The sequence below is a fragment of the Hirundo rustica genome, chromosome Z, assembly GCF_015227805.2.
Source record: "Hirundo rustica isolate bHirRus1 chromosome Z, bHirRus1.pri.v3, whole genome shotgun sequence".
Lineage (NCBI taxonomy): Eukaryota > Metazoa > Chordata > Aves > Passeriformes > Hirundinidae > Hirundo > Hirundo rustica.
In genome coordinates this window covers 21,345,799-21,477,669 of record NC_053488.1, presented here as the reverse complement: position 1 = coordinate 21,477,669, position 131,871 = coordinate 21,345,799, and the positions used below count along the sequence as shown (strand labels likewise).

The window sequence follows — 131,871 nt, the reverse complement described above, 5'->3', positions numbered from 1 at the left end:
CCCAGGCTGCCCTTTCCTCCCACTCACTCCTGCCTTCAGGATTTGGCCCCTCCAGCAGAGCATGAGCACAGATGGGGACAGCAAGGGACTGGAGAAGACCAAATCCTCCCACGCATTGCCACTCAGAGCCACTCGCATCTCAGCCACACACCTGAAGTGGGTGGCAGGAGAGCCCTGCTGTGCTCCTCCGAGGGGTTGGCAAAGGTCAGCCCGGGAGAAGGTCTCTAGCAAGGGCTGCCTGCCAACCACCGGCTGGGAACCACTCAAGAATAGCGGCAGGAAGGAAAAAAAGAAAAAAAAGAAAAAAAAAAAAAGATGAAAAAGAAAAAATAACCCAGCTGGCAGCACAGACGCTGCCGGGAGAGGAAGCGGCAGGTTGAGACAAGGACATGGCTCATTATGCCACCCCCGCAGGTGCGGAGTGCCGAGCGGAGCGGCCGGCTCGGCTGCCGTCGGCGGCACTGGCAGGGGGAGACAGCAGCCACCATCCTCATCCTCAGCCCCAGCAGGGGAGAAGGAACTGAACACCATCATTATGGCTGAGAGTGGCTTCCACCCCCTTCCTCCTCTGCAAGCCCTGGGAGACCAGTCAGGCTCTGACACACAGCAACACAAGGACAAGGAAGATGCTGCTGGAACAAGCTCTTCTAGTGGTGCAACGACTGTCCTTGGTGGTTTGCAATGTCAGCCTGGATAGAGCCCCAAGCAGCACATGCTGACCTTGTGGCTGATCCTGCTTGCAGCATGAGACTGCTGGGGACCATTGCCATCTGCTTTACCCCATGCTTAGAGCTGGGCCGACACAAGCCCTCAACATGCTGAGGCTACCAATACAGCCAGGGTGACTGGGAGCTGGTGAGAGCTGGTGGTTTCCTCAGAGAACATGCCAGGGGTTGGAAGAACCCCAAGGATGTTAGTTTCCAGGTCTCCTGGGCGGGGTTCCCCTGCACGGACAACGGCTTTTGTAAGACATAAAAGCCCAGCCTAGAAGGTGACCCACAAGCATCTCCTCAGAGATGCATCAAGCTCAGACCACAGCCAGGACAGCAGCAGGTAGGGAATGAAGCATTAATTTAAAAAAAAAAAAAAAAAAAAATAAACCACATGGATTTTTTCCTTGCAGCCTTTTTCCTCCTGCTGCAGCTCAGGGTGCTGGAAAAGGTGGGTGACATCTCTGAGGATGGGAACAGGCAAGAAGGAGAGACAGAACCAAATGTGTGGGTGCTGCTCTTGCCGGGGAGAACAGAGAGCAAACCCTGCTGCTGCCAAGCCCAATGTCCTCAGATGCATCTTGCCATCTCACCCAGCCACAGACATTGGAGACTTCCCTGTGCTGCACTGAGCAGGGGTGTCTGAGCAGGACAAGGGAGCAGTGCAGCAAGGAGTCAGTGCCTTGCTCCTGCCCCATGTGCTCAGCCATGGAGAGATCCAGATCTAGAAGGAGGTGGAAGCAAGCTAGGAAAGGTTTGTCTTGCAGCGGCCTGGCACTCAGGTAGATGGTTGCAGAGTTAAGTGGCCTTTTCTGTGCCAGTCTTCAGACACCAGGTTTTAACAGGAAAACAGCCCGGACTGTGGTTTCCCACCTCCCCATCACCTCTGGAGGTGAGGCACAAAGCACCAGGAAGAGCTAAAGCTCCAGGTGAACACAGCATGCTGCTCACTCCTGCAGTCTGGGGATTTCCTGCACCAGAACCAACATCAGTGGGCTCATCAGCCCGCGCAGATTTCTCTTTTCAGGAATTTGCTCAATTGCCTTTTCATCCCAGACTATTTTCTTACATCCTCCCTCCACCACTTCACCTAAGGCCACCATTTCCACAAATTAATCCCAAACTGCTTTGGGAAATGTGTTCATGTCCTGAATGGTCACTGCATCTTCTGACACAAGATGCCCAATTACAAGAACTCAAGCAACCCTTTCCTGTTCACCTTCCTTCCCCCCACCACACAGGATTTTATTATTCCCCATCATGCCTCCCTCAGTCATTTCTTCCCCCAGACGGAAGAGAGCCAGTTTATGTAATTGTTCCATCTATGGTAACGGCTTCGTACCTCTAATTATTTCTTCCACCCCTCCCTGCACTTTCCCGGCGTGCCTTTAAAAGGGTGCGGATGTGCTAGCAAGGGAGACGGACTGTGAAGGAGACGCGGTTTTGGTTAAAACATCCTCTGCCCCCAGGAGGGGAGGCTGTGGTCTGCCCTGACCCCGCTCCTGCCCGGCGGGTTCGCGGCCAGCCCCTGGCCCGGAGCCCTTGTTTGTCCCCGGGCAGGCTGCACACCAAGCACATCATTTGTTAGCACGGGGACGGACGGCACCAGCTCCCCCACCCCGGGGCCTCCAGTGCTCCCGGCGATGAAAAGCCGGAACAAAAAGCATTTGCAAGGCCAGGGCATGGGCACGGCGCGGGACACGCAGCACGGGCCCCCCCCGCCACGGGGACGGGGCCACCGAACAACGCACAGCAAAAGAGACGGGCAGCAGTAAGTGCTGGTTCACTACGGCGATGACTCAGCCGCTCCACGGGCACAGCGGAGACAGCTCCGACTCTCCCAGCTCAGAGGGGGTCCACGGAAATGCCACGGTGGGAAACGAGGAGCCCACACCCTGCCAGGGGACTCCGGAGAGTCAAAGACCCCGGTGCAGGCAGGACAGAGAGACCAATGCTGTGATCAAACCAAAAGGGCTGGAAGAGATGTGAACTGAAAGCGCCCTGCTCAAACACTCCATCGGTAAGGAGGCACACAGAGGTTACGAAAGGACAAACGTCTTAACAGCCTCAGCCGTTCACACCAGCGCTCAGCTTCACCCAATAACTGCAGCACCTGCAGGACCAGATGCTTCCCCCCTCAGTCTATGGACAGGTGTGCAAGCAGGATGCTGTCCCCATGTTCCACACTTGACAGCATCAACAGATGGGTTTTTCTTCTCAAGACAGGCAGATGTCCCAGGACAAAATCCAGGTCACTGGGTCCAGACAGCTCCTCCAACCAGGAGCCACCTCACTACTGGTCTAACCCAGACCGTGAGGCTGGAAAGATCACATAGCAAAAGCCCAAACACGCCCCCACCTTGGAAGGAGATGCATGACAGGGCTTTGCAGAGGGACGGTGCTGGCAGGGTTATGTGGCTCAGCTACCCAGTTTCCCTGCTAGCTGGCCACGGATGCTGTGGAGCTGGGATGCACCAATGTCAAAGCAGAAGCTGTTTTAAATACAGACACTGAGCCACCCGCTGTACCAGGGCTTTGGAGTCCAGTGGCTTTTCCACGACAAAAAAGTATGGCACAATGTCAGCCTTCACAGCTTCACATGTCTGAAGAGACTCAGCCACCCTCTGTTGCATAAGGACCCTGGCCCCATCACATAGGGTGCTCGATCTGGCTGTGGCGTTGTTCCTGGGGAGCGGATGCTCACCCATCACCCCGTCAGACACCTCAGAGCATCCCACACAATCACAGAACTAATTAAGCTGGGGAAGACCTTTGAGCTCATCTAGTCCAAGCTAGGACCAAATGCTACCCTGTAAAGCAGGTCATGGACCAACTGCCACATCCAGTCTCTCCTAAACCACCTCCAGGACAGTTGACTCCACCACCTACAGTCCATGAATGGGCAGTCCATTCCAATGTCTTATCACCTTTTCTGTGAAGAAATGCTTCCTAATGCCCATCCTAAACCTCCTCTGGCACAGCTTGAGGCTTTGTCCTCTTCTCCAGTCCCTGCTTGCCTGGGAGCAGAGATGAAGCCAGGTATACCCAGCTGTAACATTCTCTCTGGGAGTTGCAGAGAGCGATAAGGTGCCTCCTGAGCCTCCTTTTCTCCAAACACCCCCAGCTCCCTCAGCCAATTCTCGTAGGACTTGTGCTCCATACCCTTCAAGAGCTCCACTGCCCTTCTCTGGACTCACTCCAGCACCACAATGTCCTTTTTAAGCTCCCCAGAGACCTGCTATCCCTACTGCCCCCACCAGCCCCTTAGGCAGGCAGGGCTCTTGAGATGCCTGCGCTGCCCTGAATTCCCACAGCACGGTCCTGCTACTCCAGTACCTTCCAGACCCCTTCTCCTCATAATTCCCACCCTGGATCCAGCCCTCCCAGCCCTGCCGAGTGCTTCCAGGACTTTGCACGTCCTTCAGAAGAGGAGGGCAATGGAGCTGGGGAAGGGTCTGGGGCACGGGTCTGATGAGAAGCAGCTGAGGGAGCTCAGGGTGTTCAGCCAGGAGGAGGCTCCAAGGGGAGCCGTATCACTCTCTACAATGACCTGACAGGAGGGTGTGGCCAGGTGGGGATCAGTCTCTCCTCCCCGGAAACAAGGGACAGCACAAGAGAACAAAGCCTCCACCTGCGCCAGGAGAGGTTTACGTTGGACATTAGGATGAATTTTATTCCAGAAGGAGTGACTGGGCGTTGGAATGGGCTTCCCAGGGAGATGGTGGAGTGACCATCCCTGAAGGTGTTTCTAAAAAGACTGGACCTAGAACCTGGCACTCAGTGCCATGGTCTGGCTGAGAGAGTGGTGTCCGGTCATAGGTTGGACTTGAGCTCAGGTGTATTTTCCAACCTCATATTTCACTCAGGGATTCGACACCACCACAGCCCTGCCTGCACCGGGGTTCTGGGGGGCGGCCGCCAGGCCATGGAGAACGGAGCACGGCGTAGCTCCCAGCCTCCGACAGCGTGCTGGGTGCCCCCGGCGCCCTGAGAACCACCCACCGCCGCTGTGCCGCCCGGGAACGGGTCCAAACGCCCGCGCCCCCCGACCCGCGGGCGGCGGGGGAGGGGGCGCGCACAGGAACGGCTTGAGGCGCGGCTCCTCAGTGACGTCACACCTTTCCAGAAGATTCCCCCCGGGGATCCCGCCGCTGCGGGCGAGCGCCTGACCAATCAGAGAGCGCCGAAAGGGCGGTGCTGGCTTGAACTGGCCAATGGAAGGCGGCAGCTGGGAGGCGAGGGGAGAGGCGGGGAGAGGCGGGCAGGTGAGCGGCGGGCGCCCGCCTTCGCCCCGCCTCCCAGTTCAGGGACAGCCAATCGACTCGGCGCGGTGCGGCGATGGACAGCCCCCCAGGCCAACGGGGGCGTGGTGCTCGCGGGCGGGACGCCCTGACGTGGCGGCCGGGGGGCGGGGGCGGGGGCGGCCCAGCGAACCCGCGGCGCCCCGGGACAGCGGGAGCGGTGAGTGCCGGGGGGCCCGCCCGACCGCCCCCGCACCCCCACACCAACCCCCGCAGCCCCGCCCGGCTGTGCCCCCGCGGGGTGACGCCGCGGCGATGGGGGTCAGTCCCCCCGCCCTGTGGGGTGACAGGGTGGCACTGTGGGACTGCCGAGGGGCGACAAGTTGTTGCCGTGGGGCTGGGAGGAATTAGTCCCCATGCCCCATGGAGCGAAGCGGCTCGCTGTGGGGTTGGGGGGGGCCGTGTCACCCCGCCCTGGGGGGTTACGGGGTGTCTCTGTGGGGTGGGGCGTCACTCTGCGCCGTGGGGTGACGACGTGTCGCTGTGGGTCTGGGCGGGGGTCAGTCCCCCGCACCCGGGGGCTGACAGGTGCCCCTATGGGACCGGCGGGGGTCTTACCCCATGCTTCGAGGGGTGACAAAGTGTCACTGTGGGGCGGGGGGGCAGTGCCTCTGTCTCGGGGTTAACAAGGTGTCGCTGTGGGGTCAGCCCCCCTGCCCAGGCGTTGATAGGGTGTTGCTGTGGGACTGGGGTGTCAGTTCTCTGCACCGTGGGTTGACAAGTTGTTGCCACGAAGTTGAACGGGTCGTCAGTCCCCCTGCACTATGGGGTGGTAGAATATCACTACGGGGCTGGGTAGCGTCAGTCCCACTGCCCCGAGGGGTGACAGGGTGTCATTGTGGGGCTGAGGTGGACAGTCCTTCGGCCCGAAGGGGTGACAAGGTGTCACTGTGGGGCTGGAGGTGATTGGTCCCTCTGGCCATGGGGTGACAGATATCCCTACAGATCTGGGAAGGGGTGCTTGCCTCGCTCCACCCGTGGGGTGAGAGCCTGTCATGTAGTGGGGGTTTAAACCTCTGCTTCACGAAGTGGCAGGGTGTCCCAGGGGGCTGGCAGGATCGGCCTCTCTGCCCCAAGGGTGACAGGCTTTTGCTATGAGCTTAGCCCCTTCGCCCCTTCGTAGGTGGGGAAGAGTGGGTAGCCACCCTATCCTGTCAGCATGGGATGAAATGGAGTCTCTATGGGGCTGAAGGTGGGGGAGGAAGGAGTTGGCATCTCTGGCTCCTGTGGGGTGTCAGGGTTTCTTGGTGGAGCTGTGGGTCATAGTTAACTGGGCTGCCCTACCTGGTGACCACGTGTTCCTGTGGGTCTGAAGAGTATGCCAGGAAGGGGTTAATCCCCCCTGCCCCATAACAGAGATCGTGCATCCAAGTAGGGCAGGGGGAGAGAGGGTAACACCCACTGCCATGGTGCTGCAGTACACCCCTGGGGAGCTGGAGAGGGTGGTGAGGTTAGGGTTAGTCCCTTTCTCCCGTTTCAGTTTGGAGGGAAGAATGTGCTGTTTTAGCTATGTGGTGTCACCTGGAAGGGGTCAACACCCCTCCACCACCGCACTGGGGATACTGGGCCGAACTGGCTGGTGAGGAAGTTGGTAACCTCCCACCTGGCTGACAGTAACAGGTTTAGAGAGGCCAGCATGGAAGGGGTTAACCCGTGTCCCCAGTCGAGGTAACAGAGTCTCCTGTGAGAGGTGACCAGGAGGAAGGGGTTAAATCGCTTTCCTCTTGAGGCGAACAGTGGGTCCCAGTGGGACTTGATCATGGCAAGGGGTCACCCCTGGACCCCTGTGGGTCTGCACTGGGGCACAACGCCTGAGTGAACCCCCACGTGCGTGACAGCCCCTAAAAAGGATAATACCTCTGGGCTGGGCAGGATGCACGGGGTGGTGGTCCATGCAGTGAGGGGGTTTAACCCTGTTCCCTTGCCACCGTGAGCATCCTGGTGAGTCTGGAAACGGGGTACCCTCCCCGAGGAGGCAGCATGGGGGACTAGACCCTGTTGCCACACAACTGTGAGCAGCCGAGTGTGGCTGGAAGAGTCTACTTGGGGAGACTCTGTGAGTGGCTTGACCCCATCTCCACCCAAGAGCCAACACCAGATAGGTCTGGAAAATGGAGGACCCTGTCAGGGGTGATGGCAAGTGGTACTTGACACCATCCCCACGCAGGAGGCAGCACTTCGTGGCTGTGGAGATATGGGACCTTCTCCGAGGGAATTCTGAGCGGGGGTCCTGCTCCGTGCCCACGCAGGAGGCGGCCGCCGGCGGGGCTGGCAGCGGGGGCTGTGCTGGCAGAGGCAGCGAGGGGAGGGTTAACCCCGTCCCCACGCAGGTGCCGGCACCCCAGTGGGGCTGTCGGTGGGGAGGGGGAGGCGGGCGGTGCGTGTGGGGGCTCGGGGAGGGGATGATTCATTGCGGGTAGTCATGACATTGCTGCCTGGTTGCCTGCGGCTGCCATCCAGCACGGGCACGGGTGGCTCTGCCTGCCCCGGCGCGACAAGATCTCCGCCAGCTCCCTGACTGAACCCGGGATACGCTACCATGCCGGCCATCCTGCTCTTCTGGAGCCGCGCCGAGAGGTATGCGCTGCCTCGGCACCCGCGCCTCGCCGAACCCGCCCGTCTCGGAGCCTGCCGGGACTCCAGCCCCTGGGGACACAGTGGGATAGGGGCTGCCGCCCGCCCGGCTGTTTCGCTTATCGCGGGTGGGATGCAGGAGCTACCTGGTGCTACCCCCAGTACGGCTGCCTAGTTTCGGTGTAGAGCTTCTGGAGAGGATGCTCTCCGTGGCCTGCGAGTGACGGTGACAGATGAGGGGACGCGGTGGCATTAGCTTTCCTTGGCGTGCCTGAAGGTGACTTCTCAGAAGTAGGTTTTGCGCCGTGGGCTCGGGGGACGCGCCGTCCCCGTCCCGCTGCCCTGCCGCCACGGGGAGCCCCGGACGCCGGGCGGGAGTGCAGTGCTCAGATCACTTCTGCCGGGGGACTGGTGCCGGCGTCCGGTGAGGGGGGCACAGGGACCCCCATGCATCCGAACGGGAAAAGCTGGGGAGGTGCACATTGGTTAACGCCGCCCTACTTTTCTCCCTACCCGATTCGCCTGGCGGGTGCTCAGCCCCGGGCGTCAGCAGAGTCGTTTCTGGGGACACCGGGGGGGCTCCTGGCTGAGCTCCCTGCGCTCCTTGGAGGGGGCTGCGTGGGGGACGTGACGGTACCAGGCGGCTCGGTGCCTTGCGGCAGCGGAGAGGAGGGGTGCCGGAGCTGACGGATTAAGCAGAAGTGTCTTAATCTGTCGGTTTAACAAGAAAGCGTCAAGAAACCAATTAAAAGGAAAATTACGGCACGGCGAGTGACTCCATTGAAGGGTCTCTCCGTGCGCGGCCGGGAAGCACACAAAGGACGGCAGCTCCCCGGCGGCATCGCGTCGACCGGAGGAGCCCTTTCGGAGCCATTCTGGGAGTGAGGTCAGAGCCAACCACGGCTGCCGGGCGGGCGAAGAGCTGCCCTTTGGGTGTGCCGGAGGAGGTGGAGGGGGGGACTCGCCGGCAGAGCATCCCTTGGCGGCGGCGGCATCCCCGGCACGAGCCAGCGCCTTTCACCCCGCCGCCCTCCTCCCGCCCTCCAGTGCCTCCCGGCCGGGCACACACCACCTGCCGCCGCCTGCGGACAGCCGCGATGTTTAAAATAAAACTAGAGCCTTTAAAAATGACAGCTTGGACTATGAATGTGTTCGTAAAGTTTCGGTAAGTGGGTTTCCACCTCTCGACCTTGTGTCCTCGTTAAACCATCAGCGCCTGTCCCTGGCATCCCGCGGTGACCTTGCACCCCGAGATGGAACAAAAAAAGCCTTGTGCCGTTGCCAGGGTGGGTTTGTTCCCTTAGATGACTGCCGAGCGGAGGGATTATGTCAAACGATCGCTATTCAGCTGGTGCGCTCGCCCAGCGGTTGCTCGGGCTGATGTCATGTGCGGGGCTGGAACAAAGATTTATCCTTTATTTAATTTTTTTTTTCTTTTGGTGTGGTTGCAAGAGGAGGATGGAGGCTGGGCTTGCTCAGCAGGGCAGGGGAATGCCTGTGGTTTTCACCAAGGCAGGGTGGCCGTGGCTTATCTGGAGGCATCTGATTTGCAAGGGCGATGCAGGAATGCCTTTGCCTGCCTGAAACCCCCCTCCGCTCCCGAGGGGGTTAAATGGGAAGTCAGGAGAGGATGACTGAGCAGAAGGGGGAGAGGATCGGTGGCAAGGCGCAGCTGATCCCAGAGAGGTGGGAGGGAAGGAGGCTCTGCGGGGACAGAGTCGTGTTTTACCACCATTGTGCATGTGAGCTGAGCCTTGGAGCGTGCCTTAACCCACCGGGTCACCTGCCATCACCTGGTCCTCTCTGGCACGGTAAACTGCGGCACCGGGATGCATTTTGGTACAGAAATTCCCCTCCCCATGCCCAGCCAGACGAAGGGGTCCTTGGTCAGGTCAGAAATCCTCATCAGGCACCTCCACCCTGGCCAAAGACCTCTCAGGGGCAAGACCAGGGGTCTTGTGGGTGGTGACAGCTTTTCACCAGGAGGGATGTGTTTTCATGGGAAGTGCTGTGGGGTTTTGGCCAGGTGAAGGTGTCCCAGTGGTGCTGTCAGGTTCAGCTGCATGGGGTCAGAGCCAGGCACTGTGGTCCCTGGGCAGCGAAAGTTGAAGGTTTGCCAGCTCTGTGTTGTTGGAGCTAGGGTTTGATGGGGTTGTCTTTAATACTGCTTGGTTTGCTCTTGCTGTGGGAGGTTTGGCAACATCCAGCCAGGTCCAAATTGTTGTCCCAGTACTAGTCTCAGGGAGCCCCTGCCCTCCACTGGAGGCTGCTGTGGGGAAGTGGGGTGTTGGAGTGACCCTTGGTGGGGAGAATGGACAGGATAGCTCTTGGTTCTCCTGCCTGTTGCTCACCCCAGGGTCTCCTGCAGCCCCTCCGCCACTTAGGGAGGGTAAATGGGGAGATGTGGATGTGGGCTGGGAGCAGAGCATCCCCCAGCACCTGCGTGGGCTGGGTGCTGCTGGCATCTCTGCATGCAGGAGCTGGTATAGAAATGTGCTGGCATCTGGGAACTGCCACAGGAGATGCTGTCAGGTGCTCTTCATCCTCCCAGGGACCTCCTCCCACCTCTTTTGTGCCGCCTGAGCTGCTGTACAGTGTTTGCAGATGCCCCCATCTCCCCTCACTGTGTCCTTCAGGGGTGCTTGAGCCTCCCTTTCCATCCACAGCAAAGCTTCTCCTCCATGCCTGTAGCAAAAAAGAGCAGAAATCAGTGGTTTGTATGGAGGTGGTCAAATGTGGGACCAATTTCCAAGCTCCTATAGGTGATCCTTGCCTAAAGCATGGCCCAAGGCAAGGGCTGGACACTTGCTGTGGCTGCCAGATGCTTAGAGTAGCACCTAGGCATGGATTCTAGGGGGCCATAGCCACCCTTGATTGAGCTGTGTTGGTTGTGGGGGTCCCTTTGTAACCTCCAATGGGAGCTCATAGATAGAGTAAGGATGGGGAGAACATCTGGTAGCTTGTATGATGGGGTAGAAAAGGACCAAGGCTCACACCCCATCCCAAAATCCATCTGCTGGAGGGGTGCAGTGTGTTGAGGCAGCTCAGTTGTGTTTGGAGCAAGGACAGGGTGACACCTGGACTGTAGCAGGGAGCGGGATGTGAGCCGTGGGAGTGCAGGTCTTCTAGGGCAACACCTGGGAGAAGCAGGGGCAGCACTGAGTGTGAAAGGGGCCAGGCCAGACCCTTAGGTTCGGGGTGTCAAGTGTTTGCTGTCAGATAACCAAAAGTTGAGGAGCAGTGGGAAACATCTGTGGAGAGGCAAGGGACTTGTTAGCTTTTGCCTGGAGGAGTAGCCCTGCCATCTCCCCTGGCTGCTCCCTGGGTGGCTGTGACTCCAGTGGTGACTGGGGGATGAATTACGGCCACCAAGTTTTCCATGCCTTAGTATAGGCATGGGCACGGCCTCAGCCCCTGCGCGATGGAGCGAGTGAGCCCTGAGCTCCTGGCTTACTGCAAGATCCAGTTGGAGACTCTCAGGGAGTGCAAGTCAGGCTAGAAAGTGTTGGGTTTTTTTTAAAGCAGAAAAAGAAAAAAGCCCTCCCACCATCACAAGATGTTTCTGTCTAACGGCTCTGTTCTCTCTCCGCTAAATACAAATTATGGCTCTGACAGCCGGAGGCGCTTATCTCCAGCTGAATGCCAATTGCTTTCAGGAACAAAATGTTTGAAGTTCCTTTAAGGTGAAGGCACAGCATGGTCCCTGCCACTGCTTTCAGCTTCCAAAACCGGTCGTCATCACCCCAACTTGGGTCTCAGGTCCCCAGCTGGGAGAGAACCAGGCAAGGGGGTGGACATAGGCTGGCAGCTACATTTGGACATAGCTCAGCCCTCCTGACTCAGCCGAGGGGGACGGACAGACAGGGACGTGGTCCTGGCCTGACGTTAGCAGTGGCGTGACCCCTATAATAGCTCCGTGCCCTGACTTGAGCTCTCTCTCCCTGTCAGCCTCAGAGATGAGTCTGTCCATCCCAGCCGTGGGGCTCAGCGGGATAAAACCAGAGCTGGGATACATTCTGGCACCGGGGCTCTGACCTCTGTTGGGAAGCGTGGACTTGAGCCGGCTCTGGTGCTGCTGGCCCGTGGGACACAGGGAGCATCGGCTCCGTGATAAGTGTGTGCCAGTCCCGTCCCCGACTGCCTCTGTGTGATATTCACCTTACGAAGAGCTGTCTTTCTCCTTTCAGGAATAAGTACTCGGCTCCCGGCAGTGTTGCTGTCATGGGGAAGGACTATTACAAGATTTTGGGCATCCAGAGTGGCGCCAATGAAGATGAAATCAAGAAAGCCTATCGGAAAATGGCCCTGAAATATCACCCTGATAAGAATAAAGACCCCAATGCTGAGGAGAAGTTCAAGGAGATTGCAGAGGCTTATGACGTCCTGAGCGACCCCAAGAAACGAGCTGTGTATGACCAATATGGGGAGGAAGGTAAGGGGATAAGCACTGCCTGCTGGGAGGCAGGGGTGTGGAGTCCACATCAGTTTTAGAGGTGAGGGAGGGTTTTCACAGAGAGGTGTTTCAGTGTTTCATGCCTAGTCCTGAAATGGGACCTGTTGCTAAAGAATTGGAGAGAGCGAAGGCTCCACAGGTGACAGAAATCACCTCTCGTCTCGCTCCTCCCCAGACTGCTTCACTTTTCCAGCATTTTGTCACCTTGCTTCCTGGGGTGGCTGGGCTCCCCCTGCCTTCTGCCCCAAAACTGAGGGTGCCAGCTGAGAAACAGAAGGAGCTCACCTCCTGGGTCATATCTCGAGTAGCTCATTAGCAGCTCTTTAAATGACCTAAATAATGCAGCAGAGACGTACTGCTTCTGCCCACATTCCCTCTGCACTTGGGCACTGGTCCCACTGTCCTCCCTGGTACAGGCTGACCTACAGGATTCAAAGCTTTTCCCAATTTAAGTAATAGGCCCTTGTTTTGAAACCAAGCGGCTGCTGTTGTCTGGTGGTTGGCATGGAGGAGGAGGAGGAGGAGAGCCGCTCCGACACAGGCGGCCTTATTAGTCGATGATGGAAGAGTGCAACCCCATTCGAGGAGAGTGCCGAATAGCATCTGCATTAATCAGCCCAGGACTTGGGTGCTTAAAAGAGCAGGAGTTCTGGCAGGAGCAGACTGCTGGGGGGGAAGAGGCAGCTTCTCTCTCAGGCAGGTGCATCCCCTCAAAAGCCACCGGCAGGATTAAGCAGCAGTGGGTTAATTGTTGACCCGTTAGTTATGTCAGGGGTATGATGGATGCACTGGGCACAGTGATTTGCTGCCCTGTAAAATGAGAAGAGACTCTCTCAAGTGGGAAACCAGCTTTTCCCAGGAGGCCTCAATGAAATCGGACCCTGCTCAGGCTGGCGTCATGGGATTAAAGGTGAAACCTCCTGGCTGTACAGTCTGTTAGGAATAGGGCTCACTGGGGATTTGGCAAAATCGCCGTCTCCTGCAGGCATCTAAAATAAGAGCAAATTAAAGAAGAGGATAAGACCTCCCTCACTGCCCCATCAAGTAAAGACCATCTTCTTCCATGTCCCCTCAGTGTTGAACCTCTCATGTTCCATGACCTTCCCCACACCTTTTGTTTCCCTTTTTTTGGGGGGCAATGAAGATCTGCGTTTTGAGAAGCTTCAGGGTCCCACATCTTGTGTAGGCAAGGTGAAGTGGGAAAGCCCCTCCAGCCCACCCAGAATACTGACTTCAGCACTCAGAAGAGACCCCCAGGCTTGTCCTGCTATGGAAGGGGCATGGGGGGTTGGGACAAAGGACAGCCTGTCAGAAATAGTCCTTCACTGTCACTGGTGTGCCCTGAAAATAGTCTCTGAGCTAGGCTTGGCTTAACCCTTCCCAACCCTCCTGGACAAAAATAGACTTGCAGAGCATGTGTGACTTCTTTGAGGGGCACTTGTCATGTGCCTTGACTCCCTGGGACGAGTTGCAGCAACATCAGGCTCAGCCTGGGACCTGACAGGGTAGTTTCCCATGGGAAAGGTTGCCAAATGATCCAAACCAGGAGCTTACCTGGTGTTTTATACAGCCAGTGTGCAGGGAGCTGCATGCCGACCTGGAGATGTGCTGACCTCCACCTGCCCATGGAATCATTGAGGCTGGACAAGATCACTAAGATCATTTAATGAAGCACTGCCATGTTCACCACTAGCCCGTGTCCCTAACTGCCACATCTGTCAGGGGCTCCTTTTGCAGGAGTTTAAATTCCCCAGCATTCAGGTGGTTTTAGAGTCTTTTTTGCCCTCTGCAAAGCTCTGTGCCAAACCGAAGGAAGAGTCAGAGTCTTCAGGTTTAGATTTTTCAAGGTTGCATACTTCGTGTTTATTGTTTCTTATCTTACATTTTTCTCAGACCAACAAGATGTTTGCCGCGGCTTGGACTTCTCACGTCTCCCCCGAGCTGGGTTGTCCTTATCTTTTACGCTAATTGCTACGTATTCTTTATTTACTATTTATTACCAATGTCTATCACTATTACTAAAAAGGTCATCCCTACTCTGACCCAATCCTCACAAACTACTTTGTGCCAGCGTCACTGCAGAAATGGAGTGAGGGAACAAGAAGGATGAAGAAAGAGACAACGCCCTAAATTCTCCATCTTGCCCCATTCACTTCAATGCCAAGAATCCCAAACTCACTGTTTTTTCACCCTGTGATATACTAAACTACTATTTTTCACACTCTTGTGGCCTGCAATGCTTCCTGCAGTGCAAGAAGCCTCTCCCATGGACTGAAATCAAATCCAGTGTCTCTCTGAGCTCTGGGCTCTGGGCTGGGGTCCCAGACCCCCCTGCCCAGGTCCCTGACCCTCCAGGGCAACCAGAGGAATGCCCTGGATTCCAACACATCCACAAACCTTTTGGACACTTCCAAGAATGGTGACTCCATCACTTCCCTGGGCACTGTGTTCCAACGTCTGGCCAACTTGTCTGTGAAGAAATTTTTCGTAATATCCAGTCTCAGAGACAAGGCTATAGGGGCAGGAAGGAGCCTGCTCATGGGGTGAGATGGAGGTGGGCTGACCAGGGTATGTTTGAAATTAAAATTAGGTGAATTGGGTAGAGAGAATCAGAGGTCCTTCAGTAGGGATAGAGGGAGCCAAGCCTGAATGGATTCTGAGCTTGCAGGGTGAAGGGGTAGGACTGTGTGTCATGGGTGGAGATGGTGCCTTCACGGTGGTTGGGCTGGGGGGGCGTTGATCTACGCACTAGGGAGAGGGTGGAAGAACTGCCTGGAGTTGGCAGAGGCCTTTCTCCCACCTGGGCAGTGCAGGCTTACAGAGCATTCCCACGCAGGGAGCATTCATGCCTCCTCTTTCCCCCTTTCTTCTAGGTCTCAAAACTGGAGGTGGCTCTTCAGGTGGCTCAGGGAGCACCTTCCATTACACCTTCCACGGAGACCCCCACGCCACGTTTGCGTCCTTCTTCGGAGGCTCGAACCCTTTCGACATCTTCTTCGCCAGCAGCCGCTCCCGGATGTTCAATGGCTTTGACCAGGAAGACATGGATATGGATGATGACGACGACCCTTTCAGTGCCTTCGGCCGGTTTGGCTTCAATGGCATTAATGGGGTTCACCGGCGGCACCAGGAGTCCCTGCACACGCGGAGGAAGGTCCAAGACCCACCTGTCATCCACGAGCTCAAGGTGTCCCTGGAAGAGATCTACCATGGATCCACCAAGAGGATGAAGATCACTCGCAGAAGGCTCAACGCTGATGGCCGGACCATGCGGACTGAGGACAAGATCCTAAACATTGTCATCAAAAGGGGTTGGAAGGAGGGAACCAAAATCACATTCCCCAAAGAAGGGGATGCCACACCAGACAACATCCCTGCAGACATCGTCTTCATCCTCAAGGACAAGCCTCACTCACACTTCAAGAGGGACGGGACAAACGTGATCTACACGGCAAACATCAGTCTTAAAGAGGTGGGTACGGGTGGTAAATCCCACGGGATATCAACTGACACTGGTTCATGGCATTTGGGGCCTAGATGGGGATCAGTCCTTCTGCTCTGGATAGGAAAGACCAGGTAGGTCATAAGAAAGGAGCTGCAGATGCCAACTTGGTCTTGGCTTTGGAGGTGCTTTGACTTCCATGCCGGCTGTGGGACACCGATGCTGCAACCCCTGCTGACTACACCTCACTTCTTGAGCCAATTCAAGTGGTATTTATCCATTTTTTCCATTCCCTATATGTCTTGTTTTTCTATTTTAGCGTAGGGTATTCACCTGTGTAACTAAGGCTACATCCTCTATAGGAACAAGGGAAAACACTGGTTGGGTGGAATTAGTCTGATTCCTGCTTTTCTTGTAGCTGAGCCCACTGTGGCTTCCTTACTAACCTGGCTATGACACCAGGTGCCTCTTCCCATGGGTAGAGAGCAGGATCACATGGAGGAAAGTGATTTTTTTTTTTCCCTCCCTGAGCAGTGCTTTAGCTGTTTTCTTTGATTCTGGCTTTCCTAGATAAGCAACCAAACAAATTAAATACCCAGGCAATGAGTAAAACTCAACACTTCCAGGCTGCCAGTCCTGGAGGTCACGGCAGGGCTGGATGTATGCATCAGATCATCCAGGAATCTGCATGAAGGTGGGAGAGGAAATGGGAGATTACCTCAGTACAAGATGTGCTGTTCATCACTGCTGCTGTAAAACTACCTTTTAATAAATCTCCGCTGGCAGCTGCATTTAACGTTGACATTTTTGGCAGCTGCCATTTGCTGTTCCTTTTAGATGGTAGACGCTGTCTGTCTTCTTAATGAGCTGATTTTTTTTTTCCTTCCTGAAGGCAGATTTATGTTCTCAAATGCATTTAATAGAAATAAGCTCAATGGGCCAGACTTGATGTAGGAAAACATGATCTTGTGAAATGTGCCCGGAAGCTCTGTGATGGCTCTGCATCCCGGCTCAGGCTGTGACCGGGTGTACTGGGGGCAAAAAGCACACAGGCCAGGCAGAGCCGGGCACTCCTGAAGCAAACTCAGCTCCACTTAACTTGCAGACTCAGAAACAGAGTTTCCCTCACAGTACAAAGTACAGAGGTTTATTCCTGCAGTAGCTGGTTCTCCTGGCCGATCCAGAAATACTCAGGAGAGACTGCCTTATTTATGGAGCTGTGCATGCCATATCTCAGATATTTCCTTCTGTTCATTCCTCTTATAAAAGAGGAATGTTGTAACATTAACCCTGACCTGGCTGTGCTAATGCCCAGACCATTTAGCCCAAGTTCGTGTGCTGGTCCGGCTGGAGGGACTCTTGCCTTGAGTTGGCTTCTGAGCAGCAACTGGAGAAACAAGTTCCACCTCCACAAACTGTTGCACCAGAAGTGTTGGACACCCATGAGCTGGCAGTGGGTTTGCACAGTGCAGACATAAAGCAGAAAATTGATGGTCCAGGCAGATTCCTCATCTCTTTCTGATGGAATTTCTGGTCTCTGACCTCCCCCAGCACAAACCCAACATGCTGGGCATCCTCATGGAGCTGCTAGCCTGGCTGTCATCCTCAGCTTGCTGCTTGCCAGGGCAGTGTGATACTCTGCTGCGTTTGTCTTCCAGGAAAAGAAGTTCCTTAAGTGCTCTGGAGCACGAGCAGATGCTGGGAGCTCTCCAATTCTGTATGCTACCACCTCAGTATGTGACAGAGCACAACATTTCCATCTCCTCAGCATCTAGCTGTAGTCTTGGATTTCTCTTTGCACATTCTGCCTTGTGAGGCTGCCCTTTTCTAGCTTAAGTTTTATTCTCTGAGACTGGCATAAGAGAATGTAGTGCCATCAGGAAAGCTGGCAGGTGATGGGTGTTGGAGGACCCTCCCAACCCTCAAGTCCAGCCCTGCTGGGTGCCTGGTCAGGTCAGTGCAGGCTTTGTGCCACCTGTCTGCTGCGGAATCACAGATGTAGGAGTGCTTTTCCAGGGATTCATTGTCTTACTTCCTAAAATCAGAGGCACATGCCTCAGCAGGGAGCTGCGGGAGGGAGGAGACACACAGCTCCACCAGCAGCTGCCTCTGCTGGGAGGCAGCGCTGCCAGCAAGGCGTCGTGCCCTCCTGGCTGCTGCCTAATGCCTGCCCTCGGCACTATCCCGCTTTGCATCCTTTACCTGGCTTCAACTTCCTCGAAGTATCCGCACCTCGGCTTGTCCCGGCTGGGACGTGGCTGATGGCAACGCCCTCCCCAGTGGCTTCTTCTGCGAGCGGAGGAGGACCCAATGGTGACCTAGATAAAGTTCTGTTCACACAGCACAGCACTCAAACCCAGCGTGATTTCATCCCCAGGGATAAACCAAGCCTCTTTCTAGGATGCGGGGTAGCTCCCGCGGTTACTGGTGTTACTTCAGCAACCGTTTTCCCAAATGCCAGCGAAGTTGAGCAAGAAGAATGAAAAACAGGGACATACGGCGGAGGAGCGATCGCCTCGGATTCTTGCGTCTTGGCTCTGGGAAGGAAACATTAAGATCCTGTCTGCCTTCACTGTTACCGCCCGCTTCTGCTCACATCTCTGCCTGCTTTCCCTATCCACGTGTTCCCACAGGGAGTTCTTGTTCTCCTTTCTGCTTTTGTGGCTGGAGGTGTCCTTTCTTAGCATACGTGGGCACATGCAGCCACGGCACCCTGCACTAGGCACCAGTGAGCAGGAGGGCTTTGGCATCCTTGCCTGAGTGCACAGCACAAACTCCTTGATGTGGGGATACTGTCCTTTGTTTTCCCTCCAACCTGCTGGAGATCAGCCAAGCACCTGCTGCTCACACAGAGCTGGTGATGGCAATCCTCCTGTGAGCTGAAGACTTCATCCCTGCCGGACACCCTCTCCAGGAGGAGTCCTGTGCTGATGAGCTACGCAAAGGAGACGGGACCTTTTCCCCTGTTCTTTGCTCAACAAAGACCCCAAACCAGCTCTGACACAGCCCCCACTGCAAACCCTCTGGTCCAAAGCCTCGGTTCTGCGGCAGAAGCCCCATCCATCATCTCAGAGCCAGTGGCCAGCATGAGATGTTTCTCCTGGTGCCTGTTGCTGCTCTGCCTTTGGAGGCTCTTCCTGGGGAGGGGAATGCAGAACGTTCCCCCACTTAGGCCAGAAGAAGCAATTGCATCTTTCTCCGCTCCCTTTGCAGGGTGTTTTGGGAAGGCTGGGACCCTCAGGACCCAGTTCAGAGAGACAAACCTGTGCCAAGCCCCCAGATGGAAGCTCGAGGCTATAGCTCAGCAGCCCTCCAGCCCCCACCCCCTTCCAGAAGCATCCTTCCGCAGTCCTCTTGCTCAGCCCTTGCCGAAAGCCTGGAGACGATCCTGCCCACACGTACGACAGAGCTGTCTGAGTTATTTAAGGACACAAGGATTTTCTTGCTGCATTCCCGCATCACGTGGCTCGCCAATGCAGGCCGGTGTGCGGCTGCTGCCGGAGCTGGGGTACAGCTACACCGGCTCCTGGCTGTGCAATGGGGTCAGAGACAGGAACCAGCCCCTGCAGCCCCCCAGCTCCCAGGGAAGCTCGGTGCCACAGCCACGCCATTGTCACAAGCTGGCGTAGCCGTGCAGGGGCTGTCAGTGACGGGGATGGGACATGGGCTGTGCTATAGATAACCCCAGCACCGGGCAGAGCTGCCAAGCTCTGGAGGGTGACAGCTGATGGGCTGTGGCAGCATCCCATGATCTCAGCTGGATTTTCGGCTGCCCGAGGCTGGGCGACGCGGCTGGAAAGGGGCTAAATTTAGCCTGTGCTGTTGCTGTGGGTGGCTGGGTGCTTGCTGGTGGTGCTTTCTGGGCAGTCCAGGAGGTAGGGAGGGGAGTCCTTACCCCCGTGAGAGCTGGGGCACGTCTCTCCTGGGGCGCCTCTTCTGCACAGCTCCTGCTGCGCAGTTCATGGTGGTTGGACCAGGCTGGTGCCAGCAGAGAGCCGTGCTTGCACTAGTGAGCATCACCCAGTGCTCTTGGGCAGCATCCAAAGGGAGCTGGGCGGTTCAACCAGGGGAGCAGGCAGTGGGGGGACACGGGGGGGCTGTCGGGGTGCTTTGGGGCAACAACCCCATCTGATGGCCTGTTCCCTCTTCCTCCCTCAGGCCTTGTGCGGCTGCACCGTGAACATTCCCACCATCGACGGACGGGTGATCCCGCTGCCCTGCAACGACATCATCAAGCCAGGGACAGTGAAGAGACTGCGTGGGGAGGGGCTGCCCTTCCCCAAGGCCCCCAGCCAGCGAGGAGACTTGATCGTGGAGTTCAAAATCCGCTTCCCGGACAGAATAGCTCCCCAGACGAGACAGATCCTCAAGCAGCACCTCCCATGCTCCTAGAGCCCAGGGACTCTCCTCCAAAGCAGCAATACTTCAAACGCATGTGCCACAGCACCTGGCCTGCGCAGAGCCGAGGTGCCACAGCACTTTTAAATGCAAAAAAAAAAAACCAACAAAAAACAAACAACCCCTCACACTACTTTCCTCCCCCAAAAAACTCATCCGACCCACCCCCCATCCATCCTTTTTGGCCGGTTTTTTACTCCAGCAGTGGGGAGACTCCTGCCTGCCACAGCTCTCCCAGCTGCCAAACCTTTTCTTTCTCCCCAGAGGTCCATTTTTTTTGCCTTGCACGAGTGAGAGCCGTGGGCCCTTTGCCCAGGGAGGTGCGCTGTGTTGTAGGTTTTTTATGTCACCTGCTTTTCAGGCCACTCTTCCCACAAGAAGCTGAACTTGTCGGGGTCCGGCGCTGTGTAAATAGGACTCCGCAGGATCTGGCATCCCCGCTGCTGGTTTTTCTCTTCCCCTCTTTGATACTTGCTGCTGTTTGGGGTCCCGGCTGCACCGCGGTGCAGATCGCTCCTGCCTGCGGTGGCCCCCCCAGTAGCCGGACAATTTCTCACCTGGGGCCACGGTACCAAGTCCAGTCGTGGTCCGCTCTCCTGTGCCAAGCCTACACCGAGCCTCGGCTGTGCCGAACAACGGAGCACGTGGGGATGGTCCATCCAGCCTCCTGCCCCTGCCCAGGGATGTCCCCAGTGCCCGTGGGCAGCACTTGCCTGCACCTGCTGCCCACAGGGCCCCAGCCAGCAGGAGGAGGGGGGAAAGCCCAGGGTGGAGCTTTCTTTTTTCGGATGTGTTGAGTTTGCATTGCTGCTTTTATTTTTTAAATACATATATAGAGAGCTCATTAGATAAACTTTGTAAGGGTTTTTCTCTGCCTGTATTGGGGATACTGGCCTGATGCACCCAGGCTTTTTTTGAAAGGGGGATGATTCAGCCACACGAACAGCAAACCCCCGGAGTGGGGTTGTGTGTACGTGTAGCACTAATCTGGGTGCAAAAGCAGAGCCAAGCGTGAGCAGAGCTGTGGGTTTCACTAGTGTTTCAGGTCAAATTAGGGATTCTAAGAAGAGAGAGGCATGTGTATATATTTTTCTACAGGGACAATTCATTCAGGAGGTGTTTCTGGACATCAGGGTGGAGCTGGGAGGCGCATGAGGCAGTCTGTTTAGCGGCTCCATTTTCAAATACTGTATTTTTTTAAAATCTTTGGATTTCCATCAGGAGAATTTTTATATTTCTTACCTTTCTCAGCCCACTCTGCCTCATGCCGCTTTTTTTTTCCCAGGAGAGGGCTGCTGTGGAGTGGGAGGCACATTTGACCTGGCTTTGTACAGCTCCTCTTTCAGTGCAGCACTGCCAAGAAAACCCCTGCCAAAATATTTTCCCCCACTCTGGGAATCTTTTTTTTTTTAATTCCTTAAAAAAAAAAATTGCTGACTTGAAGCAGGGGGTCCCTTGGGGTGGGGGGCTGTGCGTGGGGTGTCCATGGGGCTGGGGGTACAGCTGTACAGTGTTACCCTGTGGGGCGAGGAGACCTGGGAGGTGCTGCTGAATCAATCACCTGCTTCGGCCAGCAAGGGGAGGCCACCAGTTCCCTCCACTGGTCCCTGTGGAGTTCAGCATGGAGAAATGCAGTGGATGCTGTGAGCGAGAAGACAGGCCAGCACGCAGATGCAAGCTGATTTGTTTTTCTCGGTTTCAACGAGACCTGAATGTTTTATAGTGGGGTTTTTTTATTTTTTTTTTTGATTTTTTTTTTTTTGTTTTTTTTTTTTCTTTTTTTTTTTTTTTTTTTTTGTAATGTCAGTATTGAGAGAAATAAAGAAGTATTTTGAAAAATACACTTTTTTGAGGTGTGTTGTGATGGGAGGTGCCAGGCTGGGCTCCAGCAGACAGCAGGGAGAGGGCTCTGTGCCAGGGTCATTTCCACCACCACCCTGGCCAGGTGTCCTTGAGGCTGAAGGAGGAGACGAAGCATGAAGGAAAAGAAATGTATTTGTTCTGGTTCTTGGTGCACAGGACCTTCAGGACCTAATAACAAGGGAAAGGGAATGAATAGATGACCTGGTTGGTCACAGTTGGCTGCTCCTCTCCTGTGTGGCCTCAGTAGTGCTGACCACATTGCTAAGGTGGTGGTGAGGGGCTCTGTCGCCTCAGGGCTCTAGGATATGGCTAACATGGGCAGTGGGATGGTCAGTGAAGGGCTGCAGGGGCGGGCTGGAGAGAGCAGTGCCCATCTCTTCTCAGAAGGGCCCTGGGGCAGGGTGAGAACCAGAGGCGTGACTGGCACCAGTGGAAAGTCTGCCAGGCAACATTTGCACAGTGCTGCTGTCTGGAGCAGTGCACAGGGACAGGAGATGAGAGCAACACCCACGGGCCTTTGTGCCCTCCTCTCAAGTCCAGCGTGTGGCTCAAGAGGGTTTAATTTTGGGTGAGAATAGTCAACAAATTAAACTGGATGGTGTTAATTGCTGCATAGCACTGCATATAGTCTCCATGGCCACTATATGCCTATCACCATCACTGGGCACCTTGCCTCTCTAAATTTGGGGGTCTGAACCCAACTCCCCTTTGATTGCCATGTTAATGAAGGACGAGCTTTGGTGAAACCAGCCAAGCCCAGCAGTGATGGCATCAGAACTGGTTTCTACATGAGACACCACCACACACCGTCTTTCCTGCCCTGAAAGACTCCTAGGACAGATGAAGCCCAAGGTCATGGACTAAACAACCTCAAGGGACTTTTATAGGGCTGGTCCGTAGACAGGGGGAATGATGTAATCACAGAATCAAAGAATGATCTGGGTTGGAAGAGACCTTAAAGCTCACCTCATTCCAACCCCCTGCTTTCCTGGCTGGGACACCTTCCGCTAGACTGCGTTGCTCAAACACCCATCCAACCTGGCCTTGAATACTTCCAGTGACTGGGCATCCACAGATTTTCTGGGTAATATGTGCCAGTGCTTCACACCCTGACAGTAAACAATTTTTTTCCTGATATCCAACCCAAACCCTCCCTCTTTCACTTTGAAACCATTACTCTTTGTCCTGTCACTACATGGTCTTGTCAAAAACCTCTCCCCATCCTTCTTACAGGCTCTCTTTAGGCAGTGGAAGGGATCAAAATACTGATATCAAAAGACAGAAAGGGTGATGGGGTATTGGGACACAGGGGACTTGGCATGACCTAAATAGTATGGAATAAGTGGTGGTTTCAGCTGGGATAGAGTTAATTTTCTCTCCAGTGCTGTGATTTGGATTCAGTATGAAGATAATGTTGGTAACACACAGCAGTGCTCACCCTAAACTCAAGCACTGTTCAGTTCCCCATGCTGTGCCAGGGAGTGTGGCCAGGAGAGCTGAGCTCAGCTGGCCAAAGGGATATTCTGTGCCACAGAACACCATGCCCAGTGTATGAAGTGGGGGCAATGAGTGAGTGGCTGCATGGCATTTAGTGAAGTCCTTTCCGGTGCCCGACATGGGCCCAGAGGATGGAGTAACAATAGATCTGAGCAGAGCCTGTTAGACCAGGCTTGTTATCAGCATTTGCCGTATTAGTTTAATAGTTTCTGGTCACAAAGTTGTTTTGTTTGCACTCAAAGTTCTTACGTGTGTGCTTGCAGAAGCACCTTGCTTGGTGTTTGTCCCCTGTGGTGATGTTGATCTTCCATGGGGCCTGGGTGAGTTTTTTGCAGTCGTGGCTTGTAAGTGTCTCTAAGTGCCACATCTACACCATTCCTAAAAGTTTCAAAGATGTACAGATCTGGCGCCTTAGGAACATGGTTTAGTGGCGGACTTGGCAGTGGCAGGTTAATCGTTCTACACCATGACCTTAGATGTCTTTTCCAACTTTAACATTCTGTGATTTGATGATACACACCTTTTAAATACCCTCAGGGATGCACCACAGCCATGGCAGCCTGCTTCGACATTTGACAACACCTTCCATGAAGAAATTTATCCTAATACCCAACTTAAATGTCCACTGGCACAACTTGAGGCCATTTCCCCTTGTCCTGTCACTTGCTAGCTGGGAGAAGAGACTGACTACACCCTCCTTTCAGGCCACTGCAGAGAGTGATCAGGTCACCCCTGAGCCTCTTCTTCTCCAGTATAAGCACCCCCAGTTCCCTCAGCTGCTCCTCATAGGACTTGTGCTCCAGACCCTTCCCCAGCTCCATTGCCCTTCACTCCAGCACTTCAGTGTCTTTCTTCTGGTGAGGGGCCCAGAACTGGACGGAGCGCTTGGAGTATGGCCTCACTAGTGTCCGGCACAGGGGGATGGACACTGCCCTCTCCTGGGCCACACCATTGCTGATACACTCAGGATGTCCTTGGCCTTCTTGGCCACCTGGGCACACTCCAGCTCATGTTCAGCCACCGTTGATCAGCCCCACCAGGTCCTTTCCCACTCAGCAGCTTTCCAGCCACTCTGTCCCAGCCTGCGGCACTACCTGGGGTTGTTGTGACCCAGGGCCAGGACGGAGCTCTTGGCCTCTCTGAGCCTCACACAATTGGCCCTGGCCCATGGATCCATTGGTACGACAGAAACTCCATTTGCGAGACAAATCTGACGCAAGCACCCAGCACTGCCATTCCCTCTGTATTTCGGGAGCCATCTGTTGGGAGTTGTTAGTAACTGCACCTTTGGCCTTTTCCCTTCCAGAGCCAAACTATGGTGGAAACATTTTCCTACATCTTTTTCTTTCACGGAATCAGTCATAGAAAGGTTTGGGTAGAGAGAGATCTTAAAGCTCAACTCTTTCCAAGCCCCCTGCCATGGACTGGGACACCTTCTACTAGATCAGGTTGCTTAAAGCTCTCTTCAGCCTGGCCTTGAACATTCCTAGAGATCTGCATCTATAATTCCTTCCTGCCTTCCGTCTTTGGAAGTCCTCTATTCCCCCGGCCTGGTAACAGCAGGCATTCTTTTAGGGAAGAGGAAGGAGAGAGTGGTACCTGGTGGTTCTACCTGCGAGAATATGGAGAGGACACAAGAACGTGGGAAGGAAAACCTACCTTGGCCATAGAGACCCGGTATGGGAATTGCAAAGGAAAACAATCACAAATGAGGGCTGTTCCAGAGTATTTGCTGCCTGGTCTCCAGTGGGTGGTTTCCCAGGCACAGTCAAAGGTTATAGTATTCCTGATCCTATGGCAAGCATGAAGCTGTGTCAGGGGAGATTTAGGTTGAAAACATTTTTCCTCCAGAGGTTGTCTGGCCCCTGGAACGGCTGCTCAGGGAAGTGGTTACAGCACCAGCCTGACAGAGTTCAAGAAGTGTTTCAACAGTGCTCTCAGGCACATGGTGTCCTGTGCAGGGCCAGGAGTTGGACTCAATGGTCACAATGGGTCCATTCCAATTCAGGGTGTTCTGTGATTCCATTCCAATGACCAGGACTAGAAGAACTCTGCCTCTATCCTCTGTCTCAAACTGCCCAGAGGGATATCCCATGCCATAGAACATCAAGCCCTGTGTGTCATCTGGGGGCTTGTGGCATGTGGGGTGTGAGTGAGCAGCTGAGTGGTACTGATCTGCCAGCAGAGTTCAAGCCCCCGCAGGAGGGGAAGCCCTTGGAGCAGGAACAACCATAGGGAAGCAATACACTTGGGGCAGGAAATGTCAGTGGGGAGGGCACATCCATAGTGCAGGAGATGCCCATGGAAGAGGGATGCCCTCAGGACTAGGATAGTTCATGGGGAGAGGATGCACATGGCCGGGGGGGCTCCAAGTGAAAGGGTGTCCTGTGGGCCGGTGATGCCAATGGAGCAGGGATGCCCACAGCATATCCATGCCTGCCTGGAGCAGGATGGGGACCTGCTGAGAGCAGTCACTTGTGGCCCCCTGCTGATTGGAGCACCTGCTGGGCCCAGAGGGTTTTGGGGTGCCGCAGGAGGGTCTCAGTCTCCTGGATCAGGGACCATCCTCTAATCCCAACACCGTGGCCTGAGAGAGGTCTCCCACCCTGCATCAAGCGTGGCTGGACTGTGGCTCCCATAAAGTCCAGTGATCCCCCATGGGGCCTGGCTGTAGGGGCTGTAGGGGGGTGAAGGGTCTCTGGGGCCACAGGTGGAATCCAGGGGGGCAAGGGAGGTCTTGATCATGTCAGCAAAACAAGGGGATACCCTCAGTTTCTCCCTCATTAATCCCACACCTTCCAGGGCAAGCCTGAGCCAAAAGCATCTTCCTCCCTCTAGCACCCTTCGGAGTGGCCCAGTCCCCCCAGGAAGGATCTGGGAAGGGGAGGAGGGTGCTGCAGAAAGGCTCTTGTCCTGGCAGTGACCGACTGGGGTCTCTGCTGGAGGAATCTTGAAAGGGGCTGGGGCTAAACCCAGTCCTTGATACCAACTGCTCACCTGGGGCTGCTGAGGTTCACGGGGCAGGGGCTGTGAGTGCTGGTCTGGGAGACACCCTCAGTCCTCCCACCAGGGTCACATAGCCTCAGAGCAGGGGTAGAGGCTCTTGGAAATCCTGTGGGTCCTGTTCCCTCACCGGGAGCCATGTCCCAGAGACAGCAGGGAAGAGAGGAGGTTTTCCAGCCTCTCTGCTGGGTTCAATTAGCATTTGCAAGTAGGAGAGGCAGTGGAGAAGATTCAGGCTGCCAGGAGCTGGGGCACACACCCCACCATGCCATGCCTCCTTGCCCCAGCCTCCACAGCAAAGATGCCAGGATGGATCTACTCAGCTGGCTGTGTGGTGATGTTCACACACTGGCAGGAGGAAGAATCCCATGCGGACAGTTTGGGGGAGTCCTGGAGAGCTCCTTTCCCAGGTGCCAGAAAGCACCTGGGTCTGGTTCCTTGTGGCCAAAGTAAAGCTGGTATCTCTGCCCTTGCAGAGCTCAGGGAGGAGAATCAACCCTAGAGTAGAAAGCTGATGTTTAACCCAAAACTGGGATGGAGTGAGGCAGGGGAAGCACCAGCCCTCCCAGCCTCAATCCTGCTGCCAGGAGTCCCTGCCAGAGCCAGCAGGAGCAATTTCCCCAGCAGAGGTGGTGTGAGGACAGGGACGGTGGTGCCAGCAGACAGCTCCCAAATAGGACAGCACAGGTGAGCTGCCAGCCCAGCCCCTCGGGACCTGCACCGCCTCCTCTCGCACAGGGGGTTGTGCTACTTAAATGCACTATTCCTTACTTCATTGTGCCTATCCCCATGGCTCTGCACAAGCCCCTTCTCACGCCCAGTCCTGTCCTTCCACTAAATCCTCTCCTTAAATATAGATGGCTTGATGGAGCCCTTCAAGATGTGCCAGTCTTTGAGACAGAAACCCCACAGCCCAGCCCCACAGCTCCTGCCCTCCCCCTCGAGGCTCAGCCCCAAAAGCCCAGGGGAGCATTCTGCCACACAAACTGCATTTTACCCTCCTTACAAAACCCTCAGTTCCTGCATTCCCTAAGAGCTGCTCTGTGCATTTTACTGCCACTGCTCCCGTCAGGCTGAGGGCTCAGCCATATCCAGCCTCTTGTCCTGATCCTGCTCCCTAGGACCCAGGCCTCCCCTGACATAAAACAACAAAGTACAGCAGTAGCACATTTTGCAGTTCACAGAAGGGAAAATAAAGGAAGCAGCAAGGCAGGGAGGCAGAACAGGTGAAAAGGAAGAGAAACCGTGATGAGAACCCAGCTCCTGTGTCTGGGTCACAAGGCCAGCCTTCCACCAGAGATGCAAGACAAGCATCACAAACTGGGATACATGGAATGTGTTGAAGGTCCTCTCTCCCCAGCCACAGTAGTGTCACAGTGTACCACAACCCCAGAGACACCCCAAGTGCCCCTCGTGCCTGGTTGAGATGGGGATTGAAAGGTCCTTTGCTGCAGAGCCACATCAGCAAGAGACCTGAGAGCTCACAGCCAGCCTTGGAAAAGCAACGGCAGGTGCCTGCTGCCAGGCTCCTCCTGCCAAGCCAGGGCAGGGCAGAGATGCTGCCAAACCCATTTCTTCCATTAACAGAGCTAAGAGGTGTTAAGCATGAAGAGCAGCCCTGCCCACAGCAGGGGAACACACACACTCCACCAGAGAAGGAGTGCTCACACAGCACCAGAGACACGGGTTTAGACAGCACCAACACAAAGGACCTGCCAAGGACCTTGCTAGAGTTTTGTGGGATTTTTATTTTTTTTTTTTAATTATTTTTGTGGGGTTTTATTTTTCTTTAATACAGGCTAGCGTTGTACCCTTGCTAAAGCTGCTGATTCTGCCACATAAACTAGAACAGAAATTTCTCAGAAATTAAGTCAGTTCCCCTCCTTGTTAATTCACTGTCTGCCTCCCAACTGAACACCACTCTGGATTTGTTTGCAGAAAACATCCCCTGTACAAAGTCTGACGTGCAGCTACACTGTTCTGACTGAGGAATGAAGAAGCCAAGAGTCCACTGAACATTGGATTTTTCCCTGTACAACGTGGCCTGATGTGGAGTTTGGTCCACGGAGGACAGCGAGTTAACCGTAGAGATCGTCGTCATTGTCTTCGCTGTACACGTTGCCCCCGCTGCCACCTCCTGTGCCTTGGCTTGGACCGGCGCCGCCCTGGTTGCCTGATGGGAACCTGCATGCAGCAGTGCAGGACAGGAGAGAAGAGAAGCTGTGGAAAAGCCTCCTTGCAGCTCAGCACCATCACCTCCCTCTGTGCCAACCCCCAGTGACAACTACGATGGGCAGGGAGGAATGGGACAAAGCCTTAGGGAAGTTCAAAGGGCTCGTGGCTGCTGGCTGTCGCTTGAGTTAAAGGAAAAAAGGGACTTCAGGAGCACCAAAAGAGCAGCTACAACTAACCTGGAGCACAGCAGCACAGCCTACACCTGGGCACGCTGTGAAGGGGTGCTTTATGCACAAAGTTGAATGGGAATGTCCAGTGCAAAAGAGGTTTGTTGCCCAGAACCCATCAGAAAGCTGCCCCAGTGCTGTATTCAGGGGACAGCTAAGCCACACTGCCCACCCCTCACATGCCACAGGTACCTGAAGCTGCCAAAGCCACGGCTCTGCTGCAGGGTCTGTGCAAACATCTCGTATTTCCTGATGTCATTGTCACTGACAGAGCGGCGAGCAAAGCGCATAGCCTCCTCAAAGTGATCCCTGCGGATCTCGGGAACCGGATCGTCCTCCTCCACCTCCTGCAGTAGGACAAAGGGACAGGTGAGCTGTGTGCCCAAGCTCCATGGCCCCAACAGCTGCTCACAGCTTCCCCCCAGATCAGGAGGCTCCCAAAACCCTCCAAAGCAGGAGTTGGAGAGGTGTGCATGAGTCAGGGCTGCAGAAGGCACCTCCTGAGCAATGCTGACCATGAGGCATCCCAAGAGGGTCCTCAACCTCCCACAAGATGAGAACAAAGTGCTCCAGCTCCACGCTCTGCACAAGAGCCCACTCATCCCCTGATGAGGATGACAGAGGAGCACATCACACCTCACACACGTGGGTAGGGAGAGCTCAGTGTCCCACTCACCATGGCAGAAGGGTTGGTCTGCCTCTCACGCTCTCGCCTGATCTCACTCTCGATGGATTCGCGGATGGCCAGTTTGCAGGCACGCTGGCAAATTTCTGTAAGGTCAGCCCCTGAGAAGCCGTTGGTCATCTTAGCCAGGAAATCCAGGTCAACATCCTAGAGAAAAATTAAAGAGAGGCCTTTCCTTTACACCTCACATCCTCAAGTGACAGAGAGGTGTCTTTAGATCCCAGGGTTATCAAGGTGCTTTCTTAACTATGGCCAATTTTGGAAAGATCAGCCATTAAGATTCTCATTTTCAGGAAAAGTTAACCACATACAAAAGTAGGCTGTGCTCCTCACACCCACCAAGAATCCACGGAGTGGCTGTAAATGCCTCTGCACCTACAGATTTAGGGTATGACTTGCTCAGGTCTCAGCATGAGGAGTCAAGCAAAACACCAGACTGGAAACAGAGACAGCGCACAAGCAGACTAAGACAGACGACCTCCTTCTTCTCCCCCTCAGGTGAGAGAGTATTACTGCAACCTCCTTTGAAACCAATTAGGTAAGCTCGGTACAAAAAAGCTTGGGCTCTCACTTCATGTTTGTTTTTCTTTGATTAACTCTCAGCTGCATTATTGCCTCTTCTCAGGCAAGGGACACAGCTCTTGCTATGACAGGGTTCAGCAACAACTCACTGCAAGGGCTCCCCTTCAACTCGTATTTCACCCCTGTGTGTTCTACGTGTATTTTTTTTCCCAAAGCACAAGAATCTTTTCCATCTCACCAAAACAGGCTTTTCCAATCCTGCAATGTGAGCAGAACCCCATCAAGGGAAAAGAGCTGCTGTGCCTGCAGACCAATTTCCAGCTTTGCTGACACCTAACCTCAAGAGCTCCAGCTTCCTCTCCCATTCTACTATACGGATGAACCTCCAGACCTCTGTGATGGAACACATAGCCTGTGAGGAACACCAACAGCACACAGCAAACCCAAGCAAGAAAGAGTCAGGGTGCAGATGCTACCTTTGCAACTGGCGATTTCCTCAGATTGGCCTTAAGGATTGCAACCCGGGACTTCTCGTCAGGCAGGGGGATGTAGATGAGCTGATCCAGGCGGCCGGGGCGCAGGATGGCTGGGTCAATGATGTCTGGCCTGTTGGTGGCACCGATGATGAAGACATTTTTCTTGGTGGACATGCCGTCCATCTCGGTCAGGATCTGGTTGATGACACGATCTGCAGCACCACCGCCATCACCAATATTCCCACCTCGGGCCTTGGCGATGGAGTCCAGCTCATCAAAGAAGAGCACACACGGGGCTGCTTGGCGAGCCTGAAAAAGCAGTGGGCACCATTATCTCATGCTAATACTTCCCAACAAGGAGCATGCTGACTTCACACTAAGCCTTCCTTAACAGTAACACAGCTCAGGAGTTCCCGAAGCTCTTCACAAGGAGAGCTTGGAAGAGCTGCCCCAGAGCAGTCCCTTGCCACACAACCCCTGAAAAACAAGCTGGATTTCCCTTAAGCGGGAACACAGTGAACCAGGCAGAAAAGTAGTAACTCCAACATCTACAGTGAAAAGCAGATCCATTTTGCTGGACTAGAACTCTCCATGCAAGACCTGAAGATGCCCACTGGTTATTCATGAACTCAAGGAGGTGAGAGGTATCCAATGGAAGGGAGAAACCCAACTGTCTTCAGCTATCTAATCCGTAGTTAAAATGAATTAGATCTTTCTTTACAGTGTGCAGTGAAAGGAGGAAAGATCACAGGCACAAGGAGGTGCCTGCTGCAGCCCTGACTCACGCACACCTCTCCAGCCCCCACTTTGCAGGATGTTGGGAGCCTCATGACCTGGAGACTCGTGAGCAGCTGAGAAAATCCCAGTGAGAAAAAAAGGAAAAAAAAAAATTGTTCACAATGAGAGCGTTCCAACACCAGCACACAGGTCCAGAGAGGTCAGGGATTCTCCACCCCTCACACATGTCCAGAACTCAATGCACTAAGCTGATGAAATTTCAAAGTTATCTCCCTGCTCTGGACAAACAGCTGAACTATTCAGTCTCTGAGCTTCCCTCCCACCTAAATTTTTCTCCACATTCCTGCCAACTTTTTTCTAACAGTGTCATCCTTGACCACAAGAGCAAGAATTGACAGGATAATCCATGCAGACACCTTCTGGGATAGGAGATGACACTATGGGTTAACTGAGCAGGAGTGAGCTCCTTTCTAATTTGTGTATATTGCAGAACAAGAACCCGCAGGATATTCTAAAACTCTATAGATTATGACAATTAATGAGATGTTAATTTAAGTTTCCAGGGGTGTGGATCATACACGTGCCCTCTTAACCATAATCTCTGCCAAAGGCATTAGGGAATTTATCACCCTCTACTGAGAGATGCTGACTGCAGTCAGAGAATAGAGTTTCAACAACTGTGCTGCTAAAGAGGATTAATTCCAACACCAGGAGAGCACTCCTGCTCTCAGTGCAAAAACACAGAAAGATACAAACAAGAACCAGTAAGACAGATGCAGTGGAGACAAAGTTCTGGGGGTACCTCAGCACAAAGATAGTGCAGGGAGTAGGAGAATCACTTACCTTGTCAAAGATCTCACGCACGTTGGCTTCAGACTCACCAAACCACATGGTGAGCAATTCCGGCCCCTTAATGGAAATGAAGTTTGCCTGGCATTCGTTGGCAATGGCTTTGGCCAGCAGTGTCTTACCACAACCAGGCGGCCCATAGAACAGAACCCCTTTTGACGGGGTCATGCCAAATTTGAGGAACTTGTCTGGGTGCTCCACGGGATACTGAAAGAGAACAAAACAAAAACCTCTCATGACAAACCACAACAGGCTACCCTGGAAGTACAGAATGGTTTGGGTGGGAAGGGACCCTCACAAGATCATCCAATCTAACTCCTCTGGATGTCCTCTCTTCTCTAACAGGAAGGGACACATTTCTCTGAGCCAGTTTTGGTTTTACAGAAGCACTATGTTGGAGTCCAGGGCATTCCTTTGGTTGCCCTAGAGGGTCAGGGACCTGGGCAGGGGGGTCTGGGACCCCAGCCCAAAGCTCAGAGAGACACTGGCTTTGATCTCAGTCCATGGGAAAAACTTCCTACACTGAGAGAAGGTTTACAGGCCACAAGAATGTGAAAAATAGTAGTTTATCTTATCACAGGGTGAGAAAATAGTAATTTTAGGTTCCTAGCATTGAAGTGAATGGGGACAAGATGGAGAATCTGGGGCGTTGTCTCCTTCTTCTTCTCCTTCTCTCACTCCATTGCTGCATTGGTGTGGCACAAAGTAGTTAGTGAGGATTGGGTCAAAGTAAAGATGACCTTTTTAGTAATAGTGATAGACATTGGTAAGGAATAGTAAACAAGAAATACATAGCAATTAGCATAAAAAATAGGGACAACCCAGCTCGGGGGGAGACGTGAGGAATCCATGCAGCTGCGAACACCTTGTCAGACTCCGAGAAAATTGTAAGATAAGAAAAAATAAACAAAGTATGCAACATTGAAAAATCTAAACCTGAGAACTCCGTCTCTTCCTTCGGCTCGGCTCAGAGCTGTGCAGGGGAGCAAAGGACCCTGAAACAACCTGAAAAACGGGGAAAGCCCCTGACAGCACTACCTGAGATTTCTGGTGTACTAAACACAAGATCTGGTCAGGTGCCACTGCAGTTTTTAAGTGGACACTGGCTTGGAAAGGTACCTAACACAACCTATTTACCTCTAGGAACTAAGTACAGTTCAGTACTTTCCTAAGTACCAGTTCAGTACTTTCCAGCACACTTAACCTCAGCTTCACTCTGCCCTGCAGAAGCAAAAGGGAACAGCTCATTACCTAACCTATTTGCTCTGCTCTCCAGAGACAGCAAGGTGTCTGATGTGAGCCTTTATCCTCAGCAACGAGGTCATACACAAGACAGGTGATGATTTTAACATCAGAAAATTAGACTAAAAAATTAGATTCTTTTATTCATAGACAGGATGTTTCTACAGTGTCAGCTGAAAGCAGGAATGTATCAAACCCAAACCATGCCAGTGCAGACACCTGGAGTAACATTTTATCCTGTTCTTTCCTTTTGTAGAGGGCTTCACAACTACTTCTCACCTGTCCCTGTGCTAAGGCTGATGGGGAGCCCTTCAGAAGCTCTCTGTATGAGCACCTCCATCCAGTGCCTGGCAGATAAAGCTACCATGTAGGATGATTCTCAGCAGCGGTCCCACTGCTGGTCTCCACTTAAGAGGCAGAACTTGGCTGTTTGTGCATAAAATGTCACTCAGCTCAGACTCAGCTCAGGAAAACCTGATGCTGCTTCCCAGCACGCTCCTCCCAAAGTTCACCAAGATGGAACAGCATGGTATTTACAGTCCATTAAAATGCGATAAAGCCTTTGCATTTACTCTGCAGCCCAAACAGGAAACTGAAGCTATTCTGGATTTTATTATTATATTTTTTAAGCTGCCTAAGCAAAAAATCTGTTGTAAAGCCCTACCTGCACAAGCTCCTGGAGTTCTCTCTTTACATCTTCTAGGCCACCAATATCTTCCCAGGTAACTTGCGGCACCTCCACCACAGTCTCCCGAAGAGCAGAAGGGTTACTCTGGCTCAGAGCCCACTGTTAGAAGAAATGGTATTATATGAATTCTAACATGTTACATTCTTTTGCTTCAGAGAAGCAATTAATACCACCCAGAAGAATGAGGGGCACTGCTGCATTACCCTGAAGTCATCCATGGTCACAGCCAGAGAGTTCATCACTTCAGCATCGATGGTTTCATCTTCTAGGTCTATGAGATCCATCTTCTTTCTGATAGCCTGAAGAGCAGCTTCTGAGCAAAGAGCAGCCAAGTCAGCGCCAACATGGCCATGGGTCTCGTTTGCCACCTGAAAGCAGAGCACTTACCATGACTCACAGGGATACAAGCAAGGGCGACACATGCTCTGGGCCCTTACTGGAAAGGGAGAAGAGCAACACCAGGGTTTTGCTGCACATTTAAGACAAGTGCTAAGGCAAAGACATTGTGCCTTCTACTGCCTGCTAGAGATCCAGCCTGCATCTGGAATACAGATGGTGTGCAGAAAGGTAACCCTGAGGACTGCAGTTCTTTATTGAGGACAGAGATGACAAGGAACCATCCAGCTCACAGGTGGTGCAGTGACATCACAACGTTCATGTAGCTGTATGTGAGCTTTTTCAGAGCTGCTGTATTTTTAAAGGTAATGACACAGCAAACAAACCCAGGGCAACAGTGGCAAAGCACTTCCAGATTGGAATGATACACATTTGTTTCACCTAGCTGTGCCATTCCTAGCTAGTGAGTGAGGACTTTTGGTTACTGGTAAACTGATCAGAAGGAATCCCAGAGATGACACATTCATGCAGTTCCATGCTGTCCTAATTGAGCCACTGCACTTGTATGATCAAGCGTTAACAATTTCTCCGCTGTGAAACTGAGCACTGGGAAGCAGACAGACTCTCCTAATGGCACACCACTCACCTGTTCCAGATCCACATCATCAGCCAGTTTCATATTTTTTGTGTGGATCTGCAGGATCTCCAGTCGCCCAGTGGCATCGGGGATACCAATATCTACCTCTCTGTCAAAACGACCTGAGGAGTACAAGCACACGTTGAGCTGCTGATTCTGCACACCACAGATGCTGCACTTACTGCCTTCCTCTGACTGAACAAAGAGATGCTTTCCACAAAATATCAGAAAATGATAGAGTTTTGGGCTTGCCTGCAGCATCTACCAGCACAGCAGAAGAGACAGATCAGAGGAGGAAAGGCATTAGGCATTTAGGGAAAGTGAGACTACTGTGACACTAACAGTAAGACTTTGGGATTATACAGGACAGAGGATTGCTCATTTAGTAACGTTTTCTGAGCCGAATTTTTGGGATACTATGCTTCATTGAACGAACATACCATGAGACATTTTTCTTTATTTCTACCTTTGTGATTATCTTGTCACAAGAGTCCAAAAATACTGAGAGGTTTAATTTTTTATAACTTTCACAGCATTACCCAAGTGGTGAAACACATGAGGAAAACAGGGCACCACTGCAATATTCATTAAGATATGTGCACCTCTATTTTTCCTCCAGCCACAGCTGTGCTTTCAAATAGCTCACTACACATTTAAGAGGCCAGTTCCCCCTGCACACTTGGCAGGTTTGTTATTACAGACTCTACCAACTGATCATACACCAGACATTCATGTTTTGAAAACCTGAGTCTCAGAAACTACTGTACGATTCATTAATAAAAGAAACCTAAATCGGGCCTTCTGCAATCTAACACACGAACATCCCCTTAGGCATTTCCTCCTTAACTGTGTCCTGAAATAGCTTCACCTAATAGAGGCTAGTACGCTTTTCTCACTTCAAAGTATTATTTTCTTTCTACACATTCTCACCTAACATGGCACAGAAAACAACATCAAAAGCTGCAAGCCTGGAAAACAATTTCAAGCAAGGAGCTGGAAACAAGTCAATAGTTTATATGACACATGTTCAACATTACTTCCCGCTCAATCCTTATGGGGTCTCTGAAGCATGGCCTGTCACAAAGTGTGTGACACACAGGGAAGCGAGGGCAGGGGCGGTTACCGAATCGCCGGAGCGCTGGGTCGATGCTGTTGGGTCTGTTGGTGGCTGCCATCACGATCACGTGTGCCCTCTGCTTCAGCCCGTCCATGAGAGTCAGCAGCTGAGACACGATGCGACGCTCCACCTCCCCGTGTGTCTGTGGGGACAGAAAGCAGTGCTGAGGCCAACAGCTCCACAAGGGCATGGCAGCCAGCACTGCGTCAGAGCCAGCAGATACAACAGCCACAAGATGGTAACAAATGTCATGAATTGCATCTGACCGTCCTCGTGCCCAACTGAATTCAGGTGTTAAGGAAATGCTGCTCTGTCCTGTAGTGAAATGCAGAGACACATGCCAGCTGCTAGCTACCAAAAAAAAAAAAAAAAAAAAAGACATACTAATTTACCTCCTACAGGCTCTCTTTACCTTCTCTCTCTTAGGAGCAATGGCATCCAGTTCATCAATGAAGATGATAGCAGGAGCATTCTTCTCTGCTTCTTCAAAGGCTTTCCTTAAGTTGCTCTCAGACTCACCAGCCAGTTTACTCATGATCTCAGGACCTAAAAAACAGCAACGCTGTGCCACTCAGAAAAAAGGCAGCTAGCCCCCAAAACACGCAGCTGAATTTTTTTAGTACAACATCCACATGGGACAAGCCGTATTCCAAGCCAAAGCAAATACTATCAATCAAATTCACTAAATCTGCAGCTGAAAGGCAAGACCAGCATGCAGAATTAATTCAATCATTATGCTGGTGTTTCCAGTTTAATCTAAGAGAATGCAGCACTAGTCAATGAGCTACCTTTAGCTGCCTCTTTCCTTACCCTATTTCACACTTGGTGAGCTTCTCTGTAATGTGCCACCACACACAGTTAATGCCAGAGCTTGCAAGAGAAGCAATCAAATTGTAAGGTGATGAATTATCAGGATAGGGAAGGAGAAAGCTCTATGAAGCCATCTTTAGTTTACATTACACAAGTATACATTTACCTCTGCATAATCCTATAAATCAGTTTAAAAAATGTCAAAACAACCAACTACAAATAAACAAAAACACAACCCCCATCTCCTCTCAAAGGTTAAATAAAAAATAAAAGGCTGTAAGCACTCTGATCCCAAATGGATGGACAGCATTCCCCTGATATCTGCAACTGCTGAACACTTGTGCAGGTTTAGAGATTCATTCTGTTTTTAAAGTTTTGTTATCATGCTGATGGCAGTGGTAATGTAAAGAAAATATGCTTCTAAAGGGTCCAAGAAAAATAAACCTGACTCTCAGGCATAGAAAGCTGCCAGCTGCAGAGACACAAGGGTGGGTAGATGATCAGAGTATTTCATTACAGGTAACTCACCAGTTGTTATCAGCTCTGTATACAGCACTGCCTGCAGCTTCAGACTGGGGTCAGCAGGCAGCGAATGCATTGCTAACTCCAACAGCATTATTTTTATTATGCAATAGATGTATAAGCATCTAAAGAAATGGCTGCTGCATTATCATTCAGTGACAGCTTCCATTAACTTGAAGAAGTCCATGACGGGATAACATACAGCTAAAATCAGCCCATTTACATCCACTATCTTGAGAGAAAAGCAAGTCCCTAACCCTACTGCCCGTCACTGCTGTGCTGTGTTATACTGGCTTTCGCTATCACTGTCACATGATTGAAATCAGAGAAGAAAAGATGCATTTCTTCAGTAAAAATGTTCTCTTATTCCAGCACCGACTAAAACGGAACAGAAAAGCAGTGTGGAAAATTCAGAATCTGGTCCTTATTAGGTATCAACCAGTAGCTCAGCTGCTACAGGTGAAAGTTAATATGAGTTCTGTCACTTGTAGTGAAATCCAAAGGATCTCATTATAGTTTTCAGGGAAGTCCCTTCCTTACTGTGAAACAAGAGGTCTTTGTGCTTTACTTGAGGGGAAAGAGGAATCCATAGCAGCCATTTCTTTTCTGAATGGAACACGGTGGGAGCAAAGCCAGAAGCCCTGCCAGTTCTGCCTTCACCAACACAACTGGACAGAAAGATGCTGAATCCCTGTGTCTCAGTACAATCTTCCAAGCACTCTGCTACAACACAATCAAGCTTCAGGGAAGTGCCACTAAAGATACTTCCACAGAAAGGGCTTCCAAGTGTCCCCAGAGGCATGCTTAAAACAGGTAAGGAAGGATGTCAGGAAGACAATGTGGCTCTAGAAGCTGTATTAACACCATTTCTTACCATAAAATGGACAAGCGAGCACACAACAGACGTGGGGCCAAAGCAGCCACAAAACTTACCATTGATCAGGAAGAAGAAAGCCCCCGTTTCATTGGCCACTGCTCGGGCAATCAGTGTTTTACCAGTGCCAGGAGGACCATACAGCAGAATCCCACGTGGAGGCTGAGGACAAAGGCAAGGGACTTAGGTTGTGAGTATCTGACTGCTTAAGCAGCTTCACAGTGAATTCCTAAGTGTTTGATAATGCCTGTCTGAAATTGTGATGCAAACTCATGCAACAGCTGCCATGTCAGCATTGCTATCAACACCCTTACTACTTCACACAATACACAACAAAAATCTTGCCAGTAACTGGCAGCACTGATTCAAAGCATCACTCTGCTTTACAAGCTGCCAGTGTTTCAGTCTGTGCCCAGGGCACGTAAGCCAACACCTTCCGAACACTAGCATTTAAAAAAACAAAACCAAAAACCCACACCATAAATTATTTATTCCCCTCTCCGATACCTCCTAAATCTCTGTTGTGGAGAGGAATTTCCCAGGGCAAGCCCATTTATCCACCTGCACGTGGGGACGTACCTTCACCCCTATGGCCTTGAAGAGAGCAGGGTGTCGGAGGGGAAGTTCCACCATCTCTTTGATTTGAGCTAGCTGCTTCCGGCAGCCACCAATGTCATCATAGCCCACTTCATTCAGTGACTCCTCTTCATCCTACACAGGAGGAAATACATTAAACATCTGAGTGAAAACAATAGTTCAACAACTCCTCCCAGTGTACAGAAACCAGGAATATGGCTTTTTAGACATTTCTTGCCTGTCTTGAGACTCTCCCTTTCAAGTCTTCCTGATGTCTTTTAAAATTGTTTCTTAGCTGTCTTCCCAGACATTATAAAGAGAATTGCCTGCACGTACTCAGACTTCACTGAAGCCCACCCTCTGGAATGACAGCTTCTGCTGCCACGTTCCCTACAGACTCTAGCACAAAACAAACTCTATGACTCTTTGATATGGCTAATGGAAGTAACAAGAGACAATGCCAGTATAAAATATACTCCTTAGAGTAAATGCTGTCTAACTATTTGGCATATCCTATCTGTCAGATAGTCAGGTGCAACGTTACCTCTTGAGACTGACTTCAATTAGCAGAGAATGTGGTCCAGACATATGGATAAGATCAGTTGTAACCAACTCTTCCTCCACAGTATATATTAAAACCTTTACTGGCCTCAGTTACTTAGGCCACACTAAAATAAAAACATAGCCTGGAATCTCAGAGGGGCTCACTTCAAGTCCCACAGGTCATTCATGGGCTGGACCTAACAAGCACTGAAGGTCTCAATTTTGGAGACCCTCTGGGCTCTGCTCCAGGACTGGGGGAAACATTTTTCCAAGTATCTGCTGGGAATTTCCCTTGATCCAGCTTATGCTAGTACGTCCAGTCATGTCCTTGGTCATACTCTCAGAATAACCTGACCATCTATCCCTTCCCATCAGGCAGTTGCCAGCAGGCCTGTCCCTCTGCCTTCCCTTCTCCAGGCTGCATCATCCCATGATCCCAGTCCCTCTTTCATTCCTGACCTCCACCTCCTCAGAATTTTGGTGGCCTAGGAAGAACTTACTCCTGTCTATCTCTGCTGTGGCCTGAAGTGGCCAAGTGGGATTCACCCAGTGCCCAGGTGCAGGCTCACAAGAGTCACAGAAGGCAGCTAACAGCAAACCAGTATTCACACTATTCACAGGCAGAAAAAGGTGCTTATTCTATTAAGTACACAGCCACCTCAGCTCATTTCCCTAAGATTTCCTACTCTGTACAGTAAGGTCACCAAGACTGGTCAGGCAAGCCAGTCAAGGCAGCTACAAGGTTGCAACATTCAAGGCTAGATGGAGGGATTTTTTTTTTTTAATGTAAACCATTTGGGGATTTCAAATTTCTCTTGGAAAGCTGCCCATTACTCTTTTCACATGGCATGAAAAGGATCAAGGGAACACTGGAATTAAAAGATGCATCCAAGCACAATGTGAGATATCTGGAAGCAGATACAAAACAGCTGCTGCCAAAGCATGGCATCTCAGCAAACCTACCCCTTGGTGCTTTCAGCATATGAGGAAGACACTGAAAGTACCTTTCTCTGACTACCTTCAGCACCAGCTCATCTCCTGAAACCAGAGTATCTGACCATTACATTCAGGAGGCAAAATGTGAAAACAGGAACTGCAAACACTGCTGCCCGCAAGCAGTGTCCCAGAAACAGGCTTTGGACAGAGGAGATCCAGCAGGAGAACCACATGGCAGGGTTCTGCTCACCTCCCGTTTGATGGGCTCTCCCTCACAATGGATCACTGTGTCCGGAGCCACTATGCAGTAGGGGCTTGGATCTGTCTCCACCACTTTGAACTCCACTGCACGCATCCCTCCACGCACCAAGAAGATGTCACCTGTAAAAGCCCACATGTCAGTGGCCTGTTGCAACCCACATCTGCAAAATGTCAATCCCTGTATGACCAGCAGCCCCAGAGTTTAAGGAAGTGGGTCACATAGGCAGACACTGTGGCATTTGTAACACTGCTTTGCATGTTAAACTCGAGAGCTGCATCCACTGCAACAGCTTGAGCACGATTTCAGTTCTCAAATTTCACCCAGCAAAAACCAGCAAACAATAGAAAAGAACACCCTGCCCAAATACAAAACACAAAGGCAAGAAATCACATTTTTTCCCATTCAGTTTCAATTTAACATTTCTAAAACAGGCAAAAAGCCCTAACTTAATAAAAAATATTTTTTAATTTATTGTAACTAGTTCCTACTAGTTATAATTGCTTGTCTCCAGAGGCAGAATAATATGTAACACTGCACTGTGACTCCTGGCGGCACTGGGCTACAGAACCTGGATAAATTTTACTTGTGTCTATAGTGTATTTTCATCTATGGTACAGCAGAAGTGTTATCAACACAACCCCAAAAGTGTGCTTGGTTTTCTACTCACCCTCCCAGTTATTCCTTAAATTACTCTGAAGTGAATTTAGTCAGAGTGACAGCTGGTGTACATGTCTTGGTTTCAGCTGAGATAGAGTTAATTTTCTCTCCAGTGCTGTGATTTGGATTCAGTATGAGGATAAATTCAGTATGAGGATAATGCTGGTAACACACAGCAGTGCTCACCCTAAACTCAAGCACTGTTCAGTTCCTCATGCTGTGCCAATGAGCAGCTGCCCCAGAAACCAGGAGGGAGCATGGCCAGGAGAGCTGAGGCCAGCTGGCCAAAGGGATATTCCATGCCACAGAACACCAGGCCCAGTGCATAAACTGGGGGGATTTCACTGGGAGACATCACACACCTATGAGGAGCAGGCTAGGCATCATTCAGCAGGTGGTGACCAACTCCTCTTAGGTGTAGTGCAACACCCGCTTTTTGCATTTCATCCCCGTCTTTTCCATTACAACTATTATTATTTTTCATTTAGTTTCAATTACTAAAACGCTCTTTAACTCACAAGTGCTTCCTTTTTCCTGATCTGCTCCCCATCCCACAGCTGGGTGGGGAGTGAGTAGCTGTCTGGTATTTAGTCACATGCTGGGATCAGAGGACAACAGTCCTTTTTGGCAGCCAGCATGGGGACAAAGGGTTGGCACAACAACAGATCTCAGCAGAGAATGTTAAGCCGAATTTGTTATAAGCATTCAGTATATAATAGTAGCTGGTGACAGTGGTTGTTCATGCATTTTCTCAAGGTGTGTGTTTTTTAACACCTCACTCGGTGTAGGTGTGCCCTTTGGTGAGGTTTATTGTCCTTCCTGCCTGGGCTAAGGTTATCTTTGTGTTGTTCTTTGCAGTATTGCCTTATGACGCATTGGAATCACTGGTCCTGAGACAAATCTGAGGAGTGAACTGAGCACTGCCATCTACTCTGTCCTTCGGGAGCCATCCACTGGGAACTACTGGTAACACCACCTTTCCTACATCTCCCTCCCAATATCTTCCTCCCCGTTGTCTTCCAATGCCAGACTGATTACAGTAGCACTTGAGCATTTTAAAGATTTTTAACATTCTTTCAATACATCTGAAGCCAGCCTGATTCTTATCACAAAATTTCCTGAGCTGGAAGGGAACCATGAGGATCATGGAGCCCAACTCTTGGTCCTGCACAGGGCAGGCCCAGGGACCACACCACATGCCTGAGGGTATTATTCAAACACTTCTGGAATTCTGGCAAGGTTGGTACTGTGAAACAGCATGCTGCTGAATGTGATTCAGGTCTTGTCTAAAGTTAATATATTAAGAACATCACCCAGAGGGGAAAGTGTCCAGGCCAGTGACTACCTAAAATATTTTGGAATTTCACTCCAGAGCAAATGTAGAATCCTGAAAAACTAGTAAATATATGGAAAAGGGTGTGCCGGCACCCTGGCAGTTCCAGAGAGACACAGATCACTGCAATGTGCTCGGACCTGGCCCAGCATATTGGAAGCCTGTTCTATATTATTCTGTACTCTAAGAGGAAAAAAAGGCCTTTGGAGCTGATGATAAAACATCAGGCATTGAGGCTACTCAAATCCCAGGGACAGGCAAAGCATAATTTTGAGAGGGTGTATAGTACTCTCTATTGTGCACCAGCCTCTGGAAAACCAAAATGATGCTATGGACTGCTCATGACTACATGGAGAGCAAAGACTAGTGGGACCAGCAAACTTTGGGACACACATAGCAAAAGCCAGCTGGTGACTGCTCCTCCCCAACCAACACTTTTACATACTGTAGAAGGAGACAAAGTTCCTGTAGTGCACATAAAAAATATGCTGGGATAAACAGTCTGGGTCACTGCTGCCTCAGGCAAAGGCAAACCCACACGTAGTTCTGCTTTTCCTCAAGGACCTGGGTGCTCTTTGTGGGTAATGTGGGAAGATGGAAAAGTCCAGTGTATGGGTCAAGGTGATTTGTTTTTAGGCGAGAGTAGGAAATTATCTAAATTGCATGATGTTAATTGTTATATAATGCTCATATGATCACTTCTATGGCAGCTATATACATATCACCACATTCAGCACCTGACAGCAACCGACTCCTCCACTCCAGATGTGAGGATCTGAACCTGAGCCCCCTTCAATTACCACATTAATGAAGGATAATCTTTAATGAAACTGGATAAGCACAACATACACTCAACCAACTTACCAATAACATCACGTGGTAGCAACTTAGTTTAATGAGATTTTCTCCCAAGATCCACCTGAGCCTTTCTGATGTTCTCCCATCTCATATAGCTAAAAAAATTGCAGGAGAATTACCAAACTGCTCTGCCAGACAACAGCAGCAATCACTCCTTCTGAAGATTATGGAAAATTTAAATCACCACTAGCAAAATCTCTCCCTACAGATGCTGGTCTAATGCTTCTCGAAGATCTCTGCAAGCTTCTAGAAATTCTCTGTATTCAGCCTCAGGACTAAGTGTGAGCTAGCTCACTAGTGTGAGCTAGTCCTTAGTCTCAGGACCAGATCACACTTAAGGCCATGAGGACTTCAGTGACAGGCATTATTACCTTTCCTGATAGGTCTGTAAGCTTCCAAGAAGTAGGGCTTGAGATAGACCTCAAACAGATTCCCTGTGATCCCTTCTACTGTGTCATCAATTGGCAGCACATGGATACGTTTGCCATATTTCACATCTGGGCAAGGCTGGATGCTGCAAAAGAAGAAAACTCCAGTTAGCAACACTGTGCTGGACTTGCACCTCAGTGTTACACCCAGACACACCCCTTCCCAAGAAAGAACATCCAAAGACCATCAAAAGCCCTGGTGAGACTTCCTACCCGCACAGGAATATTTCAATGCTGACAAGGCAGAAATCATACCCACCAAGAGCTAGTCTTCACAGCACACATTTGCCTTCACTTCTTTCAGCCCTGTCCAAGACCATTGGACAGTTTAAGTAGTTTCCTCCTACCCTTCTGCTCTTCTACAGACCCCCTCACCACATTCACATATCTCTAATATAGTCTGAAGACCTGCGAGAATCATGAGGTAGCTTTTATTTCAACAAGCTACTGCAGAACCAGCTGGAAGGAAAAGTGAGCTGGAGAAAAGTTTCTTCCCTCCTCTCTCTCACTACAGTGCCCAGAGTCCCTGTTGCTGACAAATCTAATTACGAGCAAAGGCTCTCACAGTACCAACCAGGGGTAAAAACCTTTGCAGCCATGTGTCTGTCAGTCCCACTTTGTGAGGGTTGATGATTAGGTTAAAGGCTGAAAGCCCTTTTCCCTTTTTAAATACATGCTACAGTTATTATTTTGCAGTGTAGCACAACAGTCTACTGTAGCAACAGCTCAAAGTATCCAGCTGTGGCACAAACTGGTTTCACCAGCTAAAAACAGCCATGGAACTTGCAGCTCAGCAGCACTCAGCTTTTCATATGTAACTTTAGGCAGAGACTCTTCTACCACATGCTTTACAGAGAAGACACGACAAAAGCGTAAAAGAAAAGACAAGACTGTCCCAGAAGAAAAATATTTGACAGACCACAGTCAGGAAGTGATTAGTCCATGAATCTGGATTTTGGCAGAAACCGGGACACAGCAACACTATAAACAGTAAAAGATTGGCAAGAAAAACTTTGAGGGCAAGTGTGTGATAATTCCCTGACCTTGCAACGAGTCAAGACAATTGGCAACACATTTGAGAAGCTGGGAACCACTACAGAGTGCTAACAGAGTAGATGAGAGCATGGTCTGTCATGCTTGAAGAGACTCCAACAGGAATCTCACATCAGGTTAATATAAGAATTCACCTCTACTTTAAATCCAAAGACACAAAGTACCATTCTGAACCAATTACAGCGGTGTTTAAAACTTGCATTTTTAGTGGCAGAGGGATGGGTGGAACAGCCTCATTTCTCTCATCTATCAAGTTTGTATGAGACATGTTTTGCATTTAAAAATTATTAGAGATCGCTTCAGAAAATCTGGTGTCAGAACCAAGCTCTCATTTTCTCAGAGACAATGCTCAAGAGGAGAAGAAGCTGTTAACCTTCCCTTATTTAAACCATTTTTTTGTTCAGGAAATGCTCATGTGCTACCATTCTACCCACTCTCATCACAGAATGGGACCTGTCCCCTGTAAGCAGAGATCCATTTTTAAGTTTTACTACTACTTTTAAAGTCCCTTCCAACTCAAATCGTTTTACGATTCTATTTCCTGCAAGTGCTGCACAACAAAATCCCTGCAACATTTTTTAAGCATTCCTAATTTAAAAATTATTTTTACAACAAAAATTGGAATATAAACATCCTTGGGGAATTTTTAATGTTGCTATTAGGCTGCGCCACTTTTTTCTGGCATTCATTTTTTACAGGCTTCAACTTGTTTTTGCAGTAGGGCAGGTACTACAAGATAATGTGTGATGCTGCAAATGTCTTCCACAGGTAACACTGTCCTCACCTGATCACATCACCCAGGCGCACTCTCAGGTTGTTGCGAACAACCCTATTCATGCGAATCTTCTCATCTGAGCAGGTATCATCTGACAGAACAATGCAGACTGCTTCTCTCCTCTTCTTTCCTTTGAGCAGGACAGTGTCTCCTCTGAAGAGCTGCAGCTCATCCATCTTTGCCTGTAAACAGCAAAGTGTTAGAAAAAGCTTTTGAAAAAACAGGAATTCAAGCATTTGAAAGAGAGTTATTTGACCTTGGAAATTACACCCTGGAAGTGATATAATAAATCCAGAGAACAGAGATTCTTACTACAGTATAGAGCTAATCCTAAAGACAGAGGAAGGGCACAAGCTCAACTGAATCCTACAAACTGAGGCTCAAAAAAACCATTTTATCAAGGAGGAGCGTCAGGAGACAAGACAACCCTCCCTCAGTGGTAACAGCTGTAGGTTCTGAGGTAAACACTTGTACTCATATTGCAAAGTTACATTTCAAGTTAACAAACAGCAACAACTTGCAAATTACTAGATTAAATGCTCTGCCTCTCAGATGACGCACCTGGGACAGTGACACAACACTGTTGTCTTCATTGATGGCTTCGTCAACAATTAACCGATTGGGCCTGTTCTTCTGCTTCAGAATAGCAGTCGATAAGTCATCAGCTTTAGAGCTGGAAGAGAAAACACACCTTATGAGCCTGACTGATACTGGCCCTCTCCAGCCATCCTGGTTTCATCCCCACTTTCTACAAGTTTCTTTGCTGTCTTGTCTTTTATAAACTCTACTTGTCTGTAGCACAAAGGAGAACATTACTTCCCAGAGACCAGTTGCAGGAGTTCAAAGGAGGATGTTTTACGTCAGTAAATGTAACTATGAGCCTCCAACAGATACAGCTATGAAGCTATCTACGAAAAGAAGTGGTCAGTGAGATGTTGCTGACTGTAAGATGATTTGCCTCAATGAATTAGACTCATCTGAAATCTCATGTAACTGCTGCCAACAAAGCAAAAGTTCAAGTCTATTTGGTGTCAAATCCCAGATAAATAGGGGCATTAAAGGACAATGCTGCAGCAAACCTGACAGGAAGAGTTTTAAGAGTTTAGCCTGTTGAGGCTGTTTGTTAAACCTAGCAAGCTGTAGAAATATTCCAGTGCTCACAGAAAATGATTTTATGTTGGGGGTTTTTTTAGCTCTTTTCCATAATACATTCACAAAAGTCACAGCTCTGGGCCTACAACACCACCAGAAATAATTCATTTGCCTTGACAAAATGGAGCAAGTAAAACACCAAGGAAATGGAAGAAGGGCAGATTAACCATTCCCCTTCAAAATCTAATACACCAAATAATTCACTCGATGACAGAATATGAGCTTATTATTGAGCAGCTCCTCCTTATTCTTGGAAGCTGTACGTTAGCCACACACAGCAGGGGTGGACTGCTGCAGCTTACCCCAGAAGGGTGACTACTTTCTCCAAGTATGTGACTATGTCAGTGCCCAAGGTCACAAGAGAATACCTTGCATAGTCTGACTTGATTCTGATAGATAAAAAAGAAAAATAAAATCTTCCCCAGACCTAAGCAAGCAGCAAGCACTGGCAAAGAGTAGGGAGCTCTGTGGACAATGGCAGCAGTCATAACTTTGGGTCCATCTCACCCTTTTAGAGACAGAATGACGAGAAGAAACCAAACTTTGAGTGGAAATGGCAGCACTTGGCATGTTCACCGCATTTTTAAGAGTCCATCAGAGAGGAGCGACATATCTATGGTGTGATGCTACCCAGGGCCCTCCCCACCTCCAGACAGAGGCTTTTCCAAGACAGCCTATGCAGTGTTGGCTCCCTTCTCTGACTTGTAAAAAGGGAAACAATACCAAGCAAGACCATGAGAGCAGCCAGCTTGCTTTCAAAAGGTTTTCAAGCTTCCCTTAAACGCTGGTAGCACAGGAAATGTTGCAAATAACAGACAACATTATTTCAAGTGAACAAAGCAAGTTGTAAAACATGTTCTTTCCTGGACTGCCGGCACTATTGAAAATTACCTTTTTTCCTCTCTTTGTTAAAAGAGTGCAAGAGGTAAGACATTGCACATCTACTGTCTGAGCAAAAAAGAGGACACAATAAAAGCTGCTGGATACATCCTGGAAAGGGCTCACGAATTCCACAACCAATCTAAAAATGTGTTCTTGTTGTGAGTCCTAAAAAGTCTGCGATTTCCAGGAAAACTGAGAGAGCAATAAGAAAATGGAACAAATACATTGTCAGGGCAGATTATGGCTAAACAGTGCACAAAACCAACAACGTACTTGTAAGGACTTTGCCTCCTCATTAGCTCCTGGCCACTGGAAACTAATCCAGCAAATAGATTTCAAGATATCAGCTAAGGGACACCAGGGAGACACAATACTCATTATTTGGGTTATTCAGAGTTGTGACTGTAACTCCTGCACATAAGAATTGAATCCCAAGACCTTTTGATAAGAAACCACTGCCAGACTTTGGCTACGTGAACTGTTCCTGAAACTAAGTGTCTACCTCTTGGGATGCGGAGACTGCTATTACAGCGTACAAAACAGCATGGAACACCACATCAAAACCAAATGGTAAAGGAACTGGGTAACAAGTGGAAGCTTTTCAATCAACACTGTACACAAAACAAAAGCTGCAAAAAACTGGAGAGAAAGTTTGGGTAGCTCTCAACATACAGCAGTACATAAAAACACAGCAAGAATCCACTTGGTTCTGGCAAATAAGAGAAAAAAAGTTTTAGTATGGAAGAACTGGACCTACAGTTCTCAAAGAACTGAGGGCTGGATCAGTATCAGATATACTTAGACAGACTGAAAAGGATTGGAGGCATTAAAAATGGAATAAAATTTCCAACAAGGAGCATCCAGGGAGCTAAATGTGCAGGGTCAGCGTCAGTGCTCTGACCTGACAGCTCTGCAGAGGAAAAAAACAAAGGTGCAACAGAATTACATGTCAGCTAGGCAGAGAAATGATGTTATTTCTCCTGCAGACAAGGGTAAGGTTTAGACAAACAAGCACTACCCATCTTTCAGCAGCAATTTACAATATTGTTATCATCATCTGCCCTCATTGCATCTCTCCAGGGGTTCCTCGTGCTGAAACAACAGGACAAAAATGATCTGTGTACCTCAACCACACTCAGACAAACCCCAACATCTGTGGGAAGACGGGCATAAGCAGAAAATACCAAGCAGCAAAGCCTAAGGCGTGGATTGGGACTCTCTCCCGCCAACTTTCCTACTCCTGCTGGGAAACTTCAGGAAAGGACAGGGACAGAAAACTAACCCAGGTAATTCTTAAATCTCCTTGATGAGCTTCTGGTCAAAACCCTCCAGATCACATCCCTGATCCACTGCGTTTGTCAGCTCCCTCACACCTCTTTCTTTCCCTGACTTAACAAAGAGACAAACTGAACACAAAACGTAACTTTAAAGCTGTTTCAGAATTAAAAGGAAATTCAAGGCCTGTATTAACCTGCCTCTAGACAGAAGCCAGAAGTGAGGACATAATAAGCAGTACAGCAAACGGTCAGGATTGCATATAAAGTGCAAGACATCTATAAAACCGAAGTAAATATGTACCAGCCCTAAAGGCCAACCATTACAGGTTGCCTCAGCCTCCTTTTCCCTCAGTAAAGCAGTTCAACAGCCTCATTTCACACATGGGAGAATGAGGGGGACTTTCTACAACTTATAGAGTCACAGAATATCTTGAGCTGGAAGGGACCCATCAGTTGAACTCCTGGCCCGGTACAGGACAGCCCCAAGAATCAATCCATGTGCCTGAGATCATTGTCCAAATGCTTCCTGAACTCTGCCAGGCTTGGTGCTGTGACCACTTCCCTGGGGAGCCTGTTCCAGTGAACGACCACCTTCAGGAGGAACCTTTTCCTGGTATCCAACCTAAACCTGCCCCAACACAGCCCCATGGACTTAATTACAACACTTGGTGGTTTCTCTCTGTGTCAGAGCTCCCCTGTTCAGCAATTAATAATGCCTAGAGGCATCACAGGGGACGGTATGAAGAGCCAGGGCAGAAAGTCATTACCAATTAGTGATCCTTCTGAAAATGATAATCAACCTCCAAAGCTCCACTTATAGTAAGGAAAGAAGCTGCTCCTTCAAGTCGGTGCTAAAAATAAGCAAAGTCACTGCCCACAATGATTCCAGCTGCAGTAACGAAAATGAAATCAGCCATGTCTTCTGCACACTGCCGTGGCTTTTTACCACCATCCTTGTGAACTCACTTCCCAGTGAAACTTTTTCCCCAAAACCCGTGAGCAATTTCTTACCAACCTGACCACCTGATTTACAGACTGAACTGCTTTTCAGAGGTAGATATTAAAAGAGAAAAGTCATAAAACGTTTTTATCCCCAAGTGAAGTGTCTGAGGTGTATGGTGACTTATACAGACACTTACTGAAACAAAACAACCATAGGGGGAGTTTAGACCCATTGTGGAGAAGCCAAGTTTTCAACACTATGTCAGACAGGTTGGGAGAGGAAAACAGGAATCCCTTCAGAAACCGCACTCCCTTAGCTTTTGGAATGTTACTTGCCATGCTGAGGCTCGGTTCAGCAAGATGGCTGCCAGCAGCTGTGACAAAAAATGGCATCTAAAAAGTAACCATGTTCCAGCTGGAAACTAACTTCTGCTGGTTCCTGCGTGGGTGAGAAGAACTTTGCTGAAGTAGAAATCCCTTTTTAAAAGCACTGTTAACACCGCCCAGCTGCACAACCAGGGTCTGGGAAAGTCAGTTCCACTGCAGACACGGAATGCCTGCACACCTCGCAGGAACTGACCTGGCAGGGTTTGTATTCCAGGAGTTGCAAAAGAAAAGAAAAACACACTCAAAGAACACCAAAAGGGGCCAAAAGTGCCTCTAGTGAAGTCGGAAAGTCACTTCGAGTATTCTTGGATTGGGAAAATTTATCTTTGGATTCTATTTTACTCCGCTCAAAATGCACGTGGGCTGAGTGCAGAGACTGTTACTCATTCCTGAGGAGCACGGAAGATGATCCTCAGCCTGTAACTGAGTAGAGCCAGGAAGAGTGAGGCAAGACAGCCGAGACGGAAACACCGCCGATCGCCTCGGCCATGCCCGGCACAACATGTCTGCCTCGGCTAGCGCCAAGTCACTCGCCAGTCCCGGCCTCAGGACCGCTGCGAGCAGGAGGAGCCCTGGACGGATCTAGAAAACAAAGCACTCCGTAGTTCAGGGCCCGGCGGGCGGGTGGCCCTAGGCCCGGCGGTGGCCCGGCGGGAGGCCCGGCCCGGCCCGGCCTCGCCCCCCGCCATGACTCGACACTTCCCGGCGAGGCCCGGCCGTGGCTGGGCGGACGGCGGGAAGCGGCTCATCTCCGTTCCGGCGCCACCTTCGCCCGCCTGGGGCCCGCGGGACGCCCAGGGTGCAGTGGGCCGGCCGGACCGGGCCCAGGCCGCGGCGAGGCCTAGGCCGCGGGAAGGCGGCGCGCCCGCACTTACTCGGATCCCGAGGCCATGGCGCTGCGGGGAGGGGGCGAGGGGCGGCGGACGGCGGCTCCTCAGGGCGGGCGGGGGGGTCCGAAGGGTCGCGGGGGTCGCGGGCGGCGGGCGTAGGACTCGGGGCGTCCGCGCTGGCTGAGCCTCAGCGCCGACTCATCGGCGAGGGAAGCCCCGCCCACGCCGCCTCGCCTGCCTAGCAACAGAGTGCGCCGGCCAATCGGAAATTCCGGCCGGCCGCCGTCTCGGCCAATGGGAGAGGACGAAAAAAGACACCGAGGGCCCCGCCAGAGCTCCGCCCTTCCGTGTGCCCTGGCCAATCGTCAGCAGCCAGGCTCCACTACCTGCAGCCAGTCGCAGCGCGGCTCTCCTTTCGAGCGACAGCTCCCGTGCGGCCAATGGCGACGGGAACACGGGAGAGGGAAGTCCCGCCTCCAAGACCGCCACTGATTGGGCAGTGCGAGAGGGCAGGGCCAATCAGAACTCGCGTGGTGCGCACGCGCGCCTCTTCCCGCCTCTCCAAGCATCCTCCTTCCTGCTCGTGGTGTGGGAATGGCCCGGTGTAAGAGAGAGGGGTCCGGTCCCACCCCTGCCGTGCGCGCGGACGCCTCACACTAGATCAGGCTGCTCACAGCCCCATCCAGCCAGCCCTCGAACCCTCTCAGGGATGCAGGGGCAGCCACAGCTTCTCTGGGCAACCTGTGCAGGACCTCAGCACCCTCACAGGGAAGAACTTCCTAATACCTTATCTCACCCTGCCCTCTGCTAGTTTAAAACAGTTACCTCTCATCCAATCACGTTACGTCATTGTCAAAAGTCCGTCTCCAGCGCTGCTGGAGCCCCTTGAAGGAATGGGAATCCTGGAGCCTTTTCCAGGCTGAACAATGAACAGCTCTCTCAGCCTTTCCTCACAGCAGAGGTGCTCCAGCCCCTCTTGGTGTCCCTCTTCTGGGCTCACTCCTTCCCAAGTCCTTTCCATGCTGGGACGCCAGCTCTGGCTGCAGTGCTCCAGGTGGGTCTCACCAGAGCAGAGCAGAGGGGCAGAATGCAGAATCCCCTCCCTCCCCTGCTGCCCACGGGGCTCTGGGTGCAGCCCAGGATATGCCAAGGTGTTTTTCTGAAGGAATTGCAGGACAAAGCCCCTCTGTCCCTCCAGCGTTCAGAGGAGGCTGCAGCAGCTCCCACCTTGCACTCCTCAGGAGTACTGTCATGCTTTCTTCTCCCCTCGCTCCTCCTTTGCCTTGCAGCTCCCAAGCACTCCGTACCTCTTGTAGGAGGTAAGGCTTGCCAAAGGCTTGGGTAATGGGGTCAAGGGACTTGCCTCATCCAAAAAAATGCCCCACTGGACACTGGGCAGGGACATGTGCTCCTTCACCCCTGAGAGTGAGAGGCCCAGAGCTATGGCCTCAGCACAGACCCTCAGGGTCCAGGGGACACACAGGTGTGGGTCTGGACCCTGCTGCTGTCTCTAGCTAGTGCAAAATGGTGAAATTCAGACCTCAAGAGCCATGTGCTTCAGACAAAACCACTTCTCTAGGCTCCAAACCACAGTAACTGAGAAAAAAGCTGGTACACAAAGCACAGATAGGACAGACCGCCAGTTCCCTGAAGCCTCAGTGCAGAGACAGTCCCACCATGTGCAGGGCACAGAGGATGAAGGTATCTCTGTTCTTGACCTTCTTCACACATCCAGGGCACACAACCCATGGTCCCTCTCTAGCTGGAGGCAGTGAGCCATGATGGCAACATCTTGCTCTGGAAAAAAGAGCATGGAAAATCCAAAAACTTAACAGAGCAGAGTTTTTTATTAGGAAAAAAAAAGTCTATTCTCCTTTAGTCCTTCGGGAATCCAGCTTCATCACAGAATAATTCTAAGTCTTGAAGGCCTTGCACCAGCCAAGTGCAGGGAGATGTCAGCAGATGGGTATGAGGGGCAGGACCAGGTCAGCTTGAAGTGCCCTGGGCTGCTGCCCCAAGGTAATCCTGTATGCTTCTGGCAAGAGGCTCACCGTGAGGGAACTCTGCCTGCTTCAGACATGATACCAGGTACAAAGGGAGGTGCCTGAAAGAGAAGGAAACCATGGCAGAAATGAGGACTGCAGCATTCTTTTGCCATGCTGTAAGACATTTCTTCTGCAGGCCCCCCCGCTCTACCTGCAGCCTCTGCCTCCCCCATTTGGCTCCGTGTCAGCTCTTCTGTGCCCTAGAGAGTCCCAGCAGAGCCACAGCCTGTGGCCCCTCAGAGCAGTCATCAGGGAAAGCTCCTCAGACACCTAAAGTGCCCTCACAGCCTGACACACAGTTTGCATTGTTGGATGTGAGATCTCACCCATCCCTCTGCATACCTTCCCTGCCCTTGCTGCTGCCCATCCTCTCCAGGAGAGCCCTGGGAGAACTTCTGCCACTGAGCAGCTGCCTCCTGCTTTCGGTTCAGCTTCCACAAGGTTTGCACCAGGTAGGAGGCAGCAGCAGGGTCACCTGCAAGACAGAAAGAAGGACCAGCCCTTAGCAGAGGAGGAGCAGGTCCTCAGCACTGCTGTGGGTTGCAGGGTATTACAAAAGAAGTTCAGAGGCCAGACGAGGGCAATGAATATAAGGAGAGTGGTGTAGTAGGGAGGAAGCTGTCCTGGCTGTGTCAGGGCTCTAATTAACCCCAGCCAAGGCAGATGGCATCAGCCCTGCGGCACAGCCTGCCACACCTCTCTTTGGACACAGACTGGGGTTTTCCTTGCAGGCTTGTCTGCACACCCACAGGGAAGCAGCTACAGGGAGGACTGGGACCAGCAGGTCTGACAGATCCTGGTGAAGGTCACAGCTTTCCAGCATGTCAGAGCACTGAACAGGAGAGAGCAGCCCTGTGAGCAGCACTAGCCATGACTCGGCTGAGCTCGACATGAATGCTCCCTTTGCAGGTCTCTGTACTGCTAGGCATGGACATGCTGCTTCCCTAGGTGAAGCACAACTCCACTCCTCTGCTCTGGGAAAGCAGACCTGCCTGGGAGAAAGTTAGCTGGGAAGTACCAGGCTAGGATTGAGACAGGAAATTTCCAAGTTTGTCAGGGTTCTGATATACTCCTCTGACAATAGTTTTGGTCTGTTTCTCCATGGCAGTGGGCTGACCAGGCCCCACATAAGTATGTCTAGTATGTAACATTGCTAGTGGCCCCACTGTTGTCCTTGACACGTGAATAAATATGCTATAAAACATGAGAACTTCCTGAAGACAGCAAAGCAGTGCAGGACAAATTTGTGGAAATCCCTTGTGTTCCTCACTAAAATGAGCCTCTTACCTGGTGAGATCTGCAAACTGTGCTGGAAATCCAACAGGGCTTCTTTGTGTCTCCCCAGCTCCAGGAACTGCATACCTCGCCCAATGAGAGAGAGCAACCTAATCTTCTGGAGCACCTCCACTTCTGCCTGGAGATTCTCTGTCACAGGAAGACACAAACACCTGAAGACAACATCCTCCAGACATTCTCTCCCTTGTTTCTAGTAGGCTGAGCTATGTCACCAGTCAGGACAGGCCAAGCATTTACTTGGGCTGCTCTTCTTCCAGCTTCAGAGACAGAGGGCAAAGCTCAGCCTCTCTGCCAGGCTGGAAGAGGTCCGGAGGCAGCAGAGGGGAGAGTGAAGGATGTCAAGAGCCCAGAATGTTGTATGGATACGGTGAAAGTAACCTCAGCAGCAGCCTGGCCTTTGGCTATTCCTCTGCACTACTGGAATATATCCTTTCCCCAAAAATTGGACTGGAGGAGCCTTCCAGTTCACAGCCTATTGAAGTGCTACCTAGACAGTGAAGGAGGCAGAGCCAACATGGAACTTTGCTCCAAAAAACCAGCCAATCTCTTCAGAGGCTTCAGCATGGTCCAGAGCTTTGCATCCTGGGACAACTGCCTCTTGCCACAGTGATGCTGGGCCCATCACTTTGCCCCTCTACCTGCTGCTGGCAAGCACACAGATCCTGACCCAGCCAAAGCCCCTCACAGGTCCCACCTGTGTGGTGTCCTACCTGTCCATTTGACGCCAGACCCATGAAGCTGGACACGCAGGAGATCACTGAGGCACCTGTGGGTGGGAGGCCAGAAAAGCTTTGGAGCCACTCCTGGGCTGTCAGGAGTGTCAAACTGTCAGGACAGCCCCAATGCCATGCTGTGTCCTGGCCCCACCGTCCACTGCTGCCCGCTGGGGAGGCCCCTTCTCCCAGCAAGGCTTTATCACCTGCTGAACTGTGTTACAGCTTCCTTGCTCTCGCCTAGCTTGGCCCATGCCCAGCCCTGGTGCAGGTATGCAGCTGCTCTCCAGGCAAGGCAGCACAGGCTCTCCTTCTGAGACAGGAGTCCACCTGCCAGTTCTGCCTTTGGCAATGGGCACTCCGGCTGCTCCAGCCTCTCCTCTACTCGTAACATCCGTGGAATGAGGTCAGTCGTCCGGCTGATGACCTCCTCACACACAGTTATGGCATCCTGGTGCCTCCCAGCCCGCTCCAAGGCAGACGCCGCTTCCAGGAACACCTCTGGGATCCTGGGCAGAGCTGAGCTACCATCCAGGGGGACCTGGGGAGCAAAGGTGACATCAGTGATGCAGAACTGCAGGGTTCTCAGCCAGGCAGAATGACTCTGTGCATACTGGGAATGTGGAACTACTGCCCAGCAAAGCTCAAGCCCTTTCCCACAGTAACAGGAGCCTAGTGGAGCAGGCAGAAGATAGGAAGCACTCGCAGCTCAGCAGAATCAAGGCATCAAATTCCTACTCTGGAAGTGAAGGACACCCAAAATCAGGCTGACAGCTGCTCCCCACGAGGGGAAGCTGTCTCTCCAAATAGCAGTGGTGAGTGCTCTCTGGTATGATCCAAAGGCAGACATGCCACAGGGCACGGGTGTTAGCCCCCACCTCATTTCCTTTACATCAGTCCCTGCTTCATTTCCCTCTCATCTCAAACCAGATACTGAAGCCTGGAGTCCAGGGCTGATGTCTGGGCTCAGCCCTTTAGTCGGGGTTTGGATCCCTCCAATGCTCATCCTCCAGGTCACCAAGGGAGCTCTTTATCAGGTCACCTACCTGCTGCTGCAGCCCCTCCTGAAGGAGAGACAGAAAATCCAGGTAATGTTCCACGGCATCAGCAACCCTGCAACAGGAACGGGACATTGGTGGAAGCAGAAGTGCCATCAGCCAGGTGAAACCTGGATTGCCAGCCCACAGTTTCTCCCTCTGCACCACACTTGCCCTGTTCACAAGCTTCATGCTTTGAGCAGACTCATGACAGCAGTATGGAACGGAACCATTTCCAGGAGCACAAGGAAAACTGCAGAGCCCAAAGAAGCAGCATGCTGCAAGGAGACCAGAGGCACTGTTACCTCCCATCCTGGAGACACCGCTGTGCCAGAAGGTACTTCACTTCAGAGGGGTGGTGATGGCGAAGGAGAGAAGTGAGTACTGGTGTGTGGACAAGCAGCTCTGTTTGCATCAGGAAATAGGGACTAGAGGAAGCAGCGGGTGGAGGGTTTTTTCCCAGAGCCTGTGAAACAGGACCAGAAGCTATTATCAACACTACACTGGTCAAGTTTCAGGTAGCTGCAATCTTTTGTCACTTCTGATATCTGGAGATGCACCCAGGTGAGCAGAAGTACTGCACTTCACAAGCACCGCTACATTATTCTCACAGCCACTTCCAGCAAGAGCCATCAGGATCACACAGTGACAGGCAGACTTCTGACCTCGACATAGCACCAGGAGATTTACAAGATCACCCAGATCACTTCAGGTTTTTAGTTCAAGGTGCTTTGAGCTGCCTGGAACACCATATCCCATTGCAGCCACAGACCTAGTTAGACCATTTGTAAAGAGACAGTTCCCTCTCCTCTCTGTATGTAGCTGATGATTTTCAAGCAGCTGAAGAGATAATTCAGGGTCTACTGTTGTGACCTACTCTTCCAGGCAGGTTCACACAGATAATGCACAGTGCCTCACTGCCACCAAAATCTGCCCTTAAAGGCCTCTTTACTCTCAGACACTTTACTAAGAGATATTTTCTGACCTGAGAGTATAACCTCCCAAGGCACCACGAACATGAACTAGGACCCAAGGTCTTGCCACACCCAAACATGGTGCTGAGCAGGAATTTTAGATCTTGCTGGACTCCCTCCTGCCCACTGAAGGCAGCACCATGCTATTTTGGGGACCCCTTCCAGGGTCAAACAGCCCTCCAGAAGGAAGAAGCCTGCTTGAAGCTCCATGTAGGCTCTGTTGAGCAGAACTCATCCCAGAACTACAGGAACCAGACAAACCTCGTAGAGCAGAGTCAGGGCCTGCATCTCTGCATCGGTGTCTCCCAAGTCATGGTACACTGCTGCCACATGGAACAGGGCAGGAAGGCACCGGAAATCTACCTGGAGGGCCCGTTTCAGATGCTGAAGAGCTGTCTGAGGCTTGCCCTAGGTGGATGGGAAGACATGAATGTTGAAAAGACATCTTGCTGATGTCTTTACTGTTTGGTGGGATCCAGATTCTCACTTTGCTTCCCCAAGAGATCCCCACTAAGCAGACCAGCACTTTAGCCAAAGGCAGCCCTCCTTAGGTTAGTTTTTGAGCTTCTCTCTCTCTGCAGCAACACTTTGCAATCAGTCAAAATCTTTGCTTGGATTTTACAGCCTGTCCAAGGAGGCTGGAGCCACAAGGGCAATTTCTGCCCAAGCCTTCCCTCCCTGCAGAGGCCTTGGACCACACAGAGGTATTGTGGGCATCAGCCTGGGCCTCCCCACCCCACAGCTGCCTTTCCCCTCTCTGCTGTCATTACCATTCGCTGAGCGCAGCAGCCAAGGCAGGTGTAGATCTGGGCCAGGATCTTCTTGGAGCAGAATCCTCCTGCAGCTTCCTGAAGGAGGGAAAGGGCGGTGGGGAAGTTCCCAGCCTCCAGCTCCTGCAGCCCTAGGACAGACCCAATATCTTGGCTCTGTGGCTCACCTTCCTGTCCCACCTGGCCACAAACAACTGTGCTGCCTTTTTCTTCCCAGTGCCATAGGGACTTGCCTGATCCCCTCCAAACCCAGCGATGCACAGCAGGACAGTGCCAAGCTGCCACCTTTGCTTTAATGGTTTTGCAAGAGAACAAGTCACTCGATGGAAATGTCCAACAGAAATAAGAGCACCTTCCAAGCCCAAGATGCCTCCTTTGGCCCAGAACAAGAACAGGGGTATGTGCTGGACAGTTTCACCTCCACATTCATCCCCAATGACAGCAGTAGAGATAGGGAAGCACACACAGAACCTCTGAATTTTTCCAGCACATCTGGGTCATTTCCCAGCAGGATGCTTTGGAATATCAATTAATAAATATTTATCACAACTGGTTATTTGCTTTTCCTTCAGTCTGCTTTTCAGGCTTCCCTCTGAGGCTGCTCTCACACAGCAGCACCACACTCACGTCTGCCACCTCCCTGCTGGAAGTGCTGGTGCCACCCTTGAGTATTCTGGCTCCAGCTCTGTGGGCCAGAGCTCCTGCCCTGTCTCCTGGCAGGAAGGCCCTGTATGAGCCCAAGCACAGCAAGGCAGCACTGGCTGTCCCCGAAGTTGCTAGGGTCCTCAAAATAGTAAAGGAGAGAAAACAGGCAGGATGGAACACAGCAGCCAAAGGAGATCCATTGCTTGCTGTGACACCACGCCATAAAGCCTCACAACAGCTTTGTGTGGCTCTTGTATCACCACAATCCAACAGGAAAAACGTGCTTGCAACAAGACAGGTTCCGGAAGACAGAGAGAAGAAAGGAAAATCTTCATAAATCCCCTGCCAGCCTTCTGCTTTAAGGTCACTGCAGGGCCCAGACACCTCCCCTAAAGTCACAGACAGGCAGAGGAACCCTGTGATAGTATAGAGAAAGGACGAGATGGGGAAAAGCAGGGCAGGTTTTTGAATATGGAATGTAAAGGCTGAGACTCAGAGGCTCAGCCCAGACCTGCTTCCAAAGCAACAGCCCAAAAAACTCCAAAGACCAGTTTGCTTGGGAAGAGAAACCAGAGTAAGGGCAGGGAAAGTGGTCCTGGGACAGAACAGCAGGAGACTGTGCTGGCATGAGTACCTGCCCCCCACAAACCTTGCAGGAAGGCTGCTGCAGTGCAGAGAATTTCCTTCAAGTCCTTGGCACTTTGTACAAGGGGCAGGGAGGCCTCTTCAGGAGGGACCTGCCATGCCTTGATCACAGAGAAGAGTTTGTTCTGCCCCTCACTGCAGTGAGCTCTTCCCGGGTCCTGTCAAGACAAAGAGAAGAGAGAGCAGGGAATGCTGAAGGGAAGCAGGAAACACTTGTCCAAGGGCACAGGAAAACATGTTCCAGCAAACCATTCAACACTGTAGAGGGGGCGGATGGGGAAGCAATGTCCTACCATCTGTTCACTTCAGCTACAACCCCCTTACTGCCTGATTCCTGCCTGGCCTGGGGCAGCACCTCCCCACCCCAGACTGGGGTGTACCTCCAGGACCTCCTGGCATGCAACAGATGCTTGCTGGAGTTCATTCGGAAAGATGGGACCCATCAGCAGCCTTTTGATCAGCAGGGAAGAGTTCTGCATCCCACTGCTGTTCCCTACAGAGTCTGCAATTCCATCTGCAGCCCTCTTCCAGCCTGCCCAAGTCTCCTGTCTGAGACATACAGGTTCAGGGCCCAACACAGAACATTCTGGAATCCATTAACTCTCAGGGCCATTAGGCTATGCTGGGATGCCAGAGGGAGGATTAGTCATGCTGACTGGGCAGCACTAATGGGTGCAGCTGTCCAAGTGCCACAACAACATTTTGCAGAGTGAATTTTAAGATAAAAAGATAAACACGGTATTTATGCCATCTCTGCCAGGACCTGCCTGTGCCCAGTTACCTCAGCAGTGCTCAGGAGCTGGAAGAGGCCAGCAACACTTCCCAGCCGGCTGGCTGCCAGCCACCAAGCTGCTTGCAGGGCCCCGAGGCGGTGCAGAGGTGCCTGCAGCTCCTCCATGGTTACCTCCTGCAGCACCTTTTGCCACAGCTCCTCTGTGCCAAGATCCTGTCCGCAGGCCCCACAAGCCTCCAGAACTGAAAAAAAACACAAGCAAAAAGACCTAGAGCTGTGAGACAATGTGTTGGTGCCCTGTAACAGACACCCTGGATGGAAGAGGGAGAGAAAGCCTGAAGAAAGCACAAGCTCCTCATAGTGATGGAAGGAGTGGGGTTGCAGGGCTGGCCTGGCCTCAGCAGAATGGAAAACAAGCTCTAACAGAGTTGAGCTGACAGCAGCACACTCAGGAGGCAACACACGGCACAACTCAGAGCTAGACTCCAGCTCTGCTGAGCCCTCTTGAAGTCGTTTGCCCTCAAGTAAGTATGTGCCAACACTGCAGATCCACCTCTGAACTGAGGTGAGTGAGTTTTCTTTGAAGCCAGCATACCATAATTAAAGAAAATACTAATCTTCTACTGTCACTAAAACTTTGCTAGAGACGTGGCACCTTATACATTAAAAACTTTTGTTCCCCTTGAAGCCTCCAGCTCACTCCTGCAGGCAGCAGCAGGCAGGCAGCTGCACATTGTCTCTGGCCTCATGCCACTCCACCTCCAGCCCTTACAGGTAGAGCCGGGATGCCTGCTCACAGTTCCCCCCCATCTCCAGCCTTTCCAAGCACAGCCAGGCATGCCTGCCCCCAGTTTCCAGCTGGAGTCAGGCGTGTCTGCCCAGTTTGCCCCATCTCTGGCCTTCCCTAGCAGAGCTGAGTGTCTGCTCACAGTTCCTGCACCTCCAGCCAGTCACCGAGTATCTCCAGAGCAGAGAGAACGCTCTCCTGACCCGGAGAACTCCCCATACAAAGAACCACGTCCTTACCCCTGAGGAGCCCCTGGCGTATTGCTTCTGCTTCTCCTTTGATGACAGAGTCAGATGCTCCCACAGTGACAAGCAGGGAGTTGTAGAGGACAGTGAGTTCCAGAGGCATGGCAGGGAGGGCAGCTGGCAGCCCTGTGGGCACAGCCAACCCAACAAGAAAATTAGCTGGCTAACAGTAAACAGCCATCCATGCTGAGCTGGCAACACCTGGCTTGGCAACAAGAGAAGTGACTTGCCAAGAAATTTGTAGTGATTTTGGTGTGATTTAGCCACTTTGGGACTGCAGTGCGTATCTGACAGACAGCACGTATCAGCACTCCAGGTGCCAACACTGCTTTATACAGCCATTCCCTGGCTATACGAATGCTGCAGTCCTCCAGGAGTTAGGCCTTTCAGCTCTCCCAGAAGAGCATCACAGCCTACTCTGTTCCAGTACATATCCACCCTTTCACACACAGTGTCTCTCTTCTTACCACAGAATCACAGAATGGGTAAGGCTGGAAGAGACCAGAGTGGCTCATCTGGTCCAACCTCCCTGCTCAAGTAAGGCCATCTTAGCACAGGATCATGGCACAGGATTGCATCCAGATGGTTTTTGAGTATCTCCAGTGAGGGAGATTCTTCAGCCTCTCTGGGAAATTTGTTCCAATGTGCAGTCATCAGGGTAAAGTTATTCATGTTCATGTGGAATTTCCTGTGCATCAGTTTCTGCCCATTGTGTCTTGTCCTATTGCTCAGCACCACTGAGCAGAGCCTGGTCCATCCTCTGACGCCTCCCTGCAGACACTGACAGACATTGGTGAGGTCTCCTCTCAGACACCTCTGTCCCAGACTGAACATGCCTAGATCGCTCAGACTATCCTTGTGAGAAAGATGTTCCAGTCCCCTAATTATCCTCATTTCCCCTCTGCTGTACCCTCTCCAGGAACTCTTTGTCTCTGTTGCAGTGAGGAGCTGAGAAAACTGGAAATAAGGCTGCCTCACATCAGTCTTTCTCTGCACCACAAGTTTTGTCAGGAAGCCTCTTCCCTGACTTCCCACGGAAAAGGCTGCCTCATTTTTTTTTTTTCCCCACAGAAACCCCACAGCTCTGCCCACCAAATTAAGGTGGAGCTTGGGGCTTTTGTTGGCCCAGGTCAGCATAAGACAACAGGGATCATTTCACCCTGGCTTGTTTCCAGCACTGGGATTCTGGACCTGCAACTGGAGGAGCAATAGTCATAAACTAAAACACAAGAAGCTCCATCTCAACTTAAGGGAGAACTTCTTCATGCTGAGGGTGGCAAAGCACTGCAGCAGTTCCCTAGGGAGCTCCTGGAGTTTCCTCTCCGGAGACATCCACACGCCGCCTGGATGTGTTCCTGTGTCACCTGCTCCAGGTGGCCCTGCCTTGGCAGAGGGGTTGGACTGGGTGATCTGATCTTCAGAGGCCCCTTTCAACCCTGATGATTCTGTGATTAACTCCTTTGCAGGCCCCGTTCAGCCCTGGGCAGTGGGAACCCTTTCACCCTGTCCCCTTCACGCGTTTGTTTCCAGCACCGGGACACCGGAGCTGCATCCCGGTAAACAGGAGTCAGGGAGCCGGTGCTTCCACGCCCATACGCTTCAAGCCCGGGACAGCAGCGGGAGGTGAAGGCGGGGCGCGGCGGCCGCCACTCACCGCGGATGCTCAGGAGCAGCTCCCGGAATTCGTCTCGCTGCCGCCGCCGCACCTGCCTCGCCTCTCCGCCGCACCGCGCCTTCTGCAAGGGACGCACTTACCGCCGGCCCGGCTGGGGAGCGGAACCGGCGGCAGCTCCGCGGCTTGGGAAAGGGACGGGGAGGGGGGGAAGGAAAAGGACGTGCCGCACCGTCCATCGCTCGACCAGCGCCCGGCTGTGGGCGGCCCAGGCCCGCAGGCAGCCTGGCTCTGGCTCTGGCTCTGGCTCTGGCTCTGGCTCTGGCTCTGGCTCTGGCTCTGGCTCTGGCTCCGGCTCCGGCTCCTTCCCGCGCCGCCGCTTCATGGCCGCCGCCATCGGCCGCCGCCGCTTTCCCGCCCTCGCCGCCGATTGGCGGGAACGGACGTCACCACGGCAACAGGGAAGCGCGGGGCGCGCTCCGGGAAGGGGGGTGCCGCGCATGGACAAACCTCGTCGCAAGGCGAAGCCACCAAGACACAGAATCAGCTGCAGAATACCCCGAGTTGCAAGAGACCCATGAGGTCACCGACTCCAACCCCTGGCTGTACCCCACAGGAACCACACCAGTGCGCTGTCCAAACGTTTCTTGAACTCTGGCAGGCTTGCAGCTGTGACCCCTACCCTGGGGAGGCTATTCCAGTGCTTGACCGCTTCTCTGGGAGAAGAGCCTTTTCCTAAACCTCAAAAGTTCTGGACCGCAGTTCAACCTAAACCTCCCCTGACACAGGTTCAGCCTATTCCTTCGGATCCTGTTGCTGGCTTCCACAGAGAAGAGATCAGTGCCTAACCCTCCACTTCCCCTCAGGAGGAAATTGTAAGTGAGAGTCCCCATGAAGGAGACCCCAGACAGGTTGGGGAGAGGGATGGAAGAAGACGACACAGCTCTCCTTGGCTCTCACCATTTTATTTGCAGACATAATTTTCACAGCTGCTCAGAGCCCTGTGCCACCCTTGGACAGCAAATCACGCATGCCTCCCCCCGATTCCCAATTAATCAATTAATTATGCAATTTAGCTAAGGAGCGACCCCTCCCTGGCTGCCTCATGGAGTCGGTCATGCCGTACCCAGGGTGCCAGGTGAACAAGCACAGCCAACTTGCCTGTTTTGGAGGGTTTTTGGAAAGGAAAAAGCTCTGCTTCCCAGCAGAGACTTGAGCATCGCTTCCACCTTCCAGGTGTAGCTGCTGGATGTGAATGAAAGCACTGACAGCCAGATATGTAGATATCCAGGATAGTGTAGCACCACGCTGCATGCAGAGCTCCCAGGTTGCTTACCACAACTGGGTCCATCCCCTTTATTTTTTTCCCCAAATGAGGGACTGAGGTACAAAGAGGTTAATAAAAAATTAAACAACAATCTTTCTCCAAGCCACGTGGTGCACTGAGTCAGGGCTCAGAGAGCAGGGCCCCCCAGCCCTGCTCCCCACACACTGGCACTGCTGCTTCCTGAGGGGAACGGGGGACATTCACACCGAGACTGGGACTGTGCCTTGGCATAAAAAAGCAGCCTGAAGAGTTGAGGGAAAACCAGAGATGAGACAGAGAAATGGCTGAGAGAACAGAGCTGGAGCAAGCCCTGGGCTCCCCAAAGCAGTGCCATCCCTTGGGATCCATGTTAGCCCCACTGACCAGAGCTGCAGGTGCTCCCAACACTCGCAACTCTTCACAGTGGCTGCAGCTTTTGGTCACTATTTTCTCAGCAGTAAAAAAGAGACATAACTGAATTTTTGTTCTGTGCCAGGACCATGGGACACACCATGGGCCTGAGCCAGGGAAGCTTCCCAACGGCTCTCCCCTGCCAAGAAACACACACGCAACACTTGCAAAGCCCAAAGTGCAGAAAGATTGTGGAGTGCAGGATGAAAACTGCTCAGCTGAGCACTCTGTCCCCTATCACACTCAGCCCAGGGACAGAAGACCAGAAATAAACCACCTGAAATAACTCATCTAGGACAGCCATGGGCCCTATGACCATCTCTTTGGAGGGATGTGGGGCAAAACCTACTCCCCAGCACACCAGATTTCCCAAAGAGCCTCGTTTTGGACTAGGAGGCAACCCCCTCTCGGGGTTTTAAATCAGCAAACACAGCTCTGTCTGCTCTAGCATCAGCAGCACGATCTGCTTCCAAGGTCTCCAGGCCCTAGACTGGCATTAACTCTGTAATCCCCAGCATGCTCGGAAGAATGGCAGCCAAACAATCAGCTTGAGGGCAGCTGAGGAAGGCTGGCAAGGACTAAAACAGTCAATGAAAAGAAGCAAGAGCATCTCCAGCCCTTGGGAAACTTGTCTTTGTGAATCTGAAATCTTTGGTGTAGCAGCCAGTCTGCCATGTCAAAGCAGCCAGCACTCTGTAGCATCTCTGCAGTGACAAGGATGTATTTGCAGCTCTTCTACTGCAAGTTTTGTTTAGTCTCTGGCAAGGTAAGTGTGTCCTTTGATGATGCTACAGCTCTGCTGTTCTGTCCGCTGTCCCTGGTCTCCTGGGACCAACAGCCCACACGTGGCAGAGGGGTGGCATGGAGGGGTGAGGAGAGGATGCCCAAGCCCCATGTGAGTGCTCCAACCATCAACAGTGGGCATGGGAAGGCTCAGCTGCACCAGAGTGACCAGTGAAAAGAGGAACAAGACCCAGAGATGGAAGCCAAGGGGCCTGGGTGGCAGCTGTGGTGACATCAGGGGCCAGTCCTACACTATCAGTGGCCACAAGGACTTCTGCCAGCATGAATACAGGAGAGCAGAAAGCTCCTGACCAGGTTATGAGGTTACAAAAAGACCAATCTGAGCTCCTGCCTTGGGGTTTAGCAATATGTGTTATCCAGATTAACCTCACATTAATTGAAAAATTACTGGATTACTGCTACCTCCACCTTCCTCTCCCCTTACTGATGCACCCCTCATTCCTTCAAAAGCATATGGCCACCAGAGAGTCAGCTTGCAGCAAATAACCTATTTTTAAGGGTGTGACTGCCTAAGCCCATTTTAATTGTAGGCTGATGCGTTCCTGTGGCTTCCAGCTTCCCGCACTGTGGGCCACTACCCCTTCCTTGTCCTAGCACTGATGTTGTGCACCCAGTGAGGCAGACCAGGGTGTGACGCCAGCTACAAAACAGTCCCTGGCTGGGCTGGTGAAACTGAGCAGGACCACAGAGCAGAGGACATGAGAGGCTGAGGTAGCAGAGCACAGCCAGCAGACCAGGAGCAGGCCAGGCAATGGAAACCTAATATTAGAACAGTTTAAGCCTCCCTGGAATTGCATGTGAACACCTGAGCAGGCATTTTTCAGGGTAAAATACAAAATTCCACCTCAAGGGCCCTCAAGAGCCACAGCAACTGGACACTTGGGAAAAATTACAAAAAATGAAATAATGAGAGGGATTTTCCCTGGGACTCTGCAGGGCAGAGAGGAAGAACCTGGAATTATGCTAACAGTCTGCAACAAGGAACTCAAACAGGGGCAGTTATGGTGCATGAGTTAAAAATTAATGGGATCAGGCAAATATCATTGCAGAAATCCCAGGTAAGCAGTCCTTGTCTCTTTGCAGAAAGGAAAGAGACAAAAGGTTTCCTAGCACCAAGTAATGACACACAGTGGTTCAGGGCAGTAAGGAATCCCAGCTCCAATGGGAACTGCAGAAGGAATTGACCTGGGATGTGGCCAGGCACCATGGTCACCATCCTCTACCTGGGCCCATAAAGAAAGAAACAACATGTCTCCTGACTGTGAGCAGTCATGGGCATGTTTGGCATAGCTTACTTGTGGCACGAAGTCTCATGGAGAATGCCAAGGCCAAGAGGGAGACAAGCCCCAAACATGGGATCATGGATGTGGTTGACTGCATCTGGTCCACAGCACACACACAGACACCAGTAAGTTAAACCACTTCCCAAAGGAATTGGTGCCTGCTCCACGCTTTCAAGTAGCTGTTCCCAGGCTCTGAAGCTCACACCCCGCAGCTGGGACAGCTACTCCATGCTCCCCTTCCCTGCTGGCCAGGCCCAGTGTGGGTGTGAGCCTTTTGTCACTACATCCTCCTGCATCTTAACTGTTCACAGTCAACAGCCAGCATCCACCAGCACACACCCAGGAAGAGATCAAGAGCCTTGGCTGCTACCACCCAGCCCAGAGGGACCCTGACAGTTTGAGAACAGAAGCGGAAAATTTCTTAGTCAAGCATGCAGTTGTTCCTGCTACCACTGGCCCAAGCTAAGCCTGCTGTATAAAGCAGCCTAGAGTGCTCCCCACTGCACTTCACAGTGCTGAGGAGAATCATGAAAGTGGGATTTAGTGTAGGGCAAGAGAGGCCTCACTACAGACCAACTGACTGACTTTACACAGGAGTAGCTGCCACCAAGGCTCCAGGAACCATCTGCATGGAACTATGTGTGGTGTGATTCCAGCATGAAAACTGAGCACGTGAAAACAAATGGTGGCTGTGGGACATTCCCTCCCTTTCCAACCTCCTCTCCCCTCCTCAGGCCCCATCCCATGAGTCTTTGCACAGTCAAGGTGACACCCTGCTGGCCATTGAAGCCTATCAGCTGCACATTGTGGCAGGTGTCAGGAAAGCAGCAGGAAGACCCCCATTGGTGTTTCTCCAGCACTTCAGGACTCTTGCTTCTTGGGCCCCAGCAGCAGAGTCCTCCTGCTGCCAGCAAAGGCCCAGTGAGAGCTCTGACCTCTCCTGCTGAGAAACACCATCCCCATGAGCCAGGAAGCTGGCTCCAGTCCTTTTGTTCAGCACAGCCGCAGGGAGCTGGGGATAATCCCTGACTGCTGTCGGCAGGCACTCGTTTGCTGGCGGCTTGTGTATCCCTCCCAGCCCGAGGGAGGCAAGGAGACAACCCCAGCCTCGGCCAACGAGCAGGTCAGGCTCCTCACGTCTCCAAGGCTACCTCAGCCGAAGCTGGCTGAACCAGGTGCTGACGGCACAGTCCACACGCATCACCAGGGAGATCCCCAGCAAGAGGCAAATGCTGCTCACCACAAAGCCCAGTGATTCAAAGAGGAACCTGCAGGCACAACAGGTGCAGTTAAGGATATGACAGCCGGCATGACTACAAAGACAGGCTGCTACCCTCCAGCTCACTGATTTTCCTGACAATGAGAGGCTGGCAGCATCCCTCATCCTAAACCTGAATTACATTCACTCCCCAGAAGTTGCTGTCTGAAACCTAAAAGCCAAACACTCATCTGGTTTAAAGGACCTGTTGACTCAGGTGGGATTGTAAATCCCTCAGAAGCCAAGGCCATCCTTCCCACCAACTAGTTCAAAGGTTTGCTGGTTCCCTATTCCTGCATTTATCACTTCTGGTCTGGTATCCTTACCTTTGGCTCTCTGACTACAACATTCTCAGCTTCCAGGTGGGCTCTGTGTGTCCTTGGAAATTAAGATGAGGAGAAACTTCTAGGCTCTAGCTCAAGTCTAGCTTCTGAATTTCAAGCAGGGATTAGTTAGGGACATTCCCACATCCACTACTAGGTAACGAGTCAGAAGATCAATCACAGGGTCTCTTCCAACATTACTGTCTGTGAACTGTGGTCAGGGATATGAGCCTTAACCCAGCATCAGAGCAATCCCTGAGACTTACTTTGGGGCAAAGACTTTCCAAACCATGAGGTGTCTCCTGAGGATCATAGCTGCGCAAACACAGGCCAGAAGCTGCAGGGAAGATCAGGAAAGACAAGTTACAGGTGACTCTGGAGAGACCTCCTGGGCACTAGGTTCACATCTGAAGGTGGTACTAAACTGCACATGCCTGAGAGGCTGGCACAGCACACATCAGGAATGAGCCTCCTAAAGAGGACTCCCTTCCATGATGTCTTCAAGTCAGGAGACACAAGTGGCTTGGGGTACATGCAGGCCCTTATGGGGCCAGGCTGGGGCAGCACAGGGGAGCGCTCATACTGCAGCTAATCTGACCTGCTATTTCACTGAGAGGGGCGCTGCTTCTCTCCTGCTGAAGGGCTTGCCCCTTCCCTTGCACTGTCTGGTTTGACAACACAGGAGAATGATTTGAAGAGATAAACCCCAGAAAAACATTCACTTCTTTCACAGGATTAGAATTTCTGGTGTTTAGCTCCCTGTATCATCACAGCGCATATGAAAACCAGAGTTGGTGTGAGATAGGAACGCTAAGGAAGACAGGGAGAAGGATTACAACCCTGCAGCTCCTGAGCAGACATTCCCACTCCGGGCATACAGGTATGAAAAGCAACCTAATCTGTACGGCAGCTTCCATGCTGGAGCCCTTCCCAAAGTACAGAGCAAACAGCATGGCTGAGAAGGGACCTGCTCTTCCACCTGCAATCAGACACTCCACCCCTGGGCCTGTCTGTGTCTTGGCTGACCCCTTTCTCTCATCAGTGCCCCACAGTTATCACAGCACACCCATTTCCTCCTAGACAGCCCTTCCCACAGCCACCCGGCCTCTGCCCATACCTGTGCCCCAAGGACAAAAAGGTACTTCAATCCCAGCCGCAACAGAGCAGTGCAGAAATCCTCTGGAGACTCCCGCAGCCTCATTTCCATCATGCGCTCCTCCATCTCCTGCAGCTCCTCCCGGGACTCCTTCTTGGGCTTCTTCCTCTGTGAGTTGGACATCTCACATACAAAGGGCCACAGCAGGAGCAGTGGGCAGCCAACTACCTCAAGGACAAAGGCATATCAAGTTAACAGAGCCCAGGAGGTGAGAAGCAGTCTAGGCTCTGCCATCCTGCCCTGGATATGCAGGAAGCATATACCCCAGCTCCAGGCCAGACTGCTGGGGGAATAGCGAGGATGCTGTTGCTCAGCTGGTGCTGGAGCCTTTATTGCCTCACACTCAACTTGCAGAGCCCCAGGCAAGGTCACTGCAATGAGCTGTGTCTGCTTGGGCTCCACAGCCCAGAAGATATTGATTTACCTGCAAAGAGGATATGGGAGGCAAAGGTGTTGGCGCCCACCAGAACAGCAGGCAGGAGGTTCGTGCTGTGATCAAGGTGAAAGCCAACAAAAGCTGCATTCCAGTGGATGGCTGGGAAGATAGGCTGGTGGCCTGTGGAATAGAAGAACTGTGAAGCAGCAAGGAGCCAGGAGATGACTGCGTACCACGGCACTGAAAACAGCTCTGAGAGAACAAAAGACAAAAACAGAGGCAGGGGGTGGGGATATCAGCATCGAGGAACAAGACAGATCCATGGTCAAAAAAGCCTAGTGACCCTTTTTTTCCAGGCTCCCTTTCCACATTGGCTCTTTTAAGAGACAGGAAACAGGCCAGCCTCCCCTACAGATATAGCAAGGGGCCAGCATTATTCCCCCTGCTGGTGCCAGTAGCCTTGTACTCTGTCAGCACCACTGGGGTTTGGTGACTGTTCATAATCTGGGAAGAATAGAGCTCCTTTACCTCACCCAAGACAATCCTCATCCTCCCACATCCATATCTCTGCTGCATGCATCTTTCTTTTACTAGAGGATGTAAGCAGCTCTAAAAAAGCTAAGAGTATCCTGAGGATCAGTGCACCACTATTTCCTACGACTAGAAACTAGATCCTGCTTCTCCCAGTGGAATTAAGACAAGGTGACTGCAGGTGAGGCCCATGTCACACATCCAAGAGGTTGCTCTACTGAGCCCAGACTCACCAGCATCTCCAGCAAGGCCTCTGGCACATGTGTGGATGTGCAGCAGCACAAAGGCCTCCAAGAAGAGGAGCAGGAAAGCGAAACTCAGCCGCTCGCTGTGCAGAAGCATCAAGAGGAAGCCCAGGAGGGTGAGGGCTATGACCAGGGCTGCTGAGTACACGCTGCCCAGCCCATACGCTGCAACAGTGGCCCTGCAGCTACCCTGCTCCAGTCGGCTCTTCTGAGACTCCTGCATCCTCTTGTAGATCTGAGGGATGACGTGGAGGAAGTCGACTTCAGAGCCAGGGACGCCCAGGTAGGGTGTGACGATGGATCCTGCCGACTCCCGTGTGTCCTTTGCAAACACCGTCATGGGATTGCACAGCAGGAGCAGCAGTCCCATGGATGCTAGTCCATAGACAGCCCTGGGAAAGACAACAACTGCAACCTGCACCAGCTCCTGCAGCTTGCCAAGAGAGTCATCAGCACTGGAGGCAACGGCCCAGTAGCAGGCAATGCAGAGGACCACCAGTGGGAAACCCCAACGCACGAAGAGCACGAGGGGGCCCGAACTATTCAGGTTGCCGTAGTGCCTTAGCCAGCTCTGCACTGCATACACCAGCCCAGCCAGCAAGGCAACGCACAGGAGGTAGAAGAGGTTCTTGGCCCGTGTGTTTCTCAGGCTGGCAAGTGGGGAGAGGAAAACAGAGGGCCGGCACTGAGGGATTTCTTCACGGCACTGGTGGAAGAAACTGGAGAGGCGCACGCAGACCAGGAGCATGGCCACGAGGCACAGGAGGTACCAGATCTCTCTCCGGTAAGAAGAAAAGCCAAGTAGCTGCTGCTTGGGACCTTCTGGCAGAGTCAGGCGACCATCCCAGTGAAGCTTCCCTACTAACAACATGACCAGTGAGGCCAGCAGGAATGGGGCCACCCGTGCCTCGGCCACAACAAAGCTGTCAGAGAACATAGCTCCACAGCGGAAGAACAGAATGCCCATGGGGAAGGCCAACCCTAGCCATGCTTGCAGCCTCTGCCTCAGGCCACCACTGGCTAAGGGTGGCTGACTGCCTGTCAAATGGGCTCTCTTGAGATGCTGGCCCCACCAGTGCCAGAAAAAACCCAGCTGAGAAACAGCAGCTGCCCATGACGATGCCAAGAGCAGATCCAGCCCCTCCTGGGTGAAAATGTGGACCAGCCATAGCACAGCAGCCCCCACAGGGCCCCAGAAGAGTGGGTACAGGAGGCAGCTGTGACAGAAAGATTGTGAGGATGTGGCCAGCTCTGAGGCCATGTAGCAGAGCAAGCACGAGGAAGCAATAAGGATGCAGCCGCCCACCATACGCAGGGGATGGAAGCGGGCCCAGGACCGGGTGCACACAGCCCGTGCCTCCCGCAAGTAGTGCTGGAAGCGACTGATGAGGCTTCCCAGCCTCGGCTCAAGTTCCGGAGGTACTGTTGTCCCCTGCACCTGGGTCAGGAGCTGCGTGTGCTCCTCCACAGCACTGGAGAAGAGCTCCTGCAGGTGCTGGAGCTGCTCTGCTGGCAGGTCCTGAGCCACCAGTGAGTACGACTGCAGGAAGCGATTCACCTACAGGACAGAAGACACAGGATCAGACAGCAGCACTGGGAAAACTGGGAATGAGATGCACTGCTTCATGCTGCCCCTTGATAATGGAAACAACTCCAATTTACCAAACCCTGCCAGGGCAGACCTGTCCCCAGCTACATCACTCAGGACTGGTCACACAAATGCGGGATGTCACCATCAAGAAACTCAATCTCTCTGCCAAACTGACATTCCTCTCAAGTGATGCATCCACACAGCGACAGCTACAATGACTCCTGCAGCTACAACTCTGCTAATGCTATGCATCACTGAGGGCTTTTATAGTCTTTGGCAGCAGTAAGGCATGTGTCCTCCAGAAGGTCAAGCCATTACTGTTAATGATTTGTTAATCTGCACCCCACATTGAGTTTTACGGTTTTGTCTGAGGAAAAACACCACATTAAAAAAATTATAGTGGATGAAACCAAACTGCTTCCCTTTCTTCAATACTAGCACATTAATACACTGCACCATAGCTTAAGGAAAGCTCATTCTTTTTGCTTTCTACTTCAAGAGGACATGAACAGAGGCAGTTACGATCCCAAAGTCAAGAAAGAAGTCTTACAGGACACTTGTAGGGCAGAGCACAGCACCTGCACACACATCCATCTGCTTTAGCAGTGTAGATCTGCTCCAGTCCTGAAATGCACCTGTAACTTCACACACTTTCCATGTGCTTCAGAGCAGTCAGAGCCAGTCTGCTTCTGCCCACGTATGGCAGACAAATGCACTGGCTCTCTCACAGGCCTCCCTGGAATGCCACAGCTTCTTCAACATCACTGTTATCAAGCCAGAAACCTCCTCAAACAATGAGTGCAAACATTTAAACAGGCATAACTTGATAACACTAATTCCTAACAAATCATGATTGATATCCTCAGTGATTAATGGACACTAACATACAGTATGATCTTCAAATATTAGAACACTCTGGTATTCTATAATTACAGAGCTGAGTATTTCTGTCTTCCCATCAGCAATCATTCTCTCCAGCTCCTCACCAGCTTATACCAGTGGTGTTCAACTGGCACTCTAAGGAGTTGGTTGGGCACTGAAGGAGTTATTCCTGTGCTCCCAGCAATACAGAGTCCCTCAAAGGCAGACTGGCCCTTAGCTGGGACACATGCCTTGCAGTGCCTGTGGCAAATCTGGCTCTATAGCACGACCAGATCCACAACAGATGGCCATCATGTCATCAATAGGGGCTCTCATCTAGTCCGCTCCACTACCTAGGCTTCTTTTATACCTGGTATAGAGACTCTCATTCAAATTTTGTTATTCTTCTCCTGGGGTTCTGCATGTTGTTGCACTTTGTGTAAATTGCTCCTTCAGTATTCTACTTTAGTACTATCTGTTACATGGTTATTTTTTTATTTGGTTTTTCATTATTGTTGTCCTTCTTTCATTAATCTAGAATAGTTTTTTTGTTAACACTGTTTCCCCTTCAAAACTGAAGCAGCATCAAAATCTCCACTTTTACTTTCAAATCTCCAGTACAACTAGCCTCTGATCATCTTCAGACTTGAGGAACCAGTGCCTCCTATTACCTAACCCACTTCTGACCAGCTGGGTCCAACCAAACTCCACCTTCCCAGGGAGTATTTTCCATACCACAAGACGAAACTTGAACATAATTTCTTTTTAGGAAAAATGGGGCTCTTACTGGAGCAAACACTGCAAGGATGTAATGCTTCTAAATAAGTTCGCTATGAAGATAACAGCATGTCACCATCTCACCTCCACCTAACAGAAGAGGTTTATGCTTAAAAACCCATTCCTTCATCCCTCTAGTCAAATGGGAGGCCTACCACAGGCCGTACCTGCTTGGCATTGATGTGGTAGACTGAGAGCTGCTGCAAGGCTGCAGACACAGCGTCACCGTCCCCAGCGAACATATCGGCCATCACCTCCCCAATATTACTGTAGGGGATGGGCACCCCCAGCAGCAGGGCCACAGTGGGCACCAGGTTCACTTGGGGAATGGTCTCAGGCTCCTGGAGAGACAGGGAAGATACCAGAAATTCAGAGAGAACACAGCAATGCAGCTTTTCACTCATGTGAGAGGACAGTGGGGAAGACATCCCTGTTCAAAGGTCAATCCAGGTAGTGGCACAGCTCTGCTTTTCCCAAGGGTCCTGTGGTGAGAAGCATGCCTGCTGGGAGCTGTAGGTTGATGGGGAAGGCACTGGCTGTCCAACAGCTCACATAGCTCCACACAAGCACCCGTCACAGCTGTAGTGACCTGAACATGCCTTCTAAACACTTCAGTCCTCTGCAACATGTGTCAGCCTTTGCACTGCTCTCTCGAGACAAGGTGACAGACCCCCCACTCTTCTCAATCAAGGTGAAAAAGCTAGAAAGCAGCACCAAGGAAAGAGACCTGGAGGTCCTGGTTGATGACAAGCTGAATGGGACTCAGCAGTGCCCTGGCAGCCAGGAGGGCCAACCCTGTCCTGGGGGGCATCAGGCCCAACACCACCAGGTGGGCAAGGGAGGGGAATGTCCCATTCTCCTCTGCACTGGGGTGGCTTCAAGGGCTGGCGGCAGTTTTAGGTGCCAAAAGAAAAATGTTAAGCTATTAGGAAGCATCCAAATGACAGCCAGGAGGTTGATGAAGGGTCTGGAGGGGAAGTTGTGTGAGAAGTGGCTGAGGTCATTTGGTCTGTTCAGCTGGGAGAAGAGGAGACTGAGGGAAGACCTCCTGGTGGTCTTCAACATCCTAATGAGGGGAAAAAGAGGGGCATACACTGATTTCTTCTCTGTGGTAACCAGTGACAGGACTGAGGGAATGGCCTGAAGTTGTGTCAGAGAGGTTTAGGCTGGATAGTAGGAAAAAGTTCCTCACCCAGAGGATGGTCAGGCACTGCAACAGGCTCCCAAGGGCAGTGGTCACAGCACCAAGCCCAACAGAGTTCAAGATGTGTTTGGACAATGTTCTTAGGAATGTGGTGTGACCCCTGGGGTGTCCTGTGCAGGGCAAGGAGTTGGACTTGATCCTGATGCATCCCTTCCAACTCAGCTTATTCCATGATTCTATGACAGAATCCTCATCCCTCCCAGTCAAAAAAATCCCAGTCAAACTGTTACTCTCTGTAATACCAGGATGCAGTTTTCAAGCATCAATTCAGGCAGGGATAGCTAAGAGTCAGCTTCTCACCTCTGGAGGGCCACTGCCAAACAGGGGTGTCCTGCTGTACACAAACAGTGCTGCGTTGACTTCCTTCTCACTGTCACCACCATGGTCTCCAGTTTCTGTCATGCCATGGTCCCCAGCCACCAAAAGAAGAGTGTCATTCCCCAGGTGATCCACCAAGGACCTGTCACCAAGATAAGGAAGGTCATCTCCTCCCTGGGCAAGGACCCCACCAGCCTAGGTAGAAGAGAACATCTCCTCAACAAGCCTGCCTGCACCACAGAGGTGAAGTCCACAAAAGGATGTGAGCAAAACTAAATGCTGATGCAGAACTGTAACAAGCCAGGGACCAGGGTGTTTTAAATTGTTGCTTTGAAGCCAAACTGAAAATTCAGAGCCCTAAGACAGAGTGGATTTGTCTTGCTTGGGTCCCCAGAAAACAGTGCCTTCAGGAATCTTGACAAAATGCAATTCAGAAGAAAGGGGCCTGACAAAAACAAAAATTTAGGCTGCTTCTATTTGGGTCAAGTATCATGTTATGTGAGCCATCTCCCACTTCAAAGGAAAAAAGCAGGGATTAGTCCCGGAAGGATGCAGTAGGTATGACACAGTATATGCTGTGCTCCCAGATACAGTAGGGCAAGTTATCAACTCCTTCTGGCAGCAAAACTTAAAGCAGTCCTAAGAATCAAAAGCTGCAGCATTTCAGGCTAAGACACATCTGCATGACTGAAATGTCATGGTTCTGCATGGTAAATGCAGCAGCACTCATTCCCGAGCCAGGGTCCTCCATCTCAAACGTTAGCCAGACCTCAGTGGGACAATGAAGCTGGAAAGAGCGAGGCCCAGTTGCACTCCAGCTGCACTATCAGCTCATGGTTTGGTAGAGAAACAAGACCTGAAGGCAGCCTTATTTACAAAACCAAACCTCTCAACACTCATCTATGCAAGCAATACTGCCCATAGCTGGGGTTCCAGTTGCTGCTGGCCTAAGCTGTCTTCCATGTTAATAGGCTTAGTAAGCATTCCCTGTTGCCCTCTGCATCTGTCAATTCCCTGGGAAGACCCCACCAGTCTGGATGAAGGAAGAGGCCAGCTAGCAACCCCTCAGTGCCACACTCATCACCTGAGCATCTCATTCATCTGGGTGAGCTTCTTCGCCATCTCGGGATGGTCGGGTCCATGCTTGTGTCCACAGTGGTCCACGCCGAGGAAGTGAGCAATCAGCACATCCCATTCACCACTGTCCACTGCAGAACAAAAGCAAACTTAGCATGCATGAGCCTGGAATTCTAAGCCTGGATCCTCCTGCCAGAATTTCCTGGCTGCCTCTGGATATTGTTGTTTCTTCCCCTCCTTCCACAGTCACTTGCCAGCTCTCGAGGAAATTGGTGCAGGTTTTAAGCGAGGCATACTCTTGGCCAGAGGTTCCTGGGTGCAATGGCACAGGGACCTCAAAGCCTGGTGAACATCCCAGGATCCCCAGGTTTTTCTTCCCCATCTCTCAGGAGGAGACTGTCACCCAAGTAATCTTGAACTTACCTCAAACTGCCACAGACTGAACTAAAACTAAGGTATGCTCAGAAAAAGGAGAACCCAGAACTCCCATTCCTTCCTGGAGATACTTTGGGTTGGACCCATCAGTGTGCCCCTCTGCATCCCACCCAGGCCATGGGCATGACACACAAACACAGTTCCTAGTTAGAATGGACCTCTCTTGACCTCTCCTCTCTGCTTCAGAACCTTGACACATGAAAACCGACATATCTGAAGTTAAATGATGAACTGCAGCTCTCACACAAGGCATACTGACTTGCCTGTGAAAGGCCACTGCACCCCTGATTTGCACAGATTCATAGAAAGCACATTTCCCTTGGACCCAGGACCTTGGGGAGGTGGAAATCACCTAAAATTCACAAAACAATTACATGCTTCATCTTCTCCCCATGACTAGGAAGCAGCAATACTTTGCTGAGAGCAGTGCTGTGTCTCAGCCTCCGAACGTGTGTTTTCCCCAGAGCACTGTGTGCCTGCCTAGGCAGCCATGTGTCAAAGTTAAGCTGCTCCTCCTGCATCCTGCCAGTGTATTTTGTAAGGCAGATGCAAGTCTAACCTCATCCCAAAATGATGAACTCTGTCCAGGAAAGGAAAGGTACCTACAAAAATTGTGGGCTCCAAGAATTGGCTTATCTGTGGAAATCCAGCTAGAACACTGTAATCCTTGGGCAACAGTGTATAACTGCTCTGTAACAGAAAAAATCCTTCAGGCCTACCTCGAATTTGCAGCAGGACTCCCATATTAGACCAAGATTTATCCACGCCCTGGTGAAACAGCTGCTTACCAGTTGGATAGAGATGCTGCAGGATCCCGTCATCCACAGTGTGAAGATCCTTCACATTAAAAGAAGGGAAGAAATAGGAGCGGAAGAACTTATTCGGGAAGAGTCCTTCCCACGTGTCATCACCCATGAAGACCACTCTCCTTCCTGAGCCAGAGAGAAAGGAACCAATGAGAGGATGAGTCGTGCTGTTACCACAACAATTCAAAGAGCCTGGGCAGACCCAGGTCAGGGTCTGGAGCAATGGCTCCTCTCCAACTCACTCCTAAAACTAAAATTTTCACTAAAAAACAGACCATCTGTCTTTAAATTGCTTTGAATACAGGAAAGGACCAGCCCACGAGTGCCCCCACACCAAACCCCCTATATAACCTCAGGACATACTGCTGACCTGACATGTCACCCCTGCAGAAAGACTCGTGGGCCACCACAACCCAAGTGGGTGCACGAGGTGCAGCATGAAGCAGACAAAGCCTCACCCAAGGCCTGTGACCCCACTGCAAAGTGCAAGGCAGCAGGTGATGGAGTGGAAGATGTGAGTCCTGAGTTCTGGCTTTTAAACACAATGGTGATGGTGTTCCAGACATGGAAAAGAGAAGGCAAAAGCACTGATGCTTCCCTCTGCCCTTGCTCTTCTTGCCCTGCCCGCCATCAACCAGTTGTGTTTCCACAGAGCCTCTTCAGCCTGGGACCAGGAGCCCTTTTCTCTGAGACTGCTACTTTGGCACAGGATCTACTGGTGCACTTTGCCTCAGATGACTTACTGCATTTGCCCACCTTGCTTACACAGAGTCACGTTGCATTAGCCCACTCTGAGCCTTGGGAGGAAGTCTCTCTGGGTAACAAACCACTGTGGCCTATACTCTTCCCTCTACTCCATTATCCCACCAAAACAAGCCCTTAACAGCAGCACTGAGCACCAAACTACAACAAAAATGGGATGAGGTTGCTGCCTCTTGGCTGCAGGCAGCTGTCCAGGCAGGCTGGCTGCCTGAGGGACACCCCCACTGCATACCTGGCACCACCTGGCACACCTGGTTCCTCCCCTGTCACGTGCCTCACACAACAGGACAGACTGCCCTTGGCTTCCTATAGGCATTCCTGGGGGTGACCTTGGGACAAACACCATCACTGCAGCCACTTTCACCTGCTTTCTCGTCATCTTTGAAGATGATAAAAATGAAGCCATGGTCACAGCCACTTCTCACTCCCAAACCAAGCTGGAGATGCCCTGCCCTGCTTGCATGACAACCCCACCTTAGGTAACTGTCCTTTTGCAGGGCAAAAGACTGAGCTCACAGGGTGGACCTGTTGTAAGCAGTGCCCTTCCCAGCAAGAAAGTAATCAAGGTTTTGAATACAAGTTAAACTGAGCAGAGATTTGCTGGTGCCCTGTCCCAGTGGGCTGCTGCCCTGCCCACACAGAGTCACAGAATCATAGAATGTTAAGAGATTGGAAGGGACCTTAAAGATCATCCAGTTTCAAGCCCCTTCTCATGGGCAGGGACCCTTCCCACTAGATCAGGTTGGTCAAGGCTTTATTCAGCCTGGCCTTAAACACTGCCAGGGATGGTGCATCCACAACCTCCCTGGGGATTGCGTTTCAGTGTCTCACCACCCTCATAGTAAAGAATTTCTTCTTAATAGCTAACTTAAACTTTTCTTCTGTCAATTTTTACCCATTGCTCCTCATTCTATCACTACAGTCCCTGACAAAGAATTCATTTCTGGCTTCTCTGTAGGCCCCCTTCAAGTACTGGAAGGCTGCTACAAGGTCTCTATACAAACTTCTCTTCTCCAGGCTAAACAGCCCCAGTTACAGAAGCATCAAGGTTGAAAGAGAGCTTCAAAACTATCCAATCCAATCATCCACCCACCACTATAAACCCTAAACCACACCACCCAGCACAAGATCCAGAAGCAGGGACGGCGCTCCACCAACTTCCTGGGCAACCTGATCCAATGCCCATGAAAAACTAGGTTTTTATATCTAGCCTGAAACTCCCCTGCCTGAGCTAAAAGCCAGGAACTCACCGTTCTGCACAAGCTGTGCCAGCAGGTTATCCTCCTGGATGGCGTAGGAGGCAAAGTTGCTGCCCACGTCGATGAAGGTGGGCAGCGAGCCGGTGGTGAGGCCCTTGATGCGCTGCATGGTGGCTGTGGGGGGATCAGCTCGGAAGCGGTAGAGCCGGGCATGGCGGGGCTGGGAGGTGGCCAGCTGGTGCAGGACATCCAGCTTGTTCTCGTAGGGCTGTGGACTGGCCTTGGCAGGGTCAAAGCGGGCAAACTCAAAATGGAGGGCGTCGATGATGACGAGCACGGCCTTGGAAAAGCGTTGGGGAGCCCAGCAGGAGCCTGGCGGAAGGCTCTGCCTCTCCCAAGGTGGAGGCACAAGTGGGTCTGAGCAGGAACTGCTGCTGGCAAGCTCGATCCGGGTGAGCAGGAAGCCGCTCATGAAGATCCCGATACCAGCAAAAAAGAGAAAGCAAACCCAGGCCAGGAAAAGCACCACTGGCCACCGCTGCATCCTAGAGGAAAGGACAGGCAGGCTCAGCCCCCAGCGGCTCCACCTGGGCAGGCACCACTCCCTGCCAGCTCCCATCCCTGGCCCAACACCTCTCACACCCGCCCGTCCCGCAGTAACTCGCCATCAGCCTGACCTGACTTTACTTCACTCCGCGTCCTGGCAACTGCCCCACGCACCTCCCTGTATCCCTTTCCCGCCGAGTCCTACTCCCTCCGTCCCGCAGTCGGCTTCTCGGCACCCCCAGCCCTCCCCCGGTACGCCCATTCCCCTTCACACACCCCCAGCCCCTCCCCTGCACCCCCGACTCCCGGTCCGCCCCCTCACACCCGCGCCACCCTTGTGTGCCCCGCGTCCCAGCCTCCCCTCCTGCCCGCCCCGTCCCTCACAGCCCCTTTGCGCTCTCCCAGACCCCGCTCCCGTCCCGTCCCACCTGCGGCTCCCGGCGCCAGCCGCTCCCGGAAGCGCCACGCGTGGCGACAACGGCTCTAAAGGGGCACGGCGGGGAGCGGCGCGGAGCGGCAGCGCCGCCTGGCGGCCCGGAGGACTCAGCGAGCACCACCGCACCACCCACCACTCCCCCCCTTCTGGCGAGGCACATTCATAACGGCGAAAGTGTTGTTTTAATTAATCAATTAATCGACAGAGGCGCTCCCCGCCCTGTGGTGGGCGACGTGAGGAGCTCGCTGTAGAGAATGCATAGTCACGCACTGTAGGGCCAGCTTCTGGGAGCTGACAGAGGGGATGGTGAGAGCAGCTCAGATTCCGAGGGAGATGATGCGCTGGGAGAGGCATCCTTCGTAGCAGTGGGGTCCCCAAATTATAAAATTATGTGGGTTGGAAAGACACGTTGAAGATCATCCAGTTCCAAGCCCCTTGCTGTGGGCAGGGATACCTTCAACTCGACCAGGATGCTCAGAGCCTCATCCAATCTGACCTTCAACACTTCCTGGGATGGGGCATCCATAGTCTCCCAGCACCACCTGTGCTGGTGCCTCACTACCGCCACAGGAAGAATTCTTTTGTAATATCTAATTTTTCACTCGTGTATGTCACTGCATGCCATGGGAGATTCCAGCAGGAGCCTGTTGAGGGATGATCCCCCTTAGGCATCGAATACTGGGGTCAGGCACCCAAGCACGAGGGAACGTGCTGCAGCAGCACTGTTACCATTTATTACATGATTTAAATCCAATACAAAATAGGGACTAAGGGAACAAGAGCGACTGCCTGCAGCAGAACAGGACTGCTGGCAGGCCTCGTGAGAGGGTATGGGATCCTTTCAGCCCTGTTAGCTGGAGCTGCCCTGTTCTGCCTTCAGCACCTCCGTGGCAGGAGAGTGGGAGTCCTCATGGACTGAGGGAATCTCATCTTGGGTCTTCACAGCTTGTGGCTTCGTCAGTGTGGCGTAGATCCCCAGGGCCTGGAAGGAATGAGACAGTTGGAAGGAATGAGACAGTCAGAAGGAAGGAGGGGAGGGGAGGGGAGGGGGAGAGGGAGAGGGAGAGGGAGAGGGAGAGGGAGAGGGAGAGGGAGAGGGAGAGGGAGAGGGAGAGGGAGAGGGAGAGGGAGAGGAGAGGGAGAGGGAGAGGGAGAGGGAGAGGGAGAGGGAGAGGGAGAGGGAGAGGGAGAGGGAGAGGGAGAGGGAGAGGGAGAGGGAGAGGGAGAGGGAGAGGGAGAGGAGAGGGAGAGGAGAGGGAGAGGAGAGGGAGAGGAGAGGGAGAGGAGAGGGAGAGGAGAGGGAGAGGAGAGGGAGAGGAGAGGGAGAGGGAGAGGAGAGGGAGAGGAGGGGAGGGGAGAGGGAGAGGAGAGGGAGAGGAGAGGGAGAGGAGAGGGAGAGGAGAGGGAGAGGAGAGGGAGAGGAGAGGGAGAGGAGAGGGAGAGGAGAGGGAGAGGAGAGGGAGAGGAGAGGGAGAGGAGAGGGAGAGGAGAGGGAGAGGAGAGGCCCCTCTTCACCTCCCTGGAGCAAGAGTCACTTGGGTGAGAGCAAGAATGGCTTGGGCTGGAAGGGAGCTTAAAGATCCTCTTTTTCTAACCTCTTGCCACAGGCAGAGACACCCCACACTGGACCAGGTTGCTCAGAGCGCCATTCAACCTGACCTTGAACATCTCCCAGGATGGGGCATCCACAGATTCTCTGGGCAACCTGTGCTTGTGCCTCAACACCCTCACAGGAAAGAATTTCTTTCTAAAACCTAATCTCAACCTACTAATTCAGTTTAAGGCTATTCCTCCTCATCCTATCACGACATGCCCTTGTAAAGTATCGCTCCATTTTCCTTGTATCTCTCCATCCTTCCCTTTTAGGTACTGAAATTGCTACAGTGTCTCTCTGGAGCCTTCCCCAGGCTGAACAATCCAAATTCTCTCAGCCCTTCCGCCTAAGAGAGGTGCACCATCCCTCTGATCATCTTGGTGGTCTCCTCTGGGCTTGTTCCAACAGGTCCCTGTCCTTTCCGTGCTAGGACCCCAAATCTCCAGGTGCGTCTCACCAGAGCAGAGGGGCACAATTCCCTCTCTTGACTTGCTGCCCATGGGGCTCTGGGTGCAGCCCAGTATACACAGGGCAACACTGACCTGTGCAACCATGTTGGTGACATCGCCGGTGTTGGCGGGCAGCAGAACGGTGTTGGAGTCTTTGGCAAGCTTGGAGAAAGCATTCACGTACTGCTCTGCCACAGACAGGGAGGCAGCAGCATTGCCATGCTGGGGAAAGAGGGACAAGTCACATGCCACCAACAGCTCATCCCTGCCTGTATCCCCAGCCCACCCCAGTCCAGCAAAGATCCTGACTCCCTGCTGCTGCCGAAGGTGCCATGGAGTGTCCAGGAGAAAGCCAGGCACCACCGTTTCATCTCCCCGAGTGGCAGCACCAAGGCAGTGGCTGCTCCAGGCAGCCATCACTCACCTGCTGTGCCAGAGCAGCTGCCAGGAGCTGAATTGCCTCTGCCTTGGCCCTGGCCTTGACCAGCATGGCATTGGCTTCTCCTGCAATGAACCACAGCAGGGTGCACATCAGAATCACAACAAAGCACTTCCAAGGACTGAATCCCGAGCATTTCAGGGAGCAAATCAAGACAATTTCATGCATGCATGGTTGTCTCTTCCCCAAGAGCAATATTATCACACACCTCCTGCTGCCAGGAGGCTGGGGCGGGGCAGCAGCATCAACTGGAGCTCAGCCTGAGGCACCAGCAGGGAAGGATCAAAGTAGCTGAGGAAGCCTGGCTCACAGTGACGCAGTCTCTCCCCCGCAGCACCACCCCTCAGTCCAGAGGGCTACAGAATCCCACGTTTTAGCCCCAGGCACTACCAGCAGCTTTGTTGATTTGTTCGGCCTTCTCAGCTTCTGATGCCAAGATCTGGGCCTGCTTCTGGCCTTCAGCCACATTGATAGCTGACTCCCTCGTCCCCTCCGACTCCAGCACGGTTGCCCGCTTCCGTCGTTCTGCCTCCACCTGCAAACACAGGTCAGATATCAGCCTGCCATGGCTGTGCTGGGGAAATCCCATCTCTGGGGCAGGGACATGCTCCTCTGTTCTGCTACGGGAAGCATGGCGTAGCAAAGCATGAAAATACAGTTACACAACACTGTGTGGTCTCAATGAGGGCTGGTTCTACTCCTCATGCCACACAGCCCTTCCCAGCCCTGTCCCCACCTATGTGGACAGTTGATCCTCTCCTCCTCTTCTTCCAGCCCAGATATCTGGTGTCCAGCTTTTCTCAAGGGGAGACTTTTACCTCTGATATTTGCTTCCTCACAAAGCCCAGTAAGGATTTTAAAGGGAGCTGGCAGGGCTTGTATGTTGCAGGCAGGGGCCACCACCACAAAAATTGTGACAGGAGTTACTTATTCAATAGCTCTATGTCTGCAGCCAAAGTACCCTCCTAAGGAAAGGGGTGGGCGCTGCCAGCTCTGGACAGGTAACAATAATGAACTATGGCCTATACCAGCAATAGTGGACCAGCAGGACCAGGGAAGTGAATGTCCCCTTGTCCTCAGCACTGGTGAGACCACGCTTTGAGTCCTGTGTCCAGTTCTGGGCACCTCAGTTCAAGAGAGACATTGAGGTGCTGGAGCATCCAGAGAAGAGCAATGGAGCTGGGGAAAACTGATGATGAGCCCTTGGAAGAGCTGTGGTTGTTTAGTCTGGACAAGAGGAGAAAAGATCCTGTGAGGAGACCTGTTGCCATATTCTGTTAGCCTTCTGATGTTTACAGTTTTGTAGTTGAGTCGTCTCACATGTGCAACGTAAACAAGAGTTGTTTTCCACATTCCTTTCTGATGAGGGACAACTGATTGACTTCTAGCCTGGCCAGTGGGATGGAAAGGTGGTAACCTTGTTCTCCAATCCCTGGTCATTGTCCAGAATCTATATATGCGAGGTCATCATAATAAAGTTAGCTTTCTTTGCCTTGGAGTCAGAGTGTGAGTATCATTTCTCTTCATGTCCTGTAGCGACAGGGACTTTATCACTCTCTACAACCACCTGAAAGGAGGTTGCAGCGACATGGGGGTTGGCCTCCTCTCCCAGGTAGTCAGCAACAGGATGAGAGGACATAGTCTAAAGCAACACCAGGGGAGATTTAAGTTGGTCATTAGGAAGAATTTCTTCACAGAAAGGGTGATTAGACATTGGAATGGGCTACCAGAGGGACCACAGAGATGGACACTGTGGAGGTCCTTAAGCAAAGACTGGACATGGCATTCGATGCCATGGTCTGGGCGACAAGATAATGTTTGGTCATAGGTTGGACTTAATGATCTGAAGTCTTCCAACCTTATTTATTCTGGAATTCTGTAATGCAATGTGTAAGAGGAAGCTTCCCTCTTGTTCCAGACCTTCCTCCCAGAGAGCCTCACCTGCATCTGCATGGATTCCTTCACACGTGGGGGCACATGGATGTCCTTGATCTCATAGCGCAGACACCGGATGCCCCAGCAGTCTGAAGCCTGGTTGATGGCATCCACGATGCTGGCATTGAGGGACTCCCGCTCCTGGTAAGCACAACAGAAACGGCAGAGAGCAGAGAAGAGGGGTGCATGAGAGAGGTGTCAGGAGGGAAACACACCTCCCTCACAGGCCAAGGTCTGCCAGAAAAAAACATCACCACAGGTTTCAGGCAGGGAGGGACAGGCGCTTCCTGCAGCTCTTGAAGGGGTCACCGTCTCCTAGGGAGGGCAGTGGCCCACACTGAAGCTGCTGGGATACAACATCTGGCATACATCTGGGTACAAGAGAACGCCAGAAACTCTGGTTTCTTCCCAGCAAACGCAGCACAGGATTATAGTATCCCATGACCCAGGTCAGGGATATCCATCGCTGGAGCTGAGCAAAGAGTCACTGACTCGAGAAAGGCAGCTGGACCAGCAGGGCATGTGCCACCCATCACCTCCTCCAAATAATGCAGGGCAGGGCAAAAAATAACTCCTGTGAAAAAAACAGCTGAAACAAGAGCCACCTCCAAGGGTTCACCAATAAGTCAGCTGAAACTGAAGCCAAAAGCCCTCTAAGCAAAGGGCGTTTTGCTGTTAAGCACATCAGCCTGGCCATGTAGGCTGTCCTGGGATTTTGGGAGACACTGCCAGCTCAATAATCCACATCCCCAGCTCACCCGGAAGACTCTGTCGAGGGAAAGTTTGCCAAGTTCAGATCTCATGGTGGTCTGGGCCAGTTGGGTCACTGCATACTCAGGATCTTCCACCCCATAGCTGGCCTGAAGAGCAGAAGTACAAAACAGAGTAGACAGGGATGCCAAGAGGGACGCTGAACAAGGCAGGAGAGACAAACAGAGCACTAAAACAAGAAATCTGTCAGACAGCTCTGCTGAAAATGTGGAGTCTGGAGCCTTGGGAGGAGTCAGAGTGCCCAGCCCACCTGCCAGGCAGGACACAGAGGCTGGAGCACACATTTTGGGGAGCAGGAAGTGGGCAGAGACAGGAGAAAGGTGTCCAAGGGGCAGGGGCGGTACCTTATAGGGGTCCATAACCCGCAAGTAGAGCACACCATCGATCTGCAGGGTGACGTTATCTGTCAGGAGAGAACAACAGACCCTGTTTACTGAAACAGCACAAACAAAACAGGGAAACCCGCCCTGTTCCACAGTACAGCTGGGCAGGTTCATTCTTTTTTAACCTGGCATAGCAGCATGGCACAGAAGAGGATCGGCTGAAATAGATCTTCTTATCTAATGGCTTTGTAAAAGGACCTTACACTCTCTGAACAACACAGTCATGTTTCAATATACAAAAGGTCTTGATTTTCCAGATACAAGCATTCACACTGTAGCTCTTGTAAATAAAGATTTAAAGAGAAAAAAAAAAAAAAAAACAACAAACAAAACAAACCACTTAAAACTAGAAATATTAACCTGTTCTAATTTTTTTTTTTTTTACAGAAACAGAAATTTCTTTTGTGGTTCAATAAAGGAAAGCACCTGAAAAATTGATTTCTGACCAGATACATTAAACTCAGCAAGCAGGGGCAGCTGCAGCCCAGACAGAGCAGCTGGAACCTCCTGGGGTGCCCCCACTCACAGCAACAGCCTTACAGTACCTAGGGAGAGCTGGAGAGGGACTTTTCACATGGACATAGAGGGACGGGACAAGGGGGAATGGCCTTAAGCTGATGGAGGACAGGCTTAGATTAGATGTTAGGAATAAGTTCTTTACTACGAGGGTGGTGATGCACTGAAGTAAGCTGCTGAGAGAAACTGTGGATGCCCCATCCTTGGAAGTGTTCAAGGCCAGGCTGGACATGGCTTTGAGCAACTGAGCCGTCCCCTGCCCATGGTAGGGTGGTTGGAACAAGATAAACTTTAGGGTCCTTTCTAACCCAAATCATTTAGTGATCTTGTGATCATTAGTGCCAAGCCTGGGTACCAAGGCACAGAGCTGAGTGCAGGAGCTTGGGACAATTCCAATCATCCTCACATCATCCCTTGCTCACCCCAGATGCAGCAGGAGGAAAGGGGCAGGACACGGAAGCTGTTCCTCACCCAGTGTGACAGCTGACTGCTCTGGGACATTAATGACGATTTCTTTGAGACTCTGGACATAACGAATCCGATCCAGGAGAGGGATGAGGAAGTTCAAACCCTGCGAAAAGGGTGGGATTAGATGGGTGATAGATAAGACTAGAGAGAATCATGCAAACAAAGCCCACACCACACACTGCAAACATGTTTTACACACAGGGAATTTCAGCTTCTCAGTGCTTTTAACACCCCACCAAGGAAAATTCATCCACAGGCAGCCAAAAGGATTTCAGCCTGTGAAACTAAGCCTGCCACCCATCTCGGATCCTGCAAAGGACGCGCCTCGCTACAGCTTTAGGAACCTGCTGAATCCAGAAGGGGAGAAAAGCTGCTCCTTACAGGCTCGAGGATTCGATGGAACTTGCCCATCCTCTCCACCACCCAGGCCTCCTGCTGCGGCACAAAGAGCACCCCGATGTTCATGGGCAGCCCAGAGTTCCAGCGGCATGGAGCTGGAGCCAGCCGTGCCGCACGCTTCAGCAGCTGGGAGTGCTGGGGGAAGGAGACAGAGCAGGGTTGAGACTAGCTGCTGGCACCTCAGAGCACATTTCCACACCTGTAACCCCATCTGGGCTCATGAGCAGGAGACCAGGGCAGGAAACAATGCCCCAAACAAGCCCATGTTGTAAGGCTGTTTCCACAGGGATGAGGCCTGGGCACCAGTGACAGTCTTCTCCACTGGTGCGGGGGGGGCTCACTCCCATGCCAGAGTTTTCTGCGCACCTCCACTCTTCTCACACCCACCCTGGAGTGGGGAATAGAGCCCCCCTGACACTGTAAGGGCAATGAAGGTGTGTGCATGTGGGTCTCTTCTGCCCCATTCAACCCCTACAACCTGTGCAGGCCCACTCACTCCAGTCCCCTCCCTCACCTCAGTCCCAGGCCACCCCTTTTCAACAACCTGTCCCTCCCCAGTTCTGGCTGCTGCCAGGCCTTCCCACAAAGAGCTGTATCGTCCAGCCATTCCCCCACACTCCTCCCCACAGACCCTCACTCACACAGCTTCCCTGAACCTCCCCACATCCCAGCCCAGCTCACACCTCCACAGTCCCACACATCCACTTCTCCTACAACAACCCAGCCCCACCTCGCTACTCCCCATGTTCAGTCACCCCCCCACTGGCCCTCGCATTTGTCCACACCCTTTGCAATGTTCCCCTGTACCCCAATCCCAGTCCAGCTCACCACCACCATCCCAGCACTACCCTAGACACCTATCACGCCCCCGCAAAGACCCCTCTCTCTCAGTCCCGCTCATAGCCCCCCCTGTCCTCTGCACCCCTCTTCCTCACACCACCTTCTCTGCCCAGCTTCTCCCCATGCACGGTGTCCCCCAAACCCTCAACAGCACCACACCACTGAACCCTCACCTCCTCTGTTATCACCTCACTCACTTGTCCTCCACACCACCTGCCTCTCCCTCCTTATTCTCGGTCCCTGTCCATCACCCTGCCCACACCCCAGCTCTTTCCAGCCCCCAACACTCCCCCACTGATCACCCTCTTCAGCCTCTCTACACCTGTCTGTTCTCCACAGCACCCCCCGCCCTTCAGTTCTGTCCCTGCCCGGCTCTCCCCAGATCAACACTACCCCACTGCCCCGCCACTACTCCTGCTCAATCCCCCACACCAGTCTGTTCACTGCCCACCCCACGGCACCCCCTTCCCCACCCCTGCCCAGCTCTCCCCCACCGAGCCCCCACACCGCCAGCCCTTCACCGGACCCCAAACACCATCCCAACGACTCCCGCTCAGTTCCCCGTACCCATTTATCCTTTTCACGCCGCCATGTCCCCACAGCCTTATTCCTTCCCAGCTTCTCACCACCATCCCAGCACTTTCCCGGGGCCCCAACACCACAGACCGCCCCTATCTCCACAACCTCCTGATACTCACTTGCCCATAGCCCCCTCTAACTCCCTGCCCTGTACCCCCATCCCTGCCCAACTCCCCCTCACCTCTTCCTCGGACCCGCGAAACCACAACCCCACTAAACCCCACCTCCGACCCCCCATGCCCGTCCGTGCTCTGCGTGCCCCCCAAACACCGCTTTACCCCATCCTTGCCCAGTTCCCCCCCAACGCCATTACCGTCACGTCGGTGCCCCCAGTCCAGACCTCTTCTCTCGGCCCCTCCAACACCCACTACCCGGACCTTCCCCACGTGGGCAACCCCCGAGTTCTCCCCGTTCCCTCCCCGCCCGCCTTCATTTCCCACACCTGCAGCAGCCCGAGGCCGGGCCGGGCCCGGATCCCCGCCCGCGACAGCATCGCCCCCTGCGCCCGCCCCGCTCGGCGCCGCCGCCGCCGCTCCCGCACTCCCGGAAGGCCCCTGCGCAGCGCCGCTTCCGGGCGCGCCGCCTGGATCGGTCCTTCCAGCTTCTCCATCCGCGGCTCCCGGTTCCGCCCGCCCGCGATTCCCCACCGCCCCCCTCCCCTCCCGCGCCCTCGGGGGCGGCAGCCTCGGTCTCGTTCTGGAGCTCCAAACGGACGTTTATTAAATTAGAAACGAACACGGAAAGTACCGGCACGGCCTTCTGGGCCCGCAGGGCCACGGCCAGAGAGGCGGCCCCGGTGACGCGGGGGCGAGGGGCACTGCGGTGTCATGGCGGCCCCCGAGGCCCGCTGGCAGGCGTAGCGGGGGGAGCGGCCCCCGGTATTTGAGGGGGTTCAGAGCCCCGGCTGGGGACGGTTCAGATCCACGGTTTGGAGGATTCAGGAGCCCGGGTTGGGGGGGAGCAACCCCCGGTGAGAGGGGGGTTCAAAGCCCCCGTTTGGGGGATTCAGACCCCCAGTGTCAGTATATGGGCAGGTTCAGGCTTCCTAACCCCAGTGCAGCAGGGCCGGAGACCCTCGACCGCCCTCGGGAAGGGGAGAGCAGGGCCTTGCCTGCACACCCGCCCCAATCCTCTGGGCCCATCCCCACACTGAGCCCCCCATGCCGGGCTCTCAGCCCCAGGGCTGGGAGTTGATGGGGTCGGGCCTTTTTCCCTCTGACAGAGGGGCTGAAGATTCCCACAACCTGGGCTGGCAGGGGGAGCCTTGCTGAGACCCTCAGAGGGCAGAGGGGCAGTACAGAGGGGGAATGGGCAAGATTGTTTTTCCCTCGGCCCTGCCCCTCTGACTGCCCCAGTCTGGATTATCCCAGTCCTGCTCCTGAGAATCCAGCCCAACTCCCAGAATTTGATGTCCTCTGTTGCTTCGTTGCTTCCCAGGAACTAAGTTCCTGACCATCCTCCAGCTCCTGATGACACTGCCAAGCAGACCCCTGCCTAAAGCTGTCCTCCTGCATGGGATTCACCTCACACACAGAGAGAGTGCAAGGTTCCTTTTTTTTTTTTTTTTTTTTTTTGGCAATTTTCTCAGATCCACAGCTCACGTGCTCTGGAGGCTCTTGCCCAGAGGGCTATCCCCATATTCCTGCAAAGAGCCCCAGGTCCCCATCCACGTGGCAGCTGTGTCTCTTACTTTCAGGAACCTGGCAGTGGCCACTTTTTTGACAGCCATAGACTTCTTGGGGTCTGACTTGCCTTAAAAGACTCAGAGGGTAAGTACAGGCCTTCCCAAGCTGCTTGGAGTTGGGCTGGTCCTGAAAAGCTGGTGCCAGAGAGGTTCAGCCTGTCACAGGGCTTTTAACACACCCCTGGCATGCATCCTATGTGAGCACTGGGTTACTCTCTCTTCCATGGGCTGAGGCATCCCTGTCCCTCGCCATGCTCACAGTCCCCACAGCCCTGCCCGAACATGGGCAGCCTGGTGCAGGCAGGGCTGGGGGGAACAACAAGCACAGCATCTCTGAACCTCTCCACAAGCTTCCTCTGTGCTCCCAGCAACAATAAATACTAAAATAAATACAAACTCTTCCACACTTTCTGCTCCCAGACCCGGGACCAGTGTGGGTGGTCTTACTCATAGCTCCAGTCCAAGTCGTCACTCCACACCCACCCGTGTCAGCCACAGTCAAGTCTCCAAGCTGGGAGCAGTGCCAGAAGAAGGCTTGAGCATGTCCCTGGAGTGAAGCCCTGCCCCTCTTGGTGAAGCCCCCTGGGTGATCTCAGCCCTGCCGTAGAGCGTGGTGTCTGTGCTGCTCAGGAGGGTGGGTGATATCTCAAAGCAGTGCTTGCTGGCCCTTTACTCATCCCTCCCCAAAGTGCTGGGTTGGAGGCTCCCCAGTGGCCCTGGGGGGTGGGGGGTGAAGAAGGTCAGGCCCGGGGTGAGTAGCAGGGGTTCCGTGGCATCTCTGTGAAGGATTTCAGTTCGTAGGGGATCCCCGAATCCACCTCGATCGACTTGCGTGAGAAAAGCAGCCGAATGTCGTCATGAAGGTAGATCTTCCCCGACTTGGAGCTGTGAAACCTGTGTGGAGAAGAGCACTGCATTACAACACAGGGCAGAGGGACCTCAGGCTCCCCAGGCAAGGGCAGGGCATCCTCAGTGAAGGCACAACCCCCTTAACCCGTTGACTACTTTGGCCCCTGGTCAAGGTGGCCACCCTCTGGCTGCCTTCAGAGAGACACAAACAGCTGCCCTTGGGCAGGGTGGCAGCTCCAACCTCCCCAAAGAGCAGCTGGTCCCTGCTCCTCCCCAGTCCCTTCTCCTGTCTTGCAGGCTTGGGATATGTCGGAGAGGAGCCCGGGGTGACTGTGTGGCACGTACCCATCCCCCTGGCATGCTTTACCTTAGATGCATCAGATAGCAGAGGACCCTGCGGGGTTGGCTGGTGCCCAGTGGGTCACTGGGGGCCACTGTGGAGCCCTCCTCCTCCCCCACGGGCACCAGGAAGATGCGATGGCGTAGGAAGGTCATGTGGTTGGCCGGCATGTCCTGGAAGTCGTAGGTCACCAAGAACATCTTCACCACAGTCTTGTTGGGGTTAAATAAGGTCTGGAGGCAGAGGGGTAGGGCATGAGACTGGGAAGGATGCAGGGCAGAGATGGGGAATCTGGAAGCAGAAGCTGCTGGACCAAGGATCCAGGAAGCCTCACAACGGTCCTAGAGGGCTTAGCCTGAGTGTCATAGGTCAGTTCTTTCCACCCAACTGCACACGTGCTCCTCTTCCATCACCTCCCATTCCCACTGCACATACACACTTTCCTGCCAAAACCCTCACCCACCTCCTCCTTCCCTGACTCTCCCATCACCTTGTCTCCCTGACAGCACCCCCTCTGCTATGCCGTCTTGGTGGCCATGTAACCTCGCTGCAGGAGACACTCCTTCCACCTGCTGTCCTGCCTAACGTCATGGAGCATACCCCAACAAGCAGGGCGACCAGAGCCCAACCAGCCCCAACCCCAAAGTGCTACTGCAGGCCAGGGAATGACTCACCACTTGGATGGTTCCAGCTTTGGGGACACTGTAACCCTTCTTTCCCAAGGCCTCCAAGTCAATCACTCCCTGGGGCAAAATAAACAGCATGTGAGAGAGGGAGGAAGCCTAGGGAGAGCCCAGCTGGGATCCAGTATGGGCCTGAGACTCCCTTGCTGGAACACTTGACACGAGTCAGCAAGAAGAGCCCCAGCTCAGCCCCTCTCCAAACCAGGACAAGCAATAGAGAGGTGGTGACAAGAGAGGTGATGACAACTATGAAGCAGCAGGGCCTCTTCTTTCCCTTTTTGCTTTTTTGGGTTAAAAGACTGCTCCTGGCACAGGCAGCCATCTCCACAAGCAGCAGGTGGTTGCTTTAGCCACCCTCTACAGTGAGGGGCTGCCCCAGGGTGCCAGTGCACAGCCCCCCACAGCTCCCCCACATCCATGTACCAGGAAAGGCGAGGGCGCGCTGTGTTCAGAGATGTCGAAGTAGGTGACGTCGACAGGCAGGGTGACATGCTGGGGACAGTAGGAGCCACTGGCACCGATCTCTGCTGTGAAACCCTCGATCCTCCCCGATGGTGCAAAGCACCCCTTCAGGATGGACTCCTGAGAGGGGAGGGAAGCGTTAGGGAATCTCAGACACCAGCCCTTCCCCCTGCCTCAATGCTCCAGGTGAAGTCATCCCCATCTCCACTGCACCCAAGCGACTGCTTGGCCCTGTGTGCCCAGAGACCTCAGTGTGAGACAGACACAGCCTGAACTGCTAGGATAACACCAACTATCTAACAGGGAGAAGCATGAGAGCGCCACGGCTCAGCCTCACAGCACCTATCTCAGCAGGTTCCACTCAAGGACCTGCTGGCTGAGCCATGGCTGTGTGGTGGCCACGGCACACCAGGCCTTTTGGCGACAATCAGCCCAGCCCCACACCAGGGCTCCCATTAGGTTCAGCCTCTCACACTCATGGCTAGTCCTGTGTGGAGGCCCCAGGACCCACCTCCCCCCAGCAGATGGGCACCGTTACCTCAAAGTTGCCCAGCAGAGCATGGCTGACAGTGGTGGTGGCCCAGGGTGCTGTGGGGGACCTGGTGCCCCTCCGGAGGCTGGTCCGGAGGTGTCGCCTTGGAGTGAGGAGAGAAGTTTGGTGTTGGACTGAAAAGCACACAGCCCTGGGTTGTTCACATCCCTGGGAATGTGGATCCCACTCCAGGTCCCCTGTATCTTTGTTAGAAGTTAAACCCATTTTCCTACATCCCAGGGGAAGAAGAAACCTCCCCCCCTGTCTGTGGTCTTGTCAGGGGAGATACCTGGGCCAGGGCAGGGAAGAGGACTCAACCCAACCTGAACCTCCCGTGGGGCTGCAGGGTACTGAGGTGGTCAGGCACCCTGAGCTCCCATGTCCATCCCACAGGGCTGCCAGGACACTCACGATTTGAGGCGCAGCCCACTCTTCAGCCTCCTCCCAACCACAGTGCAATCTGAAGAGCTCTGGAGGGAACATGAAATGGAGAACCATGTTAGGGCAGCAACCAGGGCCTGTGCATTCCTGGGAGGTGCCATCGCCCCTTGCCCTGCCCCATATTCCCATGTGGGTCCCAGCAGCTGCAACAAGCTCCTGTCCTTGGGCAGCCATCAGCGGCCTCTGGAGGGGTGGCCAACAGGGCAGCACAAGGACTGGAGTGTCTGGTGGGGACATGGGGCTGCCCAAATCCCAAAGTGGCTCAGCTGGGGATGAGGATGTTGGTACCCAAGGGTACAACACACTGCTCCCTCTCTTTACAAAGCGGGTCTCAGGAGCAGCCCCAGTGACAAGATACCTGTAGACAGAGCCATGCAATGACACCCCCCTTGCACCTCCCAGGAACCGCTGACACCTACATGGACACTCCCCAACCAGCCTTGGAAGAGTTCTGTTCCCTGGTGATTCATGCAAAGTCCTCAGCAGTGCCACCAGGCAGAGCAGTGTGTTGCACACCACTACCCACAGCTAGGATCCTACAGCTCTGGGGTGGGGGGGTTAAAGCCACAGTCACACTGCAGCCTCCTTTTAAAGATGTCCCTTTTTCAGGGACTTTCCCTTCTGGAAGCCACACAAAGGGCCGCACAACACAAAGGAATGATGGAGCTGGCTGGCATGACTGGGCGGGAAATCCCAGGGAAGCTGCTGGAGGGCTTCACTCTGCAAGGATAGTGCTGGGGGCAGCTGTGCTGGGGGAGAGTCACGAAAAAGACAGTGTGCCTTGGATGGTGTGTCCCAGCTCCAAGCAGCAAGAAGCCAGGGTAGCTCTGACATCAGTTCCTGTGGGTCCCCACACCATCGGATGCCCCAGAGAAAAAGAAGAAGGTGCCAGGTCTGGCCTGAGCCTGCTGCAGCCTCAGCTGGCAGGACAGGGTGAGGGAATGGGGGTGATAACAAGGGCAGGGTAAGAAAGGAGGAATCGCAGGCAGTTCCTGAGCTGCTTAGGGGGGTTGCAAACCTCACAGGTCTGCCCCATTGCTGAGAGCTCATGGCACCTTAGGGACATGGCACAGGCACCTCAAAATGGCAGAAAAGCCAGTGGCATCTCTGCACACTGCACTGGGCTCCTTGGTCAAAGCATGTGCAGTCACACTGCCTGCCACTGGACACTTGCTCTAATGGGCATCATGGCCAGGAGTTCAAGCCATCCCAGACATCTGCCTTCCTCCTCATCAGGTAGGCAGAGGCCAGCTGTTCTTCCCAAGCTTGGTGGTATATCATGGCTTAACATGAAGCTATCAGACGCCAAATGTGGCACCGTGATGTGTCCAGCTCTCACTGCCATGGGGAGGTTGTCTCCTGTCCAATCATGGCTCTCCAGGAGAGAAAGCTGGTAGCATGCAGAGGATCCAGTGACTACAAGATGTCAAAAGCTGATTAAAACAGACCATGTGCCAGGGTTGACTGTCAGGTGCTGTCTTGCTCATACCAGTACTGCAGCTCAGGGACAGGACAGGGCATGGTGCCACAGCTGACCACACTGCCCACAAGCACAGTCCTGAGCTCTGGACATCCCCAGGTCATTCCCTGCTTCCCCACATGAGCAATGCTCACCTTGGCTGCAGGAAGCAGGTGATTCCAGAATGGAGCTCCCTTGGCATCAGTGCTGCGGCAGGCTGTGGGCACAGGATGGCATGGCAGGACCCTCTTCTTCCTTGCTGGTGGGGACAGGCTCTCATCCTCAGAGCAGGAGTCAGCCATAACCTCGCCAGAAGGCAGCAACTTCCTTTTGGCTGGGCAGGTGCTGCTGAGCTGGCTGCTCCCACAGGGCGTCATCTCCTGGGAGCTTGGGTTGCTGGGCTCGGGGCTGAGCGCTGTCTGCAGAACTGGGGACTCCCTGCACCCATTGGCCACCGCTGGCCCTTCCACTTCTCCGCTAGCCCTGCTGGTGTGAGCTGGGCTGCTCTCTGGCTTCTCTCTCTTCCCACCGGGGTCCAACTGGGTTGTTTGTGCAATACTGTGCAATTCAAGGTGAAGTACATTGTGGCCACTTGCCGGCTCCCCATTCTCTCCAAAGTCTATGGGCTGATCCCCTGATGAGACAGGGCAACTGTCTCTTATGTGCAAAGTACTGCAAGCAATATGCTGGGGCCAGGAGGAGGAGGAGGAGGAGGAAGAGGAGAAGGAAGAGAAGGAAGAGGAGGAGGAGGAGACATCCTGCAAATTGTCCTCTCTGCTTGCCTTAGGGCTGTGGCTAGGGCTGCCCTCACAGCGGTGCTCCACCACCCGCAGCCCACTATGGGAGAAGTGCTGGGCAGAGCCGCAAAGAGAGAGCTCCTCCACGAGCAGACCATCTTCAAAGGTATCGTCATCATCCACAGAAGGCTGCCCAGGGCCCCCATCCAGCCCCCTGCCACCCCAGTGAGTTCGTTTGGGATCTCGCCCCCCCTCCAGAGTTCGCTGCTCGGGATATCCCCTCTTGACAGCTGGCCGGGTGCCTGCCCGCTGCTCCGTGCTCTCAGAGGAGCTGGAGAGATGGGAGAAGATGGACACCTGGTAAACCTTCTGGCGCTTGATCTCCGTCTCATTGTAGCCCATGAGGATGCTGCGGTGGGTGCAGCACTGTGAGGAAGGCTCCAAGGGTGTGTCCCCACTGGGCCGGGACAGGCTGGGGTCTGTGCTGCGCTCTGGGGGCAGAGACGTCTCTGTGTGGATGTGCCGCATGGAGCCTCACTTGCTGGGACTCCGCTCGGAGCCCATGCAGCAGCAGGAGGGGGACTGTAAAGTGCCACAGGTCAGGGTGCAAGGGCAGGGGGTGGGAGCCGGGCCCCCTCTCACTCAGGATCTCTGTGTGAGCCCTCTACTATGAGGTGCTCTGCAGCACAGCATCTGGAAAAAAAAGAGAGCAGAAGGATGAGGATCGGCCCAGGATCTCCATCCTCATGCAGGCTTCTGGCTGCAAGAGACCCACTGGGACACACCGCCCACTTGAATCTCCCTCTCCAGGGACAGGAAGAGGAAAAAGGCTGATGTGGCTTTCTGGGAAACCCTGAGGCATCACCCATCTGCGGGTTTGGCACTTCCTTCCTGGCTCAGGCAAGGAGAGAAGTCTCCAGACAGGCAGGAGACTCCCGTGGACAAGTCTGGACAGGTGGGAAGGAAGGTGCCTGCCCTCTGCCAGGGACACGCTTGTGCTGTTGTGGAGTGGAGGAGTCAGGCAGGTCAGACCAGTCCCAGGGGCTCAGGCCTTTAATCACCCCTTTGGGCAACAGCAGCAACATCTCCCAGTGCTGGCCAAGACAACCTGTCCCGGCCATGTGCACTGAATGAAGCAGGGCTAGTGCCAGCTCCACGGCAGGGACAGGGACAGGAACCTGGCCTAACATCCCTGTTACCTCTGCCAGCTTGGACCAGGCATCTCCAACACTTTCAAACAGCAGCTGGGAGGTAGCAGGGTCACCATCCACCCACTCCTGCCAGCTCCAAGGGCCTGCTCTTCTCTGTACAGCACAGTGCCTCACTTTTGATTTTCAGTCCAGTTTGAGAGCTGTGAGAATCCTGTACACATGTTGGCTTGTTTCAGGCAGGAAAAATACTGAAATGGCTGCAAGAGCTGAGGAGATGCAGGAAAAGTCACCAGCAGACTGAGAACAAACTGCCCTTGCCTGGCAGCTCTTCCTTTCACCTGTCTTTGCAGCTATGCCTGATCTTGTGGAGCAAAAGCTTAGGGGCAAGAGAGCAACAAGGACATTTGTTCTCCAAGTGGATCAAGGCTATGTGGAGAGTGAGCCTGCACATGCTATTTTGACCCTGCTGGCATGTGGATGGGAAAATGGCAGGCCAAAGTGCTCAAGACCAGGGAGTCTGTTTAAAAGGAGTGAGAAAAGGTATAACCATGCACCAGGATATGTTGGGGACTGACTGGCTGGAAAGCAGCACAACAAAAAAGGCCCTGGGGGTCCTGGTAGGTGCCAAATTAACCATGAGCCGACAGTGTGCCCCTGCAGCAAAGAAAAACAGTAAGTGCAACAGGCACAGCGTTAACAGCAGGTTGAGCAATCTGATCCTCGTCTGTGCTCAGAGCTGGTGAGGCCACATCTGAGAGAGCGCAAAAAAGGGACACTAAAAAAATTAAGGGAACGTCCTATGAGGAAAGGCTGTGAGAGCTGGTACCGTTCAGCCTGGAGAAGAGAAGGCTCAGTGACATCTTATCTGGACACATAGATAAGAGGCTCCCTCTGAATATCAGAAAACACCATTTTGTTTTACTGTGACTGAGCACTATAACTAGTTACCTAGAGAGGTTGTGGAACCTTCATCCTTGGAGATAACCAGACGTCATCAGGACAAAGTCCTGGGCAATGGCTCTAGGTGGGGCTGGTCCAGATAACATCCAGATGTCCCTGCCAACCTCAACCCCTCTGTGTAGCCCACAACAGTGCAGCCTGTCCTGGCTGCCCCTCACACTTACCCCTTGGCAGCAGGACCCTGCTTTGCTCCAGATTAACCTCCCTGCCCCGCAGCAGGCAGTCGTTGGCACAATTAGCTGAAGACACCTGCCAGTCAGGCACCCCCCAGAAGCGGCGTGGCTGCCGTGGAATGGCTCCCACCATCACGGTGTGCCTCTGAACCTCTGCAACGTCCTCTCCAGCTCTTCAGTGTCCACAGTGGCTCTGAGGGGAAGGAAAGGGGAAGATGCAGGGCTGGGCTGATTGCTTCCTGGGAGAAGGGCAGGAGAGAGCTTCCTGTCCGCAGAGTTACACAGGCAGGGAAGGCAGCACTTAGGCTCAGCCCTTCCCAACCTCCCAAATCAAAGCCCAAATACATCTCAGCCACCTCAGGCAGTGCTAACACCTTGATTTCCATTTAAACCACAAAAACATTAAGCTAATCTGTGAACTCTCATACTTGGCTTGACTTTACACCCCTTTTGCATGCCTTTCTGTATGAAACCCTGTGCATCAGAACAGATTCCTCTTTCTTTCTGGTGACCATTTCATGCCTCGCTTGCCAAGACACTGTAGCAAATTCTGAGCCTCCCGCTAGCTCCTGGTCTCATGTTCACCTCCTCCCCCTTCCACCCACAGCACAGGACACTTTCTGGCCCCACAGATAAGGAGAAGAGCTTGGAATTGTTCTCTTCCATTAAGAGATGCTGTCAGGGAAGGCAGAAATGACAGCCCTGAGCTGCGATGGCCCCCCATCAGCTTTCCCCAGCACAAAGACAGCAATCCTTTCATGTGCACAGCACTCACCTGTTCAGATGTGGCCTTGATGCACAACACAGATTTGCAGATGCAACACAGCTCCCCTGTAGTCATAATCCATGGGCACTGCAGCTTTGATGCCTGGAAGAGGGCGTGGAGAATAGTTAGCTGAAGCAGTTAGCTCATGAAGCAGTACCTTCAGAGTGTGCAGGAGCCCTTGGGCACCTTCACCCTCAGCACCTCTGTGGCAGAGGCAGCTCATAGGCACCTCCAGGAGGAAATGGTGCCTCTCCCTGGGGATCATGCCCTCCTCACCTTCCCTCCTCATTAATCCCTCAAACGGGGGGGTCACTGCAGCACCCATCCAACAGGAAGTCACTGTCAGGGCACCCCAAGCCAGCAGTGAGTACAGGTCTGAAGGCTGGAAACAGCAGGGCTGGGCAGATGAACTAAAACCCCAAATGGATGCTCAGAGGCAGCAACACTCAAGTGCAATCCGCTCCTGGCATCCTAGTCTGGCAAATGGAGCATCAATGCAACTTGTATGTGGGAAGCCAGCATCAGCTGTGCTCGCTGCCTGACCTCATCTGTCCCAGAAAACAGGCTGTTCTTCCACTACATTTCCAATAAGATTGTAATTGCAGGCTGTCATGACCAGTCCCTGAGAGCTGGACAGCCCAAAAGCCACCACCACTGCTGGGGAAGGGCACTGCCAGCAACCAGCCAGAACAGGACCTGTTGAGATCCAATAAAACCACACCCAAGGAGCACTTGCAGCAGGGCAGATCAGTGCTGCAGCATGACAAAACATGGGTCCAAAACCTCAACAGAAGCTTTTTGTAAAGACCAGCTCCTCCTGGCACCCCATGAGGCCTGCACCAGAGCAGGTAGGAAAGCAAGTGAATGCTCTCATTTGTAGGCCGATGCTGAAGTGGTAACATGCTGTGCTCTGCCTGCCTGGAAGGTTGCTGTTTCCCTCCTCTATCCATGAAGGAGACTTATACCATGACTTGTGTGGCACTATCAACCACTGGGAAGCAAAATCAGCAACCATCATCAAGAATCAGCCAAGTGCAGTGGGAAAAAGAATGTGTCCTTGCCAGAAAAAAGCACACAGTTTTGCCTGCATCCTTTTCTTCTTTTCCCTGTTTCCCTCTGAAGTCACAGCCATTTTCTCCTCAGCAGCAGCTGCCTTTCAGGAGAATGGATGTATAAGGACAGGCTGACCTGCTAGCACCACAAATCCATCCCAGCTGAGCTCTCAACACCAGGCATCAGGCGCTGCCAGCACCAGCCACTAGAATACATGGCTAGAACAAGGGGCTGCACCACCTTTTGACAAGGCCAGATACTGTTACTTGAAGCATTGTGCTGGAAAATGCCAGCCGCAAGGCAGGGATAGGAAAGTATCACCCGAAGTGTCTCCAAGTACACCCTAAGATCTCCTTGAACATCCTCCTGGAGGAATGCCCATCAGCCTGTGACAGGGAACTGTCACAGTATGGCTGGGGCATAGCTCTGCTTTTCGCTCTCTTCAAGATGCCCAGGGCTGTATCCCAGTGAGGTTCTCTTGGCAGTGCCAAGTGCCTCCCAGGCCAGTTCCTCCCTGCTGAGAGCCCATCCAGCACACAGCAGAGCTCAGCCTCCTACAGCACCAAAGGAGCTCATCACCTCCCCAACAGAGCAGTACAGCAAACCTGGGACCACGGCCTCCTGCACTCCAAGCAGGCACAGGGAGAAAGCACCTGGCCACCTCTGGCATCTCTTCTTGAGCCAGGCATTGTCAGAGCCCGAATTCTGGCCACATGGATGGGACAGAGCCAGGCCCAGGGCTGAGCAGCACAGGCACCATCCCAGTGGGCACAGCACGTGGGGCTCCATATGCCCAGACCAAGGGTTTGGCCCCTCCTAAGACCACGTGATGAAGGTCTTTGGGGGTTTTTTAACAGTGTTTCAGTCCCAGCTGGTGCTCTAAGATAGGACTTAAAGAGCTTTGCCTCTTGAGGGAAGCCCAGCCAGAGCTCTCCCACTCTCTGCCCTTGCTCCTGCCAAGGGCCCCTCATTGCTCAGAAAACATACAGGGCTCTGTGCTTTTGCCAGGATCTCCCAGCACCTGGATCTGGAGCTATGCCAGGCACAGCTTTCCTCTATTTCTTTCCTTTCTTGCCCTTTCTTCTGGGGAAGGGCACCATGCTTCAACACCCAAAAGACACCCGGTGCCAAATGACCTGCAGAGAGGGAGCGTGTCCCAGGCACTGGGGCAGAAATGCTGTGTTCCTTGGGGACACCGAGCCACCAGAGCCTGACACAGAACAACACAGCCAGGCCTGGTGGGGTTGGGTCAGGGGCTTGGCTTACTTGCTGGATTCACTCCTATTAGCACATCCAGGGGAAAACGAGGATTAGCAGACTCAGTCTGGAGGCAACAGAGCAGGATGGCAAGTGAGGATGGGTCCCTGTCCAGGCAGTGCAGCAGCGGTACCACATGCCAGGCTGCAGCCTGCAAAAGGATCTGTTGCTGTTTGAGCTGTACTGTGCCAGCCAGAGAGGAAGCGGGATGAGTGTGGAACAGGGAGGTTATCTGTCATGAGACAGAGCCCTTGGGAGCCTGGAAGGGCTGGTAGCGCACCACCAATGCCAGAAAGAGAGTAGGAGCTGTACCCCAAGTTGCCACACTCATCCAGGGGGGATCCAGTGGCTTCCTGGAGCAGCATTGCCAGCCAGTCAAAAGGGACACATGGCCAGCGGGCAAAAGGCTTTGACCTGGGTACTGCTGCCCGGGACTGAGCACCAGCCTGGTGGTTGGCAGGGCCAAAAGGAGTCTTTGCACAATTTAGACCACAAAAAACCTCCAAACCAACCCCTAAGTAGCTTTTTCTGCCCTCTTCTCTCTTGCTTCCTCTCCTGGAAAGTGCTATGGAGAAACACTGGTGGCCTCTCTGGGGGTGAAGCAGGAACCACACAGCCAAGGAGAAGAGCCATCATTAGAAGAGGGCAAATAACTATCCTCAGAACAAGTAGAGTACAAGACAAGAGAAGAGGCAACAGAAACTGCTGGAAACAGACTGTATGGAGGATAAATCTCAACTCCATTGGTCCTATCTGAACCCAGGGAGAAGGAAGGAAATCTAAGCAAAGTGAGCACAAACTCAGGAGCCCCCTGGCACAGGCTAAGAGCAGAGCATGAGAAGTGCCAGCAGGAAGAAAGTTTCTGTCACAACCCCAAAGGATGGCAGCACTAACAGCAATGCTGCCACCAGAGAAGGGTTCCTGCACAGTCTGACAGATCAGGCATGTCACCATCAGGACTGGTGAGGCTGGAGACTACCTCCAGCTCTGTAGCAGAGGTGGCAATCCCAGGGTGAAGCTGACTAGGGAGATGCTAGAGGAGCAAACTGTGCCTGAAGGGAAAAATGACCACTGGCCATGGCTCTGGCACTATCCAGGCTGGGGAAGAAGGAGCTGACACTTGGTGGAAACAAGAGGGAGGAAGAAGGAGAGGGTGGGTGAGTGGATACAGAGGGAGGGAGCCTCCTTGCCCCACTGCAAGGGCAAGTGCTGCCCTCGGGTCCTCAGGAGGCCTCCTGCCACACCAGATTTATGCACCTGCAGAGCGTTGTTCAGTGCTAGCCCCTGCCAGGAATGGAGAGGAAACTGGAACCCAGAGGGGAAGGATGGGACAAGAGGTATTGCCCATGTCACAAGTCCAAGCTCCTAGAAACCACCAGACACAGCTTTTACAGAGAGAGAGAGAGAGAGAGAGAGACCCGATACCGTCCCGTGCCCACAGCACCATGTCCATGAGGTGCTGCTGCTCTCTCCCATCCCGGGGGAGGTGTCATGGATAGGGTGCAGAAACCCCTGGGGACAGAGCTGCCGCCTGCAGGGCATCTTGCTGGGGCTCCAAGCAGCAGCAGCCTGCTCAAGGGCTGAGGTCTGCCCAGCAACATGCAGTGCCTCCCCAGCCCTAGCACCACACACAGGTGCCTCAGGGACTGAGCCCTTTTGCTCGGCCAAGTCAGGATAACACAATGAAACCTCTCCTGGGATCTGGGGGAGCTGGAGCAGAGCTCCCAGCCCAGTGACTTACCCCTTCTCCCTCTGATGCCCCTCGTCCCGGCACGGATGGTCTCCGCACACCTTTCCCAGGTGCCTGGCTTGCAGACGGCGATGCTGACAATAGCCTGCGGCTGGGAAGAGGGGTTTACAGGGTCTGCAGGCAGATTCCACTGTGCGACAGCCACCTGTGTAAAGCTTTCCCCCACGTTCAAACCCCTCCCCGCCAACCTCCCCTCCACGCACGGCTGCCCCTCTTCCCAGGAAAGCGCAGTCAAAGAATGAAAAGCAGCTTAAAATCCGGCAGGACAATCGGGCAGCTCTCCAAGGCCGGCAGCACTCCCTGCCCACCCAGCCCAGCAGGTTCAAACCTCTGCGATACAGCCCACGGCCACCCAGCTCCAGTGTCCGACCGGGAGCCTAGGAAACCTGCAGCAAGCAGGGCAGGGAAATCCCATGCAGCAGCTGCTTACAGGGAGGACAACCCAGGTTGAGGACAGACCTTTGTCTCTCTGCCTGCCTGTCTCGCTCGCTCGCTGCCGGAGGAGGAAGAGGGGGGCGGTGGGGGACAGCGAGCAAAGATAACACCCCTAGGAGGGATGTCATAGCCACGTTAATCACTTGGAATTCCAGCCAGCGCGCCGCAAATATGGGCAGCAAATGGAGATGCTCAAAGCTCTAAAATAATTGGATCCTTCCACAAGAGCCGAGCCCAGAATCCAGCACAGGAATTCAGTCCCCGCTGGAAGTCGAGAGATCAAATACATGGAGAGGCAGGCGCAGCTCAAGCAATCCTCAGCCACCGCTGTAGCCAGCTCCATAGCCCTTGGCGCTGCTCTAATCTCAGGTGCCTTCCCAGCGGGAGCGAGGCAGGGACCACAGCGGAGAGCCCGAGTGCCCAGCTGAGGACTGGCCCCTTCCCATCCAACTTACTCGACTTGTGGCAAGGTGCAGAAGCGCTGTCAATGCAAAAGAGGGCTTTGTGAGGGAGACCAGCTGCCTCGAAGCCTTGCTCGACCGGAGGAACAGCCCATGGGAAGGAGACCCCTGAAGCTGCTGTTTGGCCTCCGCTGCCCTGCAGGGGAGATGCCTGGCCCGGCAGGATTCCCAGCCCGCATCACATTCCCGGCGAGACGCACACGCGGCACATGTAGGCTCCTGCTCGGCGCCTCAACGGCAATGAAAAGGCACAGAGACTTCTGCCAGAAAACAAAGAGGCAGCGGCAGAGCTGGGGGTGGGGAAAACTCTCCGCTGCCCAAGAGGATCCCTGCAGAGGCAGCAGGATGCTGCTAGGCTCCACCGCAGCTATTCACCCCCATTAGCCCGAGGTGGCACCCGCTTGCCTGGGTGTGGCACAGGGACTCGAGGGTGGGCAAGCCCATATTCCCCTTCCCGAGGCAGCACGGGGTGAGAAGTCCTGGAAGACATGTGCCAGGCCCAGGACAATAGCTGTCTACAAGCAGCAAATTCCTCTGTGCTGGCTCCACGTCAAAAAAAGCTGTGTCTTTTCACCTCGGGGTAGCTGCTGCACAGGGGAAGGTGCAGCCAGCACCACACCTGCAAACCCTGGGGAGCCCCACGGCATTGGAGTTGGAGCAGCACAGCAGCCTCAGCAGTCACCTTGAGGCAAGAAAGGATGTGAAGTAAACCCCCGGCCACCCCAGCACAGGGACATGTCAGCCAGCTCCCTTGCAGCCCTGCTGCCCCTTTCCAGGGGTGGGGGCCCAGGGACAGGCCCAGGGGATCTCAGCCACTGATGACCCTGCAGACTGGCCATTCCAGTCCAGAGCTTGGTGCCAACTGAAACCAATGGAAAAATTTCCACCATGTGATTACCAAGTCACATGCCTGTGCAGTCAGCCACAGAATGGCTTTGAGAAGGCAAGTGGATCTGGCCAAGGGTAGGGAACACTTCTGGTCTGCACTTGCATGAGGTGTCTGGCCATGACCAGGGCACCAATGGACTGCCACATTTCAAGTTCAGTAAGGATGCTTCTCCAAAGGAGGCATTCCCCAGACCCAGTCTGGATAAGGCCCTCACCATTCTAAGCGATCTACAAATTTTTGCACCAAGAGTCCCTTGTATTTGATCTCCCAAGAGGAGGAATAACACCCTGCACTTGGTGTCTGCATCAGAAGCCCTGCAAACTGTACACTAACCTGTTTAACTCAACTCCAGTGGTAAGACAATCACTTACAGTAACTCCCCTCCTGTCAGCTCCCTGTCCTGGGCTGTGTACCACAGGAAGCATGATCTAGGTGTGCAGCCGGAACAGCCCAGCCCCTTTTCCAGCACTATTACCTGGGTACAGAAACAGGAGCCTCTGACAGGGAGCTCCAGTGGTAGGGTGACATTTTGCTAGCTGGGAGAAGACAGCACAGAAATCAGCAGGTGATGGCAGCTGTGTTGCTCCCAGCTCTGCCATCTCCTCTCTTCTCCCTCTGTCACCACTGCATACAGCCACAGGCACCCAAAGCCTCCTTACCAAGCCACCTCCTTCTGTACCCTGATGCCATGGACTCTGTATCCCCACCACTGTGCTCCTGTTCACTCCCACCCCATCCTCAACCACCATCAGACTCTGTACTGTTTCCATGAGCCCGCAAGACAAACCCCTAGCCCTCACCTATGATCTGCTGCCTCCTGATTGTTGCAGTTCATACCTTATCTTACCCCAGGCTCCTCCCTTTCCCGACCGCCACACACCCACAGCCCCACCAGCCCAAGCTTCCTTGCACACACTCCCCTGATGAGTCCGTGACACCCGACAGACCCATGGTACCATCACCTTTCCATACATCTCCAAACAGTCACCAGGCACCTCAGGGCAGTGGAGAAAATCCCAGGGATGCCGAATGGCTCTGATCAGTTCCGGGTGTCAAAGCTGCACGTTTGAAGAGGGAGTAGGCAAATGGCTTGCAGTGGGAAGGACAGCAAAGATTGTGCACTGCAGCATTTGCCCCGTGGGAACTGCCCCTCCCCACCGCAAGCCCTCTTGCAATACACTTCCTTTTACTGTAAGAGCCCTCCAAGGGAGGTGCTTGAGCACAGGCACTCGGGCCTCTGCCTGGTTACCAAGCTGCAGCCTGCAGATAAGGCTGCAGAAGCTATGGGGACATTCAGCATCTTTTCCACTCCCTGTACTAGACATGTACATGGCACAGGGGGAGGAGATACCACACACACACACACACACATACATATGGCTGCGCACACCCACCCAACTCACCCTTTTCCAGCTGGGATTTAGAAAGGCTCAAGTCTAGCACAGGCCAGAGTGATGACATGTGCTGGGCATGTATTTGGGCCATAAGGGTGAGTCTTTGTCCATCTTTGATTTTAAGAAGATGGACACAATCAGGGCTACTGCAGGGAAGGAGTATTTCCACCATGACTTCAATGTCCTGCACCTTGTCATAGAAAAGGAAAACCTCTCTTGTAGGACTGAAGGTGAAGCACCCTGCTAGACTTAGGAAAAGGGTGCCACAATGGACATCTAAACATTCGCACTGTTGCCCCTAATGAAGGCAACCACATGAGAGCAGAAGGCCCTAAGAAGGGAAACATGGGGATTGGAGGCATACCCATATGAAGGGCAGCAGGAGACACAGTCCAGGTCCTAATACACCCCATGAAACTGCAAACGTCCTGGTCCACACAGAGTGAACCACCCCTGGGGTCTCACAGACAGCAGAGGCAACTAAGTCAAAAACATCTTCAACCTGGTGGTCGATCCATGCCCTGAATACACAGATGTCCCCCTAGACCTGACTCTCCTAGGGACACAGAGCCTGTGAGAAACCTAAAAGCTCACCACGGCCCACCAGAAACCAGCTCATCCCCTGCCACAACAGCATTTGCTCCTGCAGCTGGGAACAGACCTCAGGGACCTCTTGGCCCAAACCACGAGATCCTGCTGCTCCCAAAGTGCAGGGGAATGCTCTAACAGGAATATCCAAGTAAAGCCAGCATGCCCAGAGCAGTATTGACTTACGTGAGGACTGCCAAAGAAGGGAGAACAGAGGGCACAGGGTGATGGCAGCCCAGTGTCAACAAGCCCAAGGGAAAGGCTGAAAGAAGCAACTTCAGAAGAGACCTGGGGACTAACACGATTTATGAGAATGTTCTAGACCTTGAAAACCCACATAAATGTAGCCTGAACATCCACAGAGCCTCTGCCAGATGAGAAAGCAGATGTAGCTCCTGCTGCAGGTCAGCTTAACCCAGGCACAAAGGCTACGAGCAGACCCCTTTGCTCTGGTTCATTACTCTTGCAGACAGGATGGGCCAAACACTGTAAACACCTTCCGAACACTTACACAGCAGGCATGGGCTACTGCAGCATCAGACACCAGGTCAAAGCTTGGAGACACAATAAATCACAGAGCAAAGTTGTTCCTGAAGACAAGACTCGTAAGACTGCCAGCAGCCAGCCTTGCAGAAGGACAGGATCAGGAAAAGTGCAGCCATGAGAATAAAAGGCTGGCAAAGAAACAGAAAATACTGGGAGCAAATAATTCTCTCCGGACAGTCCTTTGCACTCATCTCAGTGTCCATCTGCTGAGGATGGCCAAGCAGCTGGAACCTTTAAAAAAGCTACCAGTGAGTTCTCTTCCAATCAACACTATCTCTGGGACAGGGACCATGGGGAAGATAAACTTTCCATCTGGAGGACTGGAGGCCAGCATCCTCATGAGCCTTCCAAAAACACCAACGCCCCCTTACACATCACAGCTCTGCTCTTCCAGCAGGGCAAGGAGGATGCTTTACATTTAATATTTTTATAGACGACATGGATGAGGGCACTGAGTCCTTCATTAGTAAATTTGCAGACGACACTAAGCTGGGAGCTTGTGTTGATCCATTGGAAGGGAGGAGGGCTCTGCAGAGAGACCTAGATCGGTTGGATGAATGGGCAGAGTCCAACAGCATGAAGTTTAATAAGTCTAAGTGTCGAGTTCTACATTTTGGCCACAAAAATCCCCTACAGCGTTAGGGACAGTGTGGCTGGACAGCGTTCAGGCGGAAAGGGACCTGGGGGTGCTGGTCGACAGCCGGTTGGATATGAGCCAGCAATGTGCCTTGGTGGCCAAGAGGGCCAATGGCATCCTGGCCTGCATTAGGAATTGTGTGGCCAGCAGGAGCAGGGAGGTCATTCTTCCCCTGTACTCTGCACTGGTGAGACCACATCTTGAGTACTGTGTCCAGTTCTGGGCCCCTCAGTTCAGGAAGGACATTGAGATGCTTGAGCGCATCCAGAGGAGGGCAACGAGGCTGGTGAGGGGCTTGGAACACAAGCCCTATGAGGAACGTTTGAAGGAGCTGGGGTTGTTTAGTCTGGAGAAGAGGAGGCTTAGAGGTGACCTTATCACTCTCTACAACTTCCTGAAGGGAGGTTGTAGACAGGTGGGGGTCAGTCTCTTCCACCGGGCAGCAACTGACAGAACAAGGGGACACAGTCTCAAGCTACGTCAGGGAAGGTACAGGTTAGATATTAGGAAAAAAAAAATCACTGAAAGAATAATAAAGCACTGGAACTGTCTTCCCAGGGAGGTGGTGGAGTCACCATCTCTGGATGTGTTTAAAAAAAGACTGGACATGGCACTTAGTGCTATAGTCTAGTTGAGGGGTTAAGGCATAGGTTGGACTTGATGATCTTAGAGGTCTCTTCCAACCTCATTATTCTGTGATTCTGTGATTCTGTGATCCTGTGATTCACTGCCCACTGGCTTCTTGTGCTCACGTGGGAAGGAAATAATGCAGACTTACAGAGAGATGGGTGCTCCAGCTAAGAGAGGCTGGGGCAAGTGGATGATCTGAGCAATGCTCCTAAGGCAGTGCCTCCTTCCCCCACCGCTGCTAATACCATACAGATGAGTCCAAGTGAGAAGGGGACGGACAGAACAAGACCCCAAGCCCTCCATGTGCTTCCAAGCTGGTCAATCCAAAACTCTATGAGATGTGACATTGCCAAGCAACCTGAGAACCAAGGAACTGAGGAACAACCGTGGGAAGGGACCTCAGAGGGTCTGGGTCAAATTGTGCTCACAGCTGGGCCAAGTTTAAACAAACTGCTTGGGATTTGTCCATGCCAGGGGCTGAAAGTCACCAAGTGTGGAAACTGCCTCCCTTCTCTGGGACCTACTCCAGAGTCTAACTGCCTTGCAGGGAAATATTTTTCCTAATATCTAATTGGAATTTCCCTTGTGTGCCATTGCTTCTCCTCCTGCCCCTAGGCACTTCCCAGGAGAGCCAAACTGCAGCTTCACCACAAACCCACAGCTTGCAGCAGCAGTAAGAGCCCCCTTCACTGCCTTCCCTCGCCCAGGCTGCACAAGCCCACCACTCTCAGCCTCTGCCTACTGCAGCACACAAGAACCCAGAGCTCCAGTTCATCTCTGGAGACTTTGGAGCCTGCTGGGCTCCATCCTGCCCGGCCAAGGGTGCCACCACGGAGGACGGGAAGTACCTGCACCTGCATACCTTGGGGATGTTGAAAAAAGAGACCCATCTCAACCTGAGATCAGCAGGAGCCGCTTTTGTTCAAGTATCTGATCCTTGCTCTGGCTGGCAGCAATACCAGCGCCTGCTGCAACACACCTAATGTTATTCCAAGACAGAATTCCCAAGTACCTGCTCCAAGAAGTTTGGCTCTAGAAAAAGAGAACTTTGGTTGTGCTGCTGTAGCTCTGACACCAAGGCGGCCTCCACCATGCCCATGAGGGACCTGTGTGCAAGAGTGATGAGCAGGACAACTGTGAGTCCAACTCAGCAGAGACCACCTGTACTAAATGGAAACCCAGCAGTCAGGAGCAGGGAAGCAGCCATCTGAGACCCTTGCAATACCTCAAGGGTCTGCAGCAGAGCCCAGGTCACACGAGGGGTTTTGGAGGCAGCAACCACTCAAGTCCCCAAATCACAGTGTATTATCTGCATCCCAGCTATTCCTCCATGCTGTCTTCACTCAGTCCAGAGCTACTTGTTTATCATTCTCTGCTCCAACAAGTATCACTCATTTTCCCATCCTGCATCTGCTCTCTCAGACCGTTGGGCAGGATCTGACCGGTAGAGACTTGCTCAGCTTGCCTACAGCTGGCTGGACACCCCACTGCCTGTGTGGGGATGAAGAGCCACCTGATTCACTGGAGGCATTATACCTGGTGCCTGTACTGCTCCCTTACAGTACTCCTCTTTGGGAAAGCCTCAGCACCAAAGATTCCCCAAGCTTTTCCAGGACAGCAATGTACCCACAGCTGGAGTTCAGCATGCAGCTAAGATCCTGGCCTGTTCCCAAGGTACAGGCATTGCCTCCACCTGCTAAGCCCTGGGGCTTTTCCAGCTCTCCTCTGGCACCCTCAGCCCATCTCCCAGGGACTCAGCATGAGCTGCCAGACCCTTGGGCTCCCTTAAAGCCTCATCCTGGACAAGCACCTGCCTTCTGCTTCCCACTGACTCACCCTCCTGTGATTCATCCCCTCCTGACCAATTTCTGCACCAGCCCCATGCACAAAGGGAGTGTGTGAGTGTGTGTGAATGTGTGCAAAATAGGCAATGACACAGACTGCAAGGCAGCAAACTGGGCACAGTGGCCTGACCGTGCCAAAGCCCTCACCCCCACAGCACCCAGAGGGGCAGGGGTGACATCACTGGCTCAAGCCCATTGTGGGGAAAAGGGGCAGAGGCAGGCTGGGAGTGCCGCCAAGAAAGAAGCAATGCTAGGGGAGGGCTTCTTCCAGGCTCTGAGGCTGCCTTCCAGGCAAAACCATGCCCTTTATCAGTCCAACCCCGCTGGCTACGGGAAGGTTACCCAGCACTGCCACAGCTCAGATCCACAGGCATGATGTCTGCCAGCTAAGCTGCCTTTGGGTACAGCCAAACATGCCCCCCACAGGCTGTGCCTCTTCCCGGTTTTACTCTCCAAGGTGGACAAATTCCTGGGAGACACAAAATTACTTCTAAGCATGGCTACAGTCAGCGGGCATCAGCTAATGCCACTGTGCATGCAGGGCCCACAGGCTTGGCCAGTTCCTGAGTGTGGACAGTGCAAGTCATGCACACAATCTGTGTACACACAGATCCTCTGCAGGCTGCTCCTCTGATTGGCAATTCCCTAATGCCTGGGGCTGAGGCTCAAACAGGCTTTGCCCCACATCCTCTCCCTCCCTTGTTTTCCACATCCTGGCCTGTTCCCAAGCCACACACAGTGCCTCCACCTGCTAAGCCCTTCCATGGGCTGTCCAGGTAACCTCAGCCCCTCGGAGAGACCAGAGCAGACAGAGGTGACAAGAGGAAGATGGCACTGTGCAGCTGTGCCAAGCCCAGAGTGAGAGCTGTGGCACCCACAGGGGCTCTGCACATCCCTCTGTGTCTGAGCACAGGAGAGCTGTGGTGTCAGCATGAGCTGTGGCTCCTGCAGCACACTCGGCCACAGACCTGCATCTCTGCCTGTCGGAGCTAGAGGATCCATTTCCTGTTGACTACAACAGAAAATTACTGGCATCATACAGGCTCTTCTTGCACTCTTTCCTCTCCACATCACACGGGTCAGAGTCATACTGACAAGGGCCTCTGGTCCCTTCCACCCAGGAGCATTTGGCTAGCTGCAGCATTTTGCCTGCAGCCACACACAGGATACTTGAGACAAGTATACTGCAAGAGAAAAGTCCATCAAGCATTATGTCTTCAACAGAGTCACACAGCCCCAGCTTAGACAGAAAGCCCTGACATGCAGGAGTTAAGGCCAAAGTAAACTGTATTTTGGCCAGGGAGTGAGGGACAACACTTTGGGCTGGAATGTCACATATTAATAGGCACAAAGAATGATTTTCTGCCAAAGCTTAGGATTGTATGCCAGAGCTGCTGCTTCTCCCTGGACTTTTAAATTTTTGATCCTCACTATGTAGACACAGAGCTTATTCTCTCCTCTCAGGACAATGAAATACAGGTTTTTGTCCCATGGCATCCTTATGGGCTCTTGCAGCTTCCCCTGCACGGCACACCTCTTCCCATCAGGATGCTCTAGTACTTCAGGTCCCTTCTAGGGAAGCAGGGGGAGATCCACAGTGCTCACCAGGTGTCAGCAGGGCCAGCACCATGGTCACAGTGTCACTGAAGTCACAGCAACTGGGCAAGCTCCTGAACAAAATTCAGCAGCCACCAGCAGGGCAGACCCAGCAATTTAAATGGACATGCTTAAATTAGCCTACCACCACTGAAAAGATAGGCTTGTCTACAATCTCTAGGAGCCCCTGAGAGAGCAGCAACAAGCTATATGAGCTCTTGGACATGGTCAGTTCCCTGACATAGCCCCCGAGCACAGGGGAAGCTGAGAGACTGCCCTACATGCAGTTAAGCAGCTGGGGACTGATCCAATTTGAGCCAGACTGACTGACTTTTGAGCCAGAGTTTCCTGCCACACCCTCCTTTGTGACTAAGAGAGGGGTAACATCCCATCTGCAACACCCTTCTCCAGCTGGAATGGGAGAAGGAGAAGAGCAGAGACAGCCTAACTGCTCTTGATTCTGACATCTCTTCCACACCAAGAGGAACCCTTGCAAGTGCCTCACGTTCCCCTTCTGCAGCCTGGGTGGCTGAAAAGAGTGGGAGAATGTTTACCCAGAACACAGTGAGTAGTCCCTGCTGCTTCAAACAGCACATTCCATGTCAGCAACCTGGGAACTACCAGCAGAGAGGAGCCCAGTTATCCATCTTTATGTTTGTTAGTGGCAAGCTTCCGCAATACAGGTGGAGTCAAAGGACAGGGTAAGAAGAGAGGATTTGGAGCAACAACAGATGAAGGAATTCAGGCCTTCTCAAAGACAATGCTAAGCAGCAACCAGTCCATTAAGTTGATGCCTCTGCTGAAACAGCTCCTGGTTACTGGGACAAATGCATAGAGAATGACCCTAAGAACAGGCTGGCTACCAAGGTGAACAGATGTTTTGGTATCTGAGAGCTCCAAAACAAGCGCCCCTTCTCATGCAGCTCTGTGCTCCCAGAGTCCTGCCCTTCTAGTGCTTATAAAAGTAGAGAAGCCTCTAGGCTGCTAATTTAGGTGGTGGCTGCAGAGACCTTCATGGGATATTGCCTGGAACCAGCTTTCATCTCCCAGGCGGAACCCAAACAGTCCTTTGCTCCAAAAATCACATCTGAGGTCATCTGATCCAACATAAAGATCAGAAGTAGAATTATATTAAATAAAACATCAGATCAAAGTGTGCACTGTGCATGTGGATGGGGCTGAATGGCCAAATGCCGGCTAGGCTGGCACTTAAAACCTGAATGTTTTAAGGACAAAACCACCTTTTCCCATGCACATCTTGGATATGCTGGCTGAAGGGCTCATGCCATCCAAAGCTAAAGATAGACACTACCTGTGTCCACTTTTCATCTGCTGGAGGAAGGGAAACAGAGGTTTCTGCAATCCATCCCTTCCCTAGCTCCTTTTCCTGGACCCTCTGCTGCTGTGCCCCATCGGGCACCCTGAGCAGACAACATTAAGAGGGGCTTGGTAACCAGCTAGAATTGGGCTTTCCTGCTCAACTAGACATGAAAAATCTGGTTTTAGCTCAGGTGGGGATGAATCTTCCTCTTCTGTCAAGGCAAAATGTCCCTACTGGCAACAGAGACTCTCCTGCATTTTGCATCCTCCCTTAACAGGCACTGCCTTTTGCCCTCTGCTGCCTTCACCAGCCCTGAGCAGGCTGGAGAGGCCCAAGTTCTGGTTACACCAGAGGTACTGCTAATTCAGGCGCCATGTGTGGGGCAGCTGTAAATTCAACAGGGGGAAAGAGGTGGAGCAAAACCAAACCACCCAAAAATCCCAGGGAGAAGGCACCCAGTCTTGTGTTCAGTCACTATGGCTGAGTAAACCCCAGGATACAGTTTTGGTTTTCACCTGCTCTTAAAGCTCTCCACTAAGTTGCTCTTACTGATTTTCACAATTTTTTTTTCTCATTGTCCCACTTCCAGCAGGGACCTCAAAGGCTGCTGCCTCCCAGCAAAAAGATCTCCATGACCTTCCTAATTCAACACACTGGGAAAGGCTCAATCAATTCCCTCTATTCCTAGGCCAACACAGACCTTAAAAGCTCTCTTTGTTCCTGTTACAATCCCTGTCCCACAACCATGGCTTAACCCTTAGGGCACTGCCTCAAATGAAGTGAGTTCCACAGAAGCAAGGCAGTTTGCAGCATCCTTAGGAAGCTGGATCTACTTTCCACTTACAAAAGAGCTGTACTAACAATCTGCAGGATCAAAGGAGGCATCAGATACACACAAGGGTGGGATGGATGTCTCTGGCCATGCTCATGATCATTACAAACTACTGTGCCTCACACTGCTGCAGCAACACGGGTAGGGTTTGGGCTTACACCTCTTTATAGTCTCTCTGGTTTTGCTCTGCCTGCCCTCAGTTCAGCAGGTTTATTAAAAAATATGCTCCCTGCATGCAGATTTGGGGTTACACAGAGGAACAGGGATGAGGAAGGAAACAGCTGGGACTGGGCACTCCCACCATCAGTCTTGCAAGTACTCCTCTGCTCCTGCCCCCAGGTAGAGCCATTGCTCCATGACCAGTAGCAAATCAGAGGCAGCAAGGGATGCCAGGCTATTACTACACACTTCTTGCCTTGTCTGAGATAAGCTCAGACCCACATCCTGACTAGCAGCCCAAAGTCACAAGCTGGGGAAGCAGTGCCATGGGACTGCGCATAATCATACTCCCCGGACATGGGAATGCAGAGGCCATGGAAGGTACAGCCAGGTCTCACTTCCTAGCATGATCCCTGGCACAGGAAAAGGCAGTATGGAGCAAGGGCTGCCAAAAATGCCACCTCTGCAGCCAGAATAGAGCTGCCCAACAAGATCCTGAAACATCAGTTCCATGGCAGACAGAGCCAGCTTGTACTACTGCACCCCAAAACACCACCCCAGCAGACAGGATGGGATAGGGCCACCTTGCAGCACCCTGAAATGCCATTTCCTACTAGCTGCTGCAACTTCCCCTCTGCCCCTTTCTGGTCCTCCTCCACCCCTTTCCTTCTCCTCAGGCTTCAGAGAAACTGAGTCACAGCATACTGGCCCTGCCCTGAGGAAAGAGAGTGGGTGGGCAGCCCCCAGACCCTGGCACAGCACGGGGAGTAGAGCAAGAACGGTACAGAGACCTCTGAGAACCCCAGCGATGGGGGGGGATTAAAAGGTACCCACATATTCTACATCATGCAGCTTTCCCAATTGTGAATCTCCCCTGTTCCCACCTCTCTTAAAGCAGAAGTTGGCCCCAGTCTGCTGCTGGCCATACAAACTGCACTCACTTCTGCTGCGCTACACAAACTGATCCACATGCTCTCGACCACGAGAGGGGACCAGGACATGCAGTTACTTAGCACAGCCTAGAAAAAAAATAAAATTAAAGACCTGGATAGAGCTTTATAAATCAGAAGAGTGCCATAGGTCTCAAAAGGCTGTGGGTGGGGATGGATGCTTCATTGAGAACTAAGAGACTGGATGCTTCACTGAGAACAAGTCATGGCATTCTTTACCTTAAAAGACTCATGTGTTTGAGTAAAGGCTTGATACTTCGACCCAGCTCTAGGAGCTGGTAAGTTTCCAGGTACTGACCTCAGGCTCTCTGATTTTAACATACACCTACAGAAACTCTTTTGAAGACCTGCTAACCAGTAAAGCTTCCCAGGACCGGGTCTACAGCAGTGTTCACCCACAGCAGGACCTTTAAAATCCTTGATTGGTGCAATAACAAACCACCACTCATCTATCTGCCTTGTCGACAGGTAAGTTCAAGATTTGTTCATTCAGGCTCTAGGTCAGACATCTCATGAATGTTATTAAAGTTATGGTTTCTTGAGTATGTTTCTCAAGATTGCAGTGAGGTTAAGAGCCCAGCATTGCCCAGTTCAGCTGGAACAAAGAATGGGAAAACTGAATTCAACCTGCAAAAAATGTACAGCTGTTACACACTGCTCATCTGTAAGTCTCCTGGCATCTTTTCCCAGGCTTCTGTCTTCTGGATTGCCTTGCTCCACCTTCCTGGGGACTCTCTGAAAACTGACCCTTTCACCCCTCCCTGGGGAAGTGTGTTAAGGTGGTATTTGCTGTTATTGTCATGCAAAGCATAACATTATTGCAATACCCTTGCCCCAGCTCTATCTCCCAGGACAACATAACACTAGATGAAATTCATTATCCCCTATCACTTTATGGTACTATCTTTTCATTTCTCTGTTAACACACATCAGAGACGTATCAAGTTTCAGGCCAGCTCACTCCAAAGGAAATTCTCTCTTGCCAATATAGGGATTTGCACAAACGATGCATTCTCTTTTCAGTACCAAAAAAGCCCAAACCACCACTAAAAAGTAATTAAAAAACACAGCCCACAAAACAAAACAAAACAAAACACCAAACAAAAACAAAACAAAAACAAAACAAACAAAAAAATCCAAACAAACAAACAAAAAAACAACCCACCACCAAAAAAACCCCCAAAGCCCACTCCAAAAATAGCACTTGAAGGTTCACTTAAGGACAGCATTTGTCTTTTCTCTCCAGACCACCACTTTGGTCAGACCTTTCCCAGGCTCTGGAGGGCAGCATTCTCACTGCTGCTCAAACAGCTTCATCAGCACTGTTTGGAGTCCTGTAGTGAGGATGCTTTAGGGGTGAGATGCCTGTTCCTTCCCAACAGTGCCCAGTACATGAACATAGGCATTTCCTGGTAAACTGTTCCTCCTTGCTTCCAGCCTCTGCTACAGGGGTGACCTCTGATAGCAACCTTCCTCCAGAAACATCATTGCGTTTTGCTCAGTTACTCCAACGTTGTCGTATTGTAGGAAAACAGAATTAAACAGCTAAAATCTGTAATAAACCATCCCTACTGATGTCAATCCCTACTGACAATTTCCCCTACTGCCAGGGAAATTGCTGCACAGAAGAAAGAGGAGAGCTGTAAGTCTGTTTCCTCAACAATCTTAGCCACAAAACAGCCTTTGGTTACAGGGAACAGGCACAGCAGCAAGAAGTGCACTTTCAGGGTGGCAGATTGATGCCACCAATTTTTCAGTTCTCTCCAGATTTATCACATGGCCAGAACAGATCATTGCAAATACCATAAGATCCCAGACTGTCAGCCTAGGAAAGAGGTCAGCAAACCAGACCTGGATGAAAAGCCTGAGAATATTCTAGTTCCTCAAAAACAGCTTGTATTTTTAGCTTTTGCTGCTGTTAAAGATGAAGTGAAAGCAAAGCTCATACTGTCTAGTTGATGCCATAACTGCTTTATTTTGCTGGCAGCCACAGCAGAGAGGATCTTGAGAATTCCGCCGTTGTCCACTGCAGGCTCAGCTATGCTAATCTCATCAGCAATGCAAACGCTGGTACAGAAAGGGCTGAGTGGCAGTGCTGTCCTGACAGCTCCAGCAGCACTGACTGGCAATAAGAAAACCCTGGTACATGGCATCCAGGCATTTTCTCCCAGCCTGAGTGGAGCTAAGAGTAAGATCTTGCAAGCCATTCTCCATGCATCTTCCAGACAATCTGTACAGCACAGCTGGACTCAGCTACCTTCTCACAATTTAGGGAATTCAGTAGAAACACCCACAAAGTCAAAGTTTCCCCTTGGTTCCACTGATCTATCACCTCTCTCTGAAATCCCCACCACTCTTCCCAGAGCAGCAGCATGCAGGTTGTTCCTGACGTCCCACAGGGCACTGTCCAATTTTTCAGCGTGGCACTGTTCAGGATGGTGTCCCCACCTGATTACAGTCATTATTACCTGGACATGTCTCAAGTAATGGCAGAGGCAAAGCAAAGCAGCACGTAACCCACACAGCACTCTCCCAGCTTCAACACCATGGCTCAGCCAGGAGGAAATCACTCTTGGCTGCCTCTCCCTTAAATAAATAAATGTTTATTCCAGCACTGCCTCTCTTAATTCCTCCCCAAATCAGCAGCAGAGTATATGACTCCAATACCTTTAGGTTTTTTTGGTTCCTTGTGCTTAAAACTGTATAGTATGAACACGTAAGATAGAAAAAGAGGGGGCAGCACTTCAAAGATGACATGGCTGTAACTCATGGGATCACCCAAGAGCACCCAAGAGACTGAGCCTTGGACAGTGATCTTGGCAGGCAAGGTGTTTTACAAATGATATAAGAGAAAACATCCTCTGCCCTAGAAAATGCCAATTCCCACCCCAACACACACATATGACCCAGAGCCTCATCTGCCGGGCTCTGCATCACTCCATGATATTTCATAGCACATCCTGGGGCCTTGGTCCAGAGGAAAGATGAGAAACCACCAGCCGTGAAAAGTGGGGTCAGAGGGAACTACAGTGTGGCTCCATGGACTTTTACCATGCTCTGCCATCACCTCCGCCCATAATATAATGTAACACCAAGTCTCACACCAAGTGCTGAAGATCACATATATGAAAGGCAGTGCTCGAGCTGCTGGCCCAAAACTGCCTTCAGCATCAGGTACCAGCATCCCAGGTTCCTCCATGGGAAGGAAGCTCCAGACCCTAGTGCAGAGCAAGCTGTTCCCCTCTGAACACAGAAGGAACCTGTTGGAAGTGAGAGGGAGGAAGTAGACTGCTGCCCGCCATGGGCAGCTTTCCCAGAGCTCCATATTCCAGCTTCCACCTCCTTGTTTGCCCTCCCTTGGGAACACCAGGGTCTGGAGTCCAGTGAACATTGTGCAAACAAGTCTAGACTATTTGGCAGTTTTAAGATGACTGAAACTGCAAAACTGGACAGAAGTGGGCAGTCTGTACAGATCTTACAGTAACCCTACATCACAGAAGGACACTAGGGGATACTGGAAAAGATGAAATGGTTTTCAGGGCAATACATGAGGCCTCGTACCCTGGAAAGGAGGGGTCACAGCTCAAGCAAGGATTATGACACTTGTGAGTGCATAGCTGTTTGTGTAGCTCACAGACAGGCATCCTTTCCCATGCATTTTTGACTGAACACCCTAGTCCCACACAGACTCTGGCCACAGGCACTTGAGCAGCATGTGCCAACCCAAGGCAAGCCCACATATAACCTCCATATATCTCCAAGATCATTGTTCCCCTCTCACTCTGGGCTGGGCACAGAGCTGTGGGCAAGGTGTTGCAGCTCGCTGCCAGCAGTGACCTTTGAGAGGTGTAATGAGAGAGGTTTACAGCTCACACTGTCATCCATGTTGACACGAGCAAGCTCTGCTCGCTGCCAGCAGGTCCTTTTCCCTGGCTTACATCCAGGCCTTTAGGCATATAATGGATGACAGGTCAGGTCTCAGTCACACTCACATTATGGCCAGGCTGGAGATGGCTTCCTGATCCACTCCCTCTGCTAGTAAGTGCATGATTTCCCCTTCACCAACAGGAGCCACCTGTCTTACCAGGATCTGGTAAGTGGTCTACCCAAAGGCAGCTTCAAAAATGTTTAACTTCTCCTTTACCTGCCCCACAGGATGGACTCAGACCATATCAGAGGGGTCACAAGAGTGTCTGCTGTCCCTCAGGGCACAGATACCCTGGAGCAAGGCAAACTGGCTGTGCAAGGTGGACAGAGCAGCACAGCACAGGGCCAGGCATCCTGGGAAGGTGCAGTCACGGCTGGAGCCACTGACATTGATTAACTGAGGGTAAGTAAGGGCAACAGAATGACTTGTTTTCTTCCATGGTACAGTGAGGGGGATCAAGAGGATGGATTGTTGCTGGCTGAGCCTGCTCTGCAGCTCAGGGCTTCAAACCAAACAGGTCTATAAACAGGAGCTGTCTCCCCACACCTCAGCAAGGGGCTAAAGAGGGGAAAGGATGGACAGAACACCCCTGGCCACTCACCCTGAGGCTGCTGCCAGAGGAGAACAGATCCAGACGCCAGATTGTCAGGCAGGAGCCCAGGGGTGCCAAGCCCATGGCACAGCTGGGACTGGGCTTGGCACTGAGGGCTGTGACACCTTGCACATTGGCCCGACTGCTCCTCTGCCTTGTCAGTGATGCTGCTAGTGGCAAGTTGCCATACCCTCAATACCCTCCAGCATGCTCCCCTGGTCTCTGTTTCCCCTTGTTTGTCCTCTCCCTGCTGCTCCACACGTAAAACACCCAAAAGCCTCAACATACTCCTAAAAGGCAGCACCGTCACCAAGGAAGGAAAGGGGGCAGAGGTGGAAGCCCATTCTCACAAGCCCCCACCCCTGTGCACCTCAGGGGCAAGGACCCCGCTCTGGACCCAGGTGCATTGCGCCCCACCTTGTCTATTATCAAGGCAAGGCACAGGAGAGCCACACTGACAGATTTTGGGAATAAGGGACTTTTTAGCTGCATCTCCTTAGTGCTGTGGCAGGTAGGGATGCTTCAACATCCCCATCTGTTCCACAGGGCCTGCTCCATGGGGGTGACATGTAGTCCCTGCCCAGCTCCGCCCAACTCAGCTGCCTGCAGGTCAGAAAGACACAGGAGCTCTTCCTACATTGCAGTAGCACCAGATCTGATGGGAATGGGGTTTGAGCCAGTTTGCCTTGCTCAAACTCTTCTTGCTGCAAACTGGCAGGCACCTCCTAAGCCTCTGCTCTTCAGCTCCAGTTTCCACTTCAGGCAAGTCTGTACTGCTGCACCAAATCTCACTGTGACTTGATTGAATTCAAAGGATCCTGCTTTGTTTCTTGCCCTAAAAACTCCTCCCTACCATTGCTAAGTGCCATTAAACAGTTACCCATGCTGGGTGGTAAGCAGAACTCCTCTCCCTGTCACCTCTCTCACACAGGCACAAGCCACAAGGGGAAGACAAACGACCCTCTTGAACCACACTCAGGAGTGATACCTGTCAATATATTTCATAAGTTCATACATAAATTCAACAACTTTGCAGACAAAAACAACAACAAAAACCCCTCCTAAAAGCTCTGCTTCTCTCTCTGTTCTGCCTTTTCCCACAACCAGTTACATCACATGAGGGTTATAGCAGAAGCTAGCAAAGCCTCGGTCCTGATCCAGGATGACTCATGGAGCTCTGGAGGCCGTGTAACTTCCTTCTGATACCATCAACCATGCCTTACACAGCTAAAAATAAAGATGGGCCAAAACTGCAGAGCCACATCTTGCCTCAACATGAAACTCAGCAATGCTCAGCACTGCTGAAAAATTACCTGAGCAGGTGGAAACCAAAAACTGCAGGGAAGCCAAAAGTCTTGGGTGTACCAAGAAGGAAGAGGCCAGGAGGCCTCACCCTGTGCCACGCTGGAGGATGGTGGTGGCAGATGGCAAGTAGCCATCCAGCCACACAGAGATGGCCACAGCCAGGATCTCATCTCATCTCACTCAGCTGTGAGCTTTGAATATTTCCACACCTAGAGGTTTTGTGGAAGACTGTTTTTGGCAATGCATGCTCCTGTCTGAGACAACAAGAATCAACTGCTGCATACAGGAAAGATGCTGCATTTTTGGCAGGAAAAGACTGGAAAGCTGCAGCCAGCTTCCCACCAGGCAACAAGCGGGCATCTGCTAAGCAAGGTCCAAGGGATGTTCGGAGCTAAAGGTTAGAAACAGGGTTCACAGCTGATATGGTTTAGATGTTGAGGTAAGTGAGGAATTCAAAGTTCCTCCTAACCCCTGGGACGCTGTGCCCATAGCAAAACCTTCACACATGAGGATACAGGATTCTCACACAGACCTTAGCAGGAAGCCATAGGATTGCACACAAATAGGAGCTCAGAGGGACACTGGCAACATTCAGAGACCTAAAATAGCCTCAGCATATGATCCTCTGCTCCATTCTTGGGAGCAGCAAGAACTGAACAAGGATCCAGCTGTCCCAACACTCCCATGAACAGGATCTTTGAATGTCCGACCTATTTGCAACTGAGATGGTAGGGCAAATAGGGGATTCCTTGCATAACTCCAGTGCCAATATCCACAGGAGCCCAGAGTCCCAGTTCGAGGGAGAAGGCAGCATTTTCTTGTGGTTTTCAGTGAAAGATGACCTAGTGCTACACCAGACTCTGGGGCAAGGGTAGCCTACACACACCAAGAGAAGGCTGGAAGATCTTAGGCTGACTGTGTTCTGTTGAAGATATAAACTCCACTTTGCCCATTTGTTACGTTTCTCAGTACAGGGTTCCATCCCATTCCAAGAGAGAGGCACTGCTATTCTGTCCATTGTTCTGCAAGCTATATCAGTTTCCAGACTACTGCCAGCTGCACTAAATGGAACCAAAATTGATAATTCAGCCCAAATATAAACTCACTGATATCACCTGGGAAAGGTGATACACAAACCAAAGAACAGCTTCATGCTGTGGCCAAGCAACAGGAAAAGCTGCTGCTTTACACATAAAGGGGAGATTTGCTGTCCATGAAGACATTAAACTAATTGGTTAACATGGAAGGGTGGGAGAAAAGTGGATCCTATACTAAGCCAGACGAGTGTGAGGCACTGGCACAAATTGCCCAGAGAAGCTGTGGACGCCCCTTTCCTGGCAGTATTCAAGGACAGGTTGGATGGGGGCCTGAGCAACCTCGTCTATTGTGCGGCCCTGGCCCATGGCAGAGGGTTGGAATGTGATCTTCACGGTCCCTTCCAAACCAAGCTTTAATATGATTCTGTGGTAAGCCCTGTGTTAAAATGCCCCTTTTTAAAAGGCAGTGGAGCTCTGAGAGGTTGCTGTGAAATTAGTGGACTGGGATCTACAAGCAGCTCCAGCAGAACTGGGAGCAAACCATTTTTCTGGTCTTTGCTATGCCTCTCATCACTAAGAGAGATATAAAATCCCATCATGGAACAGGTACTAGTGAATGCCACAACTCAGCTGGATAAACCCTGCTGCCACTGCACTGTGTGATTGGTAATCTGCAGCACAGAGCACTGGCAAGAGCAAAGGACTTCTTCTTTCTTTCCTCCATCTTCAAGTAAATCTATCCCTGCCTGACACACTGTGGGTACCACTTAGCATCAGGCTGAAGGAAGAGATGGCCTGAGGCCCAGTCTCCAGCTGCCCCTGGACTGGTCCCAACTTCCCTGGCAGACACTTCAGAGGAAGAGCTGCAGAGCCTGGGCAGCCACGCATCCTAAAGATGTCTTCCCCATATAATCTCTCCTGGCCAAATCACACCTGAGCTCGGGGTGAGAGAAGGGTTCAGCTTGTCCTGCCTTAGGCACAGTCCTGATGAGGGCTCCCTTCCAGGTGAGAGCACACTGGGCAGGTGGGGCAAGCACTGCTGGATTCAAGGCTGGCACACAAGCATCCATGGACTGGGCAGGAAGCTCACAGCCATGTCAGGCTGCTCCAGGCTGGTTACCGTGGAGCAGGTAATATTTCTTGCCAGTGGCAGCACAAAAACTGCTGGTCCTCCTGAAACACTTCCTCTGAGCGTCACACACCAAAGCCAAGATACAAAATCCTGGGAAAATGCAGGGAAAACCCAAATGCCTCTAATAGAAAACACAATTACATCTGCCACAAGCTCTGGGTAAAGTCTCAGCTGGGTTCAGGTGAAGGACAGCAGAGAGCTGCAGCTGGAAAATTCAATCCTGCTGGCATGCAGAAGGATGAGTGTGGTAAACAGCAGAGACTGCAAGTTCCCAAAGGTTTAGAACACACCACCCTTGAGTTCCTGATGACTATGTTCAGGGTCCAACAGTCTTAGAAGCACTGGTTCCACACGTCCAGGTTCCCTTTGCCATGCTGACAGCCAAGTGGGATGCAGGAGCACCCAAAAAACCTTGGCTGTGGGAGAACCTCACCTGGGTGACATCTGTTTTATAGAGTTATCCCTGTGAGCCAAGGGGAGAAGAGCAGAGTTCCTTGTTTCTCCGCACAGCCCTGATGAGGGAAGGGAAATCAGTGATGTTTGAAAGTTGCTAACCTCAGTGTGGTTGCTAACCTCTGAAGCAGACAAAGAAGGCAGCTCTCAGCTGTCACCCCTTGCAGTGTGGCCTTGAGGTTGCTTGTTCTGGCTGTCTTGAGTCACCTGGAAAGACAAGTCCCCACACACAGGTTCAGCTGGAACACTGGGTAGGCAGTAACTGCTCATCCAAGCCAAGTGAATTAGTGGCCCTTTAACAGAAGTGAGAGACCTCAGGCACCCCACGAGCTCAAAGATCCCACCACATCTTTTACCACTGCTGAGGCTGCCCCTCCAGCTGCAGCCCTGATTCCCTCCTGGGTTCCAGCTACCCCCAGCTCCCTGCATGACTCCATGTGGGCACACAGTTGGTTCTCCAGAGAGAGCTGCTGAGGTCAATCCACGATCTCCCTTCCCAGATTTCAGTGGGAAATAAAGGCCTTTCTGTGCCTTTGGGTTTGTTCTTGTCCACCCACGCAGCTGTAGGTTTCTCCACCACACAGGCTTTGCTGTACTACTCAAGTGGGTGCGCTGGCATATGGTTTATCTGCAAGAGCAGGCGCTGGCTGTGCTCCCCACAGGCCACCTGCTAAGCCACCCCATGGAAACACAGAGCCAGGGCAGGGAGGGACAAACTCCACTGCTGGAGAGACACCCCTCCCAACAACCCAAACAGACCAAGACAAATCCAACGCCGCAGCGTTTCCCAGGCTACAGGGAAGGGAGAAAATGACAATTGCTTAATAGAAATCTCCAAGAAGCCTGCCAACACCATCACAAAGATGTTGTTTAAGTCTCCTCCCCAGGCTCCCAGTGCTGTAACTGCAGACCACTAGAGATCACACTTTGTGGGGGCTAGGTCCTCATGCATGGTTCCCGCAGCAGGTCCTGAAAACCAGGATGGTAGCAGCCTCTCCAGGGTCCGGCCTGACCTCCCCCTGGCTGCAGACATGATGGGCAAAAGCTGCTGTGAGACAGTCCCTGCTCCCTAGCCTGACCATCCACACAGGCAACCATGCTGCAGCACCACCACAGTTCAGCCCAGCTGTGACCAGAGCTGCCGTGTCGGGGAGCAGAGCATTGCGGGCAGACAAGCTGCTGGTACCCCAGAAGCACAGCCTTCACACCGTGGTGTAGGGAGGCATGGCCACACTACCCTACTGGGGCTTCAGCCCTTAAAACAGTCCTGCGGGCACCCAGAATGTTTTTGCTTAATGACACCTGGAATGGCATCCCAGGAGAAGTCCCACCTCGAAACTATCAGCTATGCACAAGGGCTATCGTTTTGGAGAGTCTATTATCACAACAACCCCCAGTAAATGCAGCATGTGTGTATGTAAAAATAAACCTATATTGAAAACCCTCCACCAAGTCCCTGCTCTAGCACACTGTCTTTCAGAGAAGGCTCAAAACATGCTGAGCCTGAGCAGTGACAAGAATTGCTTTGGACATGGCTGAAGTACTGCCACCCACATACTGCAGCAGCACAGGAAGTGATGGCAATGTATCTGACAGGGATGGGTTGAAAACACTACCCAGGAAGAATGCAACTACCCCAAATGGACCAAGGCCAGGAGATCTGGATTACCACCTCAGCTCTTGCATAAAGGGCTTTGCATCTTTGTTCACTTCCAACAAGAATCACAGGGCTGACATCAGCCCTGGCCCGGGACATGGATTCATTACAAAAAGCACTTCCAGCTGAATCACTACCTTCCCATTTTGCAGCACACAGGACTCCTTTGAAGGTTTCCCATCCAAGTATTATTCTACCATCATGCTGCTTAGCTGGGGGGCTGTCCAGGCCACAGGCAAGTATGACTGCAAACCACTGGCCAGTCCTGAAAAAGCTCTCTGAAATGCAGAGCATGTGAGCCCAGCTGCTCTTCATTCAGGATTCACAACCAGCTGAAGATGCAGATGGAAACAGGGGAAAACATGTTAACTGGCAGCTGGTCATTCACAGGCCAAGCAAGGGAAACTGAAAGAGAGGGGCAAAGGCAAAGGAAGGATGAACAGAAACATTTCCCTGTCAAAGAAAATAATTTTTAAAGCAGGCCTCAAACTTTGTGAGACCGAGTTCTCTGGAGGTTATATTCATCTGGCTCACTTGCTCACAGGCAAAAGCAAAATGAAATAACAAAGGAATTGAGCTGATCAGAAAATAGGTTCCCGGGAGCAGAGGAGCCAGGCGCTGCAGACAGATGGGAGGATCAGACACATGGTAACATGGCATTACCAGGACACAGAGACCCACACAGCTCCTTGGAGGAAGAGGGTCCCTGAGAATTATGCAACGTGGAGAGACACCAGGCAAAAGCCTCTCACAGAAGACTCTCACAAAGTAACCTGCAACAATCTCACTAACCTGCAGCAACCTATTTGCCAGCATACAAATATCTCCTTTCAGGATTTCTCCCATGCTGCCCTTCACACCCATCTTGTTTCAAACCAAACTCATTAACTCCTCCAGCTACCAAAGCCTCTGATAATTTGATTACAGCTCCATTGACAGCATGCTGAGGACACCACTTTTCTAACCATATGGCTCCACTTTCTCCTTTCATGTCTGTGGTCGCATACCTACCAACAACAGGTTTTCTTTTTCTGCATCAGGAAGTGTCCTGGCCCCCAGGCATGGTGCATTTCCACACAGCACACGAAGGTGCCAACCAGATCTAGCAGAGGACAAACATGGGCAGGCCCAGAGCAGTAAGAACATGTAAAGGACTTGGGAAGAGCCAAGAGTCTTTGACTTTGAAGACTCAGATCAATAACTATCCCCTTCAATCACCTTCAGACAGCAAAGTTTGGGTATCTGGCCTCTGATACTTAGCACAGTCATGCAGAAATGTGCCAGGGCAAGCAGCCTGTAGCACGGAGCAAGGAGGAAGACCAGGGACAAAGATGTGCTTCTCTGCCCTCAGAGGTCCCTTGAATACAGGGAGGGAACTTCCTCCTCCTGCTCTGCATGCTCAGAGAGAGAAGAGAGGTGAGGGCAGAGGGGTTGAGAAAGCTCAGCCGAGGGGAGGGGTAGGGGCTGTGGCCTTCATCCAATTTCAAGCCAACAGGAGGGAAAGAGCAGCCCTACGAGTAAAATTTAAAATATCTTTAATTCCCTAAAGGCCACTTCTGGAAAGGACAGACATGAAAAATAGAGCCTGGAGAATTGCTCTGCACAACTTGCTGCAAAAGCAGGGAAGCAAGAGAGCTCTTCAGCAAGCCACACCTCTGAATAGCAGAGTTCCCACAGCGCAGTGACCCCACCAGCTTTCCTTCTTTCAGTGGATAAGAAACCTCTCACATAGGGAACAGAAACAAGACTAGCACAGCTGAACCAGCCCCAGCACTGCTCCAACTGTGGCTGGACCTTGGTCCACAAGCCCAGCTCACCAAGGACTACCACTGTACAGCGACCACAGCTGTCCTGACCACCCCAGGCTACATGGAAGGCCCCACCAGAGTCCACAGGAACCCAGTGTTACAGCCGAATGTTATGGGAGCAGGGGTTGGGAGTCAGGCGAGGGCAAGTGCTGACTCCCTGGCAACACACTCTGTGGCAGCAGCGTCCCTCAGAACCAATCCCGTCCAAAACCCTCAGCCCTGCCAGCTCCCACCAGTGCCCTGTTCTAGTGCAGGGACTGCATGCTCGGACATGTAGAGTCCCCATCAGGGCCCCGCCACACGCTCACGCCGAGACCCGCACCACAGGAACTTGCTGCTGCGAAACAAGGCGGTGACAAGGCTTTACAGGATGACTTCATTCTCCTGCTCCTCAACCTAAAGCCCAGCCCTGTCAAAAACAACCACAGCACTATCACATTGAGAGTTTTCTTCTGTGTCACCTGCCGGACCTTGTTCACCTCCTCGTGTTACCAAGCTTGCCAAGACACTGCTTCGTGTCAGGGTTCAAGTCTGCTACACTCTCCACAATTTCCCAATTTCCCCTCTTTGCTGATGCCACAGACACGATTCAGGGAGAGGGCACGTCTGTAAGCAGATCTCTAGTTGTCTGATGTTTTTAAAAAGGCAACGAGTGGAAATTATTTTTAAAATTTAAATTTAGAGTATAAGATTCCTCTACCATACACTTTCCACAGCATCTGCAAATTCCACATTCCTTCTTTCGAAGAAAAATAATAAAAGGAGTATGGAAACCGCGGAGGTTAAGTGCCTGCCCCTCGTACTGATGGATCACCTTCACGGGTGGGTTGTGAGCAAGCCCACCTCCCCAGCACCCACCGCGCAGCCATTCCCTCTGCCTTCCCAAACGTGACACCCGGGCTACCCAGCGCACACCGCCTGCGCGATTTCTGTATAAAACGCCTGAAAACCTCGCTAGGTCGGCAGCTGCTGATTTCGGGTGCGTGACTGTCCCGGACGGGCCCTTCCGCCCGCGGCTGGCTGTCACCAGAGGGCGGCGGATGCCGGGGTTCACATCCGCCCCGGCGCCCACCCCGCAGCCCCACGCCGGGGCCTGGCAAGTGACCCCCGGGGCAGGTGCCGCCCGAGCCGCGCCTCCCGCGGCCCCGGAGAGACCCGGCCCCACCGCCGCGGGCTGTCCTGGGGGACAACCCACCACTGCCCAGCTGGGCAGGAGCTGATGCCCGCGGGAGGAAGAAGAAGAGGAGGAGGCCCCACCGTGCAGGCAGAGCCGCGGACAGGCTGTCCCTGACCATGTCACAGCGCAGAGGACGTGGCCCTGGGGAGCGAGACCAGGGGCAGCGCAGCCTCCCTGAGGTGCCGGGGAATGGGGAGCCAGGATCGGGGACACCCTGCAGCACAGCCTGCACCCCGCTTCGGTCGCTCCCGCCTCCCCCCACACCTGCCTCTGCCAGACGCAGCCCTCCCGAAGCCTCAGTTCCCCGGGCACCCTCCCCCACCCCCGAAGTCGCTCTGCAATCACACCGCCGCCTGCCCCCCGCCCCGGCACCTCCTGCCACAGCCGCCGCCAGTGCCAGCCCCTTTGCCGGCCCGAGTGCCCCGGCTACAGTTCCCCACCCCAGTCACAATCCCCCCACACTCACAGACCCCCATCCCGGTTACGATCTCTCCAGCTCAGAGATCCCCATCTTGGTCACGGTCCCCTCCCGCTCATAGTCCCCCATTCCGTTTACGGCCACCCCCACTCTATCCGATCACGGCCCCTCCTAGTCGCACCTCCCCCAGCTCCCGCTCGCCCCTGCGGTCTGGGGCCCCGGTCCCAACCGCCCCTCCGAACCTTCTGGAACCGAGGGGTGGCAGCGGAGATGGGGCGCAAGAACCCCCTCGCACGCCGCACGGGCGACCCGTCCCCGCCGAAGCTCGGTCGTGCCCCGCGCCCCCCGGCCCTGCCCGCCACGGCCCCGCCGGACCCACCAGCGCCCCCTCCGCCGCTGCCGCCGCGGCCCCGACTGTGCGCGGCTGCTCCGCTCCTTCCGGGTGCCGCTGAGGACACGCCCCCTGCACCCGCCTCCCGCGCGCTGATTGGTTCGCTGGGCAGGGAAGGGCACGGGGTGGGGCGAGCCGCTGGGCCGCGCGGCCAATAGGCGACAAATCACGGCGCCGAGACCCCGCCCACGGCCCGCCCCCTCCACGTGCGGGAGTGTGATGACAGCGGGGAAGGGGCGGGCCCAGGCGGGACGGCTCTTTATTGGCCGGCGGCGGCGGTGGGGGCGGGGCCTGGCCCGGTGCGGGGCGGGACTGCCGCCCCCCGATCCTGCGGGCTGAGGGGGGACCCCCGGCCGGCGGCGGGGCTGGGATACGGCCCCACGGGCAGGGCACGTCCCACCCACGGGCACGGCATGTCCCACCCACGGGCACGCCCCCACAGGCACGCTCCCACGGGCACGGCGAGTCCCACCCACGGGCACGGCCCCACGAGAACAGTGGGTCCCACCCCACAGGCACGGCATGGCCCCACGGGCACGACGTGTCCCACCCCAGGGGTAGCCGTGTCATCCCTAACGCGTGTCCCACCCCACGCGTCCACGGCGTGTCCCACCCCGCGCACACACCCACGGGCACAGCATGTCCCAACCCCACAGTCACTCTTTACCCAGCCCCACGAGTGCAACGTGTGCCAGCCCCAGAGACAGTCCTCCCTGGCCCCAGGGGTATAGCCTCCTCCAGGAGAGACCTCCGCGGTGTCCCTTGCCTCATGTCCCGAGGGGGCTCTCCCTGGTCTTCCCCACTCCCCAGGCGGTTCTGGTGCCCCGCAGGCTGGATCTGCCGTCCACCCACACTGCCGGGCTGGGAACTAGCGGCTCCGGCCTGTGCCAGAGCCCACCGTGGGTGCCGGACCCGGGGGGGGCAGCTGCCCCCCGCGGTATGCCTGCTTAACAGATACAGAAACACCGAGCAGCCATGGGGCACCTGGACGCTGCCGCCCGCCTGTGAGGAGGCCGGCAGGATGCACTGCCCCGGGGGGGAAGCAGCCCACAGCTCACCAGCCTGACCCCAGGCCATTCAGGTCAGGGAAGAGATGCCTTGGCTTCATCCATTTTGGGTGAATCTCGGTAAAATCAGTCCCCCAACTGACTCACCTCGCTCCTCAGAGAGCTGCAGCTGCAACACCACTCTAAAAATAGTGGGGACCAGTATCGTCAAATGATAAATATAACCAAGATCTCGTCTTCTGACTGTGTTAGCATGCAGTGGGCTGGATGTGAACCTGCAGTGCACCGGCTGCCGAGTCTTAACGCTCCCCTTGCCTCGCTGCTGATCCCGGGGCATTATTTTCGGAGCTGCTGTCATGGATAAAGCTGTGCTGGTGCTGTCTGGGAATAGCCCTGAGCGGGACAGACGGTCCTCTGATAGCTGTGCCCTGCACGTGCCTCTTTGCAGGGAGAAATGGCAGCTCAGTGTCCTATGGACAGCTATGTGGCCATTGAGCAGCTGCCAACACAGGACCTCATCTGCTCCTGGGGCCTCAGATTGCTGCTCTAGCAGATTTCTTGCTGAATAACCCCTGGCTGTCCCCATATTCAGCCTGTGGGCCACTAAAGGGTATTTAATGTATGGAATATTTTAAATTCTGAATTACAGGATGACAGGAAAATGCAATCTTCCAGTGTTCCTGGTGACTTAGGAGCCATTGCCTCAAACTTCATGTGTGGAGGTGCTGGTGTCAGGGAGAACCAAGGAAGCTCAGCTCCCCCACATGCCTGCTTCTCCTTCACAGTGCAGATTTCCTACAGACTTCCAGGGCAAAATTTAGCTTTTCTACCTTTTGACCCTGCATATCATCTCTGTCGAGCTGGCAAGAAGCTCTGGAGTCCAACCGGGAATGCAGCAGAGGCCATGGAAACCAGGGATGGGCTGAAAAAGGCTCAGTCCCCATCACACAGCTGCTTCCACAGTCTGTGTTTTCCAGCGTGAACTGGCTGAAATGAGTTCACAGTTAAAAAACAGTTAATGAACCTTTACTGGCCTGAACAGGAACCCAACTGGAACAACTTCAGTTGAAGCTGAACCCACCGTGGAGCTGAATCAAAAAAAGTTGCTGGTTCAGCTTCTTGGCTGGGGGGAAATATGGGTTCCTTTGTCCTTGACAAGAATAATATGTTTCTGTTTATTGGGCAGTAAAGGATTAATAATATCCTAAGTTATTTGCCTCCTGCTTTTGCGTGCTGAGGGTTTGTGAGCGATGTCCCTGCTGAGCACACTGTCCCTTAGCAACCTCCCCTGATTTTTGAAACACGTTCTCGCTCCAGAAGAAGGATCAAGGAGCAGGACATAGAAGTCCCTTTTAGCAGTCTGATGGGGTGAGACTGCTCCCACTGCTCTTCCCATGGAGCAGAACCTATGGCCACTTGATGGGCAGAGTAACACAAGCTTTGGTAGTTTGGAGAGCATCTGGAAAAAATTCCAGAGGCCTGGGCGGGTTGGGGATGGGGCAGACTTACTGCACAAGCTATACTACTTCTTCACAGAGGGCAGCCCACCCTAAGCCTTGCAATTAGGCTTCATCTATTCCTTTTACACCCTGGGGGCTTGAAAAGAGCTTTTCAAGGGCTGATGAAGGCAGGCAAGGGGTTTAAGCCCATTAGGCATGGCTCTGTACCATGGCTGGCCAGTTTCCAGAGACTCGCCTGCCAGGAGGGCCGGGAGAAGGGTGTTTCCCCGGGAAGATGAGGTGTCCCAAGCAGCATATGGTGGAATGATGTCCTTCCG

At 52.7% G+C, this 131,871-nt stretch overlaps 6 protein-coding genes across 22 annotated transcripts; 1 reads left to right on the top strand and 5 right to left on the bottom strand.

Annotated features, from left to right (window-relative positions):
- Positions 1-5,136: 5,136 nt before the first annotated feature.
- On the top strand, positions 5,137-21,360 carry DNAJB5 (DnaJ heat shock protein family (Hsp40) member B5). 4 transcript variants are annotated; one of them, XM_040090606.2, is made up of 4 exons: positions 5,137-5,171; positions 11,773-12,017; positions 14,912-15,510; positions 19,639-21,360. In XM_040090606.2, the coding sequence occupies exons 2-4, from the start codon at positions 11,807-11,809 to the stop codon at positions 19,870-19,872; spliced, it is 1,044 nt and encodes a 347-aa protein (XP_039946540.1). In that variant the 5' UTR covers positions 5,137-5,171; positions 11,773-11,806; the 3' UTR covers positions 19,873-21,360. The 4 variants fall into 4 exon arrangements, with proteins under 4 accessions (XP_039946540.1, XP_039946538.1, XP_039946536.1 ...); XM_040090604.2 differs by lacking the exon at positions 5,137-5,171 and adding an exon at positions 7,434-7,588; XM_040090602.2 differs by lacking the exon at positions 5,137-5,171 and adding an exon at positions 8,625-8,750.
- Positions 21,361-27,969: 6,609 nt separating this feature from the next.
- Positions 27,970-51,235, bottom strand: VCP (valosin containing protein). Its single transcript, XM_040089377.1, has 17 exons — positions 51,076-51,235; positions 46,122-46,233; positions 45,570-45,742; positions 43,676-43,818; positions 40,445-40,575; positions 38,719-38,850; positions 38,199-38,301; positions 36,346-36,479; positions 35,940-36,075; positions 34,826-34,938; positions 34,047-34,211; positions 33,820-33,942; positions 31,908-32,120; positions 30,327-30,635; positions 29,320-29,475; positions 28,836-28,990; positions 27,970-28,425 (listed from the first exon to the last, which is right to left on the bottom strand). Exons 1-17 carry the CDS (start codon positions 51,090-51,092, stop codon positions 28,320-28,322), a joined length of 2,421 nt encoding a protein of 806 aa, XP_039945311.1. The 5' UTR covers positions 51,093-51,235; the 3' UTR covers positions 27,970-28,319.
- A 1,707-nt stretch (positions 51,236-52,942) lies between these two features.
- On the bottom strand, positions 52,943-62,771 carry FANCG (FA complementation group G). Its single transcript, XM_040089972.2, has 14 exons — positions 62,760-62,771; positions 62,575-62,656; positions 60,915-61,046; positions 59,937-60,130; positions 59,160-59,313; positions 57,866-57,996; positions 57,357-57,503; positions 56,427-56,587; positions 56,131-56,197; positions 55,291-55,625; positions 55,082-55,137; positions 54,363-54,500; positions 53,418-53,550; positions 52,943-53,134 (listed from the first exon to the last, which is right to left on the bottom strand). The coding sequence occupies exons 1-14, from the start codon at positions 62,769-62,771 to the stop codon at positions 53,017-53,019; spliced, it is 1,860 nt and encodes a 619-aa protein (XP_039945906.1). The 3' UTR covers positions 52,943-53,016.
- Positions 62,772-63,477: 706 nt separating this feature from the next.
- Positions 63,478-80,284, bottom strand: PIGO (phosphatidylinositol glycan anchor biosynthesis class O). 4 transcript variants are annotated; one of them, XM_040090511.2, is made up of 12 exons: positions 80,230-80,284; positions 79,307-79,800; positions 77,277-77,420; positions 76,061-76,184; positions 74,959-75,118; positions 73,622-73,795; positions 70,214-71,783; positions 69,498-69,701; positions 69,035-69,237; positions 68,184-68,254; positions 67,488-67,604; positions 63,508-67,279 (listed from the first exon to the last, which is right to left on the bottom strand). In XM_040090511.2, exons 2-12 carry the CDS (start codon positions 79,797-79,799, stop codon positions 67,198-67,200), a joined length of 3,342 nt encoding a protein of 1,113 aa, XP_039946445.1. In that variant the 5' UTR covers position 79,800; positions 80,230-80,284; the 3' UTR covers positions 63,508-67,197. The 4 variants fall into 4 exon arrangements, with proteins under 4 accessions (XP_039946442.1, XP_039946445.1, XP_039946443.1 ...); XM_040090508.1 differs by having other exon boundaries at positions 63,478-67,604; XM_040090509.2 differs by having other exon boundaries at positions 63,508-67,604; positions 69,498-69,629.
- A 665-nt stretch (positions 80,285-80,949) lies between these two features.
- STOML2 (stomatin like 2) lies at positions 80,950-89,127 on the bottom strand. Of its 2 annotated transcripts, none has more exons than XM_040091158.2 (10): positions 89,053-89,127; positions 87,174-87,326; positions 86,796-86,895; positions 85,770-85,828; positions 85,413-85,514; positions 84,661-84,795; positions 83,110-83,254; positions 82,705-82,784; positions 82,374-82,502; positions 80,950-81,219 (listed from the first exon to the last, which is right to left on the bottom strand). In XM_040091158.2, the coding sequence occupies exons 1-10, from the start codon at positions 89,101-89,103 to the stop codon at positions 81,088-81,090; spliced, it is 1,086 nt and encodes a 361-aa protein (XP_039947092.1). In that variant the 5' UTR covers positions 89,104-89,127; the 3' UTR covers positions 80,950-81,087. The 2 variants fall into 2 exon arrangements, with proteins under 2 accessions (XP_039947092.1, XP_039947093.1); XM_040091159.1 differs by lacking the exon at positions 89,053-89,127 and adding an exon at positions 88,924-88,940.
- Positions 89,128-89,406: 279 nt separating this feature from the next.
- On the bottom strand, positions 89,407-129,158 carry ATOSB (atos homolog B). 10 transcript variants are annotated; one of them, XM_040091094.2, is made up of 12 exons: positions 129,076-129,140; positions 123,739-123,843; positions 102,899-102,998; positions 98,857-98,949; positions 98,073-98,274; positions 95,216-96,490; positions 93,572-93,630; positions 93,167-93,263; positions 92,590-92,748; positions 92,158-92,226; positions 91,511-91,716; positions 89,407-91,188 (listed from the first exon to the last, which is right to left on the bottom strand). In XM_040091094.2, exons 6-12 carry the CDS (start codon positions 96,323-96,325, stop codon positions 91,035-91,037), a joined length of 1,854 nt encoding a protein of 617 aa, XP_039947028.1. In that variant the 5' UTR covers positions 96,326-96,490; positions 98,073-98,274; positions 98,857-98,949; positions 102,899-102,998; positions 123,739-123,843; positions 129,076-129,140; the 3' UTR covers positions 89,407-91,034. The 10 variants fall into 10 exon arrangements, with proteins under 10 accessions (XP_039947028.1, XP_039947029.1, XP_039947026.1 ...); XM_040091095.2 differs by having other exon boundaries at positions 123,757-123,843; XM_040091092.2 differs by lacking the exon at positions 123,739-123,843 and adding an exon at positions 103,798-104,063 and having other exon boundaries at positions 129,076-129,112.
- Between the last annotated feature and the right edge of the window lie 2,713 nt (positions 129,159-131,871).

Excerpts from the sequence above, each read along its gene's own strand:
- FANCG (XM_040089972.2), bottom strand. Across the intron at positions 59,314-59,936 it reads AGCTCCTGAGCACTGCTGAG|GACCCGGGAAGAGCTCACTG; the intron begins GTAACTGGGCAC and ends TTGTCTTGACAG. Across the intron at positions 55,626-56,130 it reads AGGAGGGGCTGCAGCAGCAG|GTCCCCCTGGATGGTAGCTC; the intron begins GTAGGTGACCTG and ends TTTGCTCCCCAG.
- VCP (XM_040089377.1), bottom strand. Across the intron at positions 36,480-38,198 it reads TTTCTTCTTCCTGATCAATG|GTCCTGAGATCATGAGTAAA; the intron begins GTAAGTTTTGTG and ends GCTGTTTTTTAG. Across the intron at positions 33,943-34,046 it reads TGACCATGGATGACTTCAGG|TGGGCTCTGAGCCAGAGTAA; the intron begins GTAATGCAGCAG and ends TTCTTCTAACAG.
- DNAJB5 (XM_040090602.2), top strand. The coding sequence starts at position 8,683 with ATGTTTAAAATAAAACTAGAGCCTTTAAAAATGACAGCTTGGACTATG. Across the intron at positions 8,751-11,772 it reads AATGTGTTCGTAAAGTTTCG|GAATAAGTACTCGGCTCCCG; the intron begins GTAAGTGGGTTT and ends TTCTCCTTTCAG. Across the intron at positions 15,511-19,638 it reads CAAACATCAGTCTTAAAGAG|GCCTTGTGCGGCTGCACCGT; the intron begins GTGGGTACGGGT and ends TTCCTCCCTCAG.
- PIGO (XM_040090511.2), bottom strand. The coding sequence starts at position 79,799 with ATGCAGCGGTGGCCAGTGGTGCTTTTCCTGGCCTGGGTTTGCTTTCTC. Across the intron at positions 73,796-74,958 it reads TTGGCAGTGGCCCTCCAGAG|GAGCCTGAGACCATTCCCCA; the intron begins GTGAGAAGCTGA and ends CTGTCTCTCCAG. Across the intron at positions 68,255-69,034 it reads TTTTTGTCCTTGGGGCACAG|CTTCTGGCCTGTGTTTGCGC; the intron begins GTATGGGCAGAG and ends TCTTCCCTGCAG.
- ATOSB (XM_040091096.2), bottom strand. The coding sequence starts at position 96,325 with ATGCGGCACATCCACACAGAGACGTCTCTGCCCCCAGAGCGCAGCACA. Across the intron at positions 93,264-93,571 it reads AGTGGGCTGCGCCTCAAATC|GCGACACCTCCGGACCAGCC; the intron begins GTGAGTGTCCTG and ends CCTCACTCCAAG. Across the intron at positions 92,227-92,589 it reads GCGCGCCCTCGCCTTTCCTG|GGAGTGATTGACTTGGAGGC; the intron begins GTACATGGATGT and ends ATTTTGCCCCAG.
- STOML2 (XM_040091158.2), bottom strand. The coding sequence starts at position 89,103 with ATGCTGTCGCGGGCGGGGATCCGGGCCCGGCCCGGCCTCGGGCTGCTG. Across the intron at positions 85,829-86,795 it reads GCAGTCAGCTGTCACACTGG|ATAACGTCACCCTGCAGATC; the intron begins GTGAGGAACAGC and ends CTCTCCTGACAG. Across the intron at positions 85,515-85,769 it reads GGGTTATGGACCCCTATAAG|GCCAGCTATGGGGTGGAAGA; the intron begins GTACCGCCCCTG and ends TCTGCTCTTCAG.